This window comes from Rattus rattus, chromosome 1 (assembly GCF_011064425.1).
Source record: "Rattus rattus isolate New Zealand chromosome 1, Rrattus_CSIRO_v1, whole genome shotgun sequence".
Lineage (NCBI taxonomy): Eukaryota > Metazoa > Chordata > Mammalia > Rodentia > Muridae > Rattus > Rattus rattus.
Genome location: NC_046154.1, coordinates 233,250,915 through 233,376,207, shown reverse-complemented (window position 1 = coordinate 233,376,207; position 125,293 = coordinate 233,250,915). Strand labels below are relative to the sequence as shown.

At 43.5% G+C, this 125,293-nt stretch overlaps 1 protein-coding gene, 1 long non-coding RNA gene and 1 other non-coding gene across 3 annotated transcripts; all 3 read left to right on the top strand.

Moving 5' to 3' along the window:
- The first annotated feature begins 11,288 nt into the window (after positions 1-11,288).
- Positions 11,289-16,854, top strand: LOC116890106. Its single transcript, XR_004386528.1, has 3 exons — positions 11,289-11,358; positions 14,396-14,474; positions 16,531-16,854. It is a non-coding gene; the product is annotated as an uncharacterized LOC116890106 (long non-coding RNA).
- A 9,833-nt stretch (positions 16,855-26,687) lies between these two features.
- On the top strand, positions 26,688-70,671 carry Tmem65 (transmembrane protein 65). The gene is made up of 7 exons (XM_032915801.1): positions 26,688-27,434; positions 55,841-55,885; positions 58,634-58,701; positions 62,751-62,805; positions 63,521-63,563; positions 65,873-65,978; positions 68,053-70,671. The coding sequence occupies exons 1-7, from the start codon at positions 27,149-27,151 to the stop codon at positions 68,152-68,154; spliced, it is 705 nt and encodes a 234-aa protein (XP_032771692.1). The 5' UTR covers positions 26,688-27,148; the 3' UTR covers positions 68,155-70,671.
- LOC116890579 lies at positions 30,924-31,079 on the top strand. Its single transcript, XR_004386742.1, has one exon. It is a non-coding gene; the product is annotated as a U1 spliceosomal RNA (small nuclear RNA).
- Positions 70,672-125,293: the final 54,622 nt, after the last annotated feature.

Genomic DNA, 125,293 nt, shown 5'->3' with positions numbered 1-125,293 from the left:
AAGATTTCCTTTACTAAGAGCCATAAAATATTGCTGAGAATTTAGTGAAGACCGAAGGAAGTGGGGAAATGTCTATCAATTGGAAGGTGAAACACTGTGTCCATGTCTGTGGGTTCTGAATTTTTCTTTGAATTTTGTAAAACCCAGTCAAACTTTCTGGTAGAACTATTGTATTGTTGACAATTGACAAGTTAGTTCTAAAATGTATGGGTGAATTTCAACGGCCAAATAAGGCTCGAGAGCAGTTAGAAGACTTACTATAATGTTGCAATGACCAAATGAAAAACGAAATGAAAAAAATTATAATTAAGAATCCAAAGATACAGGCTGGAGAGATGACTCAGCGGTTAAACTGCCCTTCCAGAGGTTCTGAGTTCAATTCCCAGCAACCACATGGTGGCTCACAAGGGGATCTGATGCCCTGTTTTGGTGTGTCTGAAGACAGGGACAGTGCATTCATATACATAAAATAAATAAATCTTTAATAAAAAGAATCCAGTGGGGTTGGGGATTTAGCTCAGTGGTAAAGCACTTGCCTGGGTTCAGTCCCCAGCTCCAAAAAAAAAAAAAAAAAAAAAAAAAAAGAAAGAATCCAGTGATAGGAACACACATACACAGCTACACGCAGAACTTGCCTCGTAGCTCAAGCCAGCCTGTGTGACGCCCTCCCACTGTCAGGATTACAGGTGAGCACTACTGTGCATGTGTGCTAATTGATATTTAATGAAGTGCTAATTAATATTTAATGAAGGCACTTCAGCAATTCAGTGAGCAAAAGGGTTCAGTAGTTTCAATAGTTTCAAAAGTTTGCTGTTCAGATGTAACAAAACCTTTGATCCCTGTGTAACATAACACAAGAAAAAATAATTCAAGGTGAATTATCAGCCTGAATATAAAAGCTGAAAGTATTAAAAAAAAAAAAGAAAAGAAAAAAAAGAGAAAAAGATCACTGTAAGTTGGTATGGACACAAAGACTTCTTAGGAAAAGTGTAAAAGCACAGGCCTTAAAGGGGGAAAAAATCAACTGAACATCCTGAAATTCATACACAAAGCTCAGATTAAACAAAGACATTTGCATTACAAAAAGTTCTAAGCAAACAAGCAGCAGAAAGGTACCAAAAATTTACTAAAAGACCTAACTAATCGTATTGCAAAAAGATGTATAAATGAGTAATAAATGCTCATTTTTGGAATGTGCTCAGCAGTTTCTGTCATACAAATACAAACAGAAGTCATAAGATACCCACGCCCAGGAGAATGGATAAGAAATTTTAAAATACCGACACTACGAATTGTAAGCGAGGACAGAGCAACAGAAACTCACCACAGTACAGATTTAAAGTCATGACTCCTCTAACACACCGTTGAGCAGTTTCATATAAAGCAAGACAGATACATAGTGTATGACTCCATAAGGCCATTTTGATGTTTTTGCTCAGGAGAAATGAAAGCATACCCCCACACAGACCCAGTACAAGATCGAAGCCGCTGTTTTATGTGTGACTACCAGGATATAGAAGCAATCCAAGTGTCTATCAACAAAAGAAACTGGCATAGTCACACAATGACATACCTGTCAGTGACAAACCACTGTTTTAAGGAGCGCAAAAGCCCAGTGAGAGAATACTATATATCCAGGTTTCCAACTGTGTGTAGTTGTAGAGCAGACAGACCTGTTAATAGGGACTTAGAGAACACTGGGGTAGGGTAGTGAGTGGGAAGAGGCACTAGGTAAGTTCCTAGGGTGCCAGAAGTCTTCTGTATTTGACAGGAGTGTGAATAACTCAGATTATGATAAACCTTCAAGATTTCTCCTTAAATTTATACCAAATAGTATATACTTCACTGTGTGTACCTCAAACATACACACCACCCTGAACCCTGAGGACTCTACTGTTGAAATATTAAATTGTCAATGGACAGTGATGCCTTCTGTCACCTCAGATGTACCACCAGAGTCTGTGGCCCTGTCTCCATTGCCGTTGCCAGAGAAAAGTGTGCAACCGTTTAAAATAAAAGTAGTTGAAAATGAGCTTTAATCCCAGCACTCAGGAGACAGAAGCAGGTGGATCTCTAAGTTCAAAAGCCAGACTGGTCTACAGAGTAAATTCCAGGACATCCGGGACATCTCTTGACGAACAAACAAAAAGTTGAAAATGACCAAAGAATCGTGTATTTTCTGTTTAGTGTGACCAGTGGGAAGCACACGGGGGTCTATAACAGCAAACTAGTATTTTATGCACAAAGACTTCATGTGGAGTTCGTGAAAATTTATCAACATGGTAAAAAGGTGGTCATGTGTTTCTGCCGGCCGCTGGGGTGTGGGATCGCTGCTTGGGCAGTTGAAAGGGAAGGCGCCCCTCTGCATTCTGTCTTGCTGCATTTCGGAATGCTAGACTGCATTAATCCTTCACTGCCATGGGGTCCTGAGCTTGTGGGAAGCACCAATGCACTGCTCATATATTACAGTACAGATTTAAAATCACAACACACCTTTGAGCATTTCACATAAAGCAAGACAGATATGTAGCGTATGACTTCATAAGACCATTTTGATGTTTTTGCTCTCGGGAGTGGGAGAGCTCAGCCTTTGGGTGGGGGGCCTCAGCACAAGAGTGAGAAACAAGGTAGGCTGAGGCTGAAACTGGGGTTCTCTGACTCCTGGGTGACCAGCCGACACTGGAAACCACATAGAGTCTGAACAGAGGGGGCCCAGGGTCTGTGATGAGGAGCGGAGCTGGGGCCCTGCCGAGTCTCAGGGAGTTGGGAACAGAGAAGGCCCCAGCAAGCCTGGGATGTGTGTATGGGGAACTCCAACTCAGCTTATCCCGGATTGTCCAAGCACCAAGGGCCTTCCGGTGCAGCTTTGTAGCCTAAGGCTTTCTCCATGCTCCCACAGAGGTCCTGATGAGTCTTGGAACCAATACAGTCCTTTTGATTGTTCATCATGGAAAATGGATGCATATCATCTCCCCAGGGTGCACCAGAGATTAAATATCTTTTCTAGGAAGGAATGTCTGGGAAGGGAAGCTTATTGGCTAAACCCTGAGGCCCATCTAGATATCTCATTAGCATGGAGAATTCTGGTCTGGGCTACATGACCATTGGCTACATCTCTATATGGGGAATGTGGTCATGAGTTCTGGGGTAAGAACCTGGTAGGGAACAGGGAGATGCCTACAGTCCTCAGATGGGTGCTGGAGTCTCTGACCTCTCTCAACCTTACCAAGTTTCCTGGTACAGTCCATTGACCCACATAGTCACATGCTTTAATTGGTCACTTGTCATTTTTATGATCATTCCTAGCATATGATATGGTGTGTGGACCTATGGACACATCAGTATTTTATGATGGGGGCTAGATATGTCTTTTATACCCATGAATATTTAGACCACGGCGTGGTTTCTTCCAAGTATGTTACAGGACTTTTCTTAGCCCAGTTGTACTTTGCCTAACGACCTAGGTGCTCATGGTCACAAGGCCACCTGGGACAATGGCTCCCCCATTTGTTCCCTCATGACAGTGATGGTGAAAGGTATGGGCATTCGTGGGAAATTAAGAAAAGTGAGAAATTAAGGAAAAGTGATAAAAACTCCTAAGAGAGGGAGGAGCTCACAAGTTAGGAAAGGTGGTTAAACTTTCTGTCTAAATTAAGTTTTTATAGAGATATGTCAGAAAACAGACAAACCTGGGAGTCATCCCTATGATTGATCAGTACTTTGGGCTATCACTGGAGAAACCACACATTCTATGCATGCTCCCAGGCCCAACTAGGAAACGCTCAGGTGCTGTTTCTATATGCCTACCTCATCACAGGTGCCGCGTTCACCCTGTCCCTCTCTCACTCTGGCCTTATTAGCTGCTGACCTTAACTGTTAGTCACTGGCATGGTTACTGCTGCCACCCTTGCACATGACTGACAACTACCAAGAAGTGATGAGGCTTAGTTAACTGAATTCTCAGTTAACTCCTTGTCTACGAGTTGGTCCGGAGGGCTTTTTTTTTTTTCCTTTAAACGAATTACCTTTAATCTGTGACAACCAATTGCATTAGAAGTAGCAGTCTATGAGGGTGCTGGAGAAATGGCTCAGTGGTTAGGAGTGCTTGCTGGATTTCCAGAGGACCCGAGTTTGGTTCCCACTGCCCACGTGGCAGCTGGCAACTTCCTGTAACTCCAACTCCAGGTGATCCAACACCCTCTTCTGGACCCTGGAGGTATCTGCACACATATGGCACCCCCCCCATACAAACGTTCAAAATAAGTGTAAAAGTATATTCCTTATGAGCTTTGGGGGCAGCCTGCCAGCTTGCTGTCAACCAACCCAAATCCTTGTCCCCCCCCCTTTTTTTTACCTGTTTAGCTTGATTATCTCTTATCAGGCTACAAGCTCCTCTGTTCATCTCTAGGGTTCCTAGCCTCACTGTTTAATCCCAATATCCCTTAACCTTAAAGTCCATTCCCCTACAATGTATATGAGTTTTTGCCAAATGCAGTTTTCCCAGTTTTCCCTTTCCTGTGCTACCTACTGAGTGCAAAACAGAAATAAGGAAAGGGCGTGACTGCTCCTAGGTATGGTGGAGAATTTGAAGAAGAGCTTAGCCAGAAGCAGACACATCTGGGACAGTTCAGAGTGGTCATGGCCCTGAACTGTGAGAGGACGGGAGAGGATATGAGGGATGGGGGTGGGGACAACGATACACGACCAGGTGCAGTAGCGAGAAGGCCAAAGGTACAGAGGGGTGGGGAACCAAAATGTCTGGATTATATCATGAAGGGGGAAGGGCAGCCCAGTCGCTGGGCTGGAGAGTTCAGGGTAGAGGCCAGGGTATGCCAGCCTTATCCTGTAACAGGTAGGGACTAAGGGACGCTGGGAGAACCTGGAGGCCTAGTCCCTTTTGATATGCTAGGTCAGCACCTCAGCCATTTGTCCTGTGTTTGAGACTTATCACCTACAGAGAGCTAGCTCCCTCCTAGTTATCAAAGCTCTGGGCCAGGTTGTGGATACTGGATACCTAGGTTATCTTCATTGTTTGCGTTGCTTCTGATGCTGGGTATTTGCCAAACCATTAGCAGTTTGACGGCATTAGTTCTTTGCTGGTGGTGTAAATGATTACCTAGCCACCACCTTCTCATGTCTTTTCTGTGATGGCCCCCGATTCATGCACTGCCTTAGCTTTCCCTGTAAGTACGTGCGGGGCAAGCATACACTATGAACTGTTCTCAGCACTACTATGCCTTGGCTGTCTAGTGCCCAAGCCCTTTCACACCTGTGTTCTGATGATCGGACTCCAGCTTGCTTGGCTGGCCAGCCTTTCTTTCCACTACTCTCCAGCATAGCAGCCGAGCAGGGGAAGATTCCGAAGTGCAGGAGTCCAGAGGGCTGGAGCGCTTCTTATGTGGACATGGCTTTGTGCACATTGCTTTCTGTGTTACATAAGGAGTATAAGGAGTTTGGCTGTAAAGCGCTCTCTCTCTCTCTCTCTCTCTCTCTCTCTCTCTCTAATATATATGTCTCTGTCTCTGTCATCACACACACACACACACACACTCAATCAATGTGACTAAGATCAGCATTATTTCTGATCTCTGTTTTTTTCTCATATACATATATAGATATAGATATATAGATATCTGTCTCTTTCATCTCTCTCTCTCTCTCTCTCTCTCTCTCACACACACACACACACACACACACACCATCAGTGTGACTGAGGTCAGCATTATTTCCAATATTGTCTTCACATTCACTCGCTCTACAGCAAGCATCCTGGTTCAATAAAACACATTGCCTATAGTTTCTGGCACAACCAAAGCTGCCTCACCTTTGTAGCTTCCCCCTAGCTATTCTAGCCTCTTACTAATTGTGGCAGTGGACAATACCACACGTCACTCATTAATTCTATGTTTATCCCTGTGACATCTAACATCAACACAATGCCTAAACAAAATTTTAGTTTATGGAGCCTCTACTATGGAGATCTAGGGAAAGGTTTCAGGAGATGGGAAGTTTCAGAAGTCAACATTACATTTTATATTTTGTGCACTTAACCCAACTTCTACACCCATGTTCTTCTACACCCTTAACCCAGCAAAAGAGTGAGTTCCTTGAGAGAGTGACTATGCCTTATCCCAGCATTTGTGCACTTTAAATAGAAAGTGGAGACTTGCATTTTGAGTTCCATCTATCCCTTCTGGAGAGGAAAAACAAACAACTATCCTTTCATCTACACTTCTAGGTTCCAAAACGTGTGGGTACTGTTCCCACACCGTGCAACTCTGCTGTGTATGCTAACCAGAGGGTTTTCACTTCAATTCCATCATTACACGACTTCTCTGCAGTTAGCACCAGATCCTATGCAATGAAGTATTGGCTCCTCAAGATGGTCCCCCACTTCAGATGGCAATCCTCAGGTGACTTGTAGTCACCACTAGGTGACTACAAGTTAGGGTCCTCAGGATTCCATCTCAGGTACCACAATTTTCTAGGACAGTCCACAGAATTTAGGGAGACTAATTTCTTATGGTTAGTCTTTTAATACAAGGCACCTTTTAATGTAAGGCTCATGACTGAGTGTGACCCCCACAGGGTCAGGCATATGGGAGAGTGCAGACTTGCCAAGCTCTTGGGGCTGCCACTCTCCAGAGCTCTGCAAAAGCTTTCTCTTGTAGGTATTATCAGTTAACAACTCAGCACCCAGCCCTTCTCCCTTCCCTGAGGCTGGAGTTAAATGTCCCAGCCTCCGATCATGACCTAGGCTTTCTCATGACTAGTTCCCACCCAGTGTCCCACTGACAGTCACCTCATTAGAAGAAAAGACACTGCTACTGTCTAGAACATCTCAAGGCACTAAGACCTCAGAGTTCCAAGCCAGGATTAAAGGCTAAATAGGAGAGCAAGATCAATACCACACTCCCCACCCCCCAGAGCTCAGGAAATGCACAGACCTTAGAGTCCCCCTCACTGTCCCCTTTACCCTTACCAAGTGTTATGGGGGGCAAATGCTACTATGTCTTCACCTCTTGTTTGGGTTATAGCACCCTTTCAGAATGGTCCTCTATAGAAAATGTGCATGCGACTTATACCTTGACTACACTTCCAAGGAGTCACGAAGTGGAAACTTGAGGGCTCTTTGGAAAGTCAGTTGGATGGTGTTTTGCAGGAGTGTTTCCTTAAAAAGTGGACACAGGTCTGAAAGGCTAAGGCCAACTTGTGAAGGAATATTGCACTGAAGCAGACACAGGAGAGAGTATGTTCTGCTAAAGCAAGCACGGGAAAGGACACGTGGTGAAAGATTCTTTGCTAACGACATGCATGTGTTGGTCCACCTTACATTGCATAGTTGAGCTGCATTTATTGGGAAACCATAGAGAGAAATGCACATTAAAAAAAAAAAAGACTCGTGATGGTGAGCTGCAGTTCTTGCTGCTTCCAAGGACTCGGACCGAGCCATGCCTCATGAGGCAAGGCACATGGAGGACGCATGATGTTTGAAGGGTATAAATTGGACTCCATGGAGTGATAGAGACAGAGCTTGGCTTGCTGGTACAGCTAGCTGCGCAATGCTTGTGGATCTCAGGTCTTTGCTGATCTTCACTTCCCTGAGAAGCACAGCTGAGCTTCTCCTGGCGTTCCTGCTGGTCCCTCCTACTGACTCAAGCTGAAGATGAGACTTGGGCATCACTGATATCGCTAACCCAGCTCCACCAAACCGCTGGAGTATCCGTGAGGTGTTTGCAAGTGGATTGAGCTGCTGCCTCTTGCTAACCTGTGAACTGAACTGCCGATTTCCAGACAACACAGATGAGAGTTGCTCCAAAGAACCTTTCTAAACAGGTACACTCCTCCCCCCTCCGACCCCCACCCAGTATCCTTTCTTTTCCACTACCTCTCGTAGGTGGTGGGTTACAAGGAAGGTTAAAGTACTTAAGAACCATCATTAAAAATAGGATTTGAAAAAAATTAAAGTTACAGAGTCACCCAGAACACCTTCCATGGGTCCATTAAACACCACAGATCTCAGGCTGGAAACAGTGCCATGAAAATGCATTATTGAGGGCTCAACTAGAGTTTGTAGACCAGTTGAGAAACATAATATATTGTATATTTAATATATCTTACAAGTTTTATAATATACATTATCTTTCTATTATCATTTCATTTATGAAATTATTCTTAGATGAATACAAATGTTTTGTATAGAAATTGATGTTAAAAAAATGGGACATCTTTGACAAAGAAAAGCTTGTGTGTAGTTTCTGGCTTTCCAGAATCTTGTTTTCAATTTGAATTAGTTTGGGTCTTAAATGTCTCTTAAAGACCCTTGTGTTCAAGGCCTATTTCCTAGGATGGAGCTACTGAGCCGTAGAGCCTGTAAGAGGTGGAGCCCATTGGGGGGTCTTTAGGTTATTGGGATACACCTGTGAAGAGGATTGTGGGCCACCAACCTCAGCTCTCTTGTCTTCTTTGCTCCCTCACATGCTCCTATCATATGCTGTGTTGCCCAGAGTAATGTGGCCAATCAATCATAGACCAGAGCCTCTTAGACTGAGGGTTACCAGAAGCTTTTTGTTGCAAATGATTGCCTCATGAATTTGTTACAGTAACAAAAAACTGATTAACCTAAAATCCTTGAAGACAACCATTAATTTAATGTATCCAGATAGAGGGCGGGAGAAATGGCTCAGTGGTTAGGAGAGTGTACTGCTCCTGTAGAGGAACTGACTTCATTTCCCAGGACCCATGCCAGGTGACACACAACTGCTTGTTCACTCCTGCATGCTGTGATGCCCCCTTCTGATCTCTACAGGTACTGCACGCACATGTGCCTCCCACCTCACAGATAAGACATACACACATTCACATAACCAAAAAACAATGGGCTCAGAGAATCGTGACTCTCAAAGTTAATACATGCTCCTTGCCCTCAAGTAATTTATAGTGAAGTAGGACTTTAAGGACTTAGTGATCTACAATTACTGATCTATAATTTATAGTGAAATAGGACTGTAAGGACTTACTGATCTATAATTGACTGAGCGTTGGAGACTAGCTATCCCAGTTCCTCAATTATGCCACACTTACTGGTATCAGAAAGATACCCAAAAGGTAATGATTTCAAAGGTTGTTCTGCTTAACCAGGGCATATTTCAGGCTGGCAGGATATAGTTCATTAAGTACCTTGGGTTTATTAATCATTAAGAGTTATTGTGCATGATTTTTCTTATGAGATACTTTCTGTTGTTATTGCTATCTTCTCCATTACAAATGGCAGTTGAGCACATGTACTGAAGGCTGCTCAAAGGGAAAGGAGCCACGTTATAAGTAGCAACAGTGAATGGCTTACCCAAAGCTTTTCAGTGAATGTTAGTCAAGAATGCAAGTAAGCTTCCAAACAGTCAGTATTGAACGATGTCAAGGTCAAAGGCAGATTAAGCAAGGGTCTTACATATTTTTAGAAGTAGTTATAATTTAGGTTCAGCAACTCTCCTTAGGTCTGGAAAATGTCATTATGTCATATGCTTAGTATCATGTAGACATTTGTTAAGGAGCCATAGTCATAAAGGTTTGAGGAGGCAGACAGAGAATATTTTGTTGACTGCCAACTATGAAGAGGTTGCTCTGGGGTGCTGCAGAGACGGTTCAGTGGTTAGGAGCACTGGCTGCTCTTCCAGAGGTCCTGAGTTCAAGTCCTAGCACCTACATGGCAGCTCACATCTGTCTATAACTCCACTTCCAGGCCTTCTGATGCCCTCACACAGACACACATGCAGGCAAAACACGAATGACATAAAACATAAAATAAAAATAAATTATATCAAAAAAGGAGTGGTTGCTGTGCTTGTTTATAAAAGATGTCTCAGAATTCTCAGGACACTCCTGTGGCATAGCTTTCTAAATTCTCGTTTTGTAGATGGAAAAATAGTTTTCTCTGGATTATGCAGTTAGTAAGCTGAAGAGATGGAGACTATTAAATCCATAAAATGAAATATGGAGACTTACCCAGAAAACCGGTTATAGTGAATGGCAATGACAATGTGCCAGAAGGTAAATAAATACAATAGTGCCTCCACGTGAGCTCATTCGGCTCACTGGAAACGGTTATGGGAATACCCGGTGAATAGGATGTCTTTTGAGAGACGTAGTTGCAAGTTATAACTCATTCATTTTAGAGAGCTTTGTTTGGTTATCTCGTGTGTGTGTGTGTGTGTGTGTGTGTGTGTGTGTGTGTGTGTGTGTGTGTAATTGAACCAGGCCTCATGCACAATACGTAAGCACATTACTATTCTGTTATATCTCCAGCCCCCTAAAGATGGACCTTTTGCTTTTGTTTAGTTTTACTGTTGTGCTGGCAATCATACACAGAGCCTCCAGCATCCTGAGTGAGCACTGTGCCCCCAGGCTTCAGCCCCTCCTCAGCTGATTGTTTTCAAGCTAAGCTGACTTCTTGTGGGGTTTTTCATCTTTCTGCAACTGGGCTCCTATCTGGAAAACTACTATCTTGATTGTGGTGGGGGAAAAGATAAATAGAGAACTTCAGAATCTGCTAGAAATTTTTGTTTATTTGTTGAAAATCTGCTTTGGTGCCAGGTATGGCTAGGTACTGGGATGTGACCAGGTATTAGGTGGACAAAGCCCCCACTATCAGGTAGTCATGCATTCTGGACGACTCTCTAATACGTTACAAATTAATTGCACAAGGCAGCATTTGATTGTGATAAATACAATGGGGAGAGAAATTAAGTAAAGATGTATTCAATGAGGACGTTATAAGGCTTTGGACTCCTGCGTTCAAAGGGAAGGAAGGACATCGAGAGCTGTCTTTACCAGAGTGTTTTGGCTCCTGGTCCATCAGAAAATTGGTCCATACCCAGGATCTGGAAGTACACACTAGGAGAAGGCCCAAGAAAAATGGAGAACTAACAACAGTCTGGTGACCGATAAGAACATTCCAGGTTGGTTACTCTTAATGAGTCCTGTATTCAGTGGTCTCTCATTGAAAACATTTCCCTAAAGTTATATTTTCTAATATCTCAGGAGCGATGTTGTTTGGGATGGTTACAAAGGATAGCAATAAAGGAAAATTCAAACTGGAGATTAATAAAGTGTTACATCAGAAGCTAGGCAGGTAATAGATCATTTACAGGGGGTGTTGCCACTGGAGTTATCAAGAAGAAAAATAGACTTTTGAATTCAAAAGACCTTGGAACTCACACAAGGACAAGGATGTAATAACTCAATGTCTTTCAGGTTAAGATCATCATGCTCATGCTTGAATTTGGCTCGGTCTTTCAGGGAAAAATGTTCAAGCTCTGGCGCCGTGGAAATGAGGTTTGAATTCTCTCCATCACTTATTAGGTTAGTGACCTTGGAATTTCACATAATCTATTGGTATTTTTAGTTTCTCATTTGAAAAGAGGAGGATTAAAGCTCAGAATACCCATGATACAACCCACAGACCTTATGAAGCTCAAGGAGAAGGAAGACCAAAGTGTGGATGCTTCAATCCCATTTAGAAGGGGTAACAAAGTAGGAGGTAAAGGGAGGGAGAAAGGAGGGGGAGGGAGAAAAAGGGGGCAGGATCAGGTAAGGGAAGGAACAGGAGAAAACTACAGAGGGTCAGGAAATTGAATAGAAATATGAAGCAGTGTGTGTGTGTGTGTGTGTGTGTGTGTGTGTGTGTGTGTGTGTGTGTGTGTGGTAGCCACTGGAAAGTCCCAGACTCCAGGAAAGTGAGAGGCTCCCAGGACCCAACAGGGATGACATTAGTCAAAATACCCAACAAAGGGGAGAGCCTCTGTCGTGACCACCTCCAATAGATAGACATGGCCCCCAGTTGAAGAACGGGGCCACCCACCCATCTCAAAAATTTTAACCCAGAATTATTGTTCCTGTCTAAAGGGAATGCAGGGAAAAAAGAAAAAAAAGGAGCAGAGACTGAAGGAAAGGCCATCCAGAGACTGCCCCACCTATATGCAGCCACCAAACTGCAACACTATTGCTGATGCCAAGAAGTGCATGCTGACAGGAGCCTGATATAGCTGTCCCTGGAAAGGCTCTGCCAGCACCTGACTAATATAGATGTAGATACTCACAGCCAACCATTAGATTGGGCCCGGGGACCCCAATGGAAGAGCTAGGGAAAGGACTGAAGGGGCTGAAGGGAAGGGGATTGCAACCCCATAGAAACAACAATATCAACTAACTGGACTCCTCAGAGCTCCCAGGGACTAAACCACCATCCAAAGAGTACACAAGGAGGGACCCTAGCTGTATATGTAGCAGAGGATGGCCTTATCTGACATCAATGGGAGGAGAGGCCTTTGGTCTTGTGGAGGCTTGATACCCCAGTGTAACATGGATCCTAGGGCAGTGAGGCAGAAGTGGGTGGGTGGGTGGGTGGAGGAGCACCCTCATAGAGGCAAAAGGGAGGGGCATGGGATGGGGGGCTTGTGGAGGGGAAACCGGGAAGGAGGACAGCATTTAAATTGTAAATAAGTAAACAATTAAAAAAGGAGGCTTAAAATTGCTACTACCTTGGGCTGGAGAGTTGGCTCAGTGGTTCAGCGCACTGACTGTTCTTCCAGAGGTCCTGAGTTCAATTCCCAGCAACCACATGGTGGCTCACAACCATCTGTAGTGGGATCCGATGTCTTCTGGTGTGTCTGAAGAGAGCAACTGTGTACTTACATACATAAAATACATAAATCTTTTAAAAAAATTGCTCCTACCTCAAAGGATTATAAATGGAGATGAGGATAAGCAATTAAGGGGTTAATACAGTAACCGATAATGCTGTCTGTAAAAGTGGTGAACAATCATAATCATTATCATTCATTGCAAGCCTAAGATTAAGCAAGTTGAAATATGCAAAGTACCAAGCACCACAGCTGTGCATTATGCTAGGTAATGATTAGCTTGTATTACTTTGACATTGGTCATCAGGTTTAACCCTACAGCTCATTATAACATCTAAGAGTGAGAGAGAAAAACCCGACCAAGCTCTCCCTCTCCTGAACCCCATCTTTGTTCATGCCAAACTCTGGGGACTTTCTGTGGGGGTCAGACTTTCATTGTAGTGGATACAGGGCCCTGTAGGTCTGAAAAGATGAAGTCTGAGGTAAACACGGTCTCGTTAAAAGCCGTATTAGATCTGGGAGCCTGTAACTGTCCCGGATCTTGCTCCTGTTGGTCTGCATCCCCCCAGCAGCCATCACTGTTGTGGAAGAACTACCTCGGATTCCTAAGCCAGACAGTTCCCACCTGGCAGTAAAACCAAGCCTGGATTTTATGATGTGTTCTAACCGTTACACAAAACTCTTTACACGCATGCTTTACCGAAGAAAATGAACAGGGCACAGCTACCACCATTCTCTGAATTTTTTACAAGAATGAAGCTGAGGCTCAAAGACATTAATGGATCCAAAGATTAAAGTTTCTGAGGGGCATAGGCAAGATTTTAGTCTGGATTCTCTGGGACTCTAACATTCTGCTCTTAACTGTCATTTATACTGTGGATGTGACATTGAACATGTTCATACTACTTACTTTTTCTTTTAGCAATTTAAAAAAATTTTCCTTTAGCCATCAAATAAACATTTTCATATCCTGCTATGTCTCAGGGCAACATTCAAGGGTCCCATTATGACAGTTCCCCAAGATTACTCCTCTCCTTTGCCTTTCAAATGACGGTGTGTCCTAAAAATCGGACGTCGATTGACTACGTAGCTTAGAAATTCAACGAGCATATTGAGGATTCTGTGTGCAGGGCACAATGTTATCTGCAAAGGTGAATATGAAGGAGGACTTGTTCAGGTTGTGTAAAGGGAGGCTTCCCTGGTGTTGGAGTACCACAGAAAGGGTGGAGAGTTCCCTAGAAGAAGTCTTTCATCCCCAAGGATTAGCTGAGAACGTAGAAGGTATTAGATCTGCCCCCTTGAAGAAAGGGAAAGAGACAGGTAGAGAAGATGGCACTACAAGTGTGAACAGCGACAGCATCATGGGTGTGGAGCAGGGTTATAGTGGAGTATTCAGAGAGTAATGTTAGGCTCAAGGAAAAGGAATTATCGAGATATGCAGCTATGAAAACACCTTGCAATCAGATCTATACACCCACTTTAAATGTGCTGTTTTATGCACATAGGTTTGCAAGTATAGACAGGTGACTGTGCACTGAGTAAATCTTGATGGTCAAATTTCACCAAGGACAGGCAAGGATGGAAAGAAAGAAATACTGGATGTAGAGACTTATGGAAAGGAGTGCTTTGAAATGCTGCCCTCTGCACATGACGTGGCCATTGTACCTTCACAGCAGGTTTTAGTCCTTCCTGGTAAGAGAGTGCAGCTTGAATTCTGCTGCAGGTCAAGTTCTCAGGCTTTTTTTTTTCTTTTTAAGTTGGAGGCCGGTCCCAACATGGAATAGGTTTGGCTTCTCACCCCACAAATCATCGCCATGGACTTTGTGTCTAGAAACAGTAAGACAATTTCTTTACCCATAGTGATTGGAATGTTGTGATGAGATATTTTAAAGACTTATTAATTTTATTTATATCACTACACTGTAGCTGTCTTCAGACACACCAGAAGAGAGCATCAGATCCATTATAGATGGTTGTGAGCCACCATGTGGTTGCTGGGATTTGAACTCAGGACCTCTGGAAGAGCGGTCAGTGCTCTTAACCCCTGAGCCATCTCTCCAGCCCATGATGAGATATTTTAAAAGGGAACTTTTTCCATCAAATGTTCTGAAACCCTAGGAGAACCTCTCAGTGTGGGAATATGGAACCTTTCAGAAGTTTGTTGACATATCTTTTTTTGACTATCTTCTTTATGTAAGCAAAACTGCTTTAAAAAACTGTATCTGGGGCTCGTGCAAGCTAAGCAACAGCTATCCCATGAAATTATGCTTTCCATCCCCACTAACCATGCTGGAGTTTTTAGGTTCACTTTTCTTTGATGTCATTGTTTGCATTTCTTATGTTATTGGGGGTTGGGTACCTGAAGGAAACTTGGTTTAGGATAACTTGGTTACCAAGTGCTGGATCAAACTTTTAGAGTCTGACATCAGCTAGTTTATCTTATATTTATTTAGGTACAGAACAATTTTGGGAAAAAGTCTCCTCGTAACAGTTATCCCAAGCCAACATGCACAGTAAAACTTAAGGCATGACTCACTCATTAAGTACATATAACCATGACGATGGGCTCTATAGCTTAAGGGCCGAGGATCTGGTGTGGTCTCTGACCGAGACAGTGTAGAGGTCCAGCAGGCTGTAAGTTACCTATGACATCTCCTTTAAGGATGGGTTCTGTTGACCTAGAAACGAAGCTAAAGATAGAGGTGTAGTAAGGTAGCATATGGTATAAGCATTAAGTCAGGGGGATTTGAGTATGGCCTAGCAAAGGTTATTAGATTAGTAACATCCACTCCCAGCCTTCTGGGTAGAAAATGTGTACATTTCCTCCATTGAGGAGACAACCCTGCGTGACTACCATTACTGGTCTCTAGTGCTTATCTGTGAGCGTTTGTGCCCTCTACATTATGTCAGCCACTTCTTTTTTTTATTGCAATGTTATCTTTCAGGATTTGCACTGGATTAGGCATTAATTGGAATGTTTTAAAAGTTTAAACATTTATTTTATTATTACTGTGAGAATTTCATACATGAGGACACTATTTACATTATTTCCACCTTATGCTCTCCCCTTCCAACTCCTCCCATATTTCCGGCTCCCTCTCAACCTCTTCTTTAATTATTGTTGCTACAACACACACACGAGCATAGAAATATAACCTGATGGGTCTATTTTGGGTTGCTCTATGCATGTGTGCTTAGGTGTGACCACCTAGGATTGGCCAACCTACCTGGAGCCTCATTTCTAATTGAGATTTTCTTTCGTATTTGTATGTTTCTACTTTTGTAAACTCCTACTTTTATAGATGTAGTATTTCTTCTTATTTTGCAAGGAATGTTAGTGTTATCTTTGTTTTTGACTTCTTTCTCTCTTCCTGTCTGTCTGTCTGTCTGTCTGTCTTCCTTCCTTCCTCCCTTCCATCCTTCCTTCCTTCCTTCTTTTCTTTCTTTCTTTCTTTCTTTCTTTCTTTCTTTCTTTCTTTCTTTCTTTCTTTCTTTCTTTCTTTCTTTCTTTCTTTCTCTCTCTCTCTCTCTCTCTCTCTCTCTCTCTCTCTCTTTCTCTCTTTCTCTCTTTCTCTTTCTCTCTCTCTCTCTCTTTTCTTTCTTTCTTTCTTTCTTTCTTTCTTTCTTTCTTTCTTTCTTTCTTTCTTTCTTTCTTTTTAGACAGGGCCACACTGCATTGCCCAGACCAGCTTCAAACTCCAGATCATCCTGTTTCTGTGTGTTTTTAGTGTGGTGGTACAGCTTTGCGACTCCCTACCTGGCTTATTGTATGCATTCTCAAACATCTTAATTTGTTCACTGTGTTTTTAGAGGTTCCTAAACCAACAAGAAGTAGTGGCTATCTTGAATATGTCTTTCCATCTTCAATTAACTAGTGATTTTAATCTCTTAGGTCAGTTTATATTCAAGAATGGACATCAAACACTGTTTGGAAACTATGATGGATGGGACTGGTTAAAGAGTAGGTTTTGGCCAGTCAAGCTGAACTCTTGTTGGATGCTCTAAGGAGAACCCTTCATTGGCATGGGTACCCATGCTCTGGAAGCAGAGCAGGAGAATGGCAGCTGGCCCAGCTTCAGGACCTGGTGTGTCTTTCCTTCTTCATCTCCATTGCATCCTCTGCCTGCAGAGGCTCTTGCTGGTGTCGCCTATCAGGAAATGTCTACAGCTTTCACGACACGAGCAAGAGGTGAATTCCCAGCTGCATGGGTTTATAAGTCCCCTTTAAAAATGTTTTTAACTTGCTATGTAGCTCAAGAATTTAAAATGTCTTTCTGTTCTCAGAAGAGTCATCGTATCTTTCTCTCCGAGGCTTCGTTTGAATTCACTTTCCGCTCCTTTTCAGCTTTGCTTTCCAATTTCAGTGCAGGCGAATCTCTCCATGGTAGAAGAGGAGCAAGCTGCAGGTTAGTACAGACGTGTGGAGAGAACCATGTCCCATGTCCATCACAGGGTCACTGTCCAGAGCAGTTCATACCACTGCCTCTGACTCCAAAGGGCAGGGATGAGAAATCCTGTTGGGTCCTAGAACCCAAACACCTGTTGGACAATGGTTGGTAACATTGATAAAACTGGGTCATAATCAGACAATCTGGCCTTATAGAGCTTGTACATTTTGTTTTATACCCACTCTACTAACTAACTTGGTACAGAGTGGACAGAAGTAAAGTCAGATGTGTTGGGGATGGTGATACATCTTCTTGAGAAGGTGTTTAGAAGAGTCTTAATCAATTGCTCATTTTTCTTCCAAAAGAACAGGAACATTGAAAATCCTCCCACTGACCTTTCCGTTGGCCTCCAGGATGGAATCATTTTTCAATCATTTCAAAATCTTTCTATTTTTACCTTTATCAAAATATTTCTCCAATCTCAAACCTAAAGGGCACGTTAGGAGGAGGAAAAGTTACAAAACATTTCCCTGAAGAAAGGTGTGTGTGTATTGCATATATGTGCACTGTGTGTATGTGTATGCCTCTCTCTGTGTGTTTACATGCATGCATGCTTGTTCTGTTGGACATGGGTGACGTTGCATTCTTGTTGCATGTTCATGGGTAGATAAGTCTGAGCCTCGTAGGCAACTTGAATCTAGCCATTCTGAATCCAGTTGATAGCCCTTTCTTACATTTTCTATCCTGCTTCGATGAGATACTATTTCTTGCTCTGTGATTGGCACTTTCTGCCATGCAGAGTGAATCGTAAGAAACAAAAGTTCTACAACAGTGATAAGAGGCAGTTTTGAGCAGTTGTTTAGAATGGTGCAAATTATCCAATGCACTTATAAAAATTACTTCTGTGTGTATGTTGGGGCTATGCACATGCGTGTGCAGCTGCATGCATTTGTGTTCACACATGGAGTCCAGAAGAAGGAGCAGGTATCCTCTGTCATCTTTTCTTATTCCTTTCAGGTAGGGTCTGTCCTTAAAACTAGGGAGTGTGTTTTTTCAGCTAGGCTGGAAGCTAGCAAGCCATGGTCCCCCTACTGCTGGGGATACAAGCACACTCGAACTGCCCAGCTTGTCATTTGGGTGCACATGATTGTGTAGCAAGTTTCCACATCACCAAACAAACCAGAGTTACTCCCCAGCCCCATGGGAAATGTTATCATGAACAGTGCAAAGGGGAGAGTTATTCAGAAGACTATCTAACATGCCCACAAGACGCATGACTGGTGCTACATCAAGAAAGTATCATTTCAAGCATCTCTAACGACGTGAGCAGATCAGACAGACACCACGACCGACTCTGCTTCTCTACCTTGTTGGCTCTCCTGTCTACAGGCTTTTTGGTGTCTGAAAGCCCAAGAGTTAGACCCAGACCCTGCCATATCTCCATGTTATCTCCGCAGTGGCAACTTGACTGTCTTCCTAACTCCAATCGATGCCGCAATGCAATGGTGACTTCATTACTAGATGACTCGGATTCAGGGATTTGGACCCCAGAGAGCTTGAAAATCCTATTTATGAATGTGTCTCTGGGGCTGTTTCTGGAGGTTGGCATTTGAGTCAGCAGACTGAGCAAGGAGACACCCTTGCAAATGCTGGTGGGCACAATCCAATTCACAAGAGCTAAGGGAGGACCAAAGGCAGAGGAAGAGACTCTCACTGCTTAGGTTAGACATCTCCCCATCTTGTGCTGGACACTGGCACTCTTGGTTCTTGGTTCTTTGAACGCACACTGGAGTTTTGTATCCATGTGCCCCTCAGTTCTTATAAACTTTTGGCTGGAGCTGCAACTGTGCCTTTTGAGGACTGAGACAAGTCAGTCCCTCATAATCTCTCTCTATATGTCTGTGTACCTTACTGCTTCTGTTTCTCTGAAGAACCCCGATTGAAAAATTGGGAAGAAAATACTGCACTACTGACTTTCCAGACTCTTTCTCTCCATTTCTTTTAGTTTCTTAAGTATAACTAGTATTTTGTGGTTGTTATTTTTCTAAGACATGGCAAACTGTTCATCACAGTTCTAAAGGGGCGGAGTCCTAGATCAGAATACTAGGGCAAGAACTCAGTGAATGACAGATGCATTAAAGAAGTTACCAACCACGGGCAGAAGTAACAAAGGCTCTAACCTAAGTTAAGGAACAGAATTTCAAAGTGGATAGAAATAGCTGGATGAGTAACTTCACACACAAGGAACAGTGAGTGGCCTGTGCCCTGCTACCATTGAGGATGGTAGTAACCCTGGAGAGTATTTTTATAATGCTGCCTTCTGTAGACTCATGACTCAGAAGGAAATTCGCATGAGGAGGTGTCTTAGTGTTCTACTGCTGCAAGGAGACAGCAGACGAAGGCACCTCTTAGACAAGAAAGCACTTACTTGGAGGCTTGCTTACAGTCAGAGGGTTCATCCATGATCATCATGACAGAAAGTAAACACGCATGGGGCTGAGAGCTTACACCTTGATCGAAAGGCAGTAGGCAAAGAGAGAGAGAGACTAGGCTGGGTGTGGACTTTTGAAACCTCGAAGCCCTCTTCCAGTGATGCACGTTCTCCAACAGGACCACACCTCCTTATCCTTCCCAACAGTTCCCCAGCTGGGAAACAAGCATGTGACAATACAGGAGACTATGGGGCCATTCTCACTTCACCCTCCACAGGAGGAGAACGGGACTATAACAGAGATGTGATGTTTGTTATCCTTAGAAGTGAAGAGCAGGCTGAGCTGAGCCCAGGCTAGACTTAGCCTCTGGAGCTCCTCTTCTCCTCTTTAGCATTATCTCTTCTACCCTCCGTGTTTGCTCAGTGCCTTTTCTTGCCACCCACATGGAGACCTGCTTTACTCTGTACTTCTGCACAGAATATGCACATACAACCACAAAGCCTCCTTCTCTCCCTCCTCTCTGTTTGTTCATTTCCAGCTCATTCAGGTTTTCAGAGAAAGGACGTGGTCAGAAGATCTATCTCACCTCTATCAGCTGGTGGGTCTGAAATTAGGATCCAGTCATGTGGGGTGGGGGTTGGGTGGCCTATGGGAACTGGGGGCCTGCTAAGCATTTAGCATGAGTCAGATGCCATTTCAAACACTTCGTGTGCATTAACTCATTGGTTTCATTGCAGCCCTGTGGAACAGATTCCTGTATCTCCATTTAACAGATTAGCAAGTGAACATTACATCCTCAGGTCCAGACAGAGAGATGAGCAATGGAAAAGCTGACTTATCATCGTGGGGTAGTGCAGATAATACATAGTGAAGAGTCAACCTGAGCACCTGTGGCTCTAGCATAACTCCTTCAACTGTTGTCATCTAAAGCTTGAGTGGGTCGGGATTGTCCAAGAGAACCTCATGCATATGCTGGACAATTATCTGAGGCTGTAGGCTCAGGCCCCCTCCTCCAAGTGATCTTTTCAAAGGGTACTTCGGGTTCTTTGCTTAGTAGCTAGATGTGAAGAATTCCAAATGTCATCCAGAGAATTACATTGATGCAGCAGCAGCCTCCAAATATGTCACCAGACTGAGTTGTCCCATAGGCTACAGAACACACAGCCAGGCAGACCAAATCAAGATCCTTGAGTGACACATAAACACACACACACATATATAAACACACACGTATATAAACACACACACATATGTAAAACACACACACAGATATATAAACACACACATACACACACATACACATATAAACATGCACACACATATATAAACACACACATACACACACACATATACACACACACATATACAACATACACACACACATATATAAACACACACATATAAACACATATATAAACACACACATATATAAACACACACACATATATAAACACACATACACATACATATAAACACACACATATAAATACACATACACACATATAAACACATACACACATATATAAACACATACACACACATATATATACAAACACATGCATGCGCGCGCACACACACACATGTTTAGCATAAAACCACGCCTTTAAATTCTTTTGTCCCCATTTAGAAGTGGGGTCTGTATACTGGTGATGCTCAATCTTGACTGTCAACTTGATTGGATTAATAAAGGCCTAGGAGATTAGTGAAGCACACTTGGAGCTGCTTGTAATGACACACACAGAGACAATTAAATCATGAGGGCTCAGGCTTAATCAATAGATTAATCACTTGATGGATTCCTAATGTGGTAGCAACAAAAGATAGGAAGTGGTGGCTCCTGGGAGGAAGTCTCTGGGGGCATGTCCTCAGGGCCTGCTTTGGCTGGCTCTTTGGTATTTCCTTTTTCTTTCTGCTTCCCCTCCCCCAGCAAGGGAGGCTTGCCCTGTGCTATCTGCTCTTGCCACCACCATGACTTCTCAGAGCACTCAAAGCCAAACAACCAGAGGCTGGACACTCTGAAACTGTGAGCCCACAATACAACTTGATACTTTGCCTCTTTAAGGCATGTTGGTCACAGCAACTCAAGAAGCAGAAGAGTGCCTTCCCTCTGACTCTGGGCTGGCTTTAGTGGCTTGCTTCCCCAGCTAGTAGAACAGAGAATATAATGTGAGAGATGTTACCTGACTTCCAAGGACAGGGCTGAAGAGGCCACAAGCCTGGCTCCTTTCAGAGGATTATGTTGGGGAAAGTCAATGGCCAGGTCAAAAGTTTGTCATGTTGGAAGGGCTGAATTTCCAGGTAGCCAAAAGCCAGTGTCACATGTCAGCTACATGGTGAGTCATTTTGGATGTCTGGCCCATATAAACCTTCGAATGGCAGCATCTGATCGCAACTAATTTAGAGACTTCAAGAAAGAACTGCCCGGAAGCCCGAGGAGCTGCAAAATCACAGGCAAAATAAACTAAGCCACTAAAGTTTGGTTCACTCAAAGAACAACGACGAGCTAGCACAATTGACTCACTGATGCCTGGGCAGTGTTCATGTGCCCCTGCTCCTGTGCTGTGCTGGTCTTCTCTCCAGGGAGTGTATTATAGGGACTAAACAGGACAATGAAGACTGTGCACATGATCCTGCTTCTGCCAGGCTCCCTCCCTCTGCATTCCCCACTCCCCACTCCAGCTGCCTCTGTAGAAAGGGGGCAGTATTCCTCTGCAAAGGCTGGGTGTAGGGAACGGAAGCCACCAATGAGGCCACTGAGAATTTATCCCCTTGTCCTATTTTATCTGGTTCCTGCCATGGCCTGTGAAGTTCTAGCCTTCATCCCAATGTGTTAGCCAATCCTAAGATGGGATCCACGTTTCCTGGCTGCAGTAGCAGAGAGTCTGCTCCTGGCTTCCTTCGGTGAAGATATAGAACTCAGCTCCTCCTGCACCACGCCTGCCTGGATGCTCCATGCTCCTGCCTTGATGATAATGGACTGAACCTCTGAACCTGTAAGCCAGCCTCAATTAAATGTTGTCCTTCTTAAAACTTACATTGATCGTGGTGTCTGTTCACAGCAATAAAACCCTAAGTAAGACAGAAATATGCTGGTCATTAGTTGGGTGTCTCTGCCATTATCCTCTTTACCTGAGCTTTATCAGAGATTACATAAGGCTATAATTGGACTGCCATGGGTGTTACCAGTAGGTGTTCAGTTCAGGAATGGCAATCTAAAGGTAGTATGATTTTTGCCTTTATTTTTTGCTTTAATCTCCACATTGTTTAGGATTGAACCCAGAGCCTTGCATGTGTAAGGCAAGCGCTGCATACCACTCAGCTACACTTTCATCCCAAGTGCACTTTTTTGAATTTCTTAGTATTTAAAGTTTACTCATTTTTCCCATGACTTGTCTTGCAAACCGTTCTTTTAATCTAGTTCAACGCTTACCCATTTATTCTAGTTGCAACCTGCCTCACAAGTGTCTTGCTTATACATTCTATTTTTCCTACTATTTTACATATGAGAGGCAATACAGTAAGCCCTCAAACGAGCAAGTGCTTATCAGATCTCTCATCAGCTAAGGCAAATCACCTGGCTAGGCCTACAGTTAATACACTGAACTACACAGGCCAGAAGACAACAATGGTTTAATTGACTGGGAGTGACTACTGACAACCTACTACTTTTATTTTAAGGAGAGGGTCTTGTAATGACAATTCTCGGTTGTCAACTTGACTATATCTGGAATGATCTACAATCCAGAATTGGAAGGCTCACCTGTGATCCAGATCTTGAGGCTGGGAGACACAAGTTTCTGACTTGGAACTTGGCATGGAGATCTTGAAGCATAGTGGCTATGAATCCCAGGAGACTAAGGCAAGGAGATCTGAGTTCACAGTCAGACTGGGACAAAAGAAGTCCCATACCTAGGCATGGTGGTACACAACTTCTGCTGGAGACCCTCATAAGGACATTGGAAGACAAGAAGGCTAGGACCTGGTTTACCGATGTGCCTGCACGTTACACAGGCACAACCCAGAAGTGGACAGCTGCAGCATTACAACCCCTTTCCGGGACAACCCTGAGAGGTACAGGTGAAGGAAAATCTTCGCAGTGGGCAGAACTTCAGGCAGTACACACGGTATTGCAGTTTGGAAGAAGAAATGGCCAGATGTACAATTGTTCACCGACTCATGGGCTGTAGCTAATGGATTAGCTGGATGGTGATGGTGTCTGTTTACAGCAGTAAAATTCTAAGACAGAAGTTGGTCAGAATAGGCCTGACTATGCTTTTGTTTGGAAGAATGTGGATTTGGGAACTTTGTATTTGGAAAGCAATGGGGCTTTAAATGGGGCTTCATGGTTTATCCCAGTGGGAATGTGGAAGACTTTGTTGCTGAGAGTGATTTGAACTGTGCAGACCTGGCCCAAGAGGTATCAGTGGAGAAGAATTTCAGTACGTGGCATGGAGACTGTTTTCATGGTATTTTGAACAGCCAATGCAAGTCTTATAAAGGTCAATATTTAATTGGGGCTGACTTACAGGTTTAGAGGGTCAGTCCATTATCATCAAGGCAGGAGCATGGGAGCATCCAGGCAGGCATGGTGCAGGGGGAGCTGAGAGTTCTACATCTTCATCTGAAGGTTGCTAGCAGAATACTGGCTTCCAGGCAGCTAGGATGAGGGTCTTAAAGCCCACACTCACAGTGACACACCTTCTCCAATGGGGCCACACCTTCTAATAGAGCCACTCCCTGGGCTGAGCATATGTAAACCATCATAGGTCTCATGTAGCTCACATTGGCCTTGAAGTTGCTATGTAGTTATGGTTGGCTTAGAACTCCTTGGTCTTCCCGCCTCTGCCTTCCAAGTGCTGAGGTTACAACTGTGCATCACCATGCACTGCTCACCAATGTACTATTAACACATTTAGGCAATGGTTGATAAGTGTATCAGGCAGGATCTGCAGAGAAACAGAGTCCATTGTTGTGTGTGTGTGTGTGTGTGTGTGTGTGTGTGTGTGTGTGTGTGTTCCAACAATGGCATCTGTATGCTGGAAAGGCAGAGAAACCCTCAGTACTGTAGAGAGCATGGGTGCTCAAAGATAAACACTGGGGAAAGCAGGAATATTAATCACACAAGGTTGTCTCCTCAATGGAGAAAATGTATATGTTTTCTATCCAGAAGGCTTGGGAGTGGATATTGTTAATAGCCTGGAGACCTTTGCTATCTATAGAGCTAGACTACACTGAACTCCATCAGAATGTTTATCCCCGACTCTTTCTCCCTAGACCTCTATCTCTATTTCTCAGTCAATGGAACCCATCCTTAGAGGTGTCATTACACTTTCATAACCTGGTGACCTTTATTCTATCTGTATGACCAAGATCACACCAGACCCTAGGCCCTGAAACTAAGGAAGGATGGTGTACTTTACAAAAGAGTTTCAATGTAGTCTTGTCTTAAGCTTTACTCTGCAGGTGGGAATGGGATTGTCGTTACCAAGAAACTTTTTCAAAATTGTACTGTATTTAAATAAGTCTAATATAAACTGTCCTGGTGTCAGACTCCAGAAGTTTGAGTCAGCACTAGCTGACTGCTGAACCGAGGTTCCTTCTTGGCCTGGTGGTTCATTTACCCTCTGCTGTAGAGCTAGCTTGCAGGGACCCCCATCCCCTAATCTCCCCACCCACACCCACCCTCGGGCCTGTACATGAAATTGAATGTGCCCACAGACCTAATCTGGTGCTTGCGGCTTGGGAGATTCCCGGAGGGTTTCAGGTCTTCATTCCAGATCAGAAGGCTGAAGAATCTGGACAGTGGCGTCATGGAGGACGGCAGTAGAACAAAGAAGGACGTGTTCGCTGGTAAGACTTGAAGGCAGTGTAAATGAGCAGCACCAGTTTCACACGGAGTCCCCTTCCTCTCTAGACCACCTGGCAGAAGGCGCCACCCACTCTAGAGGAGGGTCCCCCCACCCCCAGTTAACTTTTGGGGGCATTAATTTTAACCGAAGGTTTTGTAAAAAATAACAGCCGATTGGGCTCTCCGACATACTTTAAATCATCTCTCGATTACTTATAATAACCAATACAGTGCAGGTGCACGGAAATAGTTGTTTCACTGTTCTATTAATGGAATGATGACAAGAAGAAAGTCTGCAGATGCTTCAGGCAGACACACATTTTTTTCCAAGTACTTTTGGTCTGAGGTTCATTGCATTTGCAAATTCAAAGCCACAGATTGGGAGGGGGTCTGACTGTGCTGTCTTACACGTGTATAGCACATTCACTCACTACACGCAAGGTTCTGAGCTGGTTGCAGCGTTGGTTACGATAAAGGGATTTGGATCTTAATTACACTTGAGTAGATTTATCATCTAAGCAGATTTATGTTTCTAAGATAGGGTGCCTAAGTGTCCTTAGATAGGTTCAGATAAAGCAATAATCTTCCTTACAAAGAAGGGAAAGCTTCATGGAGTAGGTGACATTTGGCCCTGGCCTTGAAGATATCTAGGATCTGGATAAGAGGGATGAGAGAACCACAGAATTCTCTCCTCTGTGTGGTGCCAAAAGAGGGACGTAAATCGCTAGAGACCACTAGAGACCACTCGAAAAAGATTTACAACATTCTTGCCCTGGCTCCAGAGTTAGCAATCTGCATGTAAAGAGCTGTCATGCCAGGCAAGAATAGTCTCCTCCGCAAACCTTAAGTCTCAGTATCAAACCCTCCTCTTTTTGGGACGGGTTGAACCGGCCCAGCCTTCCCCAGGGAGCTGCCAGGGAGGGTGTTTAGGCGCCGCACTGTCTGACCACGGTGGGCACTAGCTTGGCGAAGGGCGCGGCTCTTTGTGCTTCAAGTCCCACAGGCCTGGGCAGGGTGCTGTCACCCCACGAGGCTCTTATCCATCCCGCTGCTCCTCCAGGGTCGTCCGAGATCCAGATTTAGGACGACGTCGCGGAGAACAGTGCGGCAGCTGTACCACCACGCTGGGCATCCAACCCTGAACTCTTTTTTTGCTGCTCCTTGCAGTGCACTTAACACAGGCGGATGCCGTCTGACAGGGTACGCGCCCCTTCGTTTCCTTGCCACGCAAGGGAGTGGGTGGAGACTCCTGGATGAACCCCGTCCCCAGCTGCTATGCGCCGGCGTAGTTCCGCCCAAGCCCCGCCCATTTCCTGTCGCCCCGCCCTCCTATCCCGGGCTCCACCGCTAGGGGTAGCGGCTGCGGCTGCAGCTAAGGCCTGACAGTCTCGGCGCGGTCGCTTTGAGGGCGCAGCAATCCTACGGAGTGGGGCCGGCGTGAGGCCAGAGGGTGGGAAAGCGGCCGGCGGCGGAGGGCGGTGCTGAAGGAGGGCGGCGCGCGGTGACTCATCCCTCTGGAAGATCAGACACGCTCGCCGAGCTCGCCCGCGTCGCCGCTCCTCAACCAGGAGGCGCCCGCCGGTACCGCCCGCCCGCTCTGAGCTCCCGGCCCGGCCGCGGCACAGAAAGTTTTCCTGGGCTCACGGCCTGCGGGAAGCGGAGCGGGCACGGCTGAGAGGCGGTCGCTGCGCGGGCCCGCCGAGTGCATGGTGCCGGGCGCCCGGGCCGCGCGTCTGGAGGACCCGGGGCGGGGCCGGGCTGAGCCCAGCTCCTGAGCCTCTGTCCAGCTGCGTCCATAACGATCTTCCCTTGGGACTGCCGCGGGGGTCGCGCTCCAGCGTCATGTCCCGGCTGCTGCCGCTGCTGGGGAGCCGGACGGCGCGCAGCCTGAGGCCGGGCCCTGCCGCCGCGAACCGCCCGCCGTCCTGGTGCAGCTGCGGCCGGGGACTGCTGGCTCTCGGGGTCCCCAGTGGTCCCCGGCTTCTGGGCACTCACCCCAAGAAGGAGCCCATGGAGGCGCTGAACACGGCGCAGGGCGCGCGCGACTTCATCTACAGCCTGCACTCCACCGAAAGGAGCTGCTTGCTCAAAGAGCTGCACCGCTTCGAGTCCATTGCCATCGCACAAGGTAAGCGGGTGGGGCCGCTCGGGAAGACCTAGTTCCCGGACCCCTGTTGCCTCCCCACACACTGGTCTCGCTCCTGGCACTGCCGAAAGGGGAAACTTTCCACCTCCCAAGCGTCCCCAAGACAGGACACGCGCGGATCATGCCAGGCAGCTAAGGCCGAGCTTGGCTGGTGCCTCCCTGGCAGTGGAATTTAGGAGCTTCATCCTGATATGCCAGCTGAGTCTCAGGGTTTGTTTTGGTTTGCCCTGTGTCTCCTCTCTCCAGCCCCACCTCCATTCCCTAAGCCTTTGTGTCTTTCGAGAGCCTGTACCCATGCAGGTGGCATGCCCTGCCTTGTCTAAGAAAGTACCAGGAACCGGGCAGGCAGGAGGAAACTTTCTTGAAGGTGGGTGGATGTTCCCCCCCAAGATGCTCTAGCTTGTATATTGCTTCTCACATCTGGCGGTGGAACGGCCCAAGGAAATCTTTTCCTGGCAAATGGAAAGATTGTATTGAGCCAGCAACAGAGTGTGTACCGGAAGCCTGGAGATTCACATTGAACTCCAGAGTTTGTTTCCATGGGGTCTGAAAGAATGAAATGAGTGAGTTTTTTGGGTGGTTGGGGTTAGGGGATCTGTGACTTGAAAATGAAAAACACACTTCCACTTAAAAATAATCGGGAAAGGATGAAAGGAAAGCTATTTTTAAACAGACATGTTAAGATAGGGTATTTTTAAAACAAGTGCGGAATGTGGTAGGTCGGAATTGAGTGTACGTGGAAAGGCTACAAGTTCAGAAGAAGATTTGAAAAGATGCAAAGACCAAAATGGATTCAGTCATCTTGAAAGTTTGCGTTTGGCCTCTGCATGAGAGGAAAGTGAGTTCTTTCCTGATGTTAGCACGGCTTACCATCACAACTTAAGAAACTTTCTATTACTAGTATCCTTTACTACTATAATTTTTTTCCAGTTTAGGAGATTGCAAGTCAATATAAAGTAATGGATAATTTCAGGCATTGCTTACCCACACACCTTTTACAGGAAAATGCAGTATTAGAATCAATTCAGTTAGTAAATCACATTACAGAAAATCGTAACTGAAGACTAGCATACCTTTAGTCTATGTGTGTATTCTATGTGTGACTTAAAAAGACTCAGTTCTGAAAAGGTGCTCTTTGAAAACAATATAGGCAGTCATATCTTAGAAAGCTTTTGTCACTCAGGTGAGATGATCATTTTCCCTTTTCTAAAGCAAGGTTTTGGAAATTCTACATTGTCAACATGCTATAAGATTGGAGGGTCCTTTGAATATAATTTTATAACCGTTATTGAAAAGCATGTTCCACAATACCAATACCTGACTTGCTAAGTTTTCTCGATTTTTGCACATACCAGCAGTGTATGTAGGAGTGTTACATTTTCTAATGGAGACAGTATTTTTAAATCTAAGATGGTTTTAGATATCCTTGGAAGGACCTAAACCTCAAGTCTGTGGAGGTCATTAGCATCAATAAAACTTAATGGTCTAAGTTATTTGGGGAAGCCATTGGTAATTTAAATGTATTTGTTCAGGGGGAAAAAGGGGGTAAATATATAGAAACAATTTGGTGGTTTAATGCCTCCTCTTTATATGCTAAAGCACTTCAAAGTTCGGGCATCTGTTTTTATTGATGCTTCTGACTAACTTTCGAGTTAAGTGACACTTAGAGGTGCTGCTGCATTAATTTTTAGCATGCCTTGGTGCTCACTTAACAGTTTTATCACCAGTACACATAGCTAAGGGGATAGGTAGACTAAGTTACCTTGTTCACCAGTTACGTAAGGTAAAAGGATCTCACTGCATTGGGAATTCATGTCCCTCATTCATACTATTGCTGAAATAGTCTGTTTGTTCTTTTTTAAATGAAAACCTCTCATGTTTACTTTGCTTTTTTCAGTATTTCTTGGTTGTTGTTGTTGTTGTTGTTATTATTATTATTGTTGTTGTTATATTATTATTATTATTATTATTATTATTATTATTATTATTATTGTCACTTACTTGTGTGAGCATGCCCCTGCATGCTTGTAGAGGCTAGAGGACAATGTGTGGGGACTGTCTGGTCTTTCTCCACCATACTGGTCCCAGATCATCCAACCCAGGCCCTTAGGCTTGGCAACAAGTACCTCACCAATGGGCCATCTCATTCATCTTACTTTTGTAAGCTACCAACGAATGGACCAACTGTCTGAGTACTAACTCTACTTTCTAATGAAATACAGTCACTGGAAGAAGGACTGTTTCTTATTATAGGAAGCCTGAGTGTCCTTGGAAAGGTGCTGAGGTCATCCTGGAAATCATTCTGGCTTTGATAAAACATTACATAAAGAAAAAATCATCTCTGCTTTGAGATGGGTCATACGATCTGCTGAAATTTGTCACTCAGTCCTTATCTTTCTCATGTGTCTATCAGTAGGCCTGTGGTATAATTTGTGACAAGATATCACTCTAGAATCAGTTTATTACAGATGAGACAGACCTTGTGGGATATCTTATCTTAGCGAGTTGGGTCATTTCGATTTAAAAATGACACACTGATTTTTCCTTTCCAATCTGAAGACAGTTTATGTTCTACTCTTACCTGCACAACTTGTTTTCTCTTCCAGAGGTGGGAGGCGTTCATTGACAGTAGGGTTGGCCCTGTCACAAGTAGAGCCGAGGAGCTGATGTTGGTACAGTTGCTTGTGAACATTAGCCACGATTTTCAAAGCAGAATCCTTCTTCCTCATTTTTGTAACTAACATTTCTGTTTATAATTATTTTTAAAGTCTTTAAAACTACACTTTGCTTTTGAAACAAGGCAGTAGTCACTGTATTAGTTGTTACCTGTTACATTGAAACAAGTTATATCAAACATACAGAAACACAGAACCTCACAGTTTCTAATGTTCCCAAATCCTGGAGCTACTCATTTGGGTATTTCTTATCCATAGTCTCTCATGATATTGAAGTCAAGCTTTTGGCTCTCTGAGGTCTTGGCTGGGGTTGGAGGATTCATTCCTGGCTTGACTCACTCACATCGCTGTTGGCTGGTGGTGTCAGTTCTTTGTCATATGGGCCTTTCTACAGGACTGAGAGCTTTCAAGACAGAATTCTTGGAGAGAGGGTGAGAAGGGGTGTTAGGGGAGGGAGGACAGTGCTCAGGGAAGGAAGGAGTACGGGAAGCCCGTCTTTTATAATGCAGGCTTAAAGTAACATCTCTTGTTTGCTGTGGTACCTAGTAGGAGGTTCCAACACGGGATGTGACTGTTGCATCAGAGATCGGGAGCCGCTGAGGTCATGCTGGAGACTGGTTGCCGTACTTACTAAGGTTTAGTGAACAGTTACTGTAGAGTTATGTAAGACAAGAGCTGGTTCTGGCAGAGATATCATAAGAGATGAGATTTGAAAAAAAGCTTCTTAGGGAATATTATTGTCATATATATTCAAAACTTAAAAATTTACATATTGCAAATAAGATATATCAAAGTGTTAGTTACCTGGCAGAGGTGATAACATGATCATGGTTTTCCCTAAGGTGAGGCTCGTCTATGGCAGTCAGGGCTGGCTGACTCCTCTGGTGTCCCCATGTGGGTCAAACTTTGACTGTATAGTTTGTGGTAGTAAGGGACTGTGGTCACACTTTAAAAAGAAAAGAAAAGAAAGAAAAAAGATCATTTCCAGGTGAACAGTGCAGTTTTTCTGTTAGCAGCAGGCTCATTAGCTTTCCTCTTTTTTGTTTGTTTCTCTGTATAAACAGTAACTATGTACTTTTAAAATTTGTTTTTGTTACTGATGTACTCCATATTACTTTTATAATTCTAAAGTGTAAGTCTTCACTCCTTCCCCCTTTGTGGCTGTTTTTAAAGGTAGGATAAAGCACTCTGTTTGGAGTACTTGGCAAGTAGCCTAAAGGGTATTAGACAAAATGAAAGTCTGGCAGCTATTGGGTTGGACACTATAGAGTGCTTACACATGAACAAGTTTTGTCACGGAGATCACATTACTAGGGATCATGTACCTTCAAAAACTTTTCCCCTATTCTTTACAGTCTGTTCCTTAGAGGACTATATGAGAAAGAAACAGTTGTGCCTACCTCTTAGCCTTTGGGATGGATTTGGATGAGCTCAACTTTTGCTCAAAGAGAAAAGCATTTCCTATGCCAATTAAGACACATGAATAAAGACATTTCAGTGCCTCAGCTGGGATAATAAAAGTGGAATAAAAGGAGGGTGTCTTAGTTAGGGTTTTACTGCTGTGAACAGACACTATGTCCAAGGTAACTCTTACAAGGACGACATTTAATTGGGGCTGGCTTACAGGTTCAGAGGTTCAGTTCATTATTATCAAGGCGGGAGCATGGCAGCATCAGGCAGGCATGATGCAGGAGGAGCTGAGAGTTCTACATCTTCATCTGAAGGCTGCTAGAAGACTGACTTTCAGTCTTAATCCCATATCCACGTCCGCAGTGATGTGGATACTCCAACAAGGCCACACCTTCTAATCCTGTCACTCCCTGGGCTGAGGATATACAAACCATCACAGAGGGATAGCCCAAACTGGGCTCAGCCAGAGAGTCCAAGAAGGGTTTACTCACAGGGGTCTGGGCCCAGCTAGAACTGCTGACCCAGGCAGATACAGGTTTCCTCAGCAACAGTGTCTGTGACATTTCAGAATAGCTGTAATATTTAGGTAATAGGTCAGAGTTCCTAGAAAAAAATGTTCCAAGGGGGGTAGGAGAAGCTGTAAAACTTTGTATCAGTGTCCTATTGCTGCTGTAACAAGTTTAGTACCCACTTGGTGCTTAGAACAACACACTCTTGTAGAGTTTGCAACTCAGGGTCCAAAATGAGTCTTAAAGGTGCTCGTCAACAGACCTTGTCCTTCTGGAGTCTCAGGGGAGAATCTGTTCCTTGCTTCTTCCAGCTTTTAGCATTCCTTGGCTCTTAGCCTCATCACTTGAATCTCCGCTTCAGTTGTTGCATTATCTTCTTTCCCCTTGACCTTTTTGCGTCCCCCTTGTAGGGACTCTTGTGACTACATTTAGTTTTCATGAGCAGTAATCATGCCCTGGGAAAACCTTATGGTACACACCACTGTACAAAGCTTGTGATGTTTAGGACCCAGTGAGAATTCAGGATGATGGCTCTCAAAATCTTAAATCACAGTTGTGAAGTCATTTTGCTGTATAGGTAGCATATTCAAAGGGTAGAGGATAGCTGTGGACAACTCTGAGGTCCTGGATCCAGCTTCCTACAAACTTGTTATGACCTAATCTTGGAAGCCCACACTGTCATCTTTGCTGCCTGCTATTGATCAAGAGATTAAGTCACTAGGGCTATTCTAGATTCAAGGAAAGAGAAATCATGAGCTAGCGTTTTATGTGAGTGACCATGTAGAATAGTTGTAGTTCCTTTAATCTATATATTAATGTTTCTGTTGAAGGTTTTGCAGATCATTATGTTAGTTTTTATAAGGTTACAGGGCCCCGTCTGGAACATTTGTTCCCCCATCAGATGCCAGCACAGTGATTCTTTAGACACCGAGATGTACAGCATTCCTCTGTCCTTACCAGGATTTTTTACTTTCTAAGTGTTGGCATTTGGGGCTGGGAAATTGTTTGCTGTGGGGGCTGTCCCCTCCTAGCCTATAACAGCATTTCTATCCTGTGCCTACCATTGACTGTGGCACCCTTGCATGCTTTCCTAGTTGTGTTGGCCAAAAATGTCTCTAACCGTAGCTACATGTTTCTTGGATGGTTGAGAATGTGAAACCTCACAGAGAGAGGCTTATCAAAATCTCCTGGCTGAGAGACATGGCTTACATGAAATGTTGACATTGTTTCTTTAGCTGTTCGGGCCTGTCTGTCCTCTCATCTACCTGTCTCATCTGCCTGTCTGTCCTCTCATCTGCAGTGCTGGCTGCTAGCCACAAGCTTTCGCTCCACCATTCTGCCCACCTCACTGTTTTCCATGTGTTTGTGTCTTGATAAGGACAGAGGATAATTCCTGACCTATTTAGCCTATCATCTGTCTGAACTTTACCAGTAACTGTTTTCCTCCGTTGTGTTGTTTCTTCACTTAACTAAATTCTAAACACAGCAAAGAAAATACAGCTTTTAAATAAATCAAATATTGCTCTGGTTTAATTTACTGTCTTCCATCCAGCAGTCACTTCTTCTTCTTCTTTTTTTTTAGACAGCAGTTGGGGCAAGCAAATTTTTAATAAAAAAATTGTGGGTGGGAAAGTTGGAATAGTGTGAAGTAAGTCTTTTATAGGCTCATGAAGAAGGTTAGCTGGAACCGAAAGAAACTGGGTGATCTTGAATGTTGGGTATGACCTGATATTAAATCATTAGTAGAAGAGATTTAATTTTTCTAAAAATAGTGATGTTTGCATAATCAGATTCTTGTCTGCTTTCCTGTGGTGTGCCTGCTTACAAAATCACTGGAACAAATAGAGACCAAATCCCTGCGTGCAGATTTTATTAGCTTCTTGCTCAAGTCAGTTGAATTAATTAGTATGTAGCTTTACAGGACTCCAGTCTTGTCTTCGCCTCATTGCTTCATGTCTTCTTTCAGTTAAGGCACACAATCATGTAACAAGCAGTTACATGTTGAAAATCACCTTAATCTGATTAATGTTTCACAGGAAACTATGAAACGTTTATTCTGCTTGCCTTTGATGTCGTATTTCCTTCTCTGTCTTAGAGAAGATGTGAGTATGCTTATAACGTACCTTCCATCAAGTGCCACCATCCTTCTGTACTGTATTTTGGTACAGTGATTTTCTCGGAGGCTACTTCTGTTTGTAGACTTACTAGTCTTTACACCAAATGGTGGCAGAACACAGCTGTTATAGGTGGCATCTCTGTAGACTGTCACAGTGAGAGTGAGGTATGCCAGGCTTAGCCTGCTCTCCATCTCCCTCTGGAACGCTCACACATTCAACTCTGCTCTCTTTGATTCCTGGTGGCTATTTCCTCCTCTGAGGAGGGTGCTTCTTGGCCTCTCTGCCACTGTTTCTAAGGCATGCGACTCTGCCATTTGTTACTCTTCCACAGTCCTATTGTGCCACACTCATTTGGTAACATTGAAGTCCTATTGTGCCACACTCATTTGGTAACATTGTGGACCTACTGTACCACACTCATTTGGTAACATTGTAGACCTGCAGTACCGAATCCAGCTGGTAATATACCCATCTGGTAACATCTCCTAGTCTGTCTTCTGAATTTTTGCACAAATATGTATTCAATATAGAAAAGTAAACATGGCATCATTGCTTTGTCAGTAGGAGATCTCAAAGTGCATAATAGTTAATAAGATTGTGTAAAAGTTTGGAAAAGTAAGGAAAGCAGTATTTGAGTTCATTCATAGCTTTCTGTATGTATATTGGATTCTTGTGAGATAATTATGGAGAACTATTCAGTAGTTAGTAGGGTGTCGGGACACTGGTGTTTCAGGGAAATATTCGAGCTTGAGCATCCTACTCACATAGGTAATAACAGAAGCAGGCAGAGTGAGTAGAGTAAAAGAGGAAGCTCCTAGAACAGTGGTTTTCAACCTTCCTAATGCTTCGACCCTTTAATGTAGTTCCTCATGTTGTGCTGACCCCAACTATAAAATTATTTTGCTGTGACTTTGAGTTTAATTTTGCTATTGTTATGAACCATAATGTAAATATCTGATATTCAGGATATCTGATATGCAACCCCAAAGGGTCATGACCCACAGGTTGATGACCATTGTTCTAGAAGGTTCCTCTGAGAAACACCAAGGCTTGCCGGATGGGTGAAGAATTAAAACCAGGATTAGATGGTGATGAATATCTAGTGAGAGATGGAAAATTGTAGTGATATGTTTTGGATGCTAAGTAACAAAGAGAGCATTTCAAAAGAGAGAGTGATCTGGCAATTCAGATAGTGAGAGGGGCGCTTGGGTGGGGTCCTTTGGCTTCCAGAACAAAAAGGAGCAGTGTCTTTGTTAGAAGCAGTTTCTGATAGCCATGTGGGGAGTAGCAAGATTTAGTTGACTGAAAAGGAAATATAGATAAGGAAGGGTTTATCTCTGTAAAGGGAACTTGGGGTATGGAAAGGAGCTATGGTGCTAGATCTTACCTGATCTCTGTGCTCATGTTAATTCATTAATTAATATGCTAATTTCCACAGGTGTTTCCTGAGTAGAATTCTTGTTCATTACAGTCAGGATTCCCGATCTATGTGCTCGTATAGCTCTGCTTTCTCTGTCTCTACATCTTGCTGACCCTCAATTTATTTGCAAATTTGAAAATAGCATTCTTCTCGTGCTATATACTTTGAAACATGGCTTCACAGGAGGATATTTAAACACTATTTTTTTTCCAGTTGCCAACAACAAAAGTGACCTTGTAGGCACATGTTTAGAGGGTTATCTTCCATTGCTGTAATCTCAGAAACCTACTCTGTGCTTTCTACAGGTTTGAAGAAAACCTGTAGAATACCTGTAGAAACTGGAAAATAATTCAAATTTTTCATGATGAAAACCTTAAATTTTATATGTAAACAAATCGTATTCTTTTGGCAGCATTGTGTAGAAAATGTGTGGGCCATTTAGCAGGTAGGGTCTGTTCTTTGTGAGAAGCTTGCAGGCAAAGTGGAAGTTGCCAGCATTTACATTTGCACCATATGTAGATAAAGTGAGGGAAGTCTAGTTTGTATTTAGATAAATTGTCAGCTGTGGTAAGTTCAAACTATAAAAGTACATTGGGGGGGGGCTCAGGTGGTCTTATGGCTGGGAGATGTGAATTCGGATAGCTCTGGGTCCGTGTCCTAGGAAGACAGGGAAGAAGGGAACTTACATGCTGAACTGGAACATGGGAATGTTGAATGGAAGTGGAGGAATATTAACATTTCCATCAGCCATTGCAATTGTGCTTAGTGCCTTGGAATTCCTTCAGAGTTCCAGGTGCTTGTGGTCTAAGGATGGCAGTGACCAAAGTTAGCACTTCAGGGGCAGCTGGGTTTTGAGTCCTGTTTCTGTCACAGCCTGACACCTTGTCTAGTGTTGCTGTCATTGTGATTTTCCTGTTTTCCTGCAACCATTTTATTTTACTTTTCTACAGTGTCATTGCAAAGTGCAGAAAAATTAAGTAGGCAGTGTTAAACTTTTTCAATGAAAATACTTAAGGGGGGCCAGAGAGATGGCTCAGGAGTTAGTGCGCTGCACACTGAGTGCTGTTCCAGAGCCAGCACCCACATAGTTGCTCGCAATGGTCTATAGTGCAGGTCTCAGGGTACAGCACCCTCTTGTGGCCTCTGTGGGTAGTGCATCCACATGGTGCACAAATACACATAGAACAGGCAAAACACTCATACACATACATTTAAGGGGCGCGGAGGGGGGTGGGAACTAACAGAGGGCCAAGGGACTTTTCTCCAGATCTCTCTTCTTTGCTACCTCCCATGCCCCCATCAAAATCATTTCTACACTATAGTGGGCAACATATTTGTTATTAAAAATATCTCTTATGTTTACACACTGGTCATATTACTTGCAGCTTTGGGGTCAAGAAATATAAATCTTAGTTTTGTAGCATAAATGTTCTTTAATATTTACCTGCCATGGAGGTTGGGGATTTAGCTCAATGGTAGAGCGCTTGCCTAGGAAGCGCAAGGCCCTGGGTTCGGTCCCCAGCTCCGGGAAAAAAAAAAAAAAAAAAAGAAAAAGAAAAAATATTTACCTGCCGTGATTCCCTTTTTCTGCCTGAGAAGTCTTTATAGGTTCTTGGGGATATAGGTATATGACATAGTTATACAAACTAACGTTCACACTACTGAATAGACATGTTTCTTATTTTAGGTAGAGGCTAAATCTTGGCTGAATATTTGCTTCTGCACAGAGCGTCTTATTCAAGGTTGATTATATTTTGATTGTATAACCATTGCTGTCATGAATACGGCTCCATATAAATAAACACATAGTACAAAATGGCAGAAGTGTGTTTAGGGCCATGTCAGAAATTGTTGGAAATTCAGTTTTGGTAATGGAAATCAAGCCACTTAAAATGACAGTTTTGAAAAATTAAGCACTCTAACAATGTAATCTAGAGACATGCTAATTTGATAAATAAAAAGATGCTGAGGGATGGAGAACTAAGATACTGTCTTTGTTTTCTGTAGTTAAGCCATTCTGTTCTTTTAAGAGCAGGACCCTTTCTGTGGGTAGCGGAAACACTGCAGTTCATAGATAGTCCTGAATTTGAGCCAAGGTCTTCCAAGCCATGTCTGTTGCTCTTGAGTGTCGGTCAGAACCAAGGCACTACCCATCTGGGTGAGCACTGCCAGAGACGCTGTGGGTTCGTTTCATATAACTCGGGGTAGAAATCTTCAAGAAGACGCAGGCAGAAGCACCCGGTCTAAGCATGTCTCTGTACTCCTGTCAGCCTTCTCGCTGCCTCTCCTTGCTCTTCATGTGCTCTAGCTGGGCTCTGCTTCCCAGGTAAACAACTGTGCTGTCTCCTCTGCCCTCGCAGGCTCTTGATGAGGTTCCAGTTGCTTGCCCTGTGACTACCGTTCTCGTAGAGCCTGAAAGGAGCTTTGGATTTGAATTGACTTTGGAAGTATTTTATTATAGAGGTGAATGATACTCTTTGGAGCTCTCTGTATTTCAGTAGGAAGTAGACTTGGTTTAACAATGTGTACTACACACACATCCCGAGGAAATGTGGTATAAATGAAGATTCTACCTCAGGAAGTCTAAAAACATCATACTTCCTAAGGGATTTCCATGTTAAAGGTTCAGGACTTATACATTAAATAACAAAGGTTAGAGCTTTTTATTCATTTGTTTTTCGGTAGAGAATTGAAACTATGCAGACAGGTACATTTGAATTGAGAGTGAAACCAAATGTGATAATGATGGTGTAAGATGTGGAGCATTCTGCAAAATGGTAGACATTTATACTTGGATGATTGAATGATCTTATATTAAAAATATTATCCTAGAGTATTTTTCTCTGCTTCAGAGGGGCTTGCTTTGTAAAGACATTAGAAAACATGTACCTGTTAATATTTTTTTATGTTTGATATGTTTGAGAAATGAACATTGTGTAACTCGTGCCTCAGAAGCATGCTGTGCCCATGTCGGATTTGTATTGCTGTAGTGAGAGCCTGAGACAGCTAATGCTACCAAAAGATAAAGCTTAGCTCAGAGGTTTGGGTGGAGTCTAAACAGCCTGGCTGTTCAAGCTCTGCAGTCGCCTCTTGGCTACCCTCCCTTCACAGTGCAGACCTCAGCATAGGATTGTGAGAGCCAGTAGTGGACCAGAAGAGGTGCAAGAGGTATGATCTCTAGACAGAAAGTCAGGGGCAGTGCAGGGAGGGTGTGAGTGAGAGACTGACAGACCCTGGGTCTCATAGGTTTCCATAATCCCTTTTAGGGCATATTCCCAATGACCAAGGAACCATTCAAGGCCTTGTAAAGGTTCTGTCTACTGTGGGCACAGTGCACCCATAGAGGACAGTCAGACTACAGTCAGACCATTGCAGTGATGAACTGCATATACCATGGTGGTTCTGAAATAGGAAATCGCCTGCCGACAGCATCCCTGGTGTTTGCACAACTCAAATCTCCTGATAGCGCTTTTCTCAGATGCGTCCCTATTAAGCGGTGCACGGCTGGATTACTTTTTGCTCATTTCCTTTTATTTCCTATTGTTGTCTAGAACATACTCTCCAATGAAGTATTTCCTCAGCGAACATGCCTCAAGGCACAGACCTTTTTCATCTGCTTTTTAAAATGCTGTTCTCCTCGTGTGCTTTCTGCACTCATTTTTGATTACTTAGAAATTTTTGGTACAATCTCATATTTACAGACTTCGGAGTATTGTTTAATAAACATTTCTTTCCCTTTGGATAAAGTTCTGTTATCTCAGTTTTAGGTTACAGTTCCTTGGGAAGCAGTCTGTGAGGCACAGATAAACAGGCAAGAAGTGTGTTGGGCGCTGCTGCTGCAGCCCTTCCCCTAGGAGGGAAAGGAGGCCAGGCGCAGCAGGGGAGGCAGTGAAGTTTTGGTCTTGTCTGAAGAGAAGCCTCAGCTGACTCGTGGGGAGTTCTGGGATAACCCTGCTTTATTGTCCTGAGGTGGCTGACAGTTCCGGTCTCTACTCCACAGAACAGGAGCTGTGGACTGTGGAGCTCTGGGCAGAGTGTAGAACCTCAGGTAAAGCAGGATTCTCCATCTGTAGCCCTCCCACTCCCCAAGACAAGTGGATGCCGAGAGCCTTCTCTTAGGAGGACGGCAGTCAGCTGAGGATCGTAACGTACAGTCCAGGGTTCAGTGCAATCAGAGTACTTTAGTGTGCATTTCCTACAAATAGAACACTTTCTGGAGGAAAGGAGGAATTGGAGAAGGGCTAAGCAAAACTCAGGATGTATGAAGAGATCTTATGAAACCCAACTAGATTGAAAGCTAATTAAAAATACAATCAAAAGAAAAAAAGGCATCTGAACAGAGGACCCTTACAGCAAACAGGGTGAGCAGTGAACAGGGTGAACGCACTCTGGAGTCAGGGAGGCCCCACAGTCACCCATATGCTGTAGGCTGTGCTACTGCTCCTGTTATGTTACCCACCTCAACTAGATTCCTGCTGAACTAACATACTGCTTGTTGGACTTGATGAAATCAGCCTTGAACTGACCAACTCTCCTCACCGGCTGGCTTTTCTGGAGCTAGATGGTGCTGTGCAGGCTGCTGGGAGAGAACGGACATCAGTGAGAGGTCTTACCCAGTATGGGATCCTTCATGCTGCAACGCTGACTGCCAGGTGTGATGGTACAATAAAGGCAAGAGTGTGTGGAGTAATCCACTCCCTTGATTGGATCTGAGGCCTGCTGCACAGCACTGAAGGCAGTCCTGGTACTGAAAACACTGGGAAAACCAAAGGCTGGAGAAGTCGCGGGCCTAAGGGAGAGCCTATTGATACTGTTTTGCTAAGGGCCTCGTTGTTCAGCTTCTTCTGATATTTACATTTGTGTTTATATGTGCTGCTTCTGGTTGTAGTGGAAGAAACGTCTTACTGTATCAGGTATTGGTTGATGCAGATACACACCCATAAGTGTTGAAAGTGAGAGTAAGGGACTGAGTGGTCAGCAGTGCATGCTGGAGCTCAGTGTCCTCAAGGCTCAGGGAACAGTGCTGAGGAGGGAATGGAAAGAACATCACAGTCAGGATGGGAGTAGGGCTGTGAAATGCTGTCCTCTGGACAGGACATCACCGCAGTTGCACAGATGACGTCACAAGATCAAGCCAGTTAAACTTCCAGTATGGAAGGAGGGAAGACTCCGAGCGCCACCTCTAGCTGAGGATTTACTGGTAGGTCATGGCTGCCAAGGAAGGGAGAGTCGGTCTTGGGGTTGGGGTGCTGGGAGTCAGCTCACTCACATGCATATGGGCGACACTGCTGGAACCCAGTGGGTTGTAGAGACAGGAAGACATGACGGGGAGAGGGAGATTTGTTGGGGCTATGAGGGAACTAGAGAGAGGGAGTGAGGGGTGGCTATGAGTGAGATACACTGTACACATACATGTATGAACATTTAAAGAGGCTTTAAAATGCAAGAGCATCGTCCTGTGTGGCCACATCACATGACTACATTACCGCTCTCTTCTTCGCACACTGTTTTAAGGTTTCAGCAATTATCCAGTACTTCTGTAGAGCAAAAAGATGTCGGCGAGCTATCATCATGTCTACTGGTTACTTTAGTGGGGGCTCCTCAGATCCGTTAGTTACATAACCTGGACACTTAGTGGTATTATTCTCTAAGTGAACAGTTAGGGAACAAAGAGGTGTGTGTGTGTGTGTGTGTGTGTGTGTGTGTGTGTGTGTGTGTGTGTGTGTGTGTGTGTATTGTAAATAATTTGTAATTAACCCAGTACTACATGGTACGTTTTAATTTTCTTACTTTCTGCGTTTGTGTGTAGCTCTATGCTCTGATGGATAGATACCTGATTCCTTCTGTTCTCAGTGTATTTGTTTTCTGGTCACTGATTCTGTTTGTCACCAGTGTACCACCAGCAGCACTGCCGACTCCCTCTCGTGCAAATGGTCTTTCACTTTAGTTTGGGCCCTGACACCCGGAGCCATAATCCCTTCCTCTCTACCACATGGGAAGAAGCCTTGCCACCCAGAGTGGATTTCAATGCCTTTTTCCGACTGACCGCCACCCCTAATGCATTTCCATTACCCTGCCTGCTTCAGCTGTGAACCCCGTGATACAGCACTTCAGCTTCCGCACTTTTGCATAATGTCTACCTAACCCAGTCTCCTCATGGCTTTTGGACTGTGTTTTATGAGAAGAAATGGCTCTCCTCCTCTCCTCCTACCTGCTTCCAATTCACAGTACTTTAGGGCTTATCCCAAGCCTTTCTTTTCTAGAATCCTGTCCTCTGTTAGGAGTGCAGTTCTTCCTGGTGCAAGGGCACACTGTGCATTTCTGCCCTCTGTTGACTCTGTTTGTATCACGCTTTGGTATCGGGTAGTTTTCTATGAGTTTTTTTTTTTAAACACTTTTAAGGTTTGGTTTTGTTTTGTTTTCTAGTCATAAGTGGAAAGGCAGATTAAAAAAACTTTCCAGTCAAATTTATGGTGAAACTCCTTTATTTTTAAATGCAAGGTTCAACAGATGAACTTTCTTCTTTGTAGCTTAGTAAATCCTAGGCTGATAGTTGAATGATAGTAAAATTGAATAATTAAAAAAAACTTTTAAGGAAAATAATTTATTAATTTGCAAATGTAGAGTTTATTGCATGACTTATTGAATAATCTATTTTTCATTTGCATAGGCTGTTTCTGCTTTAATGGTTCTCAGGTTAAATCTCATGGATTTAAATGATGATGCTTTAGTTAAATGATATGTCTCTAACAACAGGACTCCAATTTATTTGTTTATTAGCTTTGAATAATTGCATAAAGTACCAACTTTTCTGCAAATTTTGTTGAGCGCTTCAGTTCACAAATCACTCTGTAAACATAGATATGTGTGTTGATCGTGACCAATCTCCTCACAGTGCATTTGTATTTGACCACTGTATCCATTATTCAGTTCATTATCAGACAGAAATGCATGCAATTGTGTTTCTTTATTGTCCCCTAGTGATATACCCATGGGACATTTTACAGAGTAGATAACCAACGTGGAGTTGAAGATCAAGTGTGGTTGCACATGACTGTAGTAGACTGTAGCTATTGGGAGAATGAGGCAAGAGGGTTACTTGAACTCTGGAGTTTAAGCCCCTCTAGGTAACACATTGCAACCCTGGCTCAGCCAGCCAGCCAGCCAGCCAGCAAACAGCGAATGAGTGAGAGAGTGATGGGAAAAATGGAAATGGTGCATCAGAGAAATGAAATTGTGAACTGAGTGCAAGAGTGTACACCTCTAATCCCAAACCAACTATATAGTGAGTGCTGTCTTAAAGAAGAGGAGGAAGAGGAGGAAGAGGAGGAGGAGGAGGAGGAGGAGGAGGAGGAGGAGGAGGAGGAGGAGGAGGATTGCATTGGTTTGGTTTCTAGGAGGAGGAGGGCCTGAGATTGCATTGGTTTTTGGTTTCAATCATGCCTGGTTATAGTGCCATGAGATAGGGTGATGGCCTTTTGATAAAAGATTCAATCATGCCTGGTTATAGTGTCATATGATAGGAGCTGTCCTCTACTTCTGGAACCTGCCCTATCCCGTTTGCGTTTTATATTTAAGGAAGGGTTTCACTGAGCTCAGGGTACCCTGGAATTTACTCTGCAGTTCAGATTGGTCTTAACTCTTGATATAGGAAGGCCTGGCTATATGCTAGTAGGCATTACTTTATGATATTCCTATATATTTTATATCTGCACATGTTGTAACGACTTCATTGCTTGACTGCATTCTGATTTTAGAATATTTTTAGCATGCAGATTTCCCAAACCCGAGATGGTCCTTGCGAAGCGTGCGAAGGAGGTGTCGGCAGCAGAGACCCCTGATAGTTTTGGTACAGTACAAGCTTGCAGTGTGCTTGGCAGATGTTTATTGCAACCAGCAAAGCATCTGTTTGACAGGACTGCTTGTTTGTTCCAAATAGAATGCTTAAAAAGCATTTTTGGCATTAATATTTTAGATTGTTAGCAGACCGTTTCTGTTACCTAACCCTGGCCTGCGGCTGTGTCTGAGTAATAACCGCAAGCCTCACTACCTGATGGGTTTGTTAGATTTGGTGGCTGTACAGTCGCATACACTAGTGGACTTGTTTGTGCGCGCGTGTGTATGCATGAAATTCACACCGAGAAAAGTTTAAAATCAATGTCCTCTAGCATAATTTCAATTCGTAGTCTACGTAACACTTAATATTGACTAGTTAACATTTAACATTGCCCAAGAATGTAGTACAGGGTGTGAAAAGATATCTGAATTATTTTATGGCTTTATGGGTTGAAGAAATTTTGAAGGATAAGAATGAAATACCACTCAGTATTTATGGGGTCAAGGACAAAAGTGAGTTGTCAGAACTTCAGAGAAATACAGAGGCACAAGTGTGTGCACATCTTTGCACTCACATTAACATACTAGTTCCTTGTCTGTAAAGTCCTATGTCCTACTTTGCTAATTCTAATGCCAGTGTAAAAACAAAGTAAGCAGGTAAGCACACACATTTACTGCGAGCGTCTTTTGAAGACTGGTTTTGGTGGTTGACTATTCTGGAGATTGTTCCCAGCACAGACACAGAGACATGCGACTTGTCCCTTAGCTGATAGCACACATCCCCAGCACTTTCCGGAAGCACTGCCGAATGGTAACCGGACTAACAGTGTGGGTTATTTGGTACCAGTGTTTGGAACTCAGTCTTACTTATGGCCCTAACTATTCCTCTTTGCAACATTTCCATGGCGTCCTTCCAAAAGCTACCAGTATACAACAGAGACAGGGAGCACAGTTGGATCTGGGGTGCAGAGATTTAAATCTCTCATTTGTGCACCGAGAAATTGTGTTCAGGATTTGGCATCTGTCCTTGTCAGAGCAGGCTTTGCCGCAGGCCCTATGAAATCGTAGTTCAGTGCCACTTCAGTACAACACATTTGCTCAGTGTTAGAGCTGGAGATTGGCCCCACACTGGAGGCCACGCAGTTCTGAAAGCAGCAGAAATCTGATGCGTGCACGCCCCAAACCCATTCCTATAGTGTTTATCTGGTGACCGTGATGAGCCATTGGGTGACTTATTTTCCTTTCATGACGAGTGGGGTTGAGGTACATCAGATTTCTTACTTTTAAATGACTGTTGTTGGAAAATTTTGTCTGAGAGAAGTTATATCCTAGGAGAGAGGGAAACCAACTTAAAGAGGATATTGGTATTTTATTTCATTGCAGTTTTTTTCTGTTTCAAATATTAACATATAACCAGTGTCCTCATAACACTATGTATGTGTGTGTTGGTATTTTTGATGGTTATTTATTTTATGTTGGAGGTTTATTAAATCAAAGGGAATTTGGACCTAGAATCTAGGTATATCATGATTGAGTCACTGTCTCTGTGGCTACATCTGCACATCTTCAAAGCAGAGAATTTCCTGATGGCCACACTCCAGGCATTTAGACGGAATAGTTCTTAGTCTCGATGGACTCTATCAGATTGCTAAGAAGTTTAGAATCCCTGTCGCTAGTAGCAGTTCATATTTCTTACCATATGCAAAGCAGCCATGCGTTTGCTTCTAGAGGGAGGTAGCACCCCACTGAGAACGTTGTACTTTCAGGGACCTTTCATGGCTGCTGCTCTGTGAAAGATTCATAGCTGAGGAGTGATGGAAAGAGAAAGGGTAGCAATCCACTGAACTGGCTCTGCTCTTCCCTTGATGTTCGGCCATTTTATCTTGTGGTGAATGTCTGTGGGGGTGATGTAACCATACTCACAGACAGGTGTATTAGTTATGATATTTTACACGAGGTAGGTTCTAATTCAGCTTAAGTTTTTTATCTGTAATATTATAAATGATTATATGATTCTTTTTTCAAAGAAAATGCTAATACCCACAATAAGGAAAAGTAGCAAGAGCTGACTTTTCTTAAAGCTACACTGTTGTTTTGATGTGTTCGCATTTTTAAAAGACATTTCACATGTAATAATTTCCTGCCGCTCATAGGCATAAAGGCAGGGAAGTCTGTGTTAGGGAGCATTGTAATTGCTGCATGTACTCAGCTACGTATATAAAAGCAGCCACACACCAATGTTCTTTTGTTTGGTTATCTTAAAAGACAGAAAAATATGGTGAAATGAAGGATAGGAGGAAAATAAAATTATTGTACCTTAGTATATGTAGTGGTTATTATTTAAGCCAGAGTTTAATGGATTAGTAAGTTCATATCTAGTTGAGCACAGTAGCTGTCTTGTCAACACCACTGGTCAGCTCCTGCTTTTAGCTGTGCTGTCACTGGCCCAGTGGTTCCTCTAGGTACTGGGTTGGGTGCAGTCCAGACTTACAGAGTCCATCAGGTTCTCCAGAAGGTCAAGGGGGTGGTGCAGCTCTGCTAAAACTCTGAGCAGGACTGTCTTTGATTATATATCATACAATCGCTACATATTTACATACATATATTAGATATCTGTATCTGTCTGTCTATCTATCTATCTATCTATCTATCTATCTATCTATCTATCTAAATCTTACAACAATCACTTCTAATTGCTAAATAAAACTACAGGCCTACATTCAAATGCTTTCATGGGTTTAACCCAAAGCATGTATTTAAAATATAATTAAAAATATTTACTCAAAATCTTTATTTAAAAGGACATAGTAACTAACTCTACTAAATCAGTTAAGTTCTTTGTGGTTGCTAAAAAGTGTTCATTTTTTTTTTATTGCATGTATGTTCCCGAGCCACGATTATGTTATAAATTACGCTCTAAATCCCTTCTGGTGCAAATTTTTTTTTTTTTTTTTTTTTTTTTTTTTATTAACTTGAGTATTTTTTTTTTTTTATTAACTTGAATATTTCTTATATACATTTCAGGTTATTCCTTTCCTGCTTCCGGCAAACATCCCCTCCCCCCCCCTTCCTTATGGGTGTTCTCCCCACCTCCCCATTGCTGCCTCCTCCCCCAACAGTCTAGTTCACTGGGGTTCAGTTATTACCCAGGGCTTCCCTTCCACTGGTGCTCTTAAGGATATTCATTGCTACCCATGAGGTCAGAGTCCAGGGTAAGTCTTTAGGTAGTGGCTTAGTCCCTGGAAGCTCTGGTTGCTTGGCATTGTTGTACATATGGGGTCTCGAGCCCCTTCAAGCTCTTCCAGTTCTTTCTCTGATTCCTTCCAACGGGGGTCCTCTCAAAAGTGGTTTACTGCTGGCACACGCCTCTGTGTTTGCTGTATTCTGGCTGTGTCTCAGAGATCACGCATGATGGTTTTCCTGATATTAAGCCATCCCTGCATGCCTGGGATGAAGCCTACTTGATCATGGTGGACACTGTTTTGATGTGCCCATAAGGAAATTGGTCTGAAGTTCTTTTCTTTGTTGGTCTTTTGTGTGGTTTAGGTATAAGAGTAATTGGGCTTGGAAGGAATTGTGCAGTCAATTTTGTGGAATAGTTTGGATAATATTGGTACAGGTCTTCAAGAAGGTCTGATAGAATTCCTGCACTAAACCCGTCTGGACCTGGGCTCTTTTTTTTTTTTGGTTGGGAGACCTTTAATGACTGCTTTATTTCCTTAGAGTTATGGGGGTTGTTTAACTGGTTTATCTGTTCCTTATTTAACTTTGGTACCTGGTATCTGTCTAGGAAATTGTCCATTTCCTGCAGATTTTCAAGTTTTGTTGAATATAGGCTTTTATAGTAAGATCTGATGATTTTTTGAATTTCCTCTGAATCTGTAGTTATGTCTACCTTTTCATTTCTGATTTTGTTAATTTGGATACACTCTCTGTGTCCTCTCATTAGTCTGGCTAAGGTTTTATCTATCTTGTTGATTTTCTCAAAGAACCAACTTTTGGTTCTGTTGATTCTTTCTATGGTCCTTTTTTTGTTTCTACTTGGTTGATTTCAGCTCTGAGTTTGATTATTTCCTGCCTTCTACTCCTCCTGGGTGTATTTGCTTCTTTTTGTTCTAGAGATTTTAGGTGTGCTGTCAAGCTGCTGACATATGCTCTTTCCTGTTTCTTTCTGCAGGCACTCAGCGCTATGAGTTTTCCTCTTAGCACAGCTTTCATTGTGTCCCATAAGTTTGGGTATGTTGTACCTTCATTTTCATTAAATTCTAAAAAGTCTTTAATTTCTTTTCTTTTATTTCTTCCTTGACCAGGTTATCATTGAGTAGAGCACTGTTCAGTTTCCACATATATGTGGGCATTCTTCCCTTATTGTTATTGAAGACCAGCTTTAGGCCGTGGTGGTCCGATAGCACGCATGGGATTATTTCTATCTTTCTGTATCTGTTGAGGCCTGTTTTTTGACCAATTATATGGTCAATTTTGAGAAAGTACCATGAGGAGCTGAGAAGAAGGTATATCCTTTTTTTTTAGGATAGAATGTTCTATAAATATCTGTTAAGTCCATTTGGCTCATGACTTCTTAGTCTGTCTACGCTGTTTAATTTCTGTTTCCATGATCTGTCCATTGATGAGAGGGGTGTTGAAATCTCCTACTATTATTGTGTGAGGTGCAATGTGTGTTTGAGCTTTAGTTAGGTTTTTTTTACGTATGTAGGTGCCTTGTATTTGGGGCATAGATATTTAGGATTGAGAGTTCATCTTGGTGATTTTTCCTTTGATGAATATAAAGTGTCCTTCCTTATCTTTTTTGATGACTTTTAGTTGAAAATTGATTTTATTTGATATTAGAATGGCTACTCCAGCTTGCTTCTTCTGACCATTTGCTTGAAAGTTGTTTTCAGCCTTTCACTCTGAGGTAGTGTCTGTCTTTGTCTCTGAGGTGTTTTTCCTGTAGGCAGCAGAATGCAGGGTCCTCTATGATCCAGTTTGTTAATCTATGTCTTTTTATTGGGGAGTTGAGGCCATTGATGTTGAGAGATATTAAGGAATAGTGATTATTGCTTCCTGTTATATTCATATTTGATGTGAGGTTATGTTTTGTGCTTTTTCTTCTCTTTGTTTTGTTGCCAAGATTATTAGTTTTTGCTTCTTCTAGGTATAGCTTGCCTCCTTATGTTGGGCTTTACCATTTATTATCCTTTGTAGTGCTGGATTTGTAGAAAGATATTGTGTAAATTTGGTTTTGTCATGGAATATCTTGATTTCTATCTATGTTAATTGAGAGTTTTGCAGGATACAGTAACCTGGGCTGGCATTTGTGTTCTCTTAGGGTCTGTATGACATCTTCCAGGATTTCTGGCCTTCATAGTTTCTGTTCTGTAATTCTGATAGGTCTGCCTTTATATGTTACTTGACCTTTTTCCTTACTGCTTTTAATATTCTTTTTTATTTTGTGCGCTTGGTGTTTTGACTATTATGTGACGGAGGTGTTTTTTTTCTGGTCCAATCTATTTGGAGTTCTGTAGGCTTTTTGTATGCCCATGGGTATCTCTTTTTTTAGGTTAGGGAAGTTTTCTTCTATGATTTTGTTGAAGATATTTACTGGTCCTTTGAGCTGGGAGTCTTCACTCTCTTCTATACCTATTATCCTTAGGTTTGATCTTTCATTGAGTCCTGGATTTCCTGTATGTTTTGGACCAGTAGCTTTTTCCGCTTTACATTATCTTTGACAGTTGAGTCAATGATTTCTATGGAATTTCTGCTCCTGAGATTCTCTCTCCATCTCTTGTATTCTGTTGGTGAAGCCTGCTCCTTGTTTTTTTCTTTTGGTTTTCTATATCCAGGGTTGTTTCCATGTGTTCTTTTCTTGATTGCTTTATTTCCATTTTTAATTCCTTCAACTGTTTGATTGTGTTTTCCTGGAATTGGGATTTTTGTGACCTTCTATGGGCTTCACTTGTTTGTTTATGATTTCATTTTTGTGGATTCAAATTATGATTTCAAGTTTTTTTGTGATTCCTCTCTGTAGGCTTTCCTTACTTGTTCTCCTTCATGCCTTTCTTTTGAAGTCCTCCAGCATCATGATCAAATATGATTTTGAAACTAGATCTTGCTTTTCTTGGTGTGTTTGGACACCCCTGTTTGCTTTGGTGGAGAACTGGGCCCCTGATGCCAGGCTTGGTTTCTGTTGCTTGGGTTCCCACCTTGCCTCTTGCCATCAGATTATTCTAGTGTTACTTAGTTCCTATTTTTCTGACAGTGGCATAAGCCTGTGTGTCAGGAGGCTGTAGACCTGTTTTCCTGTTTTTCAGCTGCCAGGGACTGAGTCTTTTTTTCCTATCTACAGGTCTTCAGCTGTTCCTACCAGGCAGGTCTCTTTGGGCAGCAGAAAAGTTGGTCTTCCTGTCTCCCCACCTCCTGGATCTGCGCCATTTTTCGGGAGCCTCCGCGCACCAGGGTTCCAGATGGCGCTGGTGTTTTCCTCTGGCGTCCTGAGATGTGTGCAGAGTGCAGTCTCTTCTGGTTTCCCCAGGCGTCTGCCTCTCTGTAGGTTTAGCCTCCTCCCATGGGATTTGGGTGCAGAGATGTTTATCCGGGTCTGTTCCTTCAGGTTCCGGCGTGTCTCAGGCACAGGGGTCCTGTTACCCTGAGCCTCCCCCACGGGAACCCAGAGGCTGTATACAGTTTCCTCTTGGGCCAGGGATGTGGGCAGGGGTGGGCAGTGTTGGTGGTCTCTTCCGCTCTGCAGCCTCAGGAGTGTCAACCTGACCAGGCGGTGAGGTCTCTCTCCCACGGGGTTTGGGAGCAGAGAGCTGCTGCGGGCCGGGATCTGCCGACTTTTTGTTATCTAATATAACTAGCTAAATTATTTTGCACGCAGTATGGTTTGTGTTTTGTATGCATTCTTTAAGGCAGCGTTACTGTGAATTTCATCATACCCATTTGATGGTTTGGTTCCTATTAGAAACAAAACAGGAATTCATTATGCCTGGGATCATAGTTCTCTGATTATTGTTTTAAAACATCAGTTTTGTCTTTGTTCTCCTTCATGAGTTCCTTAGTAGAGGAGACTGATTCGTGCTGCTGGCTCTGCTCCCCGGACAGATGCTGGGTGGCTCTGCAATAGGCAGGTGCCCAGACGGACCTTTGAAGGAAAGTGTCTTTAAAGGAAGATATAGTAAAGAAGAGCTATAGATTAAAACTCGAGCTATAGAGTAAACTCAGGTTTATCCTTTTGTTGTTGTTAGAGTCTTGTCATTTAAAAGAAAGGCAGTTGGAGCTTGAAATTTTTAAAATTTCTTTCTTTCTTATATTTCATCTACATCTCAAAACATGAAAATGTTTTCATAGAGTTTGACCTGAAATACAAGCTACATTTTTTCCATTTTTTATTGGATATTTTTTATTTACATATCAAATGTTATCCCCTTTCCCGGTTTCCTGTCCATAAACCCCCTAAACCATCCTCCCACCCCCTGCCTCCATAAGGGTTCTTCCCCACCCGCCTACCCACTTCTTCCTGTCTCCCCACTCTGGCATTCTCCTACACTGGGGCATCAAGCCTTCACAGGACCAAGGGCCTCCACTCCTATTGATACTGGACAGTGCTATCCTCTGATACATATGTGGCTGGAGTGTGGGTCCCTCCATGTGTACTCATTGTTTGGTGGTTTAGTCCCTGGGAGCTCTGGGGGGTCTGGTTGGTTGTTATTGTTGTTCTTCCTGTGGGGTTGCAAACCCCTTCAGCTCCTTCAGTCCTTTCTCTAACTCCTCCATTGGGGACCCCATTCTCAGTTCAATGGTTGGCCACATTCTTGGCACCCCTGTAGCATCAGCCCTTGAATGGCTAAGGCCAGAAGGCCACTAGTTCTAGTCTAGCCTGGGCAGCTAAGTGTGACCTCCATCCCAAGAAATGGAAAGCGGTATGGTGGAGTTTATTAGGCATACTTTTCCTGGGAGACATTTTATAGCTTTAGTGTAGTCTTTAAATCTATGTCTTGCTTTTATTTTGTGTTCAATAACACCACAAGGAAATACCACTTAATGACTTTTCTGATGAACACAAGAGACTTAGGTATGGAATCCTAGGTATGAAAAAACAACTAATTAAAGTTTCCAATAAAGAATTAATCTGTTATACATTTGTGTAAGTAATAGAAAAACTCAGATTCAAAAATTAGTGAATTTTGTTGTAAAATCACTTTGGCTAAGGCAGATGGATATAAACAAATATTGTTTCCTCTTCTCCAGATAACATTATTAGATAATATATAATCACTACATTTGTTTTTGTGTAGTTTATTTTACTAGTAATTTTGCTGTGAGTACAAATTTATTTGACTTTTATTAGTCTTTGAAATCAGTAGTAAGGCATATGGGCTTTTGCCACTGGAATAATTTGCTTTGGGAATTTGCTGTCAGAAAATTATTTCCTGGAGTAGGGTAAGGGTTTGATGTTTTCAAATGTAAAATTGATATCTCTTCATTGGGAAAAAATGTTATCTCATGAAAGACTTAGCAAGAATAAGATTCAAGAAACCCGGGATTTACTCAGCCATGTTTCTCTTGGTGATTGTGACACATCACAGATTCAGCAACTAATGTTGATTTCAGGGGCAAAAGCAATGTGAGAAATGTATGTCTTATTATAGATAACAGAAGTCACATGTGCGCATTTTAATTCTGTATAACAGCAAAGTTATATCAAAGTGAAGGTGGGAAATGTTGCCTCACCAGTAAGGGAAAATACTCTGTATGTATTGAGTGACCACAGGTCAGAGACACTGATGCCTACATGGCATGACACACTGTGTATTTGTGTGTGTGTGCATGTGCATGTTTGTGTGCAAAGGCTTAGTTTTTTCTTTGCTTTGTCACAGGGAAGTAAGTCATCCACTGCTAATGCAGTGAATGTCGGGAGAAAGGTTTTTTTTTTAATTTTTTTTATTAATCATTCCATTTGTTTACACCTCAAATAATAGCCCACTTCCCAGGAGAAAGTTTCAGCTCTGTTGTTTGTTGTTCTAAAAGCTGTTGGTGTTTTTATTCCTCCACACAAAATAATAATGATTGACATTAGGGTTTTGTTTCTTCAGTCTGTTCTTAATGTGTCCCCTGTGAGTGATAGGCCGGACTGTCTATCTGGTACTGCAGTAGAGCTGACCATCTGTATTCCTGTCATCTCAGGCTGCACAGAGCCTCTGACCTGAACTGACACACACAGCCTGCCTTCCTGTGCCTGTAGAGCACAGTGTCACTTGATTTTCTGCCGTAACCTTAGGTTTTATAATATTTTAATCTAAATCACATTTCAGGTGTGAGTTATGGTAAAATCTGTCAGGAGTATCCTAGGATTGAAGCAGAGGTGAGCTCTAAAGTGAAATATTCGCTTTACAGTGGTTGGGTCATAGGGTTTTACACTAGTGCAAGCTCAGATCTAGGACTACTATCCTCAGTATTGTATGTGTTATTGGATTTTATTTTATTTTGAGACAGGGTCTTTCTACAGACATAGGGGCCTGGAACTCACAGTGTCCTGGGGTTAAAGGTGCAACACGCCTTTTCAGTTTGTTTGTTATTTGAGACAGGGTCTTCCTATGTAGCCTTGGTTGGCCTTGAACTCAGGTCCACCAGCCTGTGCTCATAGTGCTCTGCAGGGATTAAAGGCGGTACCACTACACTCCTGGAAGAATTTCCACCAATGAAAAAGCCTCTTGGATATTTTCCAGTATAGCAAAAATGAAAACCTAATTAGCTGGAGTTCAGTTCATTAGAATCAACCTTCAGTTAGTCATTTCCTCTCCCACCAGATGCCTCATTAGACACAGAAGGGAAAACAACTAAGCAATTGGCTAAGAATTCAGCGTAAACTTTTTAGCTATAACCAAGGGGTCCTGGAATCTTAGTGGCAAGCACAGTGTGGTACACCTTGGATGATTCTTTGCTGGCTCTGGGTGATTGGCACTGTGTCAATCTGTCTGTCTGTCAGTCAGTGATTGACTCAATGCCTAGAGACCTCTGTATGAAGCAAATGGGTCAGAGGGGCTGAAAACCCTGTGCTCCAACAATGAAGCTCAGGCTCTAGCTTCCTGTGTGGCCTGGGTTTCTTCTCAAAAAAAAAAAATTTTTTTTAAAATCTGTTTGTCATCAGATCTCTAATTCTTATTTTTAAAATACGTCTACATTTTTCTTATTGTTTTGTTTTGTTTTATTCTTTTCTTTCTTATCCAACTTGCCATTTTCTTTACATGAGTGGAGTTTAAAGCTTACATGTTTATGTAACAAATTCGAAACGTTAGGAGGGGAAACGTTCTTTCCTGACTCACTTGTGGTTTGTATAGTGGCTCCGTTCAGTGTTACATTTCCTAGATGTACAGGGATTCAGCTTCCCAGGGGATTTTATTGTGGTGTAGCATCTCAGTCATCAAGGAGTAAAAACGAGCTATTCCTTGGGTGGTCACAGTGTTTTACAAGCTGTCCTAGTTCTCTGGTTTGTTTCGGTCATGCAGAAAACTGGGACTCTTTATCTTTTGTTACATTTTTTAAAAAATCAACTTTTTTTTATGCACATGGGTATTTTGCTTACACACATGGCTATGAGCTATGTCGATGTAGTTCCTGCTGAGGTCAGAAGAGGTTGTCAGAACCCAGGGGACTGGAGTTACAGGTGCTGTCCACCACTAAGTAGGTGCTGAGAATTGAACCCTTTTGGAAGAGCAGCCAGTGCTCTTAATCACTGAGCCATCTCTCCAGCACCCTTTATTAATTACATTTTCAGAAATCAGTTTCTTAATATTAAATTACTTTAGTATTTGTATAACTACAAATTAACTGTGTCCATGAAGGAAGTTGGCCTATAATTTTCAATTTTTCTCCATCCTTTTGATTTCAAGCATTGAACCCACAGCTTTGTTCTAATACAACCACTCTAGCTCTGAGCTAGAGCTCTGGCCTGCTCTATATTTGCTGTTATGTGCTAGACTTTGGTTTTAGTATTATTCTGTTCTCAAAATGTATTGGAAAATATATAAACCACAGCTGTGACCAAATATGAGAGGTTAAAACATGCACACACACACACACACACAAGCCAAAAAGACCAGAAAACAATCCTTGAGGGAACGATTCATCTTGGCGCACAGTTTCCTGTGGTTCAGACTGTGTGTTGGCCCCAGTGTTTCCAGGTGGCCATGAGGCATCATGGCAGAAGGACAAGGAGCAATGCTGCTCACCCGGGGGTGTCTAGCTAGCAAACAGACTGGAAGGGGTTGGGCACAAAGAAGGTGTCTCTTTCCAAGCATTTCTTCCAATTAGGATCCACACCCTACTTCCACCCCCTCCAGTAATGCCACAGTTCCACCACTCGCTCAGTAAAGGGTGGATCCATTGAGGAAGTCCGGGCCCCAGTGATGTAGCACCTCCACAGAGCCCCTCTCTGAACCCAGCTGCACAGGGAACCAAGCTTTCTGTAATGATGCCTGCTGGGGAAAAATCTACGCAGGCTCCTCTCCTTATTAACCTTTTCAACTTTCACAGATGTAAGATGTTCTACTTGCATTTTGTAATAATTCTAAATTTTTACATGACAGACATGGTACTTATTTGCTTATTTGTTATAATTATTTGTTATAATCATTTTGTGATAATTATGTTTTTACATGGCAGACATGATACTCTTGTTAATACTTGGAAAAACATTGTCATATATTACCTATTGCCTTTCAGCTTTCCTGATTACAGATGAACTGTCTGCCATACATTATAAATAGCATATTATTATTTGCTATTTTAGATAAAAAACATTATGTCTTTTTAGTGCCTTGAAAATTCAAAAATTCACTATATTGTTATATGGAGTTAATTGGAGGACATTATACAAGCCTGTAAAACCATTACTGTAATGACATTGCCTTTAAAATGTAATTTCCAAGTGATTGTGGTGGCACAGGTATTTTAGCTGCACATGGAATGTGGAAGCAGGAAGACTGTGGATTTGAGGCCAACCTGGACTGTATGACAAGACTCTGTCTCTAAATAAATAAACAAGTACAAGCATATTTGGGGGTCTTTTTTGCCCTCAGTATTAGTTTGCATATATTTGTTAAGTCATCCCGAGTTTCCATATTTTCTAGACTGGTTTCTACTGAAATTGATGCAAATGGACTCCTTGCACCATGATATCTAGATAAAAGAGAACCCCCATGGGTGCGACCCATAGCTTATGTGTGTGACCCATAGCTGATGTGTGTGACCCATAGCATATGGCTGAAGCTGTTTAGTTCCTAGTCTTGTAATTTAAGCCACAGCAGTATTCTCTAAAATGAGTAATTTAAATCTACTATCCTACGTACATTTTCCATTTTGTAGTCTGTTTTATACAATTGTAACTAATTCTTGCTCCATACCCTTTCTTCCCCTTTAGAAAAATTGGAAGCTCTACCACCCACTCCAGAACAGCTGAGATACGGTAATGGTTCTCTAATTGTTAAACTGATATGCATTTCTCTTTTGGACCTGAAAGAACTATTTCTTATAGTAGTGTAACAGTAAATTAAACCCTCCTGATAGAGTAATGGGTTGTCCTATTTTTTCATGTAAGAGCACTTTCTAAACTTGGCTGAAGATATATCACCGTATTATGGTATAACTAATATTTTTAAATGTTCTTATCATCTAGTAATAAAAGTAAATTTATATTAGAAGTTTTCTTAATCTGCATAAAATATGTATTATATTTTACTTCCTACGTAAAAGGATGTGTTGGATTTAGTTGGGTGACTGAAGAACTTAATTTTAGATTTAGGCTCGCTGTTCTCTGATGCAGAAAGTGCTTCCGGGCAGCCAGCGTTCACAGCAGTAAGAAAGTGCAGTTCCTGTGAGGAGGAGGACCTCGTTACTGAGTTGCACTGTTCTTTCTTTCCTGATGAGGACGAATGCTGCAGGTTAACACGGGAGAGGTGTAAAACAGTCTAGGGTCTTATTGAAAGTTGGTGAGAGAGAATCATTTAAAACTGGTGGTGAACTCGAGTAGGTGGTAATTAAATGGTAATTAAATATTAAATGTCATTTGCTAACAGCTGCTTAGCTATAGAATAGCGTTTGCCAAAGGAAATTGAAGAAACAGTGAGCTAGTAGGAGATCATTATTCACTGGAAAGCAAATTCAAACAACCAGGAAAAAACTAATGATAACTAATGATAGTTCTTTTCCTTCTCTCTCAGGTAGAGTGTAATTTATGTTAGGAATTAGTAACTTTCCTCAAACACCAAAACAGTTTAAGAGTTCTTTAAGATCTCTCTTCACAGGTAATCTTTCTGATTCTCCCAGCCCAGATTCTTGATTCTGTGTTTATAGTGCATACAATCCTATTCTCATTTCATAGGCGATGTTGAGATTAACTGTTTATGCAAATAGGTTTCTATGTCTAAATCCTTTGCAGTGGCAACCAAGTTTTATGTGGGGTACCCAGTGCATCCTTTTTTTTTTAGTTTTTCTCCTTTGAATTGAAAGTAGTTTTTAATTTATTTGACCGACTTGTTTAAATATAAAGATAAAGGCCTACTCCATGGTTCAACCTGATTAGTCTGGCAGCATGCCTTAGTGTTACTGACCAGGCCTCTCCCAGGAGAAGCAGTCAGCAGAATCTTAATTTAATGCCATTAACATCTTACTGAGATGCCATCACATCATTCAAATAAATGCCAAGTGATCTCAGCTGATTCCGTGTTATTAGCACATTCATGTTTCACAGACCACACTCGGACTGTAAACGTTCCAGTGTGCCCCTTTGCCTGTAGTTTATCTGTGGTTGGAAGTGTGTATTTGGAAGCTGTTTACTATGAAAAGTCAGGATGTTGAGTAGGCATCCAAAGGACGTAGGTGAAAAGTCAGAGAAGTTTCTGAGTTGAATCCCATGCCATCAGTGGAACAGTTGACTTTTACCGTCTTGACAGCTTTTGCAGTGATGATCACGGTGGAATACTCTGCTTCTTGTCATGAACATTGCTACTATGACAAGTGACACCGAAATGACTGGTTATGTCTATTGTGTCCTATCGATGTAAGATCTATACATGATGGTGCATATTATTATGCTGAATGTGACATTTCATTGAGAGTACTTGTGGGTAAAAGTGTTTATTTTTTAAAATTCCTGCCTAGTAGCATTTTTGGCTTGTAGAGCTCACCATAGCAGTGTCATGTTTTCATAACTTCCGGGTTGTATTTTAATGACATTGTATATTTAGCTGCATTAAAGGTGACTCTGAAGACACTAGCAAATATAGCCAGCGGGGTAAGGAACTGTAGTATAAAGCTCAGATTCTTGATGCTTACTGGAAAATGTAGTCAGCTGATCTGACACTTCTGTGCCTTAGCAGTTGTAAAGATCAGTTAGAATCGTCTTTTCCTGTTCCAGCTTGTAATCCGTGACCTCCCAGCCTCCTCCTTGTCTAACTATGACATTAGCTTCTTTTCCAGGCTAGTAGTCCTCAATGTAATTAGTTATTTTTGAGCATCTGCTCTGTCCTCAGCACTGTATAGTGTGCTAAAGAGGCAAATTTGAGAAAATGAGGTGGAATTATAGAATATGTTTTGCTACTTTGACTTTTAATATCCCAGGTTTCAGGTTATGCACCAGATAGATGACATGAGACGTGTCTTTGGCAGGAAGAGGCCTTCAAGCCACTTTCTGATATGGAGCAAATTCTGAATCTTACAGTTTCAGCAGCACTTGGGAATTCTGATAGGTTCTGAGATGTTAAAGGCTGCACATAGATGTCAGGTGAAGTTGAGGTAATTGCCTTTCCATAAAATTTCTTTAAAGAGTTGATGAACTTCCCTGGAATTTGAGTGCAGGCATTTTTAAAGATTACTATTACAAACCCTGAGATGAATAGCTTTGCGATGGTCCTCAGGCGGGAGAGAGAGAGATAGACTGGCATGTGTCAGGTACGTGAGGTCATTGTATGTTTACAGATTTACTCTTCCATGAACTGTGTGTATGTGCATTGCCAGTAAGGAGACATAAAGGCCTAAAGCTGTTTTTATGTGTTATATATTTGTGCGTTGTTTCCCAGTATAACTTCTGTCAAATAAACGTGCAGCAGCACGAATCCCTGATCATTCTTAATCCTTTAATTACATGTCCTGTTTTGTTTATTCTAAAGTTATCAAGGAATTAAAATATATTTTTCTGTGTTTTGATGTTTTTCAGTATTCTTCCACAATGCGATACCTTTCGTAGGGTTTGGCTTTTTGGATAACGCAATTATGATTGTTGCAGTAAGTCCTCACCATTTGTATTTTGAGTAAATAAAGGGATTAGTGTGCACTACATTTTCCTAATAACTTATATATTATACCTGTCAAGTTAATTAACAGTGAGCAAGTTCAATTTTAAAGCATCACATATATTAATTATGAAACTTTTGGCAAGGCCTGCAGACAAACATTTATGGTTTATTTGATTCTCTTCTAACATTTTTACTACGGAGCAAATGTGTGTGACGTATCTGGGGTTCTTGTGTTGGTGTCTGTTATCACGTATATATTATGTATTATGTACAGGGTATTTGATTAGTTCCTAGTTGAATTCTCTCATTCTAGACTGTCTTAGGTGTCTGGACATAGTCAAGGCTTTAGTCTCAGCATTTAATCCTAAAATGTCCTAAGATTCACTTTGCAGCATCTTCCACCTTGTTGCTTTCTGTAATATAAAAAGTCCCCTTTTAGCTGTGCTTCTAGATTGCTTTATGGAGTCAACTATTTTGGATATTAACAGTAAATAGATTGTGGGCTACCTAAATCCCTAGAAGAGAAAATAGCATAAATTACTTATTTCTTTCTATGTACCAGTGTGAAGTCCTAAGGAGGGCTTTTTACTGAGACTCATTTGAAAAAACAATGCTTTCCTGAGTTAGAACGCTGAGAATTTACTGAACTATGAACTATTGTTGAGGAAACTACCCAGAAAGATGGCGGGAGAGAGGAGAAGGTTGGGCGGTGGTGGGAAGGGGGGAGTGATGGAAGAATTTCTGGTGTTTTGGAATTCACCTGTCCTATGAATGAAGATAAATAGATTTAGTTTTAAAATAGAAATTTTAAAAAGTAAATTGCATAATTGTTTAATAGGCTACACCATTGTTTAAAATGTAAAATCAGCTCATTTGGGATGATGTGGTTGCCACAGGGTCTAGCGTTGCATCCAAATTAATGAGAACCGGGTTTCCAGTGGGTCCACCTGTCCCTTTGGTTTAAGAGAGGTATAGGGGTCACAGCAGCACGCGTCAGCTGCAGTCAGCAGTCACAGTGACTCTGGCCTGTGCACAGCTGGGGTCATAAGCACCTCTGCAGGGCTTCTTGGTACCGTGCCACAGCAAGGCCAGACTTCCAAAGGCTGACACAGGTTAGTTGAGTGGGCCTAAGATATAATTCCAGAATGGTCATTTTTAGGATTATTTTCCTAGTATACATAGAAGAATAAATTGATCAGTGTGTGTATGAATGTCAGATGAGTATTTAATTATTTAGAAACACACTGCTTTTCTCAGGCTGCTAACATTGAGTTGTCTAAATTACTGTTATTAATACAAAGCATATCTACTTGTAATAAAAGCTCCTTTGTGCTGAATTTATAAACTGTAGTTGATTGTGTACCCGTGAGCAGGTTGTCTGATAGAGAGCATCTGTGTGCTAAATATTTCAGTTTCCCAACGTTTTAGCGCTTGAAGCCACCATTGTAACACATTTCCATAATAAGGCACACCTTAAAGACTCAGATGCTGAAATACTGTCCTTTGCTATGAGCACTTGTGGAGATGGCACATTTTGAATAAAGGGGAGGATGTGGGACCCTGTGCAGTATCTTTTAAAAATGCTGGAGTGTCTGCGTGCAAAGGAACTGTTGATGGGACCTGACCAAACGCAGCCACAGACCCCAGTCACTTCAGTATTGTTGGCTACTTGCTTTCCTCGGGGCTGTGTCTCCTCCCTAGCATATCAGAGTAGAGTGTGTGTCCAGACCTGAGATTCTTAACTCCAGGTTACCAATAACCTGTTTACATAAATTCATCTTCAAGGACACATCTCCAGCTTTTACTGGAATAAGTATTTAAATCTCTGACTTTAACACCCAGTGAAGAGCAATAATGGTTTTGACAAAAGTGCTGAGAGGGTGACATGTTCCCATGAGGTGTTTCACTTGACTAGAGATGAACACAGATGAGTAACACAATGGACGATTCTCTGGAAGGGAACCAAGTAGAGTAATCATTGCCATTTACCAATGTGTCTTTTCCATTTGGTTTGTTTTTGCCCTTCACCATGGTTTAAAGCACAAATCACCTTTTCTCACTGTGGAGCAGATGTGAGTGTTTCAGACAGGGTGAGTTACACAGTCTTCTGCCCTGTCTCACCCTCTTCCTTCTCTTAGATGTCCCTCAATGACTTTGTACTCAAACTTCTCTATAGTCAACTATGATAGGGTAAAGTAGACCTTCATTGTTGACTGCTAGTAATAATATTCAGCCAATATTCTTAGGTTATATAGCTTATTATAATTGTATATTACTGGATTGCTTTTTGTAATTTATATTTTAGTCATTTTGGGAATTGATTTGTTTTACAATTCGACTAGGATAGAATTTTTAAGAATAGGTTAGTTGTAAGGTAAGAGTAATGAAGGTGATAAAGCGTAACTTTGATATCTGCTGTAGATTTATTTGTAATTCCCATCTCATCTATTAAAACAAAAGTTTTCAGAATACAGAACAAAATAAAGATTGTATTTTACTATAAATACATTTAGGGAATTGTTCCCCAAGCGATAAAGCACACAAACACTTCTTGGTTCTTCTTTTTGAAGGTTTATTTATTCACTTTATATATGTGAGCTAGCTGTCGCTGATGCACCAGAGGAGGCACTGGGTCCAGTCACAGATGGTTGTAGCCTCCATGTGCTTACTGAGCCGTCTCTCCAGCCTCCTCTTGGTTTCTTGCTGTTACTCTGTGTAGGGAGCGGTAGGCTCAGGCCTGGAACCTCATGCATGTTAGATACTCTGCACACAGCGCTACATCTTCAGCTCACACAAAGGCCTTAACATTCTTCCTGGGTTATTGACAATGCTTGCCTGCTGTCAAGGGTGCTGTCACACTTATGATTTACGTGTGCACGGCCCTGTAGTGGTGCTCTGCCGTCTTCATGTTTATGTAAGAAAAATATGTATCTTTGTTATTTTCTCTCTGTTCATGCTTTCCTTTTATTTTCCTCTGAAATCTGCTATTTTAGGTGCCTTCAGAAGTTAATAATTTTATGTGTCTAGGAGAGTGGTGCATCAGGCTGTTTGGTCATATTCAACGTTATGTCTTCAAGGGGTAGGACTGAGCGGAGGGACAAGAGAATCGAGGAAAGTGTCCTTCAGGGTTTGCGCTCTGGGATGAGCACTGGTTTTGTGTACCACACCTGAGGCTTCTTTTTCTTACTATTGGTAGTTAGTTTTTAATGTTCACTGCCAGGTCTCTAGGGAGTTTAATCTTTATCAAGGATTAGAACTGAAATAGCAAAATAGACCTAGGGCCTCCTCTGTCTGACAGCCTGGGAGTCATGCATCCCTGTCACCTCAGTGCCACCTCTGTTGTGTGGATGGGAAGCATGAGCTCCTCCACTTTACCCAAGGGGATGTAAATGTGGGGCCTTCCAATGAGTAGATCCAGTGGGTCCTCATTACTCAGTTCTCAGTGCTGCAAGCCTGTCAGAGTTAACGTTGTCCCACATAAACACATGAAGCCCAGCTGCGTTAATGGTTAAGGAGCCAAAGGTGTTTAGGAAAATCTTTCTAACAGTGGGTTCCCTAGAAAATCATTTAGTCTTTCAAATCTTTTGGTAAGAGTAAGCAATAGAACAATATGTTACAGAATTTAGCATCTATGCATCCATCTTTGTGTTCAAAGAGCTTTAAAATGTATTTCTGGGAGACTGAAAAGTAAAATTAAGAAACTAGAGGTTAGACTATTAATGATGAATTGATTACTACATGTGCTGCTATTTATTTTTAGGAAGGTTCAACTTTAGCAGATGAAATGCAATTGGTTATTTTGTCATGAATGTATATGTATACATAGAATTAGAATATAGAATATATAATAAATGTAGAATTAATATAGAATATATAGAGAGAATTAAGTGAATCATCTCATTCTGTGCACATTTATGGATATTTTCGGGTGTAATTGTATGTTAGCAGCATATTGACTTTGCAGTCTGTTTTTATTAGCACGTTGATATTCTTTTAGAGCCATGTCAACTTTAATTTTTTTTCCCAATCACTTTTCAGGGAACCCAAATTGAATTGTCTATTGGAATTATTTTGGGAATTTCAACAATGGCAGGTATTTAATAATAGCAAATGTTAGAATTCTATTGTCTGCATATTGTTTAAAAATGTCAGATTTAGAAGATATTTTATTTTAAATGAATTTGCTCATTGAAACGTTTATTTGTTTAGCTATCTTTAATGTTAATCTTCTGTTTCTTAGTTTTCTGTATATGTTTTTCCCCCCTGAGAACTTGTAATTTATGTTAGTTAGTGGGTAACAGAACTCAACTAAATTGTCTATGTTAAGGCAATTTTTTCTTATAATTCAATATTATCACCAAATCATTTTACCCTTTGTCACTATTAAGTTATTTTCAAGTTGAGTAGAAGAAAAACTGTAAAAGAAGTACTTTCGTTCCTTTACTTTCTTGAGTTGGGTTTCCTAACTTGGCTTTGTCCTTGAACTACCAATATCCAAATTTCCCAAAGCAAATGTCATACTGAAGACAAAACTATGAAATCTTAGTATGGAGATAGGAGTAGAAAATTTCTGCTATAATAGGTAAACACTCTATTAATGGAGGTAGAATATTATACTTTTAGGATTATGCTCCATTTTAGACCCTTGGCACCTAGAGCTATTCCTGAGCTGCTCCCGAGTACAGTTGTTACATCCAAGAATAGTTCGGCTCCAGAAGCCCAGCACTCAGTGCCTCTCACGCGATGTAATACTGTGACCTTTGCTGGCTTGGCTTTGATAATTCATTGTGTGTTTTTCAAATTTCCAGCTGCTGCTTTGGGAAATCTTGTTTCAGATTTAGCTGGACTTGGGTAGGTTCATTCATGATTTGTTTCTGTAGTTATGTTCTTACAGTTCTTGTTTTTATTATTCTTTAACAAGCCTTTAAAAAGGACAATTATTTTCCTTTGGGTTCTAAAACTAAAAGTTTAAGTTTAATATTTCTAAGTCAGTAGTACTAAATGTTTGGTGGACATTAAATGTAGTCGGGACAATGTGCCAATAAAACTAAGTAGTGGTTCCAAGGCTAGATAAAACCGTGTCACTATATAAGCAAAATAGAATTTCTGTTTATGGAAGATATATTTTGTGGACATCTACAATGGGAACAGAGACCTAAAAGCAAACCTCTGTCATTTTTCCACTTCCTTTTACTTACAAAAAGCCCAAAGATAAGAGATATGGCCCAAATTTGAGAACACTGACCTGCAAGGAAATAATGTCTAAGGCACACTCCCCCGCCCCCTCTCTCAGTAAGAGAGTGAGCATAGGGTCATATGCACTTATGCACCCCACCTTGAGCCACCCCCCGGCCTGCAGGCATGTGTTTGCTTGGCCATTTCTCTTTCTTTCCCGTGGCAGGCAGGGTAACACAGACGGAGGAGGCTGCCCTGAAAAGCCAGCTTTCTCTCTTCTTCCAGGTGGCAGATGGCCTGAGCTGCTTCCTGGGCTTGAGACGCCCAGAAGTTGGCATTCAGTATTGGCCAAACGTCTTTCTCTCTCTTGCTTTGTCATTGACATTGTTGTCTTCCTCTCTTCGCTACTGAAGCAGTATATTTTGAGATTTGGATCTAGTAGGAGTCTATTCAGCTCATAGTCTAGGCAGAAACAGTTTTATAAGTGATCTGACCCTTCATATTAGACATCTGTACTTGAGTTTGAGGCTAAAGCTAATTTTAAGGTTTTTGTTTTGTTTTCCTGTAGGGCATGATAACGATTTTATATTCCTAGAATTCTTGACATAAATCTTATCTTGATGACATTTATCTTATCTCTTTGACATTTCATTTTCTATTTCCAAACTTTAGCCTTAATATTGACAGTATTGAGCTTCTATAGCTTTCTGATGTATCAGTGGAATGAACTGATAGATTTTAAAGCCACTTAGTTTTAGATTGGAGTCTAAAGACTTTTATGAAGAGCTTCTATGTTTGAGAATATTTCTCCCTCTAGTTTCCCTTTCTCTCACAGGTATCATTTATGTGTTCCTAGATGCACACTTTCAAAACACTTCGTATCTGAAGCCAGAATGTAGCTTATGGTTGTTGGTGTGCGTAATTGGCAAACTCTTTTCTTTCTGCTAGTACCTAGAACAAGATTAATGGAAACTTAGAGTTGATCACATTCCCTGTTAGGCTAAAAGTTCTAGGCTGTCATTAGTACATTAGTCTGTTGTTATAAAAATATAAAAAATAAAAGGGTATCTTTTATCCCCACTAAATCTACACCACAGTGCCCAAGACATTTGCTGGATATCTTAAGTCTCAGTCAGCAAAGCCTCTCACCCGCTTTGCTCCATCCCATATCACACTGCGGGAGGCCTCTCTCTGAGCCTGGCAGCAATCTCTACCTATGCCAGAAACACAGAAACATCCCAATTCCTCAGCAACCCAGTGTCTCTAGCAGCTGCACACTTTCTTACACTTAAATCGCTACACGAAAGGACACATAACACAATACCCTTTGACCCAGTTGATACGATATAATTGCCCACTTAAACATACAAAACCCTGTATACATCCATCCCTTAAGAACATTCATAACAACCTATAAAGGTACAGCGTGGAATCTTAACGTCAGCTTCCATGTTGTCTCCCAGCTACTCTCTCTCTCCTTCCCTCTTCCATTCCCGTCTCCTCCCCTTCCTTCAAACTTTTCTCCCACCTATCCTTCCTTCTCGTCCAAGGATAGGCCTCTTTCTATCTTGTACCTGCCTTACCTGTGACATCATCCCACATTAGTCTAATACATTTAAAAAACTGTTACTTTCTGATCATAATTATTAAATCAAATTATATGTTCAAACATTTGCATTAAGTTTGGGGTACAGCAATTTTAGTATTATATATACACACACATATATTTGTATATATCATGCACCATGATTGCTCTCTTAAAGTAATGATAAAAATTAAATGCTCTTAGTCACTGTGTATCAAATATGAATTTGAAAATGTTTTAAGCCAGAGTCATCTACACATAATAAAATGGAAGCTGTAATTTCCCTGTCTAGCGTGAGCACAGGGACGGACTCTCGTTTCTTTTTGCAGTGATTGGTTTTTACTCTTTGCAGACACTTGCGTGTCTCTTTAAACTTTCTCCTTCTCTTGTTCTCTTAAAGCCTTGCAGGTTATGTTGAGGCCTTGGCGTCCAGGTTAGGCCTCTCAATTCCTGATCTTACACCAAAGCAAGTTGACATGTGGCAAACACGTGTTAGCACACATTTGGTAAGTTACATGACTTATAAGCATGAACCCAGTGGTCAGCATGGCAGTTTTGAGACTATCATTGATTTGAGTTTTACCTGGGCCTTGGACATTCTCAGAAAAAATAATTTGTTATCCCTTTATCTTTTTATTAGCATGCTTGACTGATTGAAAAAAACACAAAAATTGTTGTGCAGCTTGGTTAATATGAAGGACTTGAGCACCCAAAGGTTTTGTAATCCTTTGTTCATTCTGGAATGGATTCCCATTTATACTGTGGTTGTTCACTGGTGCTCATTTCTGAGCATTTCTGTGGACTGATAGGGGAGGAAAGGTCAAATAATAATGATTGAAATGTTGGTGGCAAGGATCACCCCTGCTCTAGCATTTCTAAGGCGAGCAAGAGGGGACATAGTGGGAAATAGTGAAAGGCATTTTAACAGAATGGGTGGCAATTGGGGTCTCTTAGCAACGGTCATATCCTAGGGCAATCAGGAGCCAAATAATAGTCTCTCTGTTGAAATATGAATGGACGAAATATTTAGATCAAAATAAGAATTTAAGACTGACTTTATTAGTATCTGGACGGAACCAAGTTGTTTTTATGCCATCTCTCTGAAACTGTAGTCCCTTTAAAGATAATTTACATAAGATTGACAGGTTTGACTATTAATATAAATCACAGGCATAACACCACCACAGCAAACAACAAACTACCATAATAACTGACTGAAATAGTGTAGTGTACAGTATTGTCAAAACGTTGATGTCTACTTTGAAAGTTTTTACAGATACTCCACAATCTGATTGCTAACTGGATGCTGTCCAAGAGAAAACATTCACTTCAGTGCTGCCGATTACAGAGCTAGCATAGCTTCCATAGTGTCAGAGGGGACTGACTGTGTCTCTCTGTTCTTAACTAGAAGCTCCAGGGGGAAAGATCAACTGTGTCTGGCTGGTCCTTGTCTCTGTTTTAACCAGCAGGGTTTAATATACAACAGAATCTCAGTAACTGTTTGTATGAAAGAAGGAAACTTAATTGAGGGGCTGAAGAAATGGCTCATATGTTAGGAGTGTCTACTGCTCTTGTAGAGGACCCAAGTTCAGTTCCCAGCCCTCAGGGTTCTCAACTGCCCATTGCTACAATTCCAAGGTATCCAGTGTCCTTTTTTGGCCTCTGTGCGCATCTGCATTCACATGCACACAAATAGTTAAAAATAATAAAATAGGCATTTTTAAGAAAGAAAACTTAATTGAGAAGTTTAAATTTGATAGTTACCAGGAATGTAAAATTTGGAATCATTTATAGAAATAAAACTTTAAAACTTCACCATGTAGGTTTCAAAATGAAGATTGCAAAAATCTTGGTGTGATGTGTATACTTACATACTTGATTAAGGTTGGCAGATGTGCATTTGCATTTTTGTCAAGTGTGAAAGATTCCATGACCATAGTCTATGATGATGCACAAACCTTAACATTTAAGTTTTAAATCATCAGTACATAGCACCCTCTGATGTTGTGTCTCAATTGTGGGAGTGTGTGGTAGGGTCCTTACCGTTAGGAAAGCTTTCAGAGGTCAGGAACCCACTACTGGGGGAACTGGAAAGTCTTTATACGGGATGTATACATAAAACTAACTTATTCCAAAACACTGTGCACAGGGCGGAGAGGCAGAGAGAAACACTGTTTCTAAGATGGCTGTATCTGATGTAAGTTAGCATACATGGATTAAGTACTGAAGGACAGGATACAAGAGTATGGAGTCCAGGCACTCTGAGAATAACTGGTACATTTCCCCCTTCTATGTTCCAGTCTTCTGATATTAAGAAACACATATGATTTAAAAATTGTATACTTGAATATTTCTTTGATGTCATGTTGTTTTTTCTCCTGTTCTTTTTAATTTTAATATGACATGTTCTTGAGTGTTTGGTAGCTTATTTTAATACATAGGTTTCTGTAATCAACAGGAATACAGTTGTAGTGGGAATTTCATAGTGTGTGACAATGGACCATTGTCATCAATGTTTAAGCAAGGATATCTCTTTCCAGGCCATGTACCTTTAAGAAATACTCTCCTCTGTTTCCTCAGGGCAAGGCTGTTGGGGTGACGATCGGCTGCATTCTAGGAATGTTCCCTTTGATTTTCTTTGGAGGAGGTGAAGAGGATGAAAAACTGGAAACATCAAATTAATCATCTTAGAACACCTATAAAAGATGTAAACTAATGTACCTCAGTCATTAAATCTACTGTCACAACATTTAGCAGACAGTACCAGTGCATAGATACGGGATCAAATAATTCAGCATGTACTTCGGAAACACTAACTTATTGTGGCTTGGTCTTCTTAAGACATCTTTTTAACAACTACTTAGTATCATTTTATGTAAATTATTGAGATGCTTTTCATCAATGGCTGTCAACATGTTATCTTTTCCTTCTATGTATCAACGTATTATTTAACTTTCAGTCATTGATACTGTACTGTACTGACTTGGGGTTTGCTTTCTTACATAACATGCACGGGATACCTATTTATGTCTTTATTTTTTTCCCTGATGGTTATAATTCAATGCTGAGGTTTCTCCAAGTTATTTAAGATGTTTAATATCAGTTAAAAATTGTAATTCCCTGCCTGGTGGCATCCCTTTTGTGGTATTTTATGGTAAACATTTACAATCATATAAATTCATTCAATTTTTAAAGTTCCACATCTTTCCAAAATGAAACAGTGTTTTAAGTATATCTGACTATTTTAATTTTGACCCACACTGTCTTTAAAAGTCAGAGGTTAATCAGAAAGAACAATTGTCTGGCCCTCCTTTTACATACACCATACATGCTAACAAGTGTACTTATTTCTGATTGACTTTTTACCTTTAATTTCCCAACTTTGAGCAATCACAGTGAATTCTGGTTTGTGAGAGAAAGGCAGTGCTTGGATACTTCCTATGTCTTAGAGTAGGGTTAAGAGAGCAGGGTAACTAAGAAACCTATAATGATATTTGGACATTAGGCTAAAAAAAATTTTTTTTACAGAAATAGAAAATGGAAATCTTCAAGGAGGTCTAGGGAGTGGATGACCAAGTTCAAGTGGTATTTGGGAAGTTCATGAAGCATCAGTTCTACGACTTTGGAAAGATTCTCCCCCTAATGTGTTATTTTCTCATGGAATGGAATGAGTCTATGCTCAGAGTCCCAATCGCATTAGATCTTGCTTTGTGACTTTTTTCTGGAAGAGTGTTTTAGAAACAACATGTATTTTCTGTTGCTCTTTGCTATCTAGTCAAATGTAACATGAGGAGTGATCCTTTCTCCTATTTTTGGACTTTTTTCTTCTCTCGTGGCGATCATAGCACAGCTGGTGAAAGCTGCTTGTGTCCGTGTTGTATGTCTGACCTACACGGTCCTGAGAATCCTGAGTATCCTGAGTTTTAGCTTTTGAACCCTTTCCCGCATTTGCTCTACTACACATGCTAAAAAGTTACATGTATCAGAATAAGTGAACATATGGAAGGGAGAGACTGAAGTTAGAATTTAATCCTGGGGAATTAAAATTATTCATGTCTGCTGAGTAGATGGCAAGACAAATGTCACATGACCATGCTTTTTAAATCTTACTTGGGAGTTTTGTTTGCACAAACTTTCTTTGGGCTCCTTTTAAAGATTTCTTTTCCATAAGAAATCACATCACATATTGTTCCTTTTTGTTCTTTGGGGTAACTTAGTCCTGTCGTTTATCATAGAATTTAAGGAAAGAACATAAAGGTAAAAAGACATCAAATTCTCATATACACAAGTAACATTCTCCTTTGGTCACATTAGCATCACGTGACTTGAGGTCGCAGACAGACTCGTCTGTATCTTTGTCCACGTGTCACACGGACAGCAAGCACAGGGTGCAGAATGATAGACTAGAAGGCACCTTTTACTTTCTGTGTAAACACGTGTGTGCTGGTTTCCTTACCTTGCGTATTGGTGGTTTTCCTGTCTTTGTTTTTAAGTGTTGTATTGTGGTGCTTAACTTTTCTCCTTATTAAATACCATCTCCAGAAACTCGTCTTGGAGTTTAGAAAACACTTTTGACTGTTCATTTCCTTTTTCTTTCTCTTAAAAATCTTCTAGTCCTTATTACCGGAATTTCTGTTAACAGAATTATGCCAGTGTCATTGAAGACTTAAGTAATGGAAGATGTAACTTTCACATGAAAGACATTCTAATTTTCAGTGAAAATTTTTGAATCATGTTTAATCAATAAAATGCTTTGAATCATTACCATACTTAGTTTTCAAAAGCAGACAAACAAAAAATTAAAGTCTCTCTGTCTTTGACCAAAGGCATCGTTTCTCGAGCTCTGGCTCTGACCTAACCTGGTGCTGTGCACAGTGTGATTTCTGAAGGTGGCCCCCTTACGTTAATGACTCCATATCACCCGTGTTGAGCGATTCTCGACACGGAGACTCTGACGTCAGCTGAAAGTGGACTGCCCTGGTTCTCAGAGCAGCTGTTCTCTGTCGGCGTTAGAGCTGCCTCGAACTGTGTCATACATAGCTGCTGTAGTACTGTTTGTTCAGAATCCATGTTGTTTGTGTATTATGATTTATTGACTTGTTGATGCATGTAAACCAGGTGCATTTTGTTGCCTCTGTATGTTAAATAGTGACCAATGTTTTTACGAAAGAATTGAACAAAAAATATCTTTTAAGACATTTGGAATGTGGTTTTGATTTTAAGATTCGGTTTTTTATCAATCTCAGAGGCCCTGGGTTATTCTATGACAGAGGAACAGATCAATAAATGCAGGTTTGCTATGGTGTGGCCATGGTATCACAGACCTCCCCTTAGAGCCCCCACTGACATGAACCCTGTGGAGTGTGAGAGAGAAATGATCCCATAAAACAGCTGCGAGCGAGCGCTGGGTCATAGTGCCAGGCGCTTCCAGGCCCAGCCACCCCAGACTTCAGTCCACTTCTGGCTTTTTCTCCAGGCAGGACATCAGTAGAAGGCTTTAAATTTTATAGTGCGTTTCAGTCTTATTCACATCCCCCCACACCCCCCAAGCTCTTCCCAGGTTCTTTTCACACCTGACTTTGAGCCCCCACCTCATCCCTCACCCCCTAACCCCCCATCCCCATCCCCACCCTCCACCCTGCCAAGGCCAAGGCCTGCTGACAAATATTCTGGGCCGAGTGACGACCTCACCCGAGTGTGGTTGGCTTATCAGGGCCTGGCTACACGCTCTTAGAGAAAACAGACCCTTCCTTTCCCAGCAACAAGACAATACGAGTTTCTGTCTTACACCAAAAGTTTGTGTAAACTGTTTTGAAGTAAATCTGCCTGGTTTTAGAATTCCACTTTATTTATGGACATTTTTATTTTTATAGTTTATAGTGTAATGAAATACCTGGGGAATAGAATCACAGTGTTTCATCCCCACCTCTTTTGAGGTACTCTGGTTTCTGGGAACGATTACTTAATCTGCCCCCACCCCCGTCTAAATTAGACTTAGAAAGTGGATTCCCTTTCTTACCACGGATTATTTGGATGATAGGAATGGTGTTTTGGACTCCAGTGTGATGGCGGTGGCAGTAACAATACCATTACCTCCCTTCTGTTAACACTGCCTGTTGCCGTGAGCTGCAGTGTTTCACACATATTGCCACGGGCGATCTTATCAGCACTACTGGTGCAGTTGGCATTGCCTATCAGTGGGCTTGGATTAGTTGTGTCCATGCATGTAGCATATGGTCTTATGCCAGAGGACATCATTTTCATGAACTGAGCATTATCTGCTATTTTAACAAAGAAATTAAAATTCTTTTTACAAATAAGTTTTCTTTAAAAAAAAAATCTTCTCATGTGTAACCTGGCAGTTCTTATTTGAAATCTCAAACTCTGCTTGGTGAATTCTGTGAGTTTGGTTACATACAGTGTGCTTAGGGACTGTCCAAGGCACCAATACTTATTGGTTTGTGAGGTGGTTTTTTTTCTTGACACAAAGTCTCACTATGCTGGTATCAAATTTAGGGCATTTCTTTTATCTGTGTCTTTGAGTGCTGGAGTTAGAGGCATGTACCACCAGGCTCAGTATCTCTGTCTTAATGAAGATTATTCTGCCAAGAACAAAGGTGGGGGAAAAACACAGAAATAAATGCAAACTTAAAATGTTTTTATTTCAGTGTTATGGTTGATAAATGGCACAGGGAGCATGGGGTTATAAAATGCTAGTGTATAAATGGAGTTGTCAGGGAAGACTTGAAGTGAGCATGCACAGCACAGATAGACGTCTGTGCACTCAAGTGTGACAGACTCCAGGAAATCGATGTTGCACTAATCAATATTTCCCTTTGGAGTGCATTGTGAATGTTTTCTTCTTTACTTCACACCCAGTGTCTTCACTAACCCTGAACATCAACATGTTAAGTGTTAAGATGAGTAAACATTGGACGTTAAATGGATAGCAGTAGAAGAAAGTGCCCCAAAAGTGTGGAACCGTGATCTTGGGATTCAGAAAGTCTGTAGATAACCTGCTGGTCAGTACCTGGGTTTGTATGTGCTCTTGACCATGTGGCAGTCACTTGTGTTCCACAAAGCAATCTATGCTGCTGGTCTATTAAATTAGGACTGACAACAGAGTTAGGGTGGTTTGGGCCAGGGGCTTGGCTTTTTGGTGGTTTTTTTGTTGTCGTTGTTTTAGCAATGGAGTACTGATCAAGACAGTCACATAAGATGTTTCCTTTTGAGGTATCAAAACCTTGGGGGATGAAGGTGGGGGGGTGGTGGAGGGGGTTGGAGATGTGGGATAGGGGGTGATGTCTCCTGATGATATAGACTCATGTTTCACCTTGGTGTTTGTATGGAAGCTCATTACACTGAGCATGGATGCCACTGACATGTTCCACAAGCCGAGGTTTGAGGATGTGTGAGCTCACCTCACTGCCTTGAAGGCTAAAAAGGCTTCGGAGAGATACACCATTTTTCTGTAATTACAAGAACTTCTGGTTTAAGTGAAAAAACACGAGGGAGGGGGTAAAGAGGGGACCCTCCAGAGTAGCTGGATTAAGTAAATATGTGAGATTGTGAAAATCAGTTGACCTTGCGTTTGGTAAGAGTATGCAAACTGTTCATTTACATAGTGTTTTAGCATTCACAAAGCACTTGCATAGCTACTACACAGAAATGGGCTTTAAACGGCTGCTAATGCCAAAAAAGCAGAAACAAGCTGGGAGGCACCTTAGTCAGGAATAAGGACCTTCTGGGACACTGACCCGGAAGTTCCGGCAACACTACCGGAAGTTCCGGCAGCAACACTCTTCTCTGTTGTGTCAGTTCATCGGATCCTATTTTTGTATGTCTCCTGAGCTTTTCTCCTCTTCCTTGTTTTCCCTAAGCTCAGGACGACAGAAGTCGTTTTTAGGATACATTTTTTGGTTCCATGCTGGGACTTTAAAACCATGCCAATCAAGCATTCTTTTCTCCATCCCTACTTGGGGGTAGAATAAAAGTTAAATAGTTTATTTCACTAACATTTTTTACTGTTTTTTCTTCTACATTGACTCAGAGAAAAAGCCCATATTTCAAAAGAAAAAGATTAGCCTCGTTTTAAATGTCAGGTCTGAGGAAGAGATGTCGCCCTCTGCTCACTGGAGCCTGGCCTCACTAGGTGCTCCGTGGGTCCTTGTCACCCAGCTCACTCTGATTTTCTCCTTGGGTACTAGAGTGCTGACAGGATCTTCAGAGCGTCCTTTGGATACCTCTGCATCCATCCTAACAGATTGTCTCCTTCCCCGTGTCACATTCTCCGCCTCTTCTGATCTTCACACATTTTGCTTCTAGAAGGCTAGTTATTTTACAGTCAGTTCTCTGGGCCACTGTTTTTATTACAGGTAATCAAACAATGAGAATGCAGTATGTACATACATTCCTTATTTAAAAATCAATTTCAAGGGCTGTGCGTGGTAGTGCATGCTTTTAATCGTAGCATTTGGGAGGCTCTGGGGTAAGCTCTGAGAGTTCAAGGCCAGCATGGTCTACATATCTAGTTTCATACGAACCAGGAATAGATAGTGAGACCCTCTTTCTTTATTTTAACAACAATGCAGACAGTATATTTCTGTTAATTTAGTGCTTGCCTGCTTTTTTTTAAAGCAGATAATTACTCTTTTAATTTCCTGAATATGTTTTTTAAACATTTATCAGATATTTTATTTATTATATGTTTTATTTATTTACATTTCAAACCCTTTCCTGGGTTTCCCTCAGGAAACCCCTATCCCATCCTCCTCCCCCAGCTTCTATGAGGGTGCTCCCCCACACACCCATTCATTCCTAACTCCCTACCCTGGCATTTCCCTACACTGGGGCATTGAGCCTTCCCAGGACCAAGGGCCTCTCCCCCCATTGATGTCCAACAAGGACATCCTCTGCTATACATGCGGTGTACTCTTCGATTAGTGGTTTAATCCATGGAGTCTCTATGGTGCTGGTTGGTTGATATTGTTGTTCTTCCTATGGAGTTGCAAACTCCTTCAGCTCCTTCAGTTCTTTCTCTAACTCCTTCATTGGGGACCCTGTGCTCAGTCCAATGGTTGGCTGTGAGCATCCACCTCTGTGTTCATCAGACTCTGACAGAGCTTCTCAGGAGACAGCTATATCAGGCTCCTGTCAGCAAGCACGTCCATTCTGGGTGAGGTAACCCAGTCACAAAAGAACACACATGGTATGCACTCACTGATAAGTGGATATTAGCCTAAACGCTCAGAATACCAAAGCTACAATTCACAGACCACATGAAGCTCAAGAAGAAGGAAGACCAAAGTGTGGATGCCTCAGTTTTTCTTAGAAGGGGGAACAAAATATTCAAGGGAGGAAATATGGAGACAAAGAGCAGAGACTGAAGGAAAGGCCGTCCAGAGACTGCCTCACCTTGGGATCCATCCCATATACAGACACCAAACCTAGACACTATTGCAGATGCCAAGAAATGCTTGTGGAGACCCCTTTTTAAGAAAAGAAATACTCGGGGTTGGGGATTTAGCTCAGCGGAAGAGGGCTTGCCTAGCGGCGCAAGGCCCTGGGTTCGGTCCCCAGCTCGAAAAAAAAAAAAAAAAAAAAAAAAAAAAAAAAGAAAAGAAATACTTTGGCTTATTCTCAGTGCCTGTGTTGGAGCTAATGACTGTTGTAATCTCACTTTCCCCTGAAGCTTCACTCCAATGATGTTTATTTACAGTTTTGAAACTCTCTACCCATTCCCCCCTCCCATTTCCTTAGCATTGTGCTAATTTCTCCACTTTCGGGCTTAATGGCATGTGTGTTTTCGTAAAAGGACAGCTTTGTGATTGTGTCTTAAGTTCAGTATTATAAACCAAAGATTTTAAGCATCTTTTTTTTCAAGATGAAACATTTTAGGTTCCCCAAGTGGCCTTTTTGTAATACTGTATTAGGGATGCAACTAACATAAAAACAATTTATTCATTTAGTATAATTACAAACCAACTTAATGTTTATATAAATGATACATACTTTATGGAAACTCTTTTTCAAAAGCTATTGAGAAGAGAGTTTTAGTTTTTCCAAATGTCTTTAATGCCTCGGTTACTAGAAACAACTGAATTCTCACCTCTATTGATCTGTTGGATATTCTTTGGCTTGGAGAACATAAAACCTCACACAGATACCTGGTTGCATATGGAGGGAATATATATTAGTGGCTTTTTCTTTGGCTGTATCTTTGAGTCCAAACCATAAGCTCATGACAGTGAAGAACACAGTGTCTGCTTAGGCCCTGCCTGGATCTAGGCTTGTTCCACAGTGCATTCCTCCTTGTGATTCCTTCCCTCCCTCCTTCCCTCCCTCTCTCCCTTCTTCTCTCCCCAAATTCCACTCCACCCTCTCTTCTTCCCTCTTCTCTCTCCCTTTCTCCTCCTCCTTTCTTCCTCTCCTATCTAGTTGTATTTCCAATGTTGAGCTCAGATTCCTGGGCTCTGGGCACCCTGCCTCACCCTCTGTAGCTTCAGGCACACCCTTACTTTTGCTCTGTCAGGGAACATACCATGGTGGAAAAGAGATAATGTCCTAAAGTATTAGGAAAAAAAATTTTGAAAACACAAACTGCTTTAAAAACAAACACTGAAATTCTGCAGATCATACCTCCAGTTTGAGAACCGTGGTTTGAACTGTCCTGATTACATTTGCTCCAGGTGCAGATATCAAAAAGCCCAGGATAACAGTAGCAGAAATGAGACAGAAACTTATGTCCTGTATAACAGCATGTTATCCCCACCTGGTAAAGGGGTTACACTTCAGAAAATTGTTAGAGACCCAGATTCCTGTTGCTTCAAGTACAGCTTTTATACATAAAGTCAATGCATGGTCTAAAGCAGTTGGTTGAGTCCCATCTGTTATACCCACACCCTGCACTGGAAGAAGGAATAAAGAAGGTAAATGGCTCAAAGTGACTTAAATCACTATGTGACATGGCCTCTCAAATTTCCATCTAGAGCTCACAGATGTCTCCATTCTGGGTGACCAAGTCTGTAGCAAGAAATGAGAAGGGCATCTGAGGAGTCAGCTGTCTGTGGCAATCTGCCACTGTGACTTCCACATATTCATACCTCACCTGTGCCCTCAGCGTGAAGGCACCCATCTGGGAGAAGGCTCGAGTTTCTGAGCAGTGACTGTGTGATCAAGAACAGCATCATCCTGTCCTATCTTTAAGTGTGACCCTTTGATATCAGATAACCTACACATGGAAAACACCTGGTCCAACACCCCCAGCATGCACTAACAATTTCCATTCAGGCAGAGAAAGACTTGGGGTACAGTGGTCACCAGTTCCAGCAATGATCACTACCCAACAAAAATCCATCCTGACCATCCAACCGAAAATATGACTGAAGACTAGAGCTCGCCTATTTGAAGAATTTGGCAAAGCGGGGAGGGTCTAAGATGAGTAGGCATCTGTGAGCTGAGCTAGCTTCTGTAGCTGCCTTCAGCCTAGAGGCTGAAATTCTACTTGGTGATTTGGGCTTTGCAGTACTAAAAGCCTGCTGCAAGAGTACAGAAACCCAGAGAGCTTGGGGTAGGGATGCCAGAGGTCTCAAGCTGTGCTTTCCCCCTGGGGACCCCTGGGAAATGGGCACTGTTTAGAATGGAAGGAAAGCAGAGCAGAAGGCTTCACAGAGCAGACTGGGCTTGAGGAGCCATCAGAAGGAGGGGTCTGAAGGTGATCATCATGAGGTGTATGCCCCGAACGTTTCCGCATACACACTGAAGATGCTGGGTCCCAATCTCTGGAATTTGGGAGCGCGTTATATAACATGGGTTTGCATGTGGTATTATTTAAGAATGTGGATAATTCAGTACCCAGAATTGAAGTGAAAGAGATGCTATAGAAAGAATGGAGTGATGTGCACCACAGAAGACTCTTAGCTCTGTTACTGTCCCTGAGGATGGAGGAAAGAGGCCATGATCCAAGGAATTCGAGGCACCTCCAGAGGCTGAGCTAGCAAGAAAACAGGAACTTTATATCCCCAGCTTCCTGCAAGAGCCAAGAAATGGGGTCCCTTCTAGAAACTCCAGAAAGCGACAAAGACCCTGCCATTTTGGTTTTGTCCTTGTGAGACCCAATGCTGGGAGATTAGCCAGGCCCACAAGACTTCTGACCTACAACCCATGAGTTAATACATCAGCAATGTGTAACACTTCGTTTTGGAAGAAGGGGAAATGGTGCTGATACAGTGCATACTCGAACCCCTGCATTTTCTGTTCTTCCCCCTAAGCCCAATTATTTGCCAAATAATTCTTTGATACTGCTTGTACCCCAATTGGTCCCTTGTGTTTCTGTATGCAGTTTAAGGTCAACCTGCAGATACCGGCCAGCTTGTTGAAGAGTAAAACCCAGCAAACCGACACGATCATACTGGCACTTTTCCTCAACTGCGCTGCTTCCCAACTCTGTTTGGGGAAATATGATGTATTTTTAACACCAAGCCTCCTACTTGGTGTGCACAGTTCATTCTCCATCTTGAATCCAATTCATAGTTGGTATGTATAGAAAACCAGGTCTCTTGTTTCTTCAGTAGGCATCTGTGAGCTGAGCTAGCTTCTGTAGCTGCCTTCAGCCTAGAGGCTGAAATTCTACTTGGTTGGTCTAGAGGCTATTTGTTGTTTCTTGGTATTTTCTTTCTAGGTATTTATTGTTCTTGTCATATAGAAGTAGCATTCAATTGTTTTCTATGTATAGTTTCTGCGTGGTTTGTTTGGTTTTTATTGACTTTGCTCAAGCTACTTACACAGTCATTTGCCTGCCTAGTCTCTGTTTCTGGCTTGCCTGGTCATCTCACCTCCTGGTTGTGAGAGGTTGATCCTCCTATGCTGAGACGCTGTTCTTAGCTTAGTACTTGGGTGGTGATCATCAGCACAGTGTGGGCAGTGGCTGTTCAGCTTTTGAGCAGAAGGATCTTAGAGTGGAAAATTTTAGTTTTGTTCAGTTTTTTTTTTTTTTAAATAGATGTTTCTTATCAGAGTTTCTGACCTATCTGGTAGGAGTTTTGTTTTTTAATCATAAATGTATGCTGGAGTTTACAGACTGCTTTTTCTTCACCAAAGCAATCAACTGACTTTTTTTTTTTTTTAAGTTTATTTCATTTTTGAGACAGGGTTTGCCTACACTGTTCTTTATTTGCCTTTGATCCCTCTCTGTGTCCTCCTGCCTGACAGCCATCATGCTGGGGCCAAGATAGCTTCCTTTTTCCTGTTAAGACATTGTTTCATGCCTCCCAGGGTGGCGTGGAATGAACTCACTTTGTGACTGAGGCTGGCCTCCGATTCCTGACCGCCCAGCCTCCACCTTGTAAATGTGGTGATTACATGCACACGTCCCCCCCCCCTGGCCTAGAAAGCTCTTCAACATCTGTAACCGCTCCCTTTGCTCCTGGTGTGTCTAATCCTCAGTTTCAGCTCTCTCTGAGCAGCCCCCAAAGACAAGCAAAGTTAAGGGTGCAGGAGAAATAAAATTTCTCAACCTGACAACTGCTCGGCTTTCCTGGTTACTGAAGTCTAGAAACTTGAACAGAATTGCTGCAGCCCAGGCTATTCTAAGGGCGTCTCCACAGGGACATTAAAACCAGCAGACTATTCTTTCTGAGAGCCAGAGTATTTGTGCCCTCAAATTTAACTGCATTAGCCCTCCTGTTTCTCCCTAAATAGAAACAGATTACAATTCATAAAAGCCTTGAGGATTCTGGTTACAAGATGAGGTTCTTTAGAGGAATTAGCCAGTCAGCTCATGGAGGTTTACCTGATTCTAAAGTTGGCTTAATATTTAAATAATGTTGTAATTTGCATCTTGGGAACAATGTGACCTCAGAAACCATGTGTCACATTATCTATTGTGACAGAGGGACCCCGAGTCAGTCTTAGTCCTCTGTCTCTCCTCTCCTCTCTCTCTTTCTCTAGTCCATCTGTCTGTCTGTCTGTCTGTCTATCTGCCTGCCTGTCTGCCTGTCTCCTTTCATTCTCCTGTCTCCTGTCTCCTGTCTCCTCTATCCCCTTCCTTCCCCTTCTCCTCTCTCCTCTCTCTAATACTTTTACCTTAAATGTTTTGAGGAGTCTACCATGAAGATCTTCCAACTCTAGAGAATTTTTTTGTGAACAAAAATTTTTAGCTAGAGATTTTCGTTAAGTTCTAGAAGATGGTTTAAGTTTCCTGTAACAATTTATTCTTTTACCTTTGATTATTTATATTTTTCTGGCGATTCATTCTCTCACTGGACATTTCGGTGTATTGGCGTGTACTTGCACACTGTTCTAGTGTTGTTTGATGCCTCCTTTAGCCTCGGTAGAAAACCTTATTCTCTGTTTGACTCAGTCCTCCCAGTCCTCCTTTGATTCTCCTCACTTCAGGTTTCCTCTGAATTCTTTGTGAGCATCCGTCCTTATTTCTTTTTAGGTCGTGAGATGGCCAAAACCCTGCTCTTCCTTAGGGCACCCTTCCCCCATGCTTACTACCATAGTCTTCTGTCTTAAACAGCTCTGGGAATGGACAGCTTCTGAGAGAGAGAGAGAGAGAGAGAGAGAGAGAGAGAGAGAGAGAGAGAGAGAGAGAGACAGAGAGAGACAGAGAGAGACAGAGAGAGACAGAGAGAGACAGAGAGAGATAGAGACAGAGACAGACAGAGACAGAGACAGAGACAGAGACACACAGAGAGAGTCAGAGAGAGACAGAGAGAATGAGAACACCAGGATTGCTTTTCTCCATTTTTTCTCACTCATTTCTGCTCTTGATTTCTCTCCCCTATTTTCATGAACTCTCCCAAAGTTTTTTGACTTTCTCACCCCTTGCTATCATGAGCCCCTTAGCCCCATGTGCAGAGGGGCAGATGCCTTAGGACCAAAGTAGCTGTGGTTTGGGAAGTAGAAGCAGGAGACTCTCAGGCAAGGTCTGCCTAGGCTCCATGAGACCCTGCCTTAGACAAACAAACAGCTACGAGAAGTTGACTCCTATCATTGGGGTTCCAAACACTTTTTAGATTTTTCTCCATACAGTCTAGTTGTAGGAAAGTTTTACAATGTCTTCAAACAGGTTTTTGTTTGTTTGTTTGTTTGTTTGTTTGGGACAAGGTTTCTCTGTGTAGCCATGGTTGTCCTGGAACTCACTCTGTAGACCAGGCTGCCCTCAGACTCAGAGATCTGTCTGTCTCTGCCTCCCGAGTGCTGAGGTTAAAGGCGTGTACCACCACCACCATCCAGCTCAAGACATCAATTGTAATGAGTTAAGTTCCCCTGGCCTGTGGGCCTCAGGACACTAATGGCTTCTATGCTGTTCATGCTACACCCTGTGCTCCTGGATGCAAAGGTATTCTTAGTTAATCCATTACTTCTGTCCTTGGTAATTATGGTGATGCTACAAGATAGATTGTCCCTCTCTCTGGAGAAGGACCTGGACACTTGCTGTGAGCTCCCTGGAATCTGCCCATCCACAGAGAAATTGGTTATCTAATAATTTCCATAGAAAACAATTTGCCTCTGCAAAGGAAGACTCATCATTTAAAAAGTTAGTGTCAGCATAAAACTCAAAGTTCGAAGCCTTGGTGTCTTAATTACTGTCCAATTGCTGTGAAGAAATAGTGTTGAAGGCAAATTTCAAAGGAAGGCATCTAGTGGGGAGCTTGCTTATAGATGCAGAGTTAGACTATGGATAGTACGCAAGGAACATGGTGGCAAGCTGGCTGACATGGCACTGGGGCAGTAGCTGAGAGTTTTAGATCCTGACCTGAAGATAACAGGCAGAGAGAGAAAGAGAGAGGTGGGTGAGTTGAAACCTCAGGACCCACTCCCAGCAACACAGTCCTATAGCAAGACCATGCCTCCCAGTTCTCATAAACATTTCATCAACTGGGGGATAAGCATTCAAATTTGTGAGCCTATGTAGGTCATTCTCATTGAAACCACCACAATAGAGAATTATAGACCCATGGGTAATAGTCAGATTGTATACCATTGATCCCTCTTCAGTGGTCTTCAGAATCCTCTCTTCCTCTCACTCTGAGATGGGAGTCATTGTTGCTAGGAAACCTGGCACCATTCTGTTACATTGGAGGCTTTCTGAAAACATGCTAATGGCACTTGTCTTTTGACCTATGGTTCTAGGCTACTCTGTGGATGTAAAACCAAGCTTTCCAAGTTCTAGGGAAGCCTCTCTTGTAAAACTGCAGTGGCATACCTCTACGGGCTATGAGCCTGATTAATTGTGTGGCCCATGGGGAGTGGCCACATTTGGTATATGGTATAGAACAGGCCCTAGGTACCGGTCCACGGGAGTAGTAACTCTTAGACACCTTCTTTTCCTGTCAGTTTGGTAGTAAATGTTTGAAAAAAAAATATGGCTGATAGTTTTAAGGTGAAGAACAACAAGGAGTAAAACCATTCCATTTCTACCTCTTTAGGGACTTGTATGATTCTGCTGTTTTCAGTACTGCAATCTCAGTTTATCCAACTGAGATTTGGTGAATCTTTGCTAAAAGCAAAGTGTCATCCAAAGGAGCCATGTCAGACACACATTGTGACCCTTACACAGCTGCACTTGTGACCCTTACACAGCTGTACTTGTGAACCTTACACAGCTGCACTTGTGACCCTTGCACAGCTGTACTTGTGACCCTTACACAGCTGCACTTGTGACCCTTGCACAGCTGTACTTGTGAACTTTACACAGCTGCACTTGTGACCCTTGCACAGCTGTACTTGTGAACTTTACACAGCTGCACTTGTGACCCTTACACAGCTGCACTTGTGACCCCTACACAGCTGCACTTGTGACACACAGCTGCACATGTGACCCTTTCACAGCCGCACTTGTGACCTTTACACAGCTGCACTTGTGACCCTTGCACAGATGCACTTGAAGTTTGATGATTTAGGTGCCCCCAGTATTTCCTGACATCTTCGGAAAAGCTGATAAAGTCCTAGGAACTATTGTGGTGTCTTTGGAATGATGTTGAGAACAATGTCACAAGTCTTCTGTGGCCTGACTATGGTCCCAGCTGAACCATTTCACTCTGCTGCAAATGATTACTTGTCTCAGATGTCTTTTTCAGCAAGACATTACAGAACAATGGCTTTTTCACCGAGGCAACCATATTAAATTCACAACAGCGTTAAATACCCATAGGAGTAAATAGAGACATTCATTTATGAAATCTTTCAGAAACATCTGTCTTGTGTGAAACTAGATTGCTCAGAATGGTTGAGAGGAAAGAATGTCTTTTGGGTCATTGACAGCAACAGTTGTCAATTCAGTCTGAGCCTGATTCCACTCCTTAGTCATCCAGAGCAAGACCAGCAGAACTGGATTGAGTTCTACCCCAGATCTCAAAATTATGGGGGACACACACGTACACACACACACACACACACACACACACACACACACACACACACACCAACTTAAAATCACTGAATTTGTTAAAAAGAAATAGCTAACCAAAACAGAAGTCAGGCATTGGATATAAGCTACTGCTATAATAAAAGCATAAAATATCTACTGTTCACTTAGGAAGGAGGAGACACAACCTATGGCGTGTAGTTGTTGCATGTTTGGCACTATGTTTATCGGGGAAGACGGAAAAGATGTCCAAGGAGCATGGGAACCTAAGAAACTGTTTCCAGGCAGAATGTTTCAAGTGCTAACAGGCTGCTTTTAGCTTCATAAAGTAAGACACAGAGGAGAGGATGAAACATGAACTTAGCAGAACAGAAAAGCATTCCGACTGGGGGCTTACTGATTTAGTGAACGAAACTGCCCATCGTTCTAGTCTGCAGAGTTCCCAGATATGCTCGGGGGCTGGTGTGTGTGTGTGTGTGTGTGTGTGTGTGTGTGTGTGTGTGTGTGTGTGTGTGTGTGTGTGTGTGTAGTTCAAAGAACAAGGACAATGGGATATCATGTCGGGGCTCTGGCACCCTTTGTTAAGATCCCAGTGGATCTCAGCAGAGCCTCTGGACAAACTTGCTGCCCGGAATGTAAGGCTGCCCCCCCCCCCCAGAGCTAACATCCTGTGTACGGAGAAGCTTACTGCAAATGAAACCCAGCTGATCTTTTCTAGCAGAATGGAGCCTGACAAGTGTGTACGAGTCCCACAAGAGCAAAAACTGTATCAGCTAAACAGAGCAGGGCCTGATGGCACAAACCTGTAATCCTCAGCTTCCTGGGGCTGAAGGAAGATCACAGGTTCAAGGTCTGTCTGGGATACAGAGAGAGATGGGTCAACTTATTGAGTCCCTGTCTGAAAACTAAAATGTGAAGAGTGTTGAGGACGTAGCTCTGTGGCAGAGCCCGTGCCTGGCACACACGAGGGCCTCATTCAACCCCTAGCACTGCAGACAACAGAAATGACAAAGAACCAGAGTTGGACTAAAAGGTAGGACAATTAAAAATGTAAAGATATCTGTAGGCTCAAAGGCAGGGGGCAGGGAGAGAAAGCTACGTGGTTATAAAAATAGGCTATTTGTCTTCTGAAAAGGAGGGATGCTTGGAAGTCAGTTCCAGGAATGTAGAGAACGACCCTCAGAGACCACAGCTGTCCCTAAAGCAGATGGAATGCCCCAGGCTGGATTTCAAAGTGACTGCCGACCAGCATCCACTCCATGTTGTTGTGTGTGCAAGTGTGCATGTGTATACACACATGCACATGTGTGCCAAGGGCAATCTTAGGATGTCATTCTTCCCAAGCTACTCCTGTTCTTTTTGCAACGGGATCTCTCATTGGCCTGGAATTTGCTCAACAGGTGTTATGACAGATGACCAGTGAGCCCCAGAGAGCTGCCTCTCTCCACCTCCCCAGCTCTGGAAATTCAAGCACCTGCCGTCACAGCTGGCGTTTTTATGTGGACTTTCAGAATTGAACTCAGGGTTCTTCTGCTGGCAAGGCAAGGACTTCCCAGACGAAACTAATGCCCCAGCCCCAGCCCTCCTTCCAGGTGAGAATGTCGAGGCTCATCTTGTGCTGCCGTACAGGAAGAAACAGTGTGTTGCTTCAAATCCCTAGACATCCCATCTATACCAGGACCTGATTAGATGACAAGGTCTAATCCTTGAGCCAGAGCCTTTGCAGAAAAGGATTTAACTCTCTCAGGACTCTAGAGGCTAAGGACATTAAAAATTTTTTTTAAAGATTTATTTATTTATTTATTATATATAAGTACACTATAGCTATCTTCAGACATCAGAAAAGGCCATCAGATCCCATTACAGATGGTTGTGAGCCACCATGTGGTTGCTGGGATTTGAACTCAAGACCTCTGGAAGAGCAGTCAGTGCTCTTAACCACTGAGCCATCTCTCCAGTCCAGATAAGGGCATTTTATATGTGGAGAGCCGGGAGCCATTAGAGGCCTGAGAGTCAAGTACTACAGCTTGGTTTATTGATGACCCAACAGACTTGGCTCTGTGTGCTCTTCTGGCGAGTCAGGCAGCTAGCTTCACAGATCCATCTCCCTGGGAGAGTGCAGCAGAAGGAACACCATGTCAGCGAGTTTCTGCTCTGTTGATTTGAGAACCCTTAGCTGCTACTCAAAAAGTTAACTACTGCCAGGCCAGTTTCTCAAAGGCTGAGGCAGGAAGTACCTACTTAGGAACTCAGTGATGCCCTGTCTGAAAACAAAAGGTTGGGAATATAGCTTATTGGTGGACGCCCTTCTAGCATGTGTGAGGCCCAGTTAAGTCTCTCCCCTCCTGTCCTCCCCTCTAGAATGACGATGTCAGTAATAAGCTATAACGGTAACTATGCGGCTGGAAAATGTCATGAAGAGGTCAGTAAAGTCCTTCCCTCCCAGCCTCTGAGCCTGAGCCCTGTCCCAAGCCAGCCCCTGGGGCTTCAGCGAGTGATTAGTTGAAGGAAACAGCCCAGCCCAGCCATCGCCAAGCCTGGCAGTGCCTTGTCCACTTAAGGGAGACTCAGGGAGGAAATGCAAATGGTTTTAGGCCATCAAGTCTGAGATGTCTCACTGTATAATGACAGATAACTGAAGACTCAACAGTAGAGTAGATAAAATAATCAGTTATGACAACGCTTCTGAATCATAGAATGGAGTGCGAGTGTGTGTGTGTGTGTGTGTGTGTGTGTGTGTGTGTGTGTGTGTGTGTGTGTGCGCGTGCGCCTGTATCTGGTTTGATTGAAATTATCTGACGAAACTCAATCCCGACCTGAATGTGAATCACACTTGAAGAGGCCGACTCCACAGCGGAAATGGAGCAGGCTCATCAAGCTATTTTTATACCTAGCTTGGGACTTGTAGTGGCATCAGGAAGAGAAAAAAAACGAATCGAGACGTAGTAGAGTTGAGAAATTTGTTCTGCATCTTAACCATAGAGACTTGATGCTGCCTCCTTCTTCAAGGAAGAAAAGTAAGTTTGCACCGTGAGACACGTCCTTGCTGTCCCTCCAGCTCCTGCTCCTCACTTTCCAGTCACACAGACCACCACAGCTCCTCAGATCAGCCAAGCTCTTGCACTGCTTAGAAAATTCTTTGCCAGTTTCATATCCATTTAATGAATTTTAGTCACGTTTACCCTCATCACTCTCATCCCTACTCCTGAAGAAACTGTTCTTCCCACCAAGTCGTCCTCCTCCTGTGTGTGTGTGTGTGTGTGTGTGTGTGTGTAAGTGTGCATGTGCATGAGAGTGTGTATGTGCATGTCTGTGTGTGTGAGACCCAGTGGGATTAGTTAAGGTTGCTGCATGAGCATGGGTGGGTGAGAAGTGCACATACACACTCACAAACCCTTGCACGAGTATGCACACACACTCAGCACACACATACACACACTCATGCACACACACACTCACCACACACACATGTACACACACATACGCACACACACTCAGCACACACATCAGAGGAGGAGGAGGACTTGGTGGGGAGAACGTCTCTGGGCAGGCTCATTGAGAACGCCAGACTTTGTGCTCTCCTGGATTGACCAGCTATGCAGTTACCAGGGTAGTTGTTCACCTGTCTTCTGCTGCTCTCATGCCATGCATTTCTGCTGCAGACACAGACTACTGAGAGGATGTTCCCATGACGTGTAGCATCACTTGTGCTTAAAACATGGCCCAATTAATATCAGCGCTTTCCAAAGTTGCTCCAAGGGAACTTGTCAAATGTATATGTTCAAACCTTTCCCCAGGTAGTCTCATTTGGGGTCCGTGCATGTTTAAGGTCACCTAGACCCTCGGGTTATAAGCAGTCAGGCAATTCCATTTTGACAAAGTTCCAGCCCGATATGTCCTGTGTCCTTTGGCCTCTTACTGCTTCCCCTGGGCTGTCTCCCTCTGTTGCATAGGGATGGGGAGGTTTTCTGTGAAATTCAAATAAAGAAGACATGCTTGGATCGCAAAGGAATGTCCCGGAACAGTGAAGATGAAGCAGTCATTACTTTTGATATCCATGGCTATTTTCTGATTTCTTTTGCCAACAGTAAGGAGGAGATCACATGATGCTGACAGATTTATCCTCAAGGCATCCCAGGATAGTGCCTCAAAGTTGGGGAGGTGTATGCAGCCGGAGAGGCTGTGTTCAGCTGTGTGCTTCTTCAGTCAAGTCATGCTGTTCCAGACGATACGTCTGTAATCATTGAATGCAATCGCTACACAGGGCCACACAGCCTGGTCTGAACCCAGCATCTGAATGGGCGGGAGCAATAGCAGATAACAGCTATTTACCTCTTATTTTCTCTGGGGCTAGTGAAGAGTTAGATGTAAATGAGGGTACGGGAAAGAAATGGCTGCTTCATGATTAGAGGGACGGTTTTTATTGTTGGAGGGACAGAGAGAGAGAGAGCGAGAGAGAGAGAGAGAGAGAGAGAGAGAGAGAGAGAGAGAGAGAGAGAGAGAGAGAATATCCAGAGACACCTGGAAGAGTACACATCAGAGGGGGAAAATAGGCAGACTGGATATAGCCAGGGCTAGGGCAGCAGGAAATGGCAAAATCATGGATTGTGAGGAGGAGGATGAGCAGCTGGGGGAGGGGAAGCACATGAACTAGAGCAGCCTGGGTAGAGGAGGAGCTGAGAAGGGCCAAGATGCTGGGGTGGGCTTTGAGACTACATTTGTGAATAGGACTGAAGGAACCTGAAGGCCAGCATGGCTTTGATGTGCTGACAGGCACCACAACTCTATGTCATTAGAGAATCAAATGTCTCTCTGCCAGAGGCAAGGGAAATGACTCCTTCTAGTGGAGGGGAATCCATCTCCCGGGTTCCTGAAATGCTGGCTTTTAACTACCAGAAATTCTTCTACACTCCAGCTGCAGCTGAGCCTACACTCAATTTAGGACCAAGTCACTGGGCCTGCCCTTTATGGGGGAAAAAGGGGATACCCTTTGGGCCTGATATTCTAACCTTTTGCTGATGGTAGGGGTGTGTAATATCTGAGTGCTTGAGAGAAGGGTGGGGTGATCGTGGGCCCAGAAAGGCTGAAATGCTGGCCAAAGGTCAGAAGGGGGAGGGGATTCAGACAGGTGATGGTATGAGACTTGGGGAAGTTTGGTTAACACCCTCTGATTTCCGTACTGACAACTGGGTAATTCTCCAATTCTGTCCTGAAAGAAACCAAAGAGACATGCAGGGGGTGGGGAGTGATTATTATCATAAGACACATGGAAATCATCGAGCCAGTGAGATGTAAGTGTGTGTGCATATGTATATGGATATATATTATGTATATGTGTCTATATATATACACATAAACACACATATGAATTGTATATATACATGTATACATATGTATGTGTGTATCATGTATGTATGTATATTGGACAGAGATGTTTTCAGCATGATGAGAAGTACCTTTAAGTCTATATTTAGAAAACAGCCAGAAGAACGTTGAAGTTCTTGAGCCTGTGACTATGGTAATTTAACTTTTAAAAAAGCTCCACCGAAAGGGGAAGCCCTGGGTCCTGCTAAGACTGAACCCCCAGTGAACGAGATTGTTGGGGGGAGGGCGGCAATGGGGGGAGGATGGGGAGGGGAACACCCATAAAGAATGGGGTGGGAGGGATTAGGGGGATGTTTGCCCGGAAACCGGGAAAGGGAATAACACTCGAAATGTAAATAAGAAACACTCAAGTTAATAAAAAAAAAAAAAAAGCTCCACCGAGTGAACTTTGAACTTGGAAGTTTTATCTGCAAGCATCTGATCGTTTACTGTGACATAGGTGTTTGGTTATTGAGAGCAGTCAATGAGAAGCACATTTTAAAAGTAAAGGAATAGTGGAACTGTGCTATTGTTTATGGTCACTGAGGATGCCTTGGGTGAATCCAGATCTCAACTGGTGTTACCCGGCTACTAAACTCATGAGGTACATTCCACAGTGATACAAAGGCTGGGTTGTCACACAGACATTTTACTTATAGTTAGATATTTACTACATTATACTTTAATCAAACAAGCCACTTGAGTGAAGCCTGAATGGGGCAGTAATGCCTAGACAAAGGGATGTGATCATCCCACCGGCGGTCCAAATGCGACCCATCCCACTGGCGGTCTGAATGCGACCCACTTGGGCTACACTGTGAGAGGATAAGCCCATGACATCTGAAGAAATGCTGGTGGGCTAGATGTGTTCTGGAATAGACAATGCTGCACATCACCTACCCCCGCAGGGTGAATGAGACGGCCACTCAAACCCACCATGTCTTCAGCAAAGTGTGAATATGAATATATAACTGGGGAGTCCTGTTAATAGACTTGTAATTCAGGTCAGGCTTTGCAACCAAATGAGTCACCAAAAAAGTTACTGCTTTTCAGTTGTTTGTACATTTTGGAATATAGAAACAGACATTTTTAACTTATAGTAAAGTAGGCCAAGAGGAAAAAGAACATTCCAGAACCTTAGACCTGAGTCATACTTCATAGGTTGAAAAAAAACTCTCCTTCTTTTTGAGGTACCCCATCCTACAGGAGGATTCTGAGGAAGAGCGAGGCTCCAGGGCCTTGCCAACATGAACCACATGCTCGTGCCATAGCCATGGTTAGATTTTAGGTTCTCTTGCTTCTGGACTTTTGACCTTCCTCGTCCATAACCCGCACACCACACACCAAGCCCCTAAGAATCAAGGTAGCAGCAGAGGAAATCTTAAGCATGTTCCCCAAGAGCAAAAGATGGCTTCCAAGGAGGTGTTCACCAGCTCTACAATGTCCACTAAGTTTAGAGGGGAAGGTGAGACTGGAGGACAAAACTTTGACCTTGCAATGTTAAGCTAGAGGTGCATCTAAGATACTTGAATTAGTCTCCCAAACATTGCATAAAATTCGCCTCAAGTGTTTACTGGGTTCCAGTAATAGTTCAAAGGAACTATTACCCCCAGAGGTTCTAACAGTAGGCATCACTGGGCACCTACTATGCTAGGAACCTTCATGATTCCTGAGAGAGTTCTTACTATTTTTGTCTCTTAGATGAAGGAATAGGGGACTGACAGTAGTCAGCTAGTCTCCTGCATGGAGCGATGCCAGAGGCCTTGTGTTTCCACTGCCCTTGGGATGGATGCCTTTCCCACTAACTCCCTGCTGCTGCTGAGCAAACACATGACTCATGTCCCAGAGTCCCAAGTGCAAGTTGTTTTAGCCACCTTCATTCTGGTGCTGCAGTCCCCAGAAGTGCATGAGAGAGCTTGATGTATGGAGGAAACCACAGTCCATGCATGAATTGAGATACAAAAGAAAGGTGGGCTTGGGAGACAGTTGGTGAAGACTCAGACGTGAAAAGCCTCATTGTTCTCCCTAAGAAGATTACATTGTGTTCCCCAGGCAACAGAGAATCAAACAATGCTTTTGTATAAGATCATATCATGGATGTATTTCCCTCTGTGTGTTGTCTCATTTGGCTTGGAAATCAAGAACTACTTCCTGCAGAAGGTGTCAGCTAACCCAGGACAGAGGATGGATAGGATGTCATCATTAGAGACCGCTGACTTTCAGGGCAGGATAACTGTATCAGCCAGGGACAAGCATACATGTGTCCAGAATTCAGTTCTGTGAACCTTACAGTGATTGTTTGCTGGATGTGCTGTACTCTTTCTTGTTTGCTTTAATGTTGTCAGAAGCCCTTCAGAGAAAGTCATAAAGCTCCTCAAACATGGAGGTGGGATTCAGATTTGTGCTTATTGGATCCCAAAGCCTGTGCTTCTATCCCATGAGTCAACTCTCTTTATGATTTCAGTCTCTGTAGAGGCTGAAATAGAAAGTCAGAGTTAGAGGGGTGTGTGCATGCATGCGTGTGTGCTTGCATGCGTGCTTGTGTGTGTTTCTGTGTGTGTGTGTGTGTGTGTGTGTGTGTAGGCCTGAGATCAACCTTGGGTGCTATTTTTCAGGTATTTATCTTGGGTTTTTTTGAGACAGTCTCTCAGTTGCCTGGAACTCACTAATTTGGCTGTGTTAACCGGCATGAGCCCCGGGGCTCCTCCTGTCTGCTGGATCACAAACCCATGCCACCACGCCCTGGTTTTACACAGGTCTTAGGGATTGAGCTCAAGCTTGCACTACCAGCCTTTTCCTCATACGTTAGTACCCAGGCCCCAGAACTGCATTTGGAAGAGCCTTGGCAGCTTAGCAGTGGTTTTGAAGTTGCTCTCCAGAGTCATTGCTTTCAGTCAGGCCCCATGGAGCCCTACAAGAGAGCTGTAGCAATGGACAAGATGATTGGGCAGAGGCGAGGATTGGTCTCACGGGCTGTCACTAATCTCAGGATTTGTTTCTCGGGCTGCTGCTCCTTTCTTTCTGAGCCCCTCTAGCCTTGCTTTTCTGAGTCTGTGGTCTCCAGGAGAGAACAGATGTTGTGAGAAAAAGTTTAGGGAACAGGTCCCACCGCAGCTGAGGCTGTTCACAGTGTATCTTTGAGGACTGGGAGAAACTACGGACAGTTGGCTGAGACACGGAGCTGAAGATGTGGACCCTGCTCGGCAGGCCTGTGGGATATAACCATCCCTCAGCTTCTCCCCCAACATCTCTCTGCGCATGCTCAGTGTGTTTTCCTGGAGTCCACGGCCTGCTGTTTGGGTTCTCTGGGCCCAGAGGGCTGCAGAAAAGGAAGATGTTATGAAGCTTGGAGCATCTTACACATTCCTTAGTGCGTAGACCCCTTCCTCTAGGTACTGACACTGTGGGGAGAGGTTACTGAACCATTTGAATCTTGTTAACTACTGAGTAACCATGTGACCCTTGGCCAACCATTACTCAACCCTGTTGGCCTCAGACATCCCCCCCACCCCACCCCACCCCCCGACCCCGGATGATAATAGGTGTTACCTTCCTGGTTACTTTAAAAATCAGATGATCACACACACAGACTATGAATGTCAAACAGCTTCTCTCAGTTGCCCCTAGAGAGAACATAGGCAACTGTCTGTAAGGAGCACACTACAGTTCCCAGAGGGGCAAGAAGGGCTAGCTACCTCTTGATCCCTGAACACATGTGAGGCAACATATACCACTTTGAAGCGTCTTTGTCTCTGAGAGTCAATGTCTGTGTTCTGCTTTCCTTGAACAGCGGTGTTCTGTCTCCACATGGTGAACATAAGGGCTTTTCATTATTCACAGGTAAACGAGGGGAGGTTGTCCAGCCTTGTTTGGCATCGCACATCATGTTTTATCTCTATGTCGTCAGATCCTCCCCATCCCTGCACCTCTGAGTTAGAGGTTTTGATAGAAAGCAATCTGTGAAGGGCTTTGGCATTAGACAGGAGGGCAAACTATTGCCCCCATCAGAGGGGCACTGGGCAATCCAGCGGTGTGCCAGTGTTGCTGCCTCTGGGGATTTAACTCTGTGACTTGCCTGCCGCTCTCTGTGTCCATATACGTTTCCCTCTCTCGTGGCTGCCTTCCCAGGTAGGAAGCGTAAGTCAGGGTAAGGTTTGGATTCCAGCAGTCCTCAACAAATATTTCCTATGATGGTGTGGTCGCATGCACAGAGCTGCTGGAGCCAGGGTAGGGGCCAGGGGAGGACTCTGAGCATCTCTTAGAAGCAGGAGAATGAGCTTTATTGTTCTCTGGGATGCAAAGAAAAAAAGCCTTTTTTCTGGGAGGCTACATCAGGAGAACCATGCTCCTGTTAGAAATATGCCCATCTCATCTGCGGGTGAGAAACCAGATGGCCACCATTGAGTTTCTTTCCTCAACTGAAATATCCCCATGAAGGAAGGGAGGTAGGTAGGGAGGGAGGGAGAAGGAGGCTCATAGAACTCTGGAGGCAAAACTTAGAGAAGCTCAGAAAGCTATCACGCTCACCGGGCTCCTCCCTGAGGTTAAGTGAGCAGGGGGGAGAAGACCTCTTTGCCTCTTCCTTCTAGCTGGGCTGGGAGCCTTAGGCACATAGCTTTGTACATCTCTACCTGTGCTAGGGTGAGCTTTAGTAACACTGATATCTTTGAGTAACCCAGTTTTTTTCTACTAACCCCAAGAAACTCATTGGTTCACCCAGCTTGACCTGGGTGGAATTGTCCCTGGGTTCCCTGTCTGGGATATAGACATGTTTCCCATATCTTTGTGCCATAAAAAGTCACGTAAAAGCCAGGGACTCGGAGAAACTATTTCAGGTAATTAAGCTGTAAACCCCAAGGACAAGCAGGAATCTGCGGAATGGTTGGAAATGAACTCACTGATAGTTTATGGTGTTGCTATGGGAACCAAAGGCAAGAGGCAGGCTGCAGAAAAGTAAAGGAAAGCCCTGTGTCCCACTTCTGTTCCTGCTGTTGTGATAAAATCTCCCAAGGGGACCGAAAACTACCTGGGGGAAAGGTGCAGTGTATCATTGTGGAAACGTCATGGGAGGAACTTCATTGTGTCTTATCACATCCACAATCGAGAGCAGAGAGAAAGGAAGGCTTGTGTGTTCAACGGCTTGCCTGCTTACACTGAGCTCTGTAACTCCACTCTTACACGGTTCAGGGCCTCTGCCTAGGGAATGAGGCCAACCATGGTTAGTAAGACAGTCTTCCACAGACACGTCTGCAGGACAACCCGAGGTAGATAATGCCTCATGGAGACTCCCTAGGTGAATCCAGCTTGTACCAACTTAATAATTAAAGCTAGCTATCACACATGGAAGAGGGGGAAAGAAGCCAAGCCTTCTATAACCATGGAAGGGTATGTGTTACACTCTAGGTATCACCATCCCTACTATTGGCTTCAGATAGCCTCCCCATGTGTAAATCATCCTACAAACACCCAGCTGGGCAGTCACTCATCTAACCAGCTTAGGATCGCAGTATTGATGTCCAGGTACTTGGTGTTTAGGGAAAACTATCCGAGGCACTTCAGCGGATGGCTAGCTCTGATTGGTTGTTAAACTTCTCATCTTAAGTTAATGATCAATCCTTCTTATAGGAGTGGGTCAGAGTCCAGAGGGCATCACAGAGATTTCTTATATCTTGGAGCAAAGAAATGGACCATAGACATATGGATAGTTGGAGAAGAAAATTTGTTTAGAAAAGAGAAAGGTACTCTTGAGTTTGGAAGTGAGTTAGAGAGTGGGGCAAAGGAGGAGGAAGGGAGGGAGAAAGGAAGTGGAAAACAAGATAATTAAAAGGTTAAAAAAATCAGATTGATAGACAAAAAAGTCATAAAACAAAACACACACACACACACACACACACACACACACCCCAACATGGAATCTGTTTTATGTTGGCCAACTGCTTTTTGGCATGGACTCACCCTGGGGTGGTTGATACACCCAGTGACACTTCACTGGAGAAAACCCATGTTCCCTCTCCTATCAAATATGGATTGTGGTTTTTTTTTTTTTTTTTTTTCTTTTTTTTTTGGAGCTGGGGACTGAACCCAGGGCCTTTTGCTTGCAGGCAAGCGCTCTACCACTGAGCTAAATCCCCAACCCCCAAATATGGATTGTGAATAGCTTCTTGGTTAGGGGTGAGACTTTGTGTCCGTTTCCTCTAGGAGGAGGGGGATATAATCAGAATATACTGTATACATTTTTTGAATAAGAAAGATAATCACAAGGTAACATTCAGACACAGGGCTAAAAGAAGGATGATAAAATCTTGTGGCAAAATTCTCTTTCCATCTCAGAGACAAATGTGTGTCAGGCAAGTCACTGTTAATTGCCTTTTCCAAGCACCCAGAGTGGCTATTCTACCAACTGAGGAACTGTAATATTTATATTCTGTCCAGTAAGGTCTTTTTCTCTTCTTGTTTAATTTTGCTTTCTTGTCCCTGCTGTACAGAAAAAGAACTCATCTAGAAATGTCAAGGAATCAATCATATATCTAAAGGGCATTTTAGTTGCTTGGCATGAAGCCAAGGGAGGAGATGAATTGCACAAAACATGGTTCCTGCTGGAGTCACTTGGTACAAATGGGCAGTGTGTGCACTGTGCAACCCCGGAGTGCTCTATTCTTGTTATAGTCTGTGCAGTGGTCTCCCTCTTCCCAGGCTGTTCATGCAACATGTGATATATGGGGCCCTTGGCGCACAGGAAAATCTAACAGAACCGTTTAGATATGAAGGTACCCAGTGCTTCGGATGAAAATTTTACCAAGCAGAGGAGATCCTAGGCCTAGAGCTGAATTTCTTTTGTGGGTTTTCTGGGGCACATTCATGAGAGGAGAGGCCCAGGGAAGGGTCTAGACATAAATGTGAAAGAAGCTGGGGTGAAGCCTGCTCCTCCCCATGTCAGGGGCCTGCAGTCTTTTTGCCAGAGGGGTGGGTTGGGAAGATGTGAATGCTTGCTGCTCATTTCCTATTCTGTTTGGTGTCACCTCAGACATCATCAGCTAAACACAATTCCCCGAAGCTGCCCCCTAAATGAGGCCTGTGGTCTGTCTGAATTGCAGAGTGAATGTATAGATGAGACCAGATGGGACTACTCAGTGGGCAGCACCGTCGATCAGAGGCTCAAGTAGCAAAGCCTTATTGTCACATAGTTGCTCAAACACCCATGCTTAAAACAAAACAAAACAAAAAACAAACAAACAAACAAAAAATCAGCCAACTGAGCTGGCTGTAATCCTAGTGCAAGGGAGGCTGGGACAGGAGAGTGCTTAGGGCTCCAGTCAACTTGTAAGATCCCCATTCAGTGAGAGACTCTGCTTCAAACTAAGGTAGAGAAGCAGCTGAGGAAGATGTTACTCTCCTGATGTCACTCTCCATCACCCTGTATTCATTCCCCTGCCCTATGGACCTTGTTTTGCTCAGTGACCTCTTCAAAGACTCTGTCTCCCAAACAAAAATCAGTGATACACGTTGGAACAGTTTGTTGTGTTCATTACCCTTTCTCTGTGTTCCTTCCGGTCTGTGTGAAGTGATAGAAACGTCCAATTCATTGTTTAACTGCACGTGGGAGCCTGGGGGCTTCACACCTAGCAGTACCTTCTTCAATCATATGACCTATGTATACACTATGCCTGGGAAGCAGTGGGACACTGTTGGGAGGGTGATGGAAACTGGGAGTAACGGGAGACTCTTGTCTGGTTCTACTTCCGTTGACTGGAGCTGTCGTATCACTTAAGTGGTTGACAGAGGACATTGGAGAAGAGGTTCAGGAGGTGGCTTTCATGGTGAATGTACAGCTTTCTCAGCGTTTAACCAACGATTCCCTTTCCTCTGCCTGACACTGACGGATGATCAAGGAGCTTAGGATTTCTGCCTGTTTCTGAAAGATGGTTTGCTTGCTTCTAAACAAACCCAAGAAGAATCGCAGAGCTGCTGTTCTTGTTCTTTGGGCTCGATGCTCTGGAAAGCAACACCTCCTGTAAGAAAGCTATTTTGTAAGTTTGTTGACTCTTCAGGAGGTGGAGATGCACTGGAGGAAGTAGACACTGGGGGAGGGATTGAAGTTTTATAACCAGTCCTATTTCCTGTCTGCTCTCTGCTCCTTGGCAGCAGATTCAATATAACCAGATATTTTCCAGTCCTGCTTCTATACCTTCCCCACTATAATGAACTCTATTCTGTGTGTTGTGTGTGATGTAAATGAAGGAACATTTAGGGAAGCTCCTTAAACAGAAAGGCAAATAATTCAAAACAGCATCAGGAAGTCTCTAAAACTGACAAGGTTCACTAAACCCCTCCCTGCCAGAGTAAGCAATAGAAGCTGACAGCCCCTCATAGACTATTGCAGCTAAACTGTAAAGAAAGCTATTATACAAGCCAAGCTGCAAAGAAGACTCGAGACAAGACCAGCTGCCTGGAAGAAGCAGAACCCAGCCAAGCCAGAGTCACTTGGAAAAGACCCTCTCTGACCCATTGAGCTGCCTGCAGGTTGTGCAGGGTGCTCTAGGCTTCCTAAATTTTATGAGCTGTCACTCATGCCGGGTCATTTCTGCTCCTGTAAGTGACCCTGAAACTCATTGACTCACCAAGTTGCACATTAGTCTGTTGTGTGCTCCCTATCTGGGGTGTGTAGGTGTGCATATAGGGTCTCCCCAGGAAGAGTTTGCCACACAACAGAACTCGCGAGTGCAGATGCCTGTGGAGGCTGGAAGACGGCATCAGAGCTGTGGGAGCTAGGGTTCCAGGTGCTGTCCTGGGTGCTGGGAACCAAACTCAGGTCCCATGCAGTTCCTGCTGATCTCTTCCGCTGGGTTTCATTCACATCCCAGTGATTCTCAGATTCAGCTGGGCTTAAGAAACTTTGCATTAGGGGCTAGCAAGATGGCTGAGAGTGCCAAGTGCCTGCCACTAAGACCGATGACCTGGGTTTCATTCCTGTGATCCACATGATGGAAGGAAGGTAGGAGCCAACTCCCACCGAGCTGTTCCTTGATCTTCATATATACACTGTGATACATGCCCACAATACACACACACACACACACACACACACACACACACACACACACACACAATGAAAAAAATTGTTATTTTAAAGAAAGGGTTACTAGACCATTATACCAGGTCTGAATTTCACTTTTAGGGATTACGGTCTCTTCTAAAGCTTATATCTCCATGGAAACAACAGAAAAGAAATCACCGCTGTATTGAGGCTCTGATGGCACATTTGTGACTTGTTTCTCATTTATTATAGGTCATGGTTTCCATACTGGTTTTCACAGTGAGAATAATGGGGACCAGAGAGTCAGATACTCCCTCAGCACTGCTTAACGAGCACCTATTATGTGCCAGATACTGCTGTAGAAACAGGGAATTCATAGAACTCACATCCTAGCCCAGGAGATGGATGAACAGGGCTCTGCGAGTCTCTGGGTCTTTAACCCCTGTTAATTATTTTTAGCACACCCTTTCACTCAAAGAACCTTCAAATCTTGATGATAAATTACAGACTAAAAATATGATCAAAACAGATGGGTGATATAGACAATCAATAAAGCAACCCAAACATTACCTTCTAAAAACAACCCAGTGTATAAATGTGCACTTCCGACATCGTAGGCATCAAAATGCTGCCATTGCCTTGTTTGAGGGTGGCACTTAGGCATATCAGTGATTACGTTGTTATGGTGATCTAAAGTTGCCGGCTTGACTGTTGAATGGCAGGGAGTTGCTGGCCATGCAGAGACCTGGGGTGGTGGTCCAGGTGATGGGAACGTAAGTAAAGAAGATGGAAGGAAACCTGTTGTATCTGAGTGAGGAATGACGCTCTCTGTGGCCAGTGAGTCCTTGGAGGATGGATGGAAGTGAAATCTATGACGCAGGCAGGTGGGTTGAACTAGTCAGGGGTCTCTGCAGAAACAGAACTGACAGAATGTGAATATGTGAATCTGTGTGCCATGGTGCATAGGGCAATTCTCAGGAACCAGTTCTTTCCTGCCGCTTCATGGGACCCAGGAATCAAACTCAGGTTGTCAGGTCTGTGCAAATGCCTCTTCCAGTGCCATTTCACCAGCCCTGGTGATGGTTTGGATGTAGGAGGAAAGGTCCAAGGTCACTCGGCTAGTAAGTAGCCAGGCTGGGCCTTGAACTCCTGGCCAACTCCAAACCTCACATTCTCATTTCTTCCCCAAACATCAAGCATCCCCCTCATGGGTTGGAAACCTCACTGGGTCACAGTTGTTGCCAGTTTGATCCATCTCTCGTGACCAGGTAAATGGCAATCACTTGACACTATTGGCGTCTAGAAATGGCATCATTTTCCAAACCTTAACATTTAGAACACTGGCTGAGCTGGTATTTCTGCCAGCAGCTTCAATAAATGTTTAACTGGTTTCTTGAGGTTTTCACTGTACTGGGGACAAGGCTGTCATTTGCCTGTGGTTTTGTGGACAGCTGTGAATGAGATCACAAACCTTTTTTTTTTTTTTTTTTGTGCAGCACCTGACACTCTTCTAAGATATAGATCATAGATAGACACCCCTTCCAACACCTGGTTTGGGGCAACCAGCAGGGGTTGGCCTCTTGGAGCCATTTGTGTGCACCCATGCTCTGTAGTGTTTAGGTTGCTAGGAGACTAAACAGCCAAGAAAAGGCTTTCTGAGGTCACAGGAGGCCATGTTTCTGTTAAAGTGAGACTTTAGTGCAGTGGTTCTTAACCTTCTCAATGCTGTGACCCTTTAACATAGTTCCTCATGTTGCGGGAACCCCAACCATTAAACAATTTCATGGCTACTTCCTATCTGCAGTTTTGCTACTGTTATGAATTGTAATGTAAAGATCTGTTATGCAGCTCCTCGAGACCCAGAGGCTGAGAACCACTGATTCCAAGTGGGATTGACTCTCTGAGGGGCAGAAGCCACAGGGCATCTCCAAGGAGCATCTCTAAATGGCATACCTGCTCAGGGAATAGAGGTGTTAGTAACCATGTGTACGTGTGTATGTGTCTGTCTGTCCTTCTGTCTATATGTCAGAGATGTCAGTGGGTTGGTATCCTAACAGCCTCCTTTAATGTTGTCTCTTAGGACTTCCTCTTTTCTCCGTGCCTGTGTTTTATGAAACTGAAGCTATGCTTTCAAGGTGTTTTCAGACTGTCTTGGACTAGCAGCTGGCTCATCACTGGGCACCTTCGTGAAACTGCAGTACCTCAAGCACCCTGTCTTCAATATCCGGACAGGGAGCCTGGCAAGGTGTTTTGATAATACCCCAGGGCTTTCTGATGTGCATGTTAAGTTGACACCCAAAGGGAAATTCGGGTCTCTCAAGTCTAGTTTTGCCAATCAAGTGGCTTCCTGCACCTCATGTCTCCTTGGGCTTCAGATTTATATGATAAGCCAGTGTACCCTGAAAGGCCAGCCTGTGTCGGGGAGGCTGAATTGATGTGCCTCTTCCCATAAAGTCCCCAGTTCTATGGCCTATGATTTGTTAGCAAGCTGTGACAACTAAGATTGGTTAAGGAGAAGTGCCCCTAAATTAGCATAAGATGACCGTGACATTTCCATCCACTGTGACATCTGAATCACAGTGCTTTTATCGTGATTCAGGATCTTCTCAGAAAAGAGGAAGCTGGGGCCAGAGGGCCTGTGCCTGTCTTTTCTATAGCTCAGGGCACCAACTGAGCTGTGACCATGGTGACTTTGCACATGTACAAGAAGGATAATAGCATGATCCCTTCCCCCGGAACACTTTCTGAGAGCTCATCAGTCACACAAAAGCTAGATCAGGAGTGAGATCCCTATCCTAGGGACTAGTAAATATGGCTGAAATGTCCAGGACCCAAGATGCTGCTTCCAGACGCAGCTCCTTCTTACCACCCAAAGGCACTGTCCTTTTTCCTTGGAGACACATTTAAAGGCCAGTTTATAAGTGCCTTAGTCAGGGTTCCTGTTCCTGCACAAACATCATGACCAAGAAGCAAGGTGGAGAGGAATATTCAGCTTACACTTCCATGTTGCTGTTCATCTCCAAAGCAAGTCAGGACTGTAACTCAAGCAGGTCAGGAAGCAGGAGCTGATGCAGAGGCCATGGAGGGATGTTTCTTACTGGTTTGCTACCCCTGGCTTGCTCAGCTTGTTCTCTTATAGAACCCAAGACCACCAGCCCAGGGATGTCACCACCCACAGTGGGTTGGGTCCTTCCCCATTGATCACTAATTGAGAAAATGCCTTACCATTGGATCTCATGAAGGCATTTCCTCAACTGAGGCTCCTTTCTCTGCGATTACTCCAGCTTGTGTCAAGTTGACACAGAAAACTAGCCAGTACAATAAGTAAAATGGGTTCATAGATTTTTCTTGATGACCCATTCCAATTCTTAATCTAAGCCAGAGAAAACAGCTGACTCGCCCCTCCCCAACTGACCCTCAGAGACTGTTTACCCCTGGAATGCTGGTGTTCTAGAAATGGCACTGGAGGATTTGAGAGTGTGACTCAGTTCGTAGAGTGTGTAGCATGCATGAAGCTCTGGGTGTGATCCCCAGCATGGCATGGAGTGAGCATAGTGTCACATGCTTGTAATCCTGGTACTTGAGAGATAGAGACAGGAGGATCAGAAGTTCAAGGATCGTCAGGTGCAAATCAAGTTGGAGGTGAGGCTAGGGTAATGAGACTGTCTAAGGGAGGAGGAAGAAAAGGAAGAGGAAGAGGAAGAGGAGGAAGAAGATATAAAGATCAGTATCAGCTCAGGGCCCTCAAGACCAAGTTCTCAGCACAAAAGAGATTTATTTGCCCCAGAGGGACAAAGGTCAGGGAATAAAAGACAAGGACAGGAGGTAGAGGACAAGGAAGAAGGAGAGGGGAACAAGGGAGAGAGGGCAGGGATATTTGTCCTGGAGGGACAAAGGTCAGCCTTTGGATACAGAGGAGACAGAACTGGCCTGTAGGCAAATGGCAGTTTATAAAGGTAAAGAGGGAAACTCCGTGTTAGGATGAGGTGTTTAATTTTGATTGGGCATGCTAATTAAGTGAGTCAGATGGGGCATTTGATTGGTGGACTTAAATACTTTGACAGCCAGACCTTGGTAGTCAGCCTCAGAAGTGGCCCAATAAGGGAATGGACCTTGGTGGCCAGCTTTAGGAATGTCATCTGAAAGGTTTTAGTAAAGCAGAGGGGATGGGGAGGAGGGCAAGTCCTGAGAGCCATGTTTGGGCCCTGCTAGAATCCCTTCAAGGAGGAGGAAGAGGAAGAGGAGGAGGAGGGAGGAGAAAATGAGAGAAGAGACCATCGGTAGGATGACTCTGGCTGCACTGGGAGCTGAGCATAGGCAAGCTGGAGGGGGCTGGCCGTTAGGCAGAGGCTGGAGGGGAAGTTCAGGCCAACAGTTATTACTTAACCTACATTTCAGTGTTGGCATCTGTGGTGGGAATACCCACTTCTCATAATGGCTCCGAATCAATGCCCACAAACCACCTCGTGCACGATAGAGATTCTGTTAAAACAGCACAGACCCAAACCAAGTGAAAATCTTTGGGCCTTAGTGTTTGGTCCTCCCCTCCCCATTCATTTAAAGAGCTAACAAAAGTTCATACAATGCTAAGTTCTGTACCAAAGGTCTAGGTTCCTATGAGTGAATGCTCACGGTTATCAGCTTTTGCTGTGCAAACCTTGTCCCTTAATTTAAAACTCTTGGTTAAATAAAAATGGCTACAGACAATTACCAGAGATATTAGAGGTAGGCCAGTTTTGAGTTACCTAGTCAGGGGTAGTAGAGAGAGGAGGAAGGAGGAGAATGTGGAGAGAGAGGTGGAAGCCACCATGAGAGGAGATGGGCCACGAGGACATGACCAGGAGAAATAGCAAGTAACTGGGGGTACACCACTGGGGAAGTAGTCAGGTCAGCAGAAAAGTAGATTAGGGGTCTCCCCCCAGAAATTGCCAAAGCCAAATAAAATAACCATAGTCTGAGTCTCGCTGGGGATAAGTTTAAATTGGATCAACTACACCATTGAGCACTCGCTCAGCTGTGGTCATCTTCTAGCTCAAAGGATGAGAAGAGCAGGGGTGAGCACAACCCAGTTGCAGACACCCACACACTTGGTCTGGAGTTGACAGAGGCAGGCAGGCGAGGTGGCTGCTGCAGGGTCAGACCTGTAGAGGGGCAAATGCTCTCTAGGGAGCAAATCTTCATAAAGCCATCCTCTGCCAATCAGCTTAGGTCTCCAAACTCGTGGGGAGGAAGAGGGAGGCGGCTGCATGTGCTGGAGTCAGAAGCATAAGCATGGTGCCAGCCTCTCCTTTAAGCTGTCACAAGACCTGACATTTCTGTTGACGGTCTGGCAGATGTTTCCTCTCACCAGCCTGATGAGTCATGCCCAGAAGCAATGGATGGAGTAGAAAAACAAATACACAAACAGCAGAAGGAAAGAAACAGCTCCTGTTTTATCTCATTCTGTCCCCTAGGGTGTCTTGTCCTTGACGTAAACAAAGATCCCACCAGGTTGGCAAGACTTTGTGGACTCGCTTCTCAGGAGGCAGCAACTGGGCACAGACGCTAGCTGTCTATCGAGGACAGAGCAGGAGGCAAGTTCTGGGAAGCCAGGAGCCTGGTTGGTGACCTTAGGAACATTTTTGACAGGGTGGACAGTGTGATGCTGTCTGTGTTTTCTGTGTCGTCTGGTCACTACTCAGATGTGTCCTATGCTGAAATGTCCAGCTGTCTTTCAGGACTGAAGAGCTGGTCCTGTGGGACAGATTTTAAGGAGGAGCATGACTCTAGGTTGTCAAGGAAGAAGAGGAGAAAGGGGGATATTGAGAAGCCACTTTTGTGGCTTTACTCTAGAGCGGGGCAGATTCTTGCCTTTGCTGGACCATTCTTTCTGTTCTCTCACAGACAAACCTGGAGCCCAGTCGGAAGAGAACAAAGAGCCAGCTCTTCAGTGTTCTAAATCCAACACCGAAACCGGAAGTAGCGTGGGCTCTTGCCAAACCGTTCCTCTTGTATGCTTCTCAGAGACCACTGTGCTTGAGTTTGTGGAAAGAGAGGAAAAAGGGAGCTGGCTTCTACTTTGATCTCCTCTTCTAGAGGGATAAAGGATATAGAAGTCACTCCAATCAGAGGGTTCCTGAAGTCTGTAGGCCTGGGTTTGAGGCCTTGTTCTACCAGTTGCCCATCTTAAACTAACATCCAGGCGATGCACTTCAATGTCCCCCTCACTCTTAACTGAACATTGTTAGCCTGACTGGTTCCTGATTTGAGACTTCAGGAGGGGAATGAGACTGAGCAAACATGGTACCGGTCAGGGATGCCTCAGTCAGCCATCTTGGGTCTCATTCTATGAACGACCAGAGTCAAACCTCAGCCGAGTCTTCCCATAGTGACATTGCCAACATTGAAACTCTTTATTGGGGTTTAGCCCATTGTATCTGAGAGTTCAAAGCAGGGTGTGACATCCTTCTGTGATTGAGGTGATATTCATGGAGTAACAATCCTGAGATTCCCCACATCTCTCCCCCATGCTGATCTCTACCCAGAGCACCTGGTGCTGATGTTAACCCTTCAGAATGGTCACCCAGAGCTTCCAGGAGACACACAGTGGTTGAGAAGTTTCCTCACTCCCTGTGTTGTACATGCTGAGATTCATCAGGGTGGAAACTCATTAACTCTCCCTCCATCCAAACTGTAGTGGGAGAAGGTCTTAAACTGTTTAAGCTGTGACTTGATGTGTGACTAATCCTAGGGCTGACACATGATTTTCCTTCCTCTTTCTTAAAATGACCCATCTGAACCAAGAGAACGAGACATCCCAAGTCTGAAAGAGTTCAAAGTTCTCATTCTACCCTGGAGAAGCAAAGTGGGGAGAGGGTTTGCCACCACACTGCAGGATTTGACAGGAATCTGTGCAGGCTGGCATGCCCTGAGATGTCTCTTGAATTATACTGCCGAGACCTATTGTGTCATAGTAGGAGGAAGGGACTAGGGACTGCCACAAAATCTGTAGCTTGCAACACTGAAATGAAGCTATAGTCTTTACAAAAGGAGTTGTTTTACATTTGGTTATGTCTACGTGTGCATATCTGTGCATGAGGTGCCTGCAGAGGTCAGAAATACCTAATCCCTGTGGAGCTGGAGTTACAGGCAGTTGTGAGCTGCCAGATGTGGGTGCTTGGAGTGAGACTCATAGCCTATGGGAGGGTAGCAAGAGCTCTTAACCACTGAGCCAGCTGTCCCACCCTCCACATGACTGTACAACAGGGGCACTGATGTGGATGGTTCCTGAGGGGCTTTTGGTTCAAGTTAGTTTAGGTTAAATTTAAATTCTTTAGGAGGAGACATATAATTTTACATAACACTCCTGATCCACTTATGTATCATGTCTAATAAGATAAATATACGAATCTTAAGGAACTTTTAAAAAGCACCCCATTCTGTACTTCCACCTGATAGGCCTAACCCAATGCAGGGCCATTTGACATAATTGTACAAATGTCACTGAGAATGGTGTGCTAGCATTATCTACATGATGTTCTGACCTTTTCATTCTAGCAGTTAAGTTGAAAGAAGAAATTCATATTCAAGAGAAAAACAGTGCATGGGAAATTTATTAAGTGCCTCGTGGCAAGAATCAAGTGTCACAAGGCCCCTAGGGGGAATGAATGGAAGCATTTGACTTGTGAAAAAGGGGAAGCTGACTCAGGATGGGGCCCTTGAGGAAGGAGGCATTTCTATTCTATTAAGAGGAATTACATTGTATTATAGGCTTGCATGAAAATGGCCTTATGCTACCCAGATTTGGGGGGGGGAGAGGGAAGCAGAAGAGGAGGAGAGGGAAAAGTCAGGGAAGAGATAGAGGAAGTCAGGGTAATTCCACAGGGGGTCATATGAGGAAGACCTGGCTTTTGTAAGCAACATATCCTAGTGAAGCTTAAACAAATTGAGGGCCAAGGCTGATCAGACTATTGGCTGGTCAGAATGCTGTCAAGGAGGTAACTTTGCATCAGAATAAGAAGGACCTTGCAGATAAGTGGATATAGACGTATGATAGGGGATCTGTTAATTTAATCTCTACTCAGTATTGGCTAACTCTTTTCCCATGGAATTGATTTGAATGAAAGCAGAGGCAGAGAGACAGAAAGGAAGACAAGTTAGCTCAAGGAGTCACAGTAGGACCAAGCTTTAAAAGTACTCATCATGGCCAGAGGGCTTCAGCGTCTACCTAGGTGGCCTGTAGATATGTGACTGTCATATCTGACACAGCAAAGCCTGGCAGTGGGCAAAGCAGTGAAAACAATTTTATTTACAGCTGTGGAAAGCAAGGCTGACTGTGGTTGGTCGGCTTATCCCAGGTCATCAAAAATGAGACCCTTGGTTGAGTGTTGCTACCAGTGGGGAGCAGACAAGGGCATCTGTACCACTGCTAACCTTGTCCCACCCCTCTCCATCTGTGACTGAATGATGGCATCCCCAGGAACCCTCACAGGCTTGCTGCCATCTTCCCATCTCTCCTCAGCCCCTGCTCATCAGAACCTCGAATACTACCAGAATGAGTTTTCCAAAGTCAATCTGAGTCTCTGTTCTTTAAACTCTGCCCTGAGTGGCCATTGTTCTTACAACAGAGGCAAGTTCTCTCAGTGTCCCTCAAGACTCTGCTGGTAGCTATGGTCCTGGATGCTGACTGTGTGCTGAGCAACTGTGACATATTCCCAAGACCTGTTCTACTGACCGTTTACTTCAGAGCAAAGGGAATAAAAAGTCCATCTGGATTTGACATCTCAGCCAACTATGACAGTGATAATATGGCACTCTGGTACTGGGGCTATCTACCTACCCTCTTTGTATCCTGTCTTTGTTTTTAGTAAAATCTACTTTTTTAATATTAATCCCATAGGTTTTTGTGTTAGTTAAATTAAAGCGTAGGTTTGAAGTACCTAGAGAAGTGCTTGGTACACCAAAGATGCTCTGTATATGAAAGCTCTGTGTCCTCACTTCCTTTAATTGATAAGCTGACATGGTCTAGAACTATCCAAGAGGAAACCCTTGATTGATGACTTGCCTAGATCAGATTGGCTTTTGAGCATGTCTGAGTAGTTATTATGATTGTTAATCAAAGTGATGGGATCTAGCCCACTGTGGGCAGTCCAATCCCTAGGCAGGTAGTCCTGAGTAATATAAGAAAGCTGCTTAAGCATGAGCCTGTGGATGGATCAACAAGCAGTGTTCCTCTATGGGTTGTGCCTTGAGTTCCTGTCACATTTTCCCTCAATGATAAGTTGTGACCCTAAGTATAAGCCACATAAGAACTTCCTTCCCCTTGTTACTCTTGGTCAGAGTGCTTCATTACAGCAATGGAAAGCAAACTAGAACACTATTTATAATCCATTCTACCAAAGCTCCCAGATCTGGAATTAGTATCTGAGACTCTGGTCTCCATCCAGCTTTCCTGGCTGATGCCTGGCCTAAAGATGGAAGCTTGGCCCGCTAGATCCATTCGCAGTCCCACCAGAAGCTTGCACCTCATGGAATGCACACCCAGATGCCAACAGCCTGGGCATTCCACCTCATTTGGTCTCTGGGTCCTGTAGAACCAGTGTCCATGGGAACCAGAGCTAGAGATGACAGATGCAGCCAGAAACAGGTCCCTTGTTGCATGTTTTAGAAACCTAGAAAAGGCTGTTTAATCAAGGGATGAGGTAGGCATGCATATGAAGGCATGTCTGGGGATTTGCATGATCTCTTCACTAAGAAGCACTCAATTTCACTGCACCCCAATGGAAAGGGTAGATGCAGCTATGTGGGCTCACAGCTACCTTCTGTATCAGTTTCATTCTCTGTAAGGAGAGAGTTAAGTGAGGTCGTGTAGGCACAAACCAGAGTCTGGCACTTTCTAATGATTTTCATAAGTAGAAGACACTGTTACTATTAGTTCCGGGTGATATTTTCATGGGAAGTGACTTCTCTGGGTTCATAATGAGGATTCAGGGATGGGGAGATGAGGATTACATGCTGGTTCCACCCTTCAATTTCTGTGTCTCTTCCTCCAAGAAGCCCTGGGAAGGCCTCAGTGAGTGACTAGATGCAAAGTGTGTGGAGCAAAGGCAACTGTCATTGCTCCCCTGGGGCTGATTTACAGCCATGAGGTCACCCCTTGGACACTGGACACAGACAGTCTTGGCAGTTACTAACATTTAATCTTAAGGTCATTACCTTTAAGTGTCTTGATCTCACAGCTATACAATGGAAGTGATACTGGCAGCCAATTCATAAATTCTTGGAATTGAACATGACAAATGTCATACAATATTGGATAATAATTTTGTTATTGCTGTTATTTACTGCTGGTGGATAATTCCAGAGCAGATGTGTGGGCCTGTCTTGGGTCAGTAGAATGGGTTTCCCAGCCTGTCACCATGGGGCTCCTTCCCATCTCAGAAAGTGCTCACTGTGAGATATGTTTGTCAGTGGTAACCTAGGACCTTGCAGGCCATCACTGTGGACCAAGTGGTTTGAGCTCTGAGCTAATGGATAGGCATTCCTGAGAGCAAATTCAGGGGCACGCCTTGTGGTGAAAACTTTCTCCTTCCTTCATCAGTCCCTTTGCTTCAGAGTTGACTGTAAAAGGAGCTGATGGGAGATGGGGTGAAGGATCTAGTCACAGGGCTCAAACACTGGCCTGGGCTCTAAGCTGAGTGTTTCCTAGGATGAACTGTAGCCAGAGATCAGCCTGAATCTCAGTCAAGTTCTTCCTTGGGTTCAGACCCTCTGTGGTTTCCAGTTCCCATTAGATATAAGGGACAGTATCGAATTCATTCTGGTATGATCATGGTGGTGGATCACTTGACCCATCTAGTATGTGTGACAGGCAACTCTAATTCACCGGAGGTGAACACCACTTCCATCCCCACTGTACCAGTCAGACATAGTGGACTCAACTTGGTTCCCAATCCAATTGCTTCTTTGCATTGTTGTTGGGTCTTCAGATGCAGCTCCCAAGACTGCCACGCAGCAGTTTTTGTTGTGACAGGTACACGCATGATAGAAGACTTTTAGCAACCCTTCTGTGGTCCTAAGGCTTCCTTTCATCAACAATCATCATACAATGATGAGAGAAAGTTCTTGGTCTCTTCTTCCTGCCCTTCTCCTAAAGGAAGAAGGGAACCCATAAGAGCTAAGGTCCCTTTCCCCTAGGCTCAGTTATTCTGGAAACTACCCATAAGTCAACGTGGGCAGCAAAAGTCTTAACAGTTCCCAAGGAGCCAGGGAGTCTAAGGAGGCCCTTCAGTTAGAAGTTAATGCTGTCTGGCCTGTCATTCACTGGGAGCCAGCAGTCTCTTAAATGTGTCTGGGATGAACCTACACACATTTGTTTAAAGTATCCTCCAGGTCATTTCAATAACCAGATTTTGGATCTTTCATTTGGATTATAATGACCTGACACATGAACAGGAAAAGACATTTTGAGTCCATTAATCTATTTGAGTTCATTCTGCCAACATTATTAGTCACTATCTTTGTCAGTGAGGGTTCTGGAATCTCTTATTATTTTGATGAATGTTTAATAAATTAGTTGTTAGAAATGCAGGACAGGGGATTTTTTTTTATTAGCCAAAGGGTAGTACCACTGCTCAGAGTACTGCAAGCCAGCAGCTGTCACTATTTCTAGGCCTGACAGGCAACAGGAAAGAACACTCCCTTGAACGGATAGAATGAGGTGTCAGAAGAGGCCTTTACACAGTCTCCACGGGGACTCCATCATCCCACCTCCACCCACAGGGGGAGACCTGGGTTCAACACCTGTGCCTCACCATTGAAGCCCAACCAGATGCTGGAGGACAGGGAGGCACTAGGAGTGGACAACCGAGGGCATCCTGGAAGGGCCCAGGGCAGGGCGGGATGTTGTGGGGGACAGGAGAAGGTCACTGGGATATTTGCATTGTGCCCCACTCTGATGTTGGATGTTAGAACCAATGGGTAACAGAAACTGTATCTACCCTACGGAGCTGTCTGCCTACAGCAAACTTGCTAAAGGATCTCCTGCACAGTCTTCTTCCATGGTTCTTGATCTGGATGCTGCTGGGAAAAGCTTTGGAATGGTACCTTCCTCCCTGCTATATGTTCATGGGCACACGGCCTTCTTTCTGTGGGGTGAGGCTTTTCAACAAAAATATTTGGGACAAGACTGGGAAACTCTGTTTTGTTTTTAATTGCAGACTTAGAATCCAGCAATCGTGCTCCAAGGTAGTTGTCCCATCTTTGGTTCTAATGTTCATGACTGTCCCAGTGCCAATTTCAGGGATCCATAGCTAAGTTATCTGTGTTATACTTCAACATAATTTCATTTCCCGTGCAAGAAAGTCCTGGAGATGTGTGGGACACTGAATTCATGGAAAAGTACATCAGAGATGAAGCTGTATGAGAAAATCTTTCTACCATTGTTCTCCAAAGGCCTGTTTACTTTGTCATGGTGTTGAGAATGCATGGATGATCTGACTTTCCTCTAGTAGAGAATTGTGGGAACTGAGATGCCCCCCTCCTCCTTTCGTGCAGAGTATGGCTGTGGAATGGCTCTGAAGGAGTTGGGTTCTCCAATAATATAAAGACAGAATGATTACTTCGGGTCCTATCTTGTATCAAATACTTTGTTCATGTGAACACTGGGCTGCTTTCCCGAATATTTTATTACCTTGATGTTTGTCACCTTTCTCCACCCTCTAGAAGGATTTTTTTTTAAAGTTTGCTTTGCTCGCTGCCATGATGCTGACAGCTGGAACAGTGAGGGCACATCGTAGCTACCCGCGGAGCACTGAATAATTTTGAGAGTCATCTCATTCCCTCCCCATGAGGACTCCCCATGAAGATAAACTTTTTTACTCACAAATCAGGGAACTAAGACTCCGAGGGTAGATACTTTTGAAGATAGTTTAATTTGTGGGCCACCATCTGAGGTTTAAAAAAAAAAGTGGTTCTGAAGTTAATTATTTTGCTGGGAGCATTTTTTTTTATCATTCTTATTTCTTTAAATTTTATTCAAGTATATATTACATGTTTAGTATATGCCTTCATGTGTCCTAGCCTCTCTCTTCTTCCCCCAACACCCTTTGTCCCCTAGTCAGGGCCACTCTCTGGAGAAGTCTCATTCTCCCCCCCTTAGCAGTTCATTGCTTGAAACTTTTCATCTATGTTGGAATGTCAACTGACCTTGAAATCATTCAGGTCTTATTTAGGAAGACGTTTTAGTCTACATTTTCATCCATTCCTCTTTTGGACACCCAGGTTGGTTCCACCGCAGCTAGTGTGAATAGTGCCGCAGTAAACGTTGATGTGCGCATGCCTCTGTGGTGTGCCGATTTGGAGTCTTTGAGAAATCGCTGGCAGTGCTGCAGCCGGTACCATTTAGCTGCTAGTATGTTTGCTCTGCTTGGTTTTGGGTGTCGATTTCACACAAGCTAGCGTCATCAGAGAGGAAGTAACCTCAGTAGGAGAAACGCCACCCCCGCCCCGTGAGATCCAGCTGTGAGGCATTTTCTCAGTTAGTGATCATTGGAGAGGGCCAAGCCCTTGGTGGGTGGTACCATCCCTGGGCTGGTAGTCCTGGGTTCTATAAGAAACCAAGCTGAGCAAGCCGTGTAAAGCAAGCCAGCAAAAAGCACCTCCTTCTTGGCCTCTACATCAGCTCCTGCCTCCAGGATTCTGGCTGTTTGAGTTTGTGTCCTGAGTTCTGTGATGAACAGTGATATGAAAGAATAAAGCAAATTAACCCTTTCCTCCCTAGCTTGCTTTTTCGGCTGTGGTGCTTCATCAAAGCAATAAAGCCTCCAAGACCTATTTTGAGTGTTTTGAGACGCAAGGAATATTTCTTGAGCTTGGTTATGTTTACAGGAGACATTTCCATGACTTCCCACCATGGCCTTCCAATTGAGTATTTGTTCTTCCTGTTCCTCTAGCATTGTGTGTAGAAGTTTTACCCATGGAATGATTTAGGAGGAAGCACCAGTTGTCCGGGTGTGCTGATTTGAATATGCTTGGTCCATGGGAAGTGGCGCGATGAGGAGGAGTGGCCTTGCTGGAGAGGGGGATGTGGTCTTGTTAGAAGAACTGTGTCATTGTGGGGGTGGGCTTCAAGGACTCAAGCTCCACCCAGTGGAGAGAGAGTCTCTTCCTGGCTGCCCTCAGATCAAGAACTCTCAGCTCCTCTTCCAGCACTGTATCTGCATGCTGTCCTGCTTCCCGCCATGATGATGATGGACCCAACCTCTGAACCTGTAAGGCAGCCCCAATTAAGTGTTGTCCTCTATAAGAGTTGCCTTGGTCATGGCGTTTGTTCACAGCAATGAAACCCTAATGAAGACACCAGGTCTATATAAAGGTTAGCTCCCACCTTATGCAACCATAACCTGCTTCTCACTATACGCAAGAGCTGAACACAGGCCAAGGACAGTGACATCTCATAAGGCTACAAGGTCAAGCTAAAGCCGTCCTTTGAGTTTCTGTCCATCTCTTTCTGAGCCCATGCATATGTTCAGCTCTCTACCACAGAACCTTGTCCCTTCTGCCTCGCCAGTACCTACCAGAGCACCTGCTGTGTGGGAGGTGTCTGATAGGTTGATGCAGTCCATCGACTTTACAGGGTACATTGTGAGTCCTTAAAGGCTCTCAGCTTCAGCTTGAGACCTTTTTCTTGAGAATTCATCATGCCCTGTGAGCCGGTAGGAGGTGGGATGAGGGTTATTGTGGAACCTATTGACAACTAGGCACAGATGATGATTAATTTGGCAATTACTTATTTTGGTCTTAGGAAGCATTTTTGTTGTTCTTTAGTCCTTGATTGATGGGGTGGCTCTCAGCAGCATGTGGGTACATTTTATGCTTCATTGGTGAGTCCCACAAAGGCCCGCTGAATCAATTGAATTGAGGGGTGTGAGAGGAACCAGGAAGATAATCTGTCATTTGTGGGGCAGACAAAACCACCTGAGTCAGGGAGCTGCAGGGCGGACAGACTTCTATTCCACAGGTTTCTAGACTGAGTGCTGAGTCAAGACCTAGTACATGATGTGTGGACCCTATGTAGATGCTGTCTGTAGAAATCCTAGAGGAACAGGGACCTCTGTGTTGCTAACTTAAATGCCAGGGATGAAGTGTAAAGTGTGGAGTGTAAAAGAATATGGAAAAACTACTCTGTCAACCAAGAAGGAAGATGTGCTGGTTGTAGGGAGGGTTCAATGGTATAGGGCATCGCAAAAGAGTTTTCTGGAGATAACATTTTGAGTCTGGAAGGCTGGAGATACCAGATGTGTGGAGGCAGAGAGAAAAACATCTGGATGTCAAGCATTCCCTGAGCAGCAGCTAAGAGGAGCAGGAATTATGTCTAAGGGCAGTAGGCTCCTCCTGGCTAAGCATAAGAGACTCTGGGTCAGAAACCTGCAGTGGGCAGTGAGGTCTTTGGGATAGATCTTGGAAGCCCACTTTCTAGTCTGTGAGAGCTTGAGTGTAGGAGCAGAGATTCTTAGCCTTGGAGCCTGACCTTAGGGATCTGACCTTAGACTCGTTAGCTGACTGACCCTGGGCAGCTGTCCTAGTGGACACTAGAACATGTCCAACTCACTCTCTCTCTGGCCCTGTTAGAGAGATGCAAATAGCTCACATAAAGCACTTGTTACAGTGTGTGGAGAGCAGTCAGTACATGAGAGCAGATAGCAGCTATGGTGTTATTCTTGCTATGGCTAGAAGTGGAGTCCCTGGTAGGTTGCCTTGAGGTGTGTAGGAAAGGGAAGCAGATGGCAACAGAATCTACTTTGGAAATACCTAGGTCATGACTTCTCTTATGAGCACATTTTTGTTAGTGATGCTCCATTGATATGAACAGACACTTTCTTGGTGCTTACAGGGTATGGCATCATTTATCTAGAGTTACAGCAAATGGTATTGTGTATCTTGTGTATTGGAGTAGAGTTGAGTTGATTTGTTATAATCAATTAAAGAATTTAGGGAGGAAGAACAGCTCAACTCTAATCATACTTTATTTTATTTTATTTTATTGAGTCAGGCTCTCATGTATCTCATGGCCTCAAACTCTCCATGAAGCTGAGGGTGACCTTGAACACCTGAGTCTCCTGACTCTGCCTCTAGAGTCATGAGACTGTAAACCATGCTTGGTTTATTTGGTGCTGAGGATTGAATCCAGGCCTTGGTGCATGCTAGGCAAGCATTCTACCAACTGAGCTATACTCCCAGTCCCCAAACATGTTTTCAAAAGATATACTGGGGTTGTGGTTGCAGCTCAGAGGTATGATACTTACTTAACATGAGCAAGACGCTGGGTTTAAGGTCTGACTTTAGGCTTTAAGTCAGAAAGATTTATCTAGCAATGCCTGTGTCTTAAATATTAAATTAGGAAGGTGATACACAGGGCAGTGGCTGTTGATCCCCTCTACTAACCATCTTAGCTGGAGCCACTAACATAGAAATAAACACAAATGTCGCAACTTAAGATCTCTCTCTCTCTCTCTCTCTCTATATATATATATATATACACACACACACACACACACACACACACACACACACACACACACACATATACATACACACACACAATCTTACAGCAGACTCCCTGAGATTGGCTCTTACAATCTTTCTACCCATTCTTCCTCAATCATGCCTAAGCACACATGTAGATGAATCCTTTGGAACTGGACTCCCCAACTCTGTGTTTTTCTTGCCTCTGGTTTTCTATAATAATTTCTGTCTGTTGCAGAGGTAAGTTTCCTTAATGAGGGGTGAGGACTATAATTATCTGTGGGTAAGGAGAAGTATTTAGAATGTAGTTAGGGATTATGATGGTTTAGCAAACATATATATGCGAGTAACATAATACAGATTGAACAAGTTCTCTTTATGTATTTCGGAATATACATACACATGCATGTATACATGTCTGTAACAATGGAAAAAGGGCATGAATTTGAAAGAGAGCAAAGAGGGGTATAAGGGGTCATTGAAGGCAGAAGGGAAGGGAGAAACGTGTAATTAGTATCCCCACCCCCACCCCCCAAAGAGTAACAGCAGCAACAACAAGAAGCTCTGTGCACCTAGACGTACTAACCCACCAAGGAAGGGAAGGGCAGGCTTGTGGTCATTGTCCTGTCTGCTTCCTCTCAGTCTGGCACAACGTGCACAGCAGTGCACATGGCAGTGTCTCATTTGACACTCAACAGTAGCTGGCAGAGCGAAAATCATTATCTCCATGGATAGACAAGGTCACAGAGCTAGAGAACCAAGCAACTTTCCCAAGGTCACAGAGGTGATGGGTGGCAGAGCGGGGGCTGGGATGCAGGTATCAGCTTCCGTCTCCCCTTTGCCTTCCCAGCCCTCGGACACCACACTCATTAAGTTGACGAGGAACGAGCTTTAATCTCCCTAATGCAGATGCACCGCGCCCTGGTAAAGAAAGCCTGCTTCCTCTGAACAAGTCATTGATCATTCTCTGTGTATGGGGAGGGAAGGTGAGGTGTAAATGGCTTCTCTCCCAGTATATGCAGTGCTGGAAGACTGTCTCAGAGCACTTGCCTCCCTGTATTTCCATTGTTTGCCTGCCCTAAAGTCAGGGCCTGCTTTAATTCAACCATGGACAAGGCATTCTTCCTTCACACAGCCCTGAGATAGGGCTTGGCTCCTCCCGTAACAGTCAGCGTTGGAAGGACAGTCTGGCTCTGCGCTGTGCAAAGGCTGACTCACCCAAAGCTGAACAGCCTAGTGCTTCACCTCGAAGAGTGAGACGGTCAGACACTGACTCAAAAACCCCAAGTGCCCCAGTAAGACTACAGTCAGCCATCGCAGCATGCAGTGACCGTGTCTCAGCTTTCTCATGCTCTCACACGGGTAGCCTGGCACTGTCTTCATCCTTATGACAGTGTTGGGTGACGGTTCCTGGAGAGACCATTTCTGTTTATCCCCGATTGATAGAGCGACAGTGAACCAAAGAGACCATTCATGCCCGTCCAGTGGGTTTACTGGGGCTGCTTTAGATGCATGGGTGACTTGAGCGTTGTATCTCCGTGCAGTCTACCACAGCATGGGTGGCCACTCACAGAGCTGCATTCCTGGAGTCCTTGCAACGTTCAGACAACCAATGGCTCCACCAGAGTCTTGTCTCCCCTAGCAACTGCTTCTGTACCTCAGTATAAAACATGATTATTATATGTTTTACAACATTCTGTTGGGCTTCCGAGAGTCTCTCTCCGTCCCTGGGAGGGAATGTTTAAATTCTGAGGGAACCCACCCACAACATGGCTCTATCATGCAAGCACTCTGCAGGCTTTGTGTAAGAGGGAATGGAGCAGAGTCTCTGTCCTGTATCCGATGTCACAAAGATCGCAAGTACCTGAAGGTGGTCAGTTTGGCTCTAGTGGCCAACAGTTACCCGAACTCACTACATGACCCTCGTGGTGCTGAGTGGAACCACAGCGATACTTCAGGCTCGTGACTGAAGTGTCATCAGTCATGGTAGTTGGTGAGGTGCCACAGTAGTTTAGCTGTGTCTTCCTTGGGTCGTAGGCCTGAGATGAGCTGGTGTGAGGAAGAAGGAAAGCTCTTTCCTCTGTGGTGGAGAAATGCAGATGCTACACTCCTGCCTTACTCGAGATTTTCAAGTGTCAAAATGGCCAAGTGGTCACACTGATGGCTTCTCATCAAAGGCTGAGAAGGCTGAGACATGAGGCAGTGGGAATTTGATTTTCTGTAGATCTGAAGCCTCATCTCTCAGGCTCACCAGCATCTCTGACTTTATGGTGTGGCTTAAATGACCTCAAGAGGATAAAGGGAAACCCACCAGCCCAAGTGTGAGCTCTTTTCCTCACACGTAAGTGAGGATCCTTGATATTAAATCCATTTGGTTTTGAGTTGGGACCTGAGGTGCACTTGGCACCCTTCCCTGGTTAGTATAAATAATCCGACAGGCAGGTGGAGGGGAGGGTTCTGCTAAATTAGCACCTTCCAGCCCTTTGGCTGAGAAGCCTCCAAATCTACCAGACTTGCTCCGTCCTCTGCCAAACACGCAGCTTTGAGGTTTTCTAGACTATTCCCAACCTTGCAATGTACGGGCAACTAACTATAGATTGAATGTAAAGAACAGTTCTGGTTTTTAAAACAAGAGCGAACAAACTCACAGACTACACTTAAATATCCCAATCCAATGGCTTCTCCTGTATTTTCAAGCTATGCAATGATCCTTATCTATTTCTACAAGGAGGACCTGATTTGGGAAAATCAAGGCATCAGTGTAAGCGGGAAACTGTGTGTGAAAGCTAAGGGTCTTTCACATTCAGATTTCTAAACGGGGAGGGCAGGACCCAAGTGACCAGACATCAACTGTTTTCATCTCTTTTTTTTTTTTCTTTTATCTTGTTTTTTTTTTCTTCCTGAGCTCAGAGCATGCAGTGCAGCAGACTCGTGCTTGAGAGCTTGAGAGAAGCAGGTTCCGATGAGAGGAGCTGGGACTTGTTTGGAGTCTGGTATTGATTATTCCCACAGCTCCCTCCTGAGAGTGGCTTCCCCGCCCAGGAATTGGCCACGCCCACTATAGAGCAGAGATAACGTAGATGCCCTCTTAGGTGTGGCAGGCACTCAAATGAGCAGGACTCATTGATGTTAAGGAGGCCATTTCCCTTTAAAGCATCCCTTACGCATGGGCCAGAGACCCATCTTGGGCTTCGTTCCCTGAGTTTTAATCCCGCTATTTACCTGTCATGTGATCTTGAAGATATTATTGGATGTCTCTGAGGCTTGATTTTCCCTCACCTGTAAAGCTGAAACAGTAATACATAGTAAACCTGAGAGGGGCTGGTCACGTGGTGCTTGCCGCCTGCTGTGGAAACTGCCCAGCATTAGGCTAATGGAAGCCCTTAGCGTTTTTTGTTTTTTGTTTTTTGTTTTTTGTTTTCTTTATTGGTAGTAGATCGTTCAGATGTGGTCACAGAGCTGTTCTCGTGCGTGGGCTGCCTTGAGCTGGGAGAACCTTCACTCTCTTATCTCTTCAGTAAATATTTATCAAATGCAAATGTCGTGAGGGGTAGATAAGCTGGGAAAGTCCTTTGCTTCATGAGGTTCCTATTCATACAGGGGAAGACAAACTAACAATGAATAGGCAGGCAGTTTCAAGCGGTGAGGAGGATTATGGAAGAGCTCACCCTGGGAAGACAAGAACTATGCAGGCAGTGGCTCTTTTGGGTTGAGCATCCGGCAGTAAAACCAGCTATGACCCCAAGTTTTTCTGTGTTTTCTTAGAACTTTTCCTGTAAAATTCTGGAGATCGTGTCTGTGACGATTTAGCATCTCCTAGCAGAGGTTGGAATGGCCGTCAAAGCTGCTGTTGGGTCCTTTGCTACTCTCCCAGTGGCGTTTTCTAACATAATACTGTTTTAATGGCTATAGAACTTGTGGGTAGTGAGCTAACGGAGCGTGCACACTCGGGCTGATCCAGCTCAGGCCACATTGACTTCTCTCTCCATATTCACTGACATCATCTCTTTTTGCATTCCAGTGAGCGCGGAACTTGACAAGCTGGGACCAGTTCTGGAGTCATCACTTTTGCTTCTCTGGGGTTTGCCAGTGCTCGGCTCTGAACCAAACTCCAGGCTGTCCCTGAGTATGATAGGCGGAAAGGACAAACAGCGAGACTTTAGAGATCCTCCGTAATTTTGAAGATATTAGGCATGTTAGATGTTTGTCATGGGAAGCTGGGAGGTGTGGAGGTTTAAATTTGCTTGGCCCTTGGGAAGGGGCGGTATTAGGAGATGTGGCCTCGTTGGAGGAAGTGCATCACTTTGGGGGTGGACTTTCAGGTCCTGTGCTCAAGCTCTGCCCAGTGGGGGAGAGACCTTCTTCTGGCTGCTTGCAGCGCCATGTCTGCCTGCAGGTTTCCATGTTTCCCGCCATGATGATGATGGACTGAACCTCTTCGACTGTAAGCCAGCCCCAATGAAATGTTTTCTTTATAAGGCTTGCCTTGCTCATGGTGTCTCTTCACAGCAATGGCGGCTGTAACTCAGCGGCCAAACACTTGATTGGCATATGTAAGGACCTCCCAGTACCACAAACAAAACAAAGCAATGTATCAACTAAAAACAAGCAAAACCCCTGAGATGGGAGCACAGACCTATCGCTCACTGCTCTCCTGTGTAGGTACATACATCTGTCTAACAGTTCTCAGCCTGATCAGCAACTGGGAGTCCTTCCGCCTTCCATCTATGGGTATCCTCAGGTCTGTCTGCTTGTCTTTTCATCAGAGTTCAGGCAGTGTCACCCGGCCTTGTTCCAATAGAGCAAGTTAAGTAGCCTTGCCCATTATGCCTGTCCTCCGTGTGCCACGGGACTTCACACTGGCCACAGACCCAAAGGGCTCTTCAGATGTTTTAATTTTTCTATTTAGTTGATTTGTTTTCATCCAAGAGTGACCAGGTGCCTTGGCAATCTTAAACGGCGGGGAGGGAATGCAAGGTAAAGTCACGTTTGCTTCCCTGAATGAGGCCAACACTGTCGACCTTCCCAAGGATTTCTGCCATTGCTCCCTGACTGAAAGTTTATCAGAAACAGGAACCCCCAGTACATAGGTGGGCATCCTAAGTGCGTGACGTATGTTAACTCTTTGATCATAAAATAACACGGTGAGGAAGATACCTCTGTTCGTTATCCACAAGACTTTACAGGAGAGCGAGCTGATGTGGAGAAGCTAAGTAATTTGCCCAAGATCACACAAGCAACAACTGGCAAAGCTGGAATTTAAACTCAGGCAGTCCAGCCCTGAGGTCTGTGCTCTTACTTTTCGGCTTGATGTTTCTCACTGTTCTGAAGTGGAAACAGGCAGTCGGGGTTGTTATTGATTGAATCCTGACTGGATTCCAAACACTGCCGGATCACCACAATTAAGCAAGAAAATGGGACATTCTCCTAGTTTTATAATTATTGCAAAACTATAACTCAGAGAGATTATCTCACTTTTCTAATTATTGCAAAAACCACAAATCAGACATAAAGTACCTTGCCTGCAGGCATAGATAGTCAGGGGCAGAGGCATGAGTTAGCTCAGATGTCTCGTTGTAAAGTCAATATATGTCCCCTTCTCTGCACCAAAAGATGGCTGATAAAAACACTCATGAATTAGAATCTTAGTCCCCCCAGAGCGGCAGTAAGGGTGTTTTGAGAGATCATATATATTGCTGTCTCAGTAGTTTTATTGGATTAGAGAAGCGGCTTCTCCCCCATGGCCTGAGTTCTTCTGCTTCATTAGGTCACGTGATGAACAGACAGCCACGCCTCCCGGACTCTCACCCTCCCTGTCTGTAAAGCGAGAACACCAATCATGATTTTAGCCTTGTGACGCTGCTTTAAACATCTGGTGCTATCTTCATGGGAAGGGTTTTCAGAATAAAATTCTGTGAAGGAAATCTGCTGAAACATGGTGGCTGAGGAGCAAACTCCGGGGAACTAAGGACAAAAATCCGGCAGAACCTAATGCTGCAGAAATTTAGAGGGACATCTCTGCGGGACTGTCCTTGGCACACCTTCTGCTTCAAAGGCATGGTTTCCAGGTCCGTTTTCCCCCTTTCTATTCGGAGACCATCTGCCTATGCATCCATCCATCCACCGATCTAGCTTTTCATTGTGTGTTAAACATGCATATTATCCTAGTTTCTGAGGCTATGATGCAATAGCCCCAAATAATGGTTCCTAATGGGAAGCACGCACGCACGCACGCACGCACGCACGCACGCACGCCCGTGAGCACATACATATATTTGGTATATTATTAAGTGCTTAAAAACGACTAGAGAAAATACTTTATATACATTTTATTATTTAATTTTTACATAAAGGGATACGGGGATTATCCTCCCATTTTATAGAGGACAAAACAGACTTAGGAGAGTTAATAATGTGATTAAAGCCAAGTGATTAGAAAGCAAGCAGGAGCCCAACATCTATTCCCAATTAGGACTCCAAAGCCAAAATTTCATTTTATAATCGTACTAAACTGCACAGTTATAATCACTTTCAAATATTTACCTTTTTTTTTTCTACCAAGTACTGTGCCTACAATATGAAAGGATTAGGAGGGTTGTCAAATGGCGCTGGTTAAGGACGATGCCTAGGGAATTGATAGACTCTTAGATGAAAATATTGGCCTGAAACACGCGCCCCCTCCCCAGGCCCAGTAATGGATGAGTGGGGTTTGGAAAGTGATGTTAGAAGCTGCTAACATATTGACGGCTTAACAATCCAATCTTTTAAAAGAGCCCAGAACCTTCCTTTTGCTTGACTATGCTGCTCTGCCCTCCACCGGATGATCTGTTCTCTGCTGGCTCTATTAGCTGAGTGTCATGGTTAAGGGAGGCAACACGGAGCCTGAGCCTGTGCAATGGCTGCAGGTAGGGAGGAGCCTGTGCAAGCTTCTTCCCATGCTGGTGCTGAACCGGAAGCTGCTCTAGATGCTAAGAGGAAAGGATGGCGTGCATAGGGGAGAGCAAGGATGATTTGGAGCCTGCAAGCGTGGATTAGAGCCACGAGGGGAATTGGAGCTTTCAGCTCTCTCTCATTACCTCCAACCTTATCGCTGGGATGACCTCTGTATAAAGCTTTTGCTACAGGGCTGTGCATGCATTTGTCTCAAGACTCAGGAATACTGGAGGTGAGGCTTAGTGAGAAGTCTTTACATCATTGGAGGGATGTCCTTACTGCTTAGAAATTTATTACCTTAATTCATTGTTTCCATCGTCATTTTGCCTGGTTTTCTCACCGTGTGTGTGTGTGTGTGTGTGTGTGTGTGTGTGTGTGTGTGTGTGTGTGTGTGTTAATTTCTTTGAACCTCAGAGAGGGTACCAAAAATTAAAAGCACATTTAATCAATGGACAGGAGGCCAGAAGGTGTTCCAGACCTTGACAATGGGGCATGACAACGACACCATCTGTCCTGGAGATCCCTGGCCTTCCTTCTCAAGTTGTCTTATTCCAACCAGGCGAGGCTCTGAAGAGCCTTGTCCTCATCATCACCGAGATCCTTGTAGCAGGCAGCTGGCCACCAAACCAGACCGTGGAGATGGCGGCCTGGAGTAGGAAGGAGTGGGTTGTGTGCCTTCTCCTGGTTATGTCCCTCACTTGCTCTTCATGGGAGAGTCCAGGAGAACAGCTAAGCACACAGGGAGCCTTTCCTGCCACCCTCCTCCTCTACCATGGTGGACTGTACCATGGTGACAGAGCCGCAACGAACCCTAAACTGTTTCTCTCAGGTATTTTGGCCATGGCAGTATAAGAGTAACTGATACACCTGATGTGTGTGTGCTTCCTTGTGTGTCTATTGCTGTTGTCACTGAAGATAGGTCTCTTAGTTGGGGTTTCTGTTGCTGTGAAGAGACATCATGATCATGGCAACTCTTATAAAAGAAAGCATTTGACTGGGGCTGGCTTATGGTTCAGAGGTTTAGTCCATTGTCATCATGAAGAGAAGCATAGTGGCACACTGAGAGTTCTACATCTGGATTGACAGGAAGAGAATGAGACAGTGGGCCTGGCTTGAGCATCTGAAACCTCAAAGCCCCGCCCTCCAACTCCCTCACTTCCTCTCACAAAGCCACACCTACTCCACCAAGGCCATGCCTCCAATAATACCACTGCCTATATGAGTCTATGGGGCCATTTTCATTCAAACCACCGCAGTAAGCTGTGATGTGATCAGAGAGACAGGGACATGGGCTGAAGTGAAGGATGGTGATGTCTAGGAATGTCACATGCCTTCTGTCAGCCTGGTGACACGGTGTGTCAGGCCAGTCTGGTGGGTCACTGAAGTGGTTTACTGATTTTAGTGCTACCACTCCTATAGGTTCCCACACACTGCTTCCTCTACAGTCCTACACCCGATCCTTGTGGCGTGTTGTTGGAACCAGGCTCTAGAAAGGGACATCTTTGTTCTCCTGCCCCTGTCTGTCATCAGTGGACCCTGAGTACCTAGACCTCCGCTACATTCCTGCTGCTCCCCATGATGGTAGCCAGCCTGTCTCACTCTTCTGAGCCTCAGGTACCCCAAACTGAGACTTATGGACCCTGATAACAGTGGGCATGGAAACCCACAAAATACCAGTTGCCATAATGGTTTAGATGCTTTGAATGTCATGTATGTACTTGTATGGCCGCATTTTATTTATTGTCCAAAGCAAACCTGTGGGAGAGGTACTAAGGCCACCCCACCATAGCGGGGGTGGGGGACTAAAGCTTAGAAACCTGAAACAACTTTTCTAATGCCACAGAGAGAGCAAATGAGCCGTGTTCTTAGTCATCACATTTATTGACTTCATAACTGTTATTGTGTGATTCTCATCTCCCTCAAAAGACCAGACAATTTTGGATATAGCTTTATACCAATAGTTGCTACCTTATTCCCAATTCCGTATAAAACAAGCCCAGCTTAAAGTTAAAGCAAGAAAACTCACCAAGGGATGACAGGGGGGTGGGGCAGTTTAATTTATGCAGAGACTGGCTACTTGGCTTTCTCTGGGGGAAATATCTGTACCTTTTGTACAGGTTTGATTCACTCCTTAAGGTCATGGAGGAGGCCATCTTGGTGGCTCTTGAAGCTCAGGCAGCTGGTGAGGTTGGCTGTGCTTACTTATTTTCACTGTGGTGAAATTGTCTCAGTTTCAACCTCACACCAAACCTGGATCAGCCTGTTCCCTAGACTCATTTCCGACACTCTTCAGGTCTTCTCAAAACACCACTGAGTTCTCTGCAACGGCTCTGCCAGCCCCACTGGGACACTTTGGATTAGTGTTCCTGGGACACTCCAGGAACCTTGTGTCCCGAAGCGAATCTCATCCCTCCTTCCTCCCCCAGATCTCTAAAGCTCGAGGATTCTTAAGAGCCGCTAATCAGCGGTGAGGATTGTGGATAAAGGCTTCTACGTGCCTGAAGAGCTCAGTGCGAGAAAAAAATAATTATTTATCAAGTCACTCTGTTCCCCAAACACCTTTTGAAATTTTGTTTCTATGAGCTTCCATAATTAGCTTTTCAAAGAAATCAGTCATCTTGAAATGAAAAAGTAATAGAGTTCTTGAAGGGCTATAAATAGTCACGGAATGGCTGCCCCAGACTATCAATGTTTATGTGTCTAGCGGTAGATGGCAGGAAGGATTAACTGGGTGCAGAGATAAACAACCCCACCGAAAGGATTCTGCCTAGAAAAGACATGTGTGTGCTGGAGGGTGCTTTGGGATGCTGTGGGAACCTGGTGGGGACCTGGGTGGGAACCTGGGTGCTGGTTTTTCCCTGTTTTCCCAGTCAAGGTTAGCATGGGATGTAGGGTAAGTGTCTCCTGCATGCTCATTGGCTCCCAAGTGTGATCTTATAATAGTTCTTCAAGGGGAATCTTAGTGGGTACATGGTTACTGTGGTAACCAGAAATTGAGGCTAGCCTTACTACTTTTGAGAGGCCGGTTATGGCTGTTGGTTTAAAATCATCGAGGTTTCTATTTAATTGTATTTTTCCGGCAGGAGGATTTATCTTTCTCTCCATTTAGTGCTTTTATTTTTCTACATTAATGTCAGCACACTGATAAGATGGTCACCTCAGCACAAATCAAGGCAGTTGTGCCAACCTGCCTGGAAGCTGGTATCTTTACCACAGACATAATTCTTGTTTTACTTCAGGAAATCTAATAGCTGGGTGTGGTGATGCATGCCTTAATTAATCCCAGCACCTGGGAGGCAGAGGCAGGGGGATCTCTGAGTTAGAGGTCAACCTGGACTACAGAACAAGTTCAAGGACAGCCAGGGCTACACAGAGAAACTGTTTTTGAAAACCAACCTCATCCTTAAAACAAAAACAAACAAAATAAGAATTTCTCCTAATGAGGGAAGAGTATTTTTGCTTGCTTCTATATTTCTCTGAAATACGCAGTAACAATCTCCTCAAAAAATAAAAATTTTACCTTTAAAGGAAAAGAATAAGGAAGTATGGATTTCATTAAAACCTGAGTTGACCTCTTTGTGGCATATCAAAATAGGATGAAGGGGGAAGCAGGGCCATGAGATACTTCTCTGTGCACTGTAAACATGGCGGTTGTGGAGTGGAGCAACTGTGGTGTGGCTGAGTCATGGCTACACTGGCTAGTGTTCTCCAGGCACTGCTTTTCTACTTTAAGAAACTGACTGACACACTGGTTACCCAGTCTCCAGGATTTGGCAGACAGCCTCTCAGATGTGAAGTGAAACTGTGACTTCAAAGAAGCTTACTGACAGTGTTTGTTGTAATGACAAAACCTGCAATTTCAAGTGAAAATTACAACCTGGAATCTCTTATCTGTCACCGAGCCTAGACAGTCTGGAGACAGGAGCAGGTTCCTGAGATTAATGGGAGTATTTACAAATGGGATATTTTTTGCCTTCTAAAAGAATTTTCTTTATCTTTCAATAATCGAACTTAACACCTATATTAAGTGCTACATGTTTCAAGCTAGTGTCTATTAATCACATAAAGGAGTTTAATTGTTTTCTTAGTTGGGTTTTACTGCTGTGAACAGACACCATGACCAATGCAACTCTTATAAGGACAGCATTTAATTGGGGCTGGCTTACAGGTTCAGAGGTTCAGTCCATTATCATCAAAGTGGGAGCAAGGCAGCATCCAGGTAGGCATGGTAGGAGGAGCTGAGAGTTCTACATCTTGTTCCAAAGGCAAACAGGAGAAGACTGGCTTCCAGGGAGCGAGGATGAGGGTCTTAAAGCCCACGCCCACAGTGACACACCCACTCCAACAAGGTCACACCTCCTAATAATGCTACTCCCTGGGCCAAGCATATACAAACAATCGTGCCTATAACAAACTATTCATACCCACCATTCTAATTAAGCCTTCACAGACCATTGTCCCCTTTCTCTTCCCATTCCACATCCCTAATAGCCCCCTTTAAATTTCATAGCCAACCCCTCCCCCCTCTCAACTTCCATGCTGGAGGTTGCTTATCTTTCTGGGACTGCCTTATTTCACTTCGCATGATGCCTCCAGTTCCAGCCATTTTACTG

What these genes read in the sequence shown, in the direction of transcription:
- Tmem65 (XM_032915801.1), top strand. Translation starts at nt 27,149, where the DNA reads ATGTCCCGGCTGCTGCCGCTGCTGGGGAGCCGGACGGCGCGCAGCCTG. An exon ending in GTCCATTGCCATCGCACAAG is followed by an intron (nt 27,435 to 55,840) that starts GTAAGCGGGTGG and finishes CTTCCCCTTTAG; the next exon opens with AAAAATTGGAAGCTCTACCA. An exon ending in TCCAGAACAGCTGAGATACG is followed by an intron (nt 55,886 to 58,633) that starts GTAATGGTTCTC and finishes GATGTTTTTCAG; the next exon opens with TATTCTTCCACAATGCGATA.